Source organism: Schistocerca cancellata, chromosome 1, assembly GCF_023864275.1.
Source record: "Schistocerca cancellata isolate TAMUIC-IGC-003103 chromosome 1, iqSchCanc2.1, whole genome shotgun sequence".
NCBI lineage: Eukaryota > Metazoa > Arthropoda > Insecta > Orthoptera > Acrididae > Schistocerca > Schistocerca cancellata.
In genome coordinates, this window is record NC_064626.1 from 278,929,194 (window position 1) to 279,073,372 (window position 144,179).

Here is a 144,179-nt window from a genome sequence, read left to right on the forward strand (position 1 = left end):
CCTCTTGACGAGTAGTAACAGCGAACCATTAGTTGCAACTAACAGTGCAGCGGTTGGGGGAGTGGCCGGCAAATTTGGGTTTGCATTTTCCTACAGACAAATGTGTGAGTGTGTGTTCATTTTAATCGTTTTTGTAATTTACTTGACTTGCCTATGAGGACATCATTCTTCATATAAAAGACTCAGTGAGATTCCTGGGCCTCATTTTTTACTCCAAATCGTCGTGGTGGCCGCACCTGAGCTATTTGAAATCTAGAACCCAGCAGGCAATAAATTATCAAGTGCCTTAGCCACAGCACTAGGGGAGCAGACAGGGCACATCTACTCCAGTTTAATAGGGCCTTTGTACGTCAGCGAGCCTATATTACCTGAAGATAAATGGCGCTGTCCACCATGAATTACGTTAGTCACAGGTGCTTACAGGACCAGCCCAATATCCAGCCTCTGTGCTGAGACGGGGGAACCAAGGCTCAACATCCGGTGACAGCTCCTCATGCTGCATCAGGCATGTAAGTTCCTCGCGGCTCTAAATTACCCTGTATACCATACTGTTTCTTGTCCGCATCTGGAACGCCTTTCCTCCAATCGTCCATAGCAACACTTCCGTTTGGATCCATGTGTAGCGTGTGCTGGATCATTTGGTGTGGACCACGAATAGCGAAAAGTCCAGGCTGTAATCGCCTGGCACCATGTTTACTGCAGAGACGCAGTGTGATTTCAGATTTAGTGCAGTACAGGAGAGATTGCCCCTCATGCATATGGTTTTAATACTTGTTGCCTGTATAACACAGCACTACGTTTCTACAGCTGTCTCTGCGGATGGTTCGAAAGAGGGGTACTCTGTTGCGGGCACTGGAGCAGATGAGACGTACCCAGCATATTAATTAGTCCACAATCAGACCGTCCTCCTCAAACTACAACGATTAGGAAAAAATATGCGCTTCTGCTTAATACCAGGGCACGTGGGTATTGTTGGGAACGAAATAGCGGATGTAGCAGCGATGGAGGCGTGTACCGGTTACCAGTTGTCGCAGTTAGCTATCCCCCTGCATGCTATCACCTCACTGTTGAGGTATGGAGTCACGCGTCGATGGGAAGACGAGTGGCTGGATATGACTGATAATGAGCTGCGGCTAGTGAAGCCCACTACACGGCCGTGGCGTACTTGTATTCAGTCACGAAGAGTTCCTGCTTACTCGTATACACATAGGCCACAGCCCTATAACGCATGGCTTCTTGCTCCAGCGAGAGGACCCTTCAGTGCTTCCGATGTACAGATCGCAGTGCACCACATTTAATTAGAATGTTCAAAAATGTTCAAATGTGTATGAAATCTTATGGGACTTAACTGCTAAGGTCATTAGTCCCTAAGCTTACACACTACTTAACCTAAATTATCCTAAGGACAAACACACACACCCATGTTCGAGGGAGGACTCGAACCTCCGCCGGGACCAGCCACACTTTCCATGACTGCAGCGGCTTAGACCGCTCGGCTAATCCCGAGTGGCTTAATGGGAATGTATTTCATTTTCGGATGAGAGGGCAGTGGCAGATATACCAGATCAGCCCTGCATTTTAAGAGATGTTCAAAAGAGCGTGGTTAGGTTTTTAAGGTTTTCGGATTTGTCCAACTTGTATCTGAAAATTTTAGGGAGATGTTCTTTATGTGTTAACAGTGTGCTAGTTCATCCAATTTTTTCTTTTATAAGTGGTATGTCTTTGTTTTAGGTTTTCTATGGTTGTAGATCTGTTTTAATCTCAGGTGTAGCACTTTCGCCCTGTTTTAGCTGTCCGTAGGCGTGTGAGACAGAGTGATTTTTATAGCTCAGCGCGAGTGAGGTGGAAGCGAGTGAATGAGTGGTATTTAATAGGTCTCCTCCTCAATGTGTACATGAATTTTAGGTAATTTTACCGACATTCGTTTGTTTCATGAGTGTAAGGGAGCTGATCGCATTGCCGTTGAGCACCCGAAAGCTCCAAACACACACACACACACACACACACACACACACACACACACACATACACACACACACACACACACACATTAACAGACTAAGCTCTGATTAAATTGGAATGTTATGGTGATTATTGCAGGGTTCTGGTGCGAGTCGTTTACGAGATATGATATTTTGAAAAGTTCCCATAACGACACTTGTACAATTCCTATGATAGCACACACTAAGGAACAGCACAAGCGCACACACTAGTTATGCGGATTCTGACCAGTAACGAGACAACTGACCATCACAGGTTGTGTTCGAAATGACCGCCGGGAGCAGCAATACAAGCATCCAGTCTGATATGGAACGACTGCTGCACACGTGCTACCATTTCAGCGATTACCGAGCCCGCTGCAGTAATACGTCGTTGCATGTCATCGGGTGTAGTTGATATCCTTGTAGACGCCGTCTTTCAGCTTACCCGACAGAAAAAAGACTACAGGCGCCCCATTCGTGGAAGGGGCCGACCATGGCACAGGTCCTCTGCGTGCAATCCAGCGATTTGGAAACAATTGTTGTAGTACTTCGTGCACTATGGGCTCGAGTGCTATCATGTTGTGGCCATAGATTTCTCCTAGTCTCTAGCATACGTGGAAAGTACTCTATTAGGAGACTGAGATACCACTTTTGCGAGTTCAATATTCCGTCTACGAAAAACGGGCAAGTGAGCTGATAGTTCGCTACCCCAGACCACACGTTTACACTCCATGGACGCCGATGTCCCACCTTACGAAGGCAACGGGGATTGTCAACAGACCAACAGTGCATGTTTCGGTGGTTCATGTGGCCATAATTGGTAAATGTTGCTTTATCAACAAGCAAGACACATGCCACATCTGGAGTATCCTGTCTTAACACTCATATACAGAAGTTAACACGATTCTCATTAATGTTTCCATACAGCTCTTGATGGAGAGAGATGTGATAGAAATGGAAAGTACGTCGATGGAGAAAGTATATGAGGTGTGCCTGACTTATTCCACTTTCACTTGCTATTGCACAGGTGCTAACTTGCGGATTAACTGCAACTGTCGGAACCTATTTTCTTCTGTTGCCTTGTCTAGGTGTCACACTACCACTTTCACGTAACTCGTTGAAGAGTACGGTTAATAACTGCAGTGATGGTTAACGTATATTGGGCTAGCTTGTCGCACACGCCTTACAAGAAGAACTGCATTCTTTGTAAACTCTATACACCAAGAGCGTGTTGGCTTTTTCTGCATTGATATATGTAATTGTCCACTCACGACCTACTGCTTGGTGTTCCCCACACTGACTGACTAGCAGTTTGCAATGCACTCAAGGAGTACACAAGCACACTGTAAGCAACTACAAAGCAACTACGCAGATCGAATAGCAGGAAAAAGTGTTGGTGTGGAAACCTTTCAAAATATGATATCTCGTAAACGACTCTCACTGGAATCCTATAACAAATACAACTGATATTCGAATTTACCATACTTTTAGTTCGTTAATGTCAGTAGTTGCTGCTCAGTTTAAAAAAAACGTACTTTTACAACAACAAAAAAATCCCGTTGTAAGTAGTATTAGAATCCGTTTATTGGCAGACAATATGGACTCCTGACTACCAATCTATTTTGTGTAAATTGCATAGCAGTAGTACTTTCCATTTCCGAATTACAGGTGTTTCACCCTGTATACTCCCAGATATTAATTCCCCAGATTAATGCGAAGGTTTGATACTTGTACGCTTCTTTTGGCCTGGAATGCACATATTTTCCTGTGTGAGTCCCAAATTTCATCTGTATAATATTCCATTCCATATCATAGGGTATTGTTGCTTGTAAACAAAGCTTATTACAGTTACAGACAAGCTAAGGTTGACTGTCGGCTCTATGAAATCCTAGAGATTTATATATGATGTACAATCTTCGCACGTGGTTAAATAAACGGTCCCCATTAAATAAAATCATATTTACGAATTCTTCATTAGTTACTGTGTCTTCTAGTTCGGAAATGTAACAAACTGAAGGAAAAGTGATATACCTATCATAAGATAGGTAAAAATGAGTCTTTCCATTAAAGAACGAATCTGATTCCATTTTTACCAATGCCAGCTTCATCAATGTTGAAGTGATATTGTTATGATGTGATCCACTTTGTCCACGAAATGAGTTATTTGACCACTTTCGTTTTATGGAGTATATTGATTGAGACATAGTTTTCAAAACTATTCGACAATTACAAGGTGTTTGACAATGTTTTGCCGATTTCAGATTTAAATGACGCGCTTTAATACAAGATACAGCGATGGTGGCGTCGTCTATTAGCTGTGCGTAGTGTCAAGTTTCATCTCACGTACGGGTCAGTAATCATGACGTACTGGTAGAAATTACGTAGTGTGGCCGGCCGGAGTGGCCGTACAGTTCTATGCGCTACAGTCTGGAACCGCGTGACCGCTACGGTCGCAGGTTCGAATTCTGCCTCGGGCATGGATGTGTGTGTTGTCCTTAGGTTAGTTAGGTTTAAGTAGTTCTAAGTTCTAGGGGACTTATGACCTCAACAGTTGAGTCCCATAGTGCTCAGAGCCATTTGAAGCCAATTACGTAGTGCGTTCGCGGTGGAGTAGTATCATCGCTACGGCGATTATGTCATGCGTGTGCAGCGAGTCTTTCGTTAGCGTTCCGGTATTCAGGCTCGATATCCAATTCATGCTTATGATATAATACTGATCTGAAGACGAAACGTACGTAGAACTGGCAGTGCATCGAATCGGAAGTCAACCGGCCCTCGGAAAACCGGCCAATCTCCGAAGAACATCGATCGTGTGCGTTGCAGTTTGCAGGCAAGCCCTCGTCGTTCGTTACGAAATCTTGATCCCAACGAGACGGCGCGACATGCTACACATCTAATAACATCTTGCAACATCCCCGGGACGTGCTTGGTAACAGCATAATTTCCAAACGCTCTTGAGTCGAATGAGGATCTCCCTTGCTTAATTTGGCCGTGCCAGACTTTTACCTGCGGAGTTATTTGAAGGGGAGAGTGTACTCCGATTGAACGAGAAGCTTGAAAGAATAAAAAGATCGGGTTCACGATCAAATTTGCATAATTTCTCCAGGAGTTATGAAAGATGTGTCAAAAAACTGGGAAAAATACCTCGAGTATTGCATAGCCGTGAGTAGTCATCTTTTGCCCGATGTACTACTTCAGAAGTAAACTTGAATCGAAACTTCCTGGCAGATTAAAACTGTGTGCCCGACCGAGACTCGAACTCGGAACCTTTGCCTTTCGCGGACAAGTGCTCTACCATCTGAGCTACCGAAGCACGAGTCACGGCAGGTACTCACAACTTTACTTCTGCCAGTATCTCGTCTCCTACCTTCCAAACTTTACAGAAGCTCTTCTGCGAACCTTGCAGAACTAGCACTCCTGAAAGAAAGGATACTGCGGAGACATGGCTTAGCCACAGCCTGAGGGATGTTTCCAGAATGAGATTCTCACTCTGCAGCGGAGTGTGCGCTGATATGTACCGGGCGTGAGTCGTGCTTCGATAGCTCAGATGGTAGAGCACTTGTCCGCGAAAGGCAAAGGTCCCGAGTTCGAGTCTCGGTCGGGCACACAGTTTTATTCTGCCAGGAAGTTTCATATCAGCGCACACTCCGCTGCAGAGTGGGAATCTCATTCTGTAAACTTGAATTAATGTTGTATCTTGTATAAAATGTTCTACTTACTTTTGGGATTAATTTGCGTGTTATTTAAATTTGAAATCATCAAAACATTGTGAAACACACTGTAGCGAGGTGTATAATACCACTATAAACGAGAGACGTGGATGCACGTTCCTTATTACCGGCTGAATACGTGGTATAGACTCGAGCTGGCGCAGACATGTGTCAGAGCTACGCGAGGAACGCAAACGCGCGAGAGGTGTGTGGCTGGTGCTTGAGGTGCAGTGTTGGTTTCTGGCTAATGAGGTGGCTGTGTCGGTGCCAGCGCCGCACTCCACCTGCCCCTCTCCCCCTACGTGACCCCAGGCGTGTCACGGGCTCCTCGCTAGCACACTCGCCAAGTGCTCCTGAGACTAGCAGGCACTGCACCTGGAGTCGTGACACACATGCAGTTCTCTTAGCTGTGGCGGAGAGTCGCGGCACTCGCTGCGACACTACTGCATTTTCTTTGGAATGCTTTGCCTTTGTCTGACTAGAAAATGTCTCTGTGGCATCTCAGAAAGAGGGACTGTACCTCGAAAATGAAAAATGAGTACCGAAAAGCAATACTGCAACATGAAGTAACCTAAATAAACATATACTACTTGCCATTAATATTACTGCACCACGAAGATGACGTGCTACAGACGTGAAATTTAACCGACAGGAAAAAGATGCTGTGATATACAAATGATTAGCTTTTCAGAGCATTCACACCGGTGGTGATACCTACAACGTGCTGACATGAGGAAATTTTCCAACCGATTTCTCATACACAAACAGCAGTTGACCGACGTTGCCTGGTGAAACGTTGTTGTGATGCCTCGTGTAAGGAGGAGGAATGCGTACCATCATGTTTCCGACTTTGATAAAGGTCGGATTGTAGCCTATCACGATTGCGGTTTATCGTATCGCGATATTGCTGCTCGCGTTGCTCGAGATCCAATGACTGTTAGCAGAATGTGCAATCGGTGGGTTCAGGAGGGTAACACGGAACGCCGTGCTGGATCCCAACGGCCTCGTATCACTAGCAGTCGAGATGACAAGCATCTTATCCGCATGGCTCTAACGGATCGTGCAGCCACGTCTCTAACCCTGAGTCAACAGAGGGGCACGTTTGCAAGGCAAGAACCATCTGCACGAACAGTTCGACAATTGAAGCAGCATGGACTATCAGCTCGGAGACCATGGCTGCGGTTATCCTTGACGCTACATCACAGACAGGAGCGCCTGCGATGGTGTACTCAACGACGAACCTGGGTGCACGAACGGCAAAACGTCATTTTTTCGGATGAATCCAGGTTCTGTTTACAGCATCATGATGGTCGCATCCGTGTTTGGCGACATCGCGGTGAACGCATATTGGAAGCATGTATTCGTCATCACCATACTGGCGTATCACCCGGCGTGATGGTATGGGATGCCATTGGTTACACGTCTCGGTCACCTCTTGTTCGCACTGACGGCACTTTGAACAGTGGACGTTACATTTCAGATGTGTTACGACCCGTGGCTCTACCCTTCATTCGATTCCTGCGCAACCCTACATTTCAGCAGGATAATGCACGACCACATTTTGCAGGTCCTGTACGGGCCTTTCTGGATACAGAAAATGTTCGACTGCTGCCCTGCCCAGCACATTCTCCAGATCTCTCACCAATTGAAAACGACTGGTCAATGGTGGCCAAACAACTGGTTCGTCACAATACGCCAGTCACTACTCTTGCTGAACTGTGGTATCGTGTTGAAGCTGCATGGGCAGCTGTACCTGTACACGCCATCCAAGCTCTGTTTGGCTCAATGCCCAGGGGTATCAAGGCCGTTATTACGGCCACAGGTGGTTGTTCTGGGTACTGATTTCTCAGGATCTATGCACCCAAATTGCGTGAAAATGTAATCACATGTCAGTTCTCGTATAATATATCTGTCCAATGAATACCCGTTTATCATCTGCATTTCTTCTAGGTGTAGGAATTTTAATGGCCAGTAGTGTACTACACTATGAGCCATTACAATTTCTACACTAGGAAGGATACAAGTAACGGATTTTTCTTATTGTACGAGCGACATTCAATAAGTAATGTAACTCGTTTCTTTGGCTCGGCCAGTTTCGGCTGAAAACATGCGGAATTTGTTTGGGGACTTAATGGAATGTTTCTGCTTGCGACGGGTGTTTTTTTTTTTTTTTTTTTTTTTTTTTTTTTTTTTTTTTTTTTTTGAGCACTATGGGACTCAACATCTTAGGTCATAAGTCCCCTAGAACTTAGAACTATTTAAACCTAACTAACCTAAGGACATCACACACACCCATGCCCGAGGCAGGATTCGAACCTGCGACCGTAGCAGTCCCGCGGTTCCAGACTGCAGTGCCAGAACCGCTAGACCACCGCGGCCGGCACATCCGACGGGTGGTGGCACTATACGTACCCTTCATAATGGTGCCTGCAACGAAGGTCCGTTCGAAGCAGAAAGCTGTCACTAAGCTTCTTTTGGCGGGAAACTGGAACATCTCAGAGATTCATAGGTGCTTGTGGAATGTATGCGGAGACCTGGCAGTGAACAAAAGCTCGGTGAGTCGTGTGGCGAGGTGTCTGTCATCATCGCAACAATGTCGCGCTAACCTCTCCACCGTCCGCGTACCGGCCGGCCGCACACACCTGACACTCCTGCAATGTTGGAAGATTCGGACACTCTCATTCGAGATGATACAATCGAAACTCTCCTTCTCCATGTCAACGCAAGGCGTCACCCAATGCCCGAGAGGATCTCAGAAACTTAGTTGGACTGTTCTTCCTCATCCACCCCAAAGCTGGAGCTCGCACCTTCAAAATTCCATCTGTTTGTCCCAATAAAGAATGCAATCATCCAGAAACAGTACGTGAATGATGAGGAGGTTATAGATGCAGCAAAAATGTTGGCTCCGACGTCAACCAGTTGTGTGGTACCATGCATATAAGCAATAAGGTGGCGCCAGGCTGTGTCATTAAAATGAGATTATGTTGAAGTGTAGGGATTTTGTTGCCCAAGAGGTGATTGCAGTCCTGAGTTATACCAAGCTAACTTAAAAAAAAAAAAAAAAAGAAGTGTTGCATTACATACTGAACCCTCCTTCCTCTTTGTATATGCGTAATCTAATAGTAAGGCTACATGATTAAATGTATAGGTGGTGAGCCGTGGCGGCTTCCATAAGGGCGTACGCTCGATCCGATTGGCGCCACTTGTACGCATGATCCAACGACTGTAGCTCTTGTCGTATCATCTTTGCTGGATTCTGGGTTCCCTCTGGGGCTGTCTGGTGGTAACTGGACACGGAAATGGACGGGTGTGTTTGAGTATTCGGCGTCCTGGCGATTGCAATGAGTTAACGCCGTTGACCACTGGCTATGGGGCCCCACGTTTTCCTGCAGCGTTGGTCGTTGCTACCGGCGACTTTAGTGGGCAAGGTGCTGCTCTCGCCACGTGCAACCTGGATACGACACTCCTCACTCAGTTTTAGTGTAATAAATAAGCCGAGACGTATTGATCAGTTTGTTAGCAGCCAAGAGCATCAGGGCAGTAATATCTGGTGCCTACGTGGAATCTTGGAGCTTATGACCTTCTTTCTTTGAAATTGGTACGTACTGTACTTTAAAGACTGTTAATGTTGTCCTGTGTGAGCTGGCCAGGAACCCAATCTTAATGCCTTTTGGTGACCTCTTGGGGACTGTTTGTCTCAATTCGGAGATTTCTGTATGCGTCAGGCTACTAGTTGGAATATATTCAGTTTATGATACTACTGATAGTAATTTCTGTTTGTTGTAGACCCCATGGCCCTTTCTGGGACAGGTTAATAGAGTTGAACCGTAACTAAAATTGTGTGCTCTCAGCCTAAAAGTACGAACGTGTGTGTCATGTGCGTATGCATGCTTGTATTTGCACACTCGCTTATTCCGTGTTGAGGAGCCCTTCGCGTTGTAGGTGTACAGTTTAACCAGGCCTCCGCCATTACATTGTCTATTAGCTTCGAAAGTAAAGGCACATCTGGATTTTTTAAAATCTAGTTTTAATTATTATGTAATTATTCTTTTTAAACGACCTTCTACATTGCTTCTTATTATTTCTGGGAAGATTGACTTGGAAAGTTATGAACGGGCCACTCCCATACTGGAGTAGTCATAGTGAATTTTCAGTCGCCCTTTAAGCATTACCGTGTATCTTAATTTTAATCAAATCTGTTTCGCTGTTTGTTGTTTCGGAATATGGTGACAGCCTTGTATCGGCAGCGGTTGACGTGCTGCTATTCTGCTGATCCGGGGCAGGAACACCTTTTCCTGCTGCTTCGGCGATTGCCCCGTCATCGTACAGGTCTGTGTGTTGGCAGAGCACACATGAGTCTGTGAACCTCCCATTCCAGCCCCTAATTAAGTAGTTTGTTGTTATTATTTTGGTATCGTGTCACGGAGTGTGTGTCGCCGGATTGGGAAGTTATTGACTCAGTAAGTCTTTTGTTGCAAGACTCTTAGGAGCATGTGATGAAAGTATCTGGGCACACGGAACATTGAGTTTCTTCATTTCTTTAAAAAATTAATGTTGTAATTGTCATTATCATTTCAATTGTGTTTTAGGGGCCCAGTAGTTTATTTAAGTCGTATTTAACTTGATTTATTTGGAACAGTGTTGTAGCCGGTCTGTTGCTTCAGTGTCACATGTGGGTAGCCTTTGGGCACCTTGGCCGTATATTGTCTATATGAGAACAGAATAACCAGCGGAGATGTATGCATTTTAATGTTTTTTAATTTAATGTTTGCTGAACTTATACGCAGGACATGTTGTGGGTAGTCGGGCGACCTTTGCGTTCCACAGTTGACATTTCTTAGTACGTCCTTACATATTGTGAATTTAATTTAAAAATCTTAACTATCTGAATTGTATTTCGTAAGAATCTTGGTAACTGTCAGTTGACTCATGAAAATTGCGCTATTAAAGTTTCTTTTTTAAATAATAAATGACGCATCAAGATCGGCCACACCCCCACTTCTTTTCCTTAAATGAGTCTCTATCCTTGTTATTGGTGTCAGGCGGTCTTGGAGTATGCAAAGTTTAGTACCCAGAGCTGCTGCCTCTGGCACTGGCCTTTGAGTACTTCATACCATGCTGCTTCAGCTCACAACGTATATGTACCAGGAAGTGATGTTCTAATAAAATGTTTGCTATGCTGGTCAGGGCAACAGTTAAGCACCTTTTGTATCGAGGTAGGTGAGGTCATCAAGGACGACATTCATTCTCGCGCTATCTAGATGAAACATAATATTTCGGAGACGTCGAAGATAGGGCACAGCCACCGGCACGTGGCAAAAGTGAAACTTGCATCTACTCGTACGTCTACACCTACTCCAATATCCACACTTTGCAACCCACGTTACGGTGTGAGGCGCATGGTACTTTGTTTTGGCCTACCAATATCACTTATCAATTTTCCTTTTATAGTTGCATGTGGTTCGTAGGAAGAACGACTCCTGATTAGCCTCCGTGTGGCCACAAATATCTCTAAACTTATCTTCATAGACTTTTCGCAAGATATACGTAAGAGGAAACAATGTATTAGCTGAATGTACTAGGAATGTACGCCCTCGGAAATTTAAGAGTAGACCATAACGTGATGCGGAATGCCTCTCCCAGCGTCTGCCACCGGAGCTGGCTGAGCGTCCCGTGGCGTTCGCACGCTTGCTAAATGAACGTGTAACTAACGGTGTTGCTCTTCCATGGATCTTCTCCATTTTCTCTATCAGCCATGTCTCGTACGGATTCCATACTGTCGAACGATATTCAAGTACTGGTTGAACAACCGTTTTGTAAGCAAAATCCTTTGTTGATGGACTAAATTTCCTGAGGATTCTTCCAGCGAATCTCAATCCGGCATCTGCCTTACTCGCAGTTAATGTTATGTGGTCGTTCCACTTCAGATCTTTCGGTAGGCATAATACTAGATATTTTGTGTAAGTAACTGCTTCCAGTGGCTGTTCTGCTATTTTTGTATACATTCGATAAAGAATCTTTCTGCCTAAGTGTTCTTAATACGTTACGTTTGTTTATGTTGAGTATGAATTCCCACTTCCTGCCCCAAGTGTCGATAGTCTACAGGTTTTCCTGCATTTCGCTACAGTTCTGTAGTGTCGCGACTTCTCCGCATACAATACCACCACCCGCGAATAAGGCTCTTGGAAGTGCTGAACTCATCGACTAGGTTATTTATATACACTGCGAAAAGTAATGGTTCTATAACCCTCCCATGGAATCGGCCCAAGTTACTTTTGCTCCTGGACATTCCTCTCCGTTCAGAATGATGGGCTGTTTTGCGAGAAACTCTTTGGTCACTAAATTGCTACGATATTTCATGTTCTCGTATTTCCTTCATTAGTAACAAAGCGGAACTACATCGAATGCCTTCCGGAAGTTAAGGAACACGGCATCTATTTCGGCTCCTGCATGTACTGCTTTCTGCGTCTCGTGAACCAACAGAGATAGATGCGTTTCATACTGTTGTTTTCGGACCTCATGATGGTACCTACAGAAGGGATTTCCGGTCTCCATAAATGTCATAATGCGTGAGCCAGAAACATGCCTCTATCGAAATCACCGACTACGAGAACCGGAGATGATAGTGTCGTGTGCGGAATGGCACCACATACCGTCCCTCTAAGCCACTGGCAACGTTCGTTTCCTTCAAAGGCTCCGCCGATACGTCCATCATGAGGCTGGAGAATTAACCGGGAGATATCTGAAAAGACGACAGGATACCACTACTGTTTCCACTGTTGTTGGTTTGATCATTGTTGGCATGCGTCTCTCTGCTGGGCTTCAAGGTAATATTGTAGACTCCTCATACTAAAGAAAAAGTAATAGACATCACATAATAAATATTCGTATGCTTTCATACGTACGTTTCTATACGATAAAACAATGAGAGGTCTTTCTTTATTAATAACTATTCACTGAATTTATTAATTAGACTAAAGCAGCTAAGCAGTCACCAAAGACTGCTCACAGGTACTCTCCTTTCATCACAAATTAACAATCTGCTGTTAGACGTGCAAATTGATAATGAGTTCACCGAACCAAATACTAGGCATCCCAATGCGTACACACAGAAGAATAGTTAAGCTTTTACACATGACTCAGCAAGTGCTCAATCGCGCGCACACTGCCTCTAGGAGAACATGAGGCAGCAGCGATCAGTGAGTCATTTATATTTCGAGCGAACATTGTACGTTAACATGGGTAAACGTAATGGCGTGAGCGAGTGGCAAAACGGGGCAATCGTGTTTGGCCGTGACCATGGCCATGAGGTGTGTCTAGTTTCTGCATTTATTAGTGTTTCCGGGCGGACAGTCTACAAAGAGTGGTGTAACACACTTGACCACAAAACAAGGCGTCAGAATTGTGGTCGGAACAAGATCCTGACTGTCGGGCACCGGAGACGCGTTTCACGGCTTCTGTCTCAAACTCCTTTTCAAATTCAACAAGAAGTGTCGCAGTCAGTGAACGAAGATCAATCCCCACTTATTAGCGAGACAATATTGCGGCGGGAACTGCATGCAATGAGTATCTGGAAATGTTAAGCCATTGCTTACACGGACACATAAAGACAATAATAGCGAAGTTCATTGGGATGAAAGAATATGTGACCGTATCGGTCGCGCGGTTCCAGACTGTAGCGCCTAGAACCGCTCGGCCACCCCTGCCGGCAATATGGGTAGAACACCGACATCAGCATCGCAGCAAATGGGTGAAGTTTTGCGGTCAAGTCCTGTGAGTGGCTTAATCTGGATGCAACATACCTGGACAGCTTTGTGGACTGACCTCCTAACAGAATCCAGGCGGTTATTTAGTCCAGGAGCGGAATTGCGCGGTATTGAATGTTGCTTGTAATGATTTCTCTAGAGGCTGCCCTACACCCCCCCCCCCCCAACCCCCGGGATATACGGGGACACCCACAAAATATATAACATAATTTCCTAAACAGATAAAAAGCAAATACGAAATAATGAGTACATTATTATGGTGGTTGATTGACAACTCGTTCCTTACGTTTCTCTTTGATCTTTTCATAATTGCATTCATCAAAATGAATGTACATCAGTGCCTGTGCACCAAGCCTACCAATATAACATTTAAAATCAGTTGAATTCTCCGTCTAGCATTGACGTAGAGTAATGACAGATTCTGTCCTGTTCGCTCAAGTACCAACGTGAGGAGAACTGCGCACTGAATGAAGTTTTAAATAATTAGTAGTTTGACGCTACAAAGTGAAACTATGGTGGCCATGCTGACAGCCCGTTGTGCTCCAGACGGCGTCCCACTGTCTGCATGGACTGTATGGACATCTATCTTTCTGCAAACAAGGTCATTTCCTGATTGCAGTTATGTGACATGGCTGTCGGGACCCGTCTGGCGAAGAGAATGATATGTCTATCCTCTCGGGTGCTAGTCGATTGAAGCCATAGAGGCTTGGAGTCGGCTACGGGCTCCTGAAGCCACCTGTTCCACATTCACATGACATAACTGGCACGGTGACCAACACAAATAGCAACATCGAGGAACGATAAATCACTGTCTGTATAGACGCTGTCGAACTCTGAATCAGGGTAGAACAAAACTTTCTCACAACCAACAAATAAACGTTTTATCTCACGGAGAAACCTGCTTCGCAATTTCTACATATGTAAATAAATGCATCAGCTTCACTTACTTTCGGAGTAGCCGCGTTGTTTTGGGCGCCTTGTCACGGTTCGCGCGGCTCTACCCGTCGGAGGTTTGAGTCTTTCCTCGGGCATGAATGTGTGTGTTGTCCTTAGAGTAAATTAGTTTAAGTTAGATTAAGGAGTGTGTATGCCTAGAGACCGATGACCTCAGCGGTTTGGTCCCATGGGACCTTACGATAAATTTCTATTTCACTTACTTTCTACAGCTCCAGTGAAATACGTATCCAAGCAAGTAGCTTATTAGACGTTTGTTACACCCTGTCTTTATGTTATTGCAAATTATAATGTCCATTATTGTATACAGCTAGCAGTATATCGATAAAAATTATAGAAGTGGATTTACGTACTTACACCTTCAGTCCGATTTCTACCAAACTTGGTACTCATATTACTTACTACCTTAAAATAATCACTGTGGGGTAAGAACCACTTGCCTGTCAAAGGACTGGATGTACAGCCCACGACGCGCGACTACCCATGCTTTAGTTGTATAATATCTGAGAATGAGAGCACTTAGAGACATGCTACAAGCTTTACACATAATTTCAAACATTTTTGAAACCTTTTTTTGCTAACGACCTCCACAAAATGATGAAAGGAAGTAAGTTTATTGCTTACTACATTTTCACAGTTCATGGTGTAAAACTGTCACTTGAAGGATGACATTTCAATTTATTAATTCTTTACTACTAACTCTAGTCACAACACGTTTCGCACACAGTAGCCAGATATACTGGATGTACCTGAAAACTATATCATTGAACGACACATAGTTCAGGGCATACAACGTAACATAAATTGAACTCGTGAAAATGAAACTGCAGGTCGAAATTCGCTGGAGGTACAAATGAAATAGATGTACAAATACGTGAGAAACATGTTAAATGCATGTAACAAATATTTTACACGTGTGGACGCTGAAAAACTCACGAGTAAAAGTCTGTTCCTAAACCCATAGAATGATTTCAATCGAATTTAGTATACATATTAGTTACAATCCGGAAAGATATACTGTGGGTGTGAGAACCACCAGCCTTCTATCAGGGTGAGAATGATTATGTGGAGAAAGAAGGCGGAGGAGGAGATGGACAGACAGCGAAGGGTGAGGGGAGGAAGAGATGAACAGACAACCATGGGGGAAGGAGGAGATAGGGGCAGGAGGAGAAGGGCAGAGATGCAATAGGAGGAAGCAGACAGAGAGAGCTGAGAGGAAGAGACGGACAGAGAAAAGAGAGGGTGAGATGGATGGGGACAGGAGAAAGAAGAGAAAGACAAATAGAGGGGGAGGAGGAGGTGAACAGACAGAGGGTCAAGACGATAGGTAAAAGGAGCAGGTGGATGGAGAGAACAGAGGCAGGCACATGGACAAAGAAATTGGTGTTGAATAGCAGGGAGAGTTGGGAGGAGGGGATGGACAGATTGAGGTGAAGGACGAAACAGAGAGAGGCAGGGAGGAGTAAATGAACAAAGAGAGGGGGAAAAGAAGATGGAATTATAGAGGAGGAGGTGACGGACAGAGGAGGGAGGAGCAGATGGACTGAGTGCAAAGAAGCAGGTGTATGGAGTGTGCAGGAGGAGATGGACAGACAGAGGGGCAGATGGACAGAGAGTGCAGGTGAAGGAGCATATGGACAGAGAGAGGCATTGGGGTGGGGGCGGATAGAGATGGACTAATAGAAAATTAGAATAAATACGTACCCATGCAATGCCAGGTATCTATTTACTATATTATATAAGAGACGGTAATTGTGTACTAGAGAGATTTATGTGTGTATTGGAAGTTTGCTGTTGTTTCGTATAGGTCATCATAAGAATGATATAAGATACTAACGTCTTTCGAATTACTGCTGACGAAATGCGTATCTGCATCTGTTCCTTTCTAACTCTAACTCTTTCTTGCTCTGTTAGAGTTGCTTTGGAAAAGTAACGATCCCTTTTGCAAGTGAAGGATTTTGTTTTTCGATAGTTAGTTGATTTTACATCACGCGTACTGTAGGGACATAGTTTCTTTCCCTTTGGCAGAAAACGCTCTGGAGTGGGCGATTAAACAAGGAGAATGCAACTGACTTGGATTAGGGTCAGCAGCATGTGGGTGGAGCTTTGTTATACTGTTTCCGCCAGTTGTCAGGTACGTAATCCGCGAAATTGTTCGGAGTACAACAGTAGAGTGCTGTGTGCTAACATTTCCGCTGTTAAATGCGTTGGTGTAAGCTTTACAAACTGTAGAATGACTAGAAAATGCACTCGGTGGTAAGAGCAAAACGATCCTGAGTAAAAGTTTAGGTCATGCTCTTAGTGTGTTTCCTGGTAAAATGTCTAGCGCAACATTTATAACTAATTTTCTCTGTCTCGTCCGATTGCGGATTACATATCTGAGAGAATTTATCTCTAGCTTTTACACACGAGGTGGTCGCTTGGTAATTACATCTTGAGCCCTCAGCAATTGACCATTGACATTATCCGCTCGGCTATTATATATTTTCTTTGTGAACTGTGCAGGCCCTTGATAGTGAATATTAAATGCATGTGTTGAAGAAAGGTAAGGACTTAAATTTCGATGAAAATCGCTCTCTCTCTCCTCTTTGCCAATTCCCGTGGATCATCGTTCTTTTATTATAAACCATTTCTATTTGTTTATGACTTCTCAACGTGTGTTTCAGCTTTTAAGGCAGTTAATCCACGTATTGATGAAGTCGCAAATCAAGGATAACAATGGCAGTCAGCTCATAATCATATTTACATTACTGATTTTTAGTGTACCCGCTACATATCTATCATTACAAGGACTTAAGAATACAAGTGTCACTGAAGGGCAGTAGAGAAAGAAACTGCATTTGACCCAAATCTGGGGAAGAATTTGCAATGTAGTTATGAAACTAATGGTACGTGTCTTAGTGATGGCTATTATATTCAAGTAATAACAAAGAATTTGATACATCATTATAGTTAACAAGTTGTTATACGTAATAGCTGTAGTATATGTTATTTCTTCATACCTTTCATGTACTTAACGCACAGCACCCTGAGTACTGGGCTAGCCACGGGAGGCGAATATCTTAGGGAAATAAATGAACAGTACCGCTAAGTACGTTTAGTGCCGCTCTTATGAGGGTAAAGCATAGCTCCAGGAAGTGATGACAATACTAACACAAAGAACGGACCGTCTCTAATGACCTATACGGCGATAGGACGTTTCATTAACACGCAGCAGAAGTGCATGGATATTTATAGTATGGTTTCAAGAGCTCTGCATTTATATCGCAGAATCCAAGATGGTATAATTCAAGATGACGGTTGCGGAATACTATAAACTGCAAGAAGGCGGAATCAACCCAGTTGTTTCAGTGGAAAATTATAGAAAAGCGAAGATGGTGGAACTAGACCAGTTATGCTTCGTAACCCCTCTGAGATCAAAATCCAAGTTGGTACCATGTTCAGTAATTTCCGAACGACGTGATTTGCTTAAATGGGCGCCATTTTCAAATGTAACCGAGCGACCTTAATTATTTATCAAAAATACCTAAGGATAATTATGATACTGATGTAACTTACTCGTATATTATTTTCACATCTGAAATATCTGTATTATTAACGAAAAATACGTAAACATCACAAGCAACTTACACAAACAATGTTTATAATAAGTGCCCCAATGTTATTTCCACATTTAAGATCTCCAACATAATTCACTCCCATTCTGCAAAAGGTCATGTCAAAGAGAGCGGAGGAGCGTACAGAGGTTCAGGGCACTTTTTTATCGGTGGCGTGGGAAACTGCTCCTGAAACGTGGAGAAATCAGGAATGATCATCGGTGTGGGGACGTAGAAGGCAATAAAAACCACAGTATTAAACATAACTTGTATCTACAGAACATGTGGCCTGTAACTGGAAAAGCGTCATGATAAGCTCTCCATTCGCAAAAGATGGGGAACTAGACCCCCACTCAGATCTCTAGGAGCTGTCTTCCAAGGGGGAAAGGGGGTGGGGTGCAAGTGATTATGAAAAAAAGATTGAATAACCAACGAAACGACAAAGTTCTTCGAGTCGTACAGTAGAATGTTAGAAGTTTAAATTTAGAAGCAAAGCTAGAAAATCCAAAAAGGGACATTTTAAAGCTAATTCTAGATATAGTGGACGTTAGTAAATGGAAGTGGAATGATAACAAGGATTTCTAGTTAGACGAGTAAAGGATAATATCAACAGCAGTAAAAAATGGAATAATGGGAGTAGGATTCCTTATGAATAGGAAGTTTAGGTAGGTAGGTCAGAGACCGCGTCACTGTGATCAGTTCAGTAATAGGGTTGTTCTCCTCCTAATCGACAGCAAACCAAAACCGACATCAATAGTTGAGGTATACATGCCGACGTCACAAGCAGAGGATGACTAAACAGAGAAAGTATATGAGAATACTGATCGGGTAATTTAGTACATAAAGGGAAATGAAGATCTAATAGTCAAGAGGGAAACTGTAGTAGAAAGTATATGAGAATACTGATCGGGTAATTTAGTTCATAAAGGGAATGAAGATCTAATAGTCAAGAGGGAAACTGTAGTAGAAAGTATATGAGAATACTGATCGTGTAATTTAGTACATAAAGGGAAATGAAGATCTAATAGTCAAGAGGAAAACTGTAGTAGAAAGTATATGAGAATACTGATCGGTTAATATAGTACATAAAGGGAAATGAAGATCTAATAGTCCAGACGGAAACTGTAGTGTGGTCGTAGGGGAAGGGATAGAATAAAGATTTACTGGAAAATATGGGCTTGACTGTTATAATGACGGACGAGAAAGACTGATGGAGTTCTACAATAAATTTCAGGTGGAACGAGAGAATAGTATGTTCAAGAATCACAGGAGGAGGAGGCATACTTGGGAAAGACCGGGAGATACAGGATTTTAGTTAGATTTCATCATGGTCAGGCAGAGATTCCGAAATCATATATTGGATTATACGTTCTACCCAGGGGCAGAGATAGACTCACATCACAATTTGGTAATGATGAAGAGTAGGTTGAAGTTTAAGAGACTTATTAGAAAAAAATTGTGTAGAAAGAAGAGGGATACGGAAGTACTAAGGACTGAAGAGACACGCTTGAAGTTCTTTAAGGCTATAGATATGCAATAAGGAATATCTCAGTACATCAGTTGAGGAAATATGGACATGTCTAAAAGGGCACTCACAGAAATTGGAAAGGAGAACATAGGTACAAGGAAGGTAAGTGCGAAGGAACCATGGGTAGTAGAAGAAATATTTTAGTTGTTCGACGAAAGAAGGAAGTGCAGGGAATTAAAAAATAGAGAAATATTTTAGTTGTTCGACGAAAGAAGGAAGTGCAGGGAATTAAAAAATAGAGAAATACAAGTCACATAAGAATGAAATCAATAGAAAGTGAAGCTAAGCAAATAGCTACGTGAGAAATGTGAAGAAATCGAAAAAGGAATGATTATGGGAAGGACTGACTCAGCATGTAGAGAAGTCAAAACAACCTTCGGCGAAATTAAAAGCGAAGACGGTACCATCAAGAGCACAGAGAAGATTCCACTATTAAATACAGAGGAGGTAGCGGACAGATGGAAAGAGTACACTGAGGGCATCTATAAGGGAGACCTATGTGGTGTCATGGTTGAAGAAGAAAAAAAGAGTCAATTGGAAAGAGATAGTGGATCCAGTATTAAAATTTAGAAGAGCTTTCAAAGAGTTGAAAACAAATAAGACGATAGGGATAGATAACATTCCATCAGAACTACTACACTCATTAGTGTAAGTGGCAAAAAACCGCTACTCAAGCAGGTGTGTATAATGGAAGGTAGTGTCGTGATCAGATTTTCGGAAGAACATCATCTACACAATTCCCAAGACTGCGAGAGACGACTAGTTCGAGAATTATCGCAGCAGCAGTTAGCAGTTCATGTATCCACGTTGCTGGCAAGAACAGTATGAAGAAGACTGGAAAAGCAAATTGTGGATCTGTTAGATGACGATCAGTTCGGCTTTAGGGAAGGTTAAGGCATCTGTGAGGCAGTTCTGATGTTGCAGTTGATAATGGAAGTAAGACGAAAGAATAACCCAGACACCTTGATAGGATTTGTCGACCTGGAAAAAGCGTTCAACAATGTTAAATGGTGGAAGGTGTTTGAAATCGTGTGGCAAATAGGGGTAAGTTATAGATAAAGATGAGTGATACACAATATGTACAAGAAACAAGAGGGAGCAATAACAGTGGAAGACTCGGAATGAAATGCACGGATTAAAAAGAGGTATGTAGATTTTTCACCCCTGCTGTTCAATCTGTAAGCCGAAGAAGGTATGACGAAACAAAAGAAAGGTGAAGAGTGGGATTAAAATTCGAGTTGAAAGTATATCGATGTTAAAATTTGATGATAAAATTTCTATCCTCAGTGAAATTGAAGAGGAATTACAAGATCTGTTGAATTCAATAAATAGTCTGTTGAGTGCAGAATCTGGATTGAAAATAAACCGAAGAAATACGGAAATAATGAGACCTAGCAGAAATAATAACAGCGAGATATTTTACATCATAACTGGTGATTACGAAGTAGATGAAGTTAAGGAATGCTACCTAGGAGGGAAAGTAACACATGACGGTCGGAGCAACGAACACATGAAAAGGTAATACTGGCAAACAGGGGGTTCCTGGCCAAGAAGAATCTAATAGTATCAAATGTGTGGCTTAATTTTAGGAAGAAATTTCTGAGAATATACGCTTGGAGCATTGCATTGTGTGGCAGTGAGACATAGACTGCAGCAAACCCTAACATGCCCGCATCTCGTGGTCGTGCGGTAGCGTTCTCGCTTCCCACGCCCGGGTTCCCGGGTTCGATTCCAGGCGGGGTCAGGGATTTTCTCTGCCTCGTGATGGCTGGGTGTTGTGTGCTGTCCTTAGGTTAGTTAGGTTTAAGTAGTCCTAAGTTCTAGGGGACTGATGACCATAGCTGTTAAGTCCCATAGTGCTCAGAGCCATTTTTTTTTGAAACCCTAACAAAAGAGAACCGACGCACCTGTGAAGTGGTGCTATAGAAGAATTTTGAAAACTGGGAAGTCTGATGTGGTAAGGAAATAGAATTGGGACACACTTGCAGATAGACGACGCACTAAATTCCGAAATCCGATCTTCACCGCGGATGCATTATTACCACCAACTTTCAAATTGCGCAATGATCACTATTCAAATATAAGGGAAAGAAGAGCTCGTTCTGAGGCGTTCAGACAGTCGTTTTTCTCCCTCGCGCGATCCGCGAGTGGAACAGAAGGAGGGAAATATGACTTTGGCGCGAATTGTGCCCTCCGCCACACACCGCTTGGTGACTAGCGGAGTATACATGTAGATGTAGATGTAGATTCTCTGCAGGATCGGCGAGGAAAGGACTATATAGAGAACATTAATGAGAATAAGGGACGGGATGATAGGACATCTGTTAAGACATCAGGAAACAAATACCGTGGTTCTAGACGGAGCTGTAGAGTGCAAAAACGATAAAGGAAGACAGAGATGGGGATACATCTAGCAAATAATTAAGGACGTAGGTAAGAAATGCTACTCTGACACGAAAAAGTTGACACACAAGCGAAATCCAAGGTGCACCGCGTCAAAACCAGTGAGAAGACCAGGAAAAAAAACCTGTGAATAATGCGTAACGGTACCGGCAGTTAATAGGCTGTAATGCGATTTTTTATTTAATGATGCGATTAGCCGATTTCGACGAAGTGTCATTCTCAGACACATCTGTAAAACCAACATGGAAAAGCACTACATTGTCTGCGTACATCGCTATGTATAAATAACACTTTACACACATCATAACATTACTGCAGAAATTTCTTACAACCACATTGTTCTAGATGGACTACTCGTAGCACTATGGGATTTTTTACGAGCAGCGTCCACAATGCTCGACGGTTCCTGTCCGATAGTATAAGATGCCATCAAAAAGATCTCTTTCAGCACGACTCAGATAAGCGTATATAATCATCAACGTGTTAGCGAGGCAATGGCGTGACATTCGTGACTTTTCGAAGTGCGTGCGGTAAATGCGGAAACGTGAACTATGCGACGTTATTACCAAGCGCGTCCAAACAGGACCGACGTGCCGTTATTCTTTTCTCGGTTGCCTAAGAACGAACACGGTAGACATCCATTGGAGAATGAAAAATGTGTATGGAATAGCGTGTCTATCGTAAACCATTGTTGTATGATGAAGCGCGAAGTTGCTGGCTGGTCGCGACAAGGGGTACTCCTGCCAGGTTAAAGCACGTTCCCATATCGCAAATGCTGTAATGCAGAATTTCCGCGACGCAAGTGGGAGGAACTCGAGTACACACCGTACAGTCCCGATCTCCCCCCAAGCGAATACCACACCTTTTTTATTGCTTTTCTACTCACAATACTACCGACAGACTTCCAGAAATGTATCATTGTTCCTATACCAAAGAAGGTAGTAGCTACCAAATGCGAACAGTACCGAACTCTAAGCTAATAAAAAGGTTCAAGTGGCTCCGAGCACTATGGGACTTAACTTCTGAGGTCATCAGTCCTCTAGAACTTAGAACTATTTAAACCTAACTAACCTAAGGACATCACACACATCCATGCCCGAGGCAGGATTCGAACCTGCGACCGTAACGGAAATATCATATGCATCAAAAATTCTCATAAAAATAGTTCTGAAGAGAATTGAAGAGAAGGTGGAGGATATGCTGAGTGAAGATCAGTTTGGCTTCAGAAGGGGATTGGGAACAAGATAGGCGATTCTGGCACTGAAACTCTTTATCGAAAAGGAATTACAGAAAAATAAACCAACTTACGTTGCCTTTGTGGACATGGGAAAGGTATTTGATAACGTTATCTGGCAAGAGATGTTCAGAGTGCTGAGGAAAAGTGGAATAAAGTACAAAGACATCCGTGTTATACTCAGCCTCTATGAGAATGAGGTGGCAGTGATTAGGAACTGTCATCACGAAAAAGAAGCAAATATTAGAAAAAGGGTAAGGCAAGGATGTACTCTCTCTCCTCTTATATTCAATGTTTACATCCAGGAAGCTGTAGACCAAGTTCGACAAACAACTGAGGTTGGAATCAAAATTAATGGGCAGAGGGTAGACATGCTACGTTATGCAGATGATATTGCTATAGTCACGGAGACAAAAGAAGATCTAGTGGAAGTCCTCAAACAATGGAACAAATTTCCATGGAATGGGAATAAACAAGAAAAAGACTAAAGTGATGGTATGCAGTACAGGAGCAGAATATGAACCTTTGAGAATGAGAAGAGAGGAGCTGGAAGTGATAGAGGAATTTACTTACCTGGGAAGCAAAATCACAAGAGATGGTAGAAGCCGGAAAGAAATTGCGAACAGAATACAAAAGGCCAAAATTACATTTAATCGGAGAAGGAACTTACTTACCAGCAACATCAGTCTGAAAATAAGTAAACGTATCAGGAAGTTGGGCACGCGCTATAAGGTTAAGCGGCAGTGCCCGGGCAGTAAGTTTGGCGTGACAGTCGACTGTGACACAGTGTAGAGGTAAGACGTGTTCTGTGCGTTCTTGCTTTCTGAGTTTGATTTAGTGGAATATTGTGTTGCAAGGAGGAGTATCATACAAGATCAGGTAAGCACTGTCACGCCTTCTTACAGACTGCCTCTCCCATATATATTAATGAAGTTAGAGCACGTTACTTGAGTAGATATGGTGGTCAAGGCACATTAGATGTGCAGCCTATCCGTAATGAACGTGCATGGCTTCATTACATTACAAAGGAGGATGGCTATGCATTGACTAATGTTAATCATAGTCGTTTGAGTTTTTTCTATCAATTGCACCGGTACACAGAAAAAACATCTGTGATTGATTACTGTCATCCTTTTATTTGCCAGAACTATCATCGTGTTAATTACATTGAGAAGTTCCTATCGCACTTTAAGGCTCGCACTAAGGTGCGTAAGGAGTTTACTAAATTTGATTTGGAGTGTGACCCCATACGGATGTGGAACAAAGACGATTGGAAGAGAAGAGAGAAGACGGCTAGAGGCCCTAGCGATGTGGTGCTATAGAAGGATGACGAAGATCAGCTGGAAAGACGTGCTTAAAAGAGTACAGGAAACCAGATATCTGTGGAGGCACATCCAAACAAGAAGAGACAAACCTGTGGGGCACATCCTATGAAGTAACAGCATCATTGGATCACTAGCAGAAGGGGCTATTGAGGGATGGAATTGGCGGGGGCGACCAAGGATATCACGCACGCAACAGATCATGAATGACGTTGGATGTAAGACATGTGGAAATGAACCTCGGGGTTGAACACTAAAAGAAAGAGACTCACAATATTCGCCACCTGCTTTCACACTGAAAGTTCCGCCTTTCGCGACGTCGAATGGTCAGTTTCGCCAGTATATAACAGTCTCGGGCCAGACGTTTACCTGCGAGCTGAAATGTAGCCCCGCCAGCAAGCGTGTGGCAGGCGGGGCTGCGGGTCGCTCAGTAAGGACGTCGCGTAATGGCGTCGTGGCCTTCCGTAACCTGGTCTGACGGCTGCCCCGGCCACTACCGCTGGGACACCGGGCCTGCACGTCGGCTCGGCTAAACACCTAAGTGGATTACGTCTCATTATGCCAAGCAGGCGCGGGCGGAAGGATCCACCTTGGCTGCGGACTCCGGCTACCCGGCCCTTCCGTCGCAGTGCATCCAAGTGGCGGGCTGCGAGCCTACCGCGGCCCGTAATGAACGGGCCGGACCACAGCACCGCCGCGGCCTACAAGCCGGCTCATTCTGCGAGTTACCACTGGCCGCGTGCGGATTACGTCCGCTTCGCCACACTGCGCTGTGTAGGCCGGAAACTAACCTTGCCTCCCCCTCCCCCCGGTCGGTGACAAATGCCTCCGAAACGTACGACACTGATGGTCATTAAAATCGCAATGCAAGGAAACATAAAAACATAGCGAAGTATTACTTGTTGTGCATATACGGTATAGAATTAAGGATACAATGAGACGGCAACAATCATTGGACAGCGAGAGGCATGCATGAGTATAAAGATGGCGCTAGTGCCTCGTGCACAAGGTATCAAAGGACAGTGCATTGATGAAGCGGTCATTTGCACTTACATGATTCATGTGAAAAGGTTTTCTACGTGATTATGACCACACGATGGGAATTGGTAGACCTTGAAAGCTGAAGGGAGCTAGACGCAAGAGGCATTCTATTTCGGAAAACGATAGGAAATTCAATATTCCAAGAGCCACACTGTCAAGAATGTGCCGAGAGTGGCAAATATCGGGTATTACCTCTGACCACGGACAACGCAGCGACCGACGGGCTCCACTTACCGACAGATGACAGCGGCGTTTGCGTAGAGTTGTCAGTGCTAGAAGACAATAACACTGCGTCAAATAATCGCAGAAATGAATGTGGAACGTACGACGAACATAACCGTTAGGACAGTGTGGCGAAATTTGGCGTTTATGGGCTATGGCAACAAAGCACCGACGCGAGTGCCTTACCAAGCAGCGCCTCTCCTGGGGTCGTGACCATATCAATTGGACCCTAGACAACTGGAAAAACGTGACCCGTCTAGATGATTCCTGATGGCAGCTGGTAAGAGCTGAAGCTAGGGTTCCAGTGTAGCACAGACCACACGAAGGCATGAATACAAGTTCTCATCAAGAGACTGTACAAGATGGTAGTGGCTCCATAATCTTGTGGGCTTTGTTTGCATGGAATGGATTGGGCCCTTCGGTCCAACTGAACTGATCACTGATTGGAAATAGTTACGTCCAACTACTTGAAGACCATTCGCAACCATTCATGGTTCAAAATGGCTCTAAGCACCATGGGACTTAACATCTGAGGTCATCAGTCCCCTAGACGTAGAACTACTTAAACCTAACTAACCTAAGGACATAACACACATCCATGCCCGAGGCAGGATTCGAACCTGCAACCGCAGCAGCCGCTTGGTTCCAGACTGAAGCGCCTAGAACAGCTCGGCCACCGTGGCCGGCCAACCATTCATGGATTACATCTTATGGATGACAATGTTGCATCTCGCCGAGCTACAATATTTTTCGCGATCGGTGTGAAGAACATTCTGGACAGTTCTAGCGAATGATCTGGCCGCCCAGAACGCCCGACGTGAATCTCCTCGTACACTTATAGAACATAAACTAGAGGTCAATTAGTGCACAACATCCTGCACTGACAATACTTTCGCAACTGTGGACGGCTATTGATGCAGCACGTCTCAGTATCACTGTAAGGGACTTGCAGAGACATTTGTGGCCTGTTACGTCGGGTTGCTGCACTACGTCGGACAAATGGTGGTCTGACCCAATATTTTCAGGTATCCCGTGACTACTGTCACCTCAGTGTGCAAATTTACATTTACGCTTGATTTGGGGTTACACAGGGAGAAACGTGTAGAATTACAGTCGGAGGACACTTGTGGATAAGTCATTACATACTGCTACGGCTTTGTGCTAGAGTTTATCAACTGTAGTGGCTGTGGTTGGTGGGGTGGTCAGTTCATAACACGATGTTTCTTGTAGGTGAGAGATATGTAGCACATTCTGGTCTGCACCATCTTTATCAAGATATGTCTGGACATTCGGTCTTCCTTTTTCCTGTTGGAAGATAACGTCGAACATACTGTAGGTCACAGCAACCATCTGTAACATGTCATACATGCAGCTGGCTATGCAAACCAGAAGAGATCATGTGGTTCCAACAGCACTTCATGCTATTACCTTTCATTCTCCTCGTAGCTTCCTTACATGGAAACGTCATCGTGAAGCTGTCAACACATCTGAACGGAAATCTCGGTGCAATTCACAGTTCTAGTTTCGTCGCTTGGAGCATCACTATCGGTGGACCTCTCTCTGCTGCTGTATCAATCGAAGTCGAAACCACTCATAGTCTGCGGTGCTCCCTACAATGAAGAAAAAATTAATTAATGTACCCTGTTGTCTTTTCCTTTCTTACGCTGACACTGCTTGAAAGACTTCTAAACTTGGTACTTTTACTCATTCAGTACGTTATTTTTGTTATTTAAGATTCCCGGATATTGTTTCTTTCTGGATTTTCCCTCATTTCTGTAATCCATACTAAAACTGATTTCTTTTTCCACAAATACAGGAATGTTTATTGTTATGATGTTCTTACTCATTAAATAGAGGTGTACAAAGAAAAATTAAACTTCACGTTGCCATTTCGTCTGACTTTTTGGTTGATCTTCTCATTACTTCCCATTTTCGTAACATTTACTGTTTAAAATGTGTCCACTATTTTTCCATTGTCTTCCTTCAGGTATGTTTTTTCTACGCTGTTAACATTTCATTGTTAGAGATTCATATGATTATAAAGATTGGAGTCTTAGCACAGTGTTAGCGGTTTAGCTCTGTACGAGGACGTAGTGAAAAGCAACGCCTACGCATTGTTTATATGACAATTCTTAAGGCTTTTAAATAAAACACATGTTATTAACTTCCTACGCAATTATTCTTCTCGTCTACGTTCCTGCAGTCGTCTGCTGCTAGAGGTCCAAATTGTAGCGTGTAACTTGGCGGTGCGTAACGCAACTATGACGGAGCGTTAGGGACAGCGTGCTGTTATCGAGTTTCGAATTAGAGGAGTTCGTCCACACATCGATCATACCGCACACGAACGATGCGACAGCAGCAACAATCTGACGCCTTTATACAGCCGCGACTTGGTCTCATCCGTTTGTCATCTGTTTCCTAAACTGAAAGAGCACCAGCGGGATCTTCACTTTGATAGTGACGAAGTCGAACATGAAGCAACTACACACAGTTACACAGTGCATACAAACGACATACGGATATCACTTGTAGGACATGGAAACAGACTGAAAGTGGGTTTAAAACAAGAACCTACGGTGAAGCATTTGCAGATGGTTAAAGAGATCTAAGAAGGGGGAAAAGGTTGTTGGATTTTGTTTATGATGACAATGTACAGGAGGTCGAGTGGGCATCTGGGCTGTCGTTAAATGACAGACAGAAAAATAGGTAAAATAAATTGAATATATTTCGGATTACCGAATACAAAGGGCGTCCCTAGGCAGGAAGTTCCCAGGTGTATGCCAGTCTAGGAGGTTGAACAGCTAACTGAAGTGGGCAACGGAATGGGAGGTTCATGCTAATTAACGTCGGCGGCCGGTCGTGAAATACAGAGCCGCCTCCCACCAAAGAAGTCGGTTTTGCTCGATGTCTGGATCACAACAGAGCGAGGCAGCTGTGTTCTGCACTACAGAATCCCCCAGTGATCACACACGTGACCTGTGTCCAACGCACACTATTGGCTAAAACCGATGGCGCGAATTTGCTATCAGTTTCAGCAGAGAGCTTAGGGTGTCTCTGGACAGAACTGCCTCTGGTCTGACAGGCAGGCAACTTGGGTTACGTAGGCACAGCGGAAGTTGGTCTGGTAGAAAATTGACTGGAGCCTTTGAAATAAAATTTTGTCAATGAGTTCCCTAAAATATTCCTTAACTGGCTGCCACCTTGTAAGTATTTGTCGCCGTAACTAGCAAAACTCTGATGATTTTCAGTGCTTGTCTGGGCCTTAGCGTATCACTCGCGCTGCAGTAACAACAGAAATACGTAATAAATGACCACAAACTACTCCCAGTATACAACGCCAAATAAATATCTATTCCAGTCGACAACCAGTCGCTGAGCGCCCGTTTGTTAGCACCATTCTCGAACTTAAGGTGAACAAGGCCATTTACGGATTGTAGCAACCAGCGATAGGGAATACCCAATATTTATCAGCGGTTCACTGAACAATAACGGATGACTTCAGATTATAAACCTTTCCGTTCTATCGTTGTTGTTACAATGTGATGGACGTGTGCTTTTGCAGCTGTCACCCTGATCACATTCAACACCTCAGAGGTCATCCCCATGGCGAAAGTGAAGACTGCATTGAAGCTAGGCGAGCCTGTACTAGACACTTAAACGATTGTTCAACATGTGTTAATTACACGCATGTCACCTTAACATTATTTATTTATTACGAGATCCACGCCGTATCTTACACCAAACCTGTGTTTCACACATGAGAATCGTATCACTCTTTCACTGATTCCTGATGTTAGCCGTAATATCATAAATAAGAATTACCACGCTAATGACAGAAGTGGGAGGACTATTCGCATATAACCCCAATTATCTACAATAATAGTACTAACTAGGAAATAATAGTAATAATAACAATACGACTACAACTAATACCGATAGATAATCACAATAATTATAATACAGTAATATATAGGGGTCCAAAACAATGCATCCACTGTTTGAAAGTCCATAACTTGCAAACTAATTGTCGGAGTTGTCTCATCTTTGGTAGGGTAGTAGTTTGTAGTTCCGGCAATCGCCACACAAGCGTTGTATTTCGCTGGTGTCTTTTTTTTTTGTCAGATCTGGACGACCTGTAACAGTAACATGTCCAGCTAACTCCCGTCGTGTGTTACAGCAATTAACTCGCTCATGCGATAGCGTTCTCGCTTCCCGCGCCCGGGTTCCCGGGTTCGATTCCCGGCGGGGTCAGGGATTTTCTCTGCCTCGTCATGACTGGGTGTTGTGTGATGTCCTTGGGTTAGTTAGGTTTAAGTAGTTCTAGGAGACTGATGACCGTAGATGTTAAGTCCCATAGTGCTCAGAGCCATTTGAACCATTTCTTTTGCGAGTGGTTTACTAACATGGTGCGCAACGATGAAGAGTTTGCAGAGATGATTGTGTGGTCTGATGAGGCACAGTTCAAACTCAATGGTTCAGTAAATCGCTACAATTGCATCCACTGGGTAGCCGAAAATCCTAACGTCCATGTACAGGGTTATTACAAATGACTGAAGCGATTTCACAGCTCTACAATAACTTTATTATTTGAGATATTTTCACAATGCTTTGCACACACATACAAAAACTCAAAAAGTTTTTTTAGGCATTCACAAATGTTCGATATGTGCCCCTTTAGTGATTCGGCAGACATCAAGCCGACAATCAAGTTCCTCTCACACTCGGCGCAGCATGTCCCCATCACGAGTTCGAAAGCATCGTTGATGCGAGCTCGCAGTTCTGGCACGTTTCTTGGTTGAGGAGGTTTGAACACTGAATCTTTCACATAACCCCACAGAAAGAAATCGTATGGGGTTAAGTCGGGAGAGCGTGGAGGCCATGACATGAATTGCTGGTCATGATCTCCACCACGACCGATACATCGGTTTTCCAATCTCCTGTTTAAGAAATGCCGAACATCATGATGGAAGTGCGGTGGAGCACCATCCTGTTGAAAGATGAAGTCGGCGCTGTCGGTCTCCAGTTGTGGCATGAGCCAATTTTCCATCATGTCCAGATACACCTGTCCTGTAACGTTTTTTTCGCAGAAGAAAAAGGGGCCGTAAACTTTAAACCGTGAGACTGCACAAAACACGTTAACTTTTGGTGAATTGCGAATTTGCTGCTCGAATGCGTGAGGATTCTCTACCGCCCATATTCGCTCATTGTGTCTGTTCACTTCACCATTAAGAAAAAATGTTGCTTCGTCACTGAAAACAAGTTTCGCACTGAACGCATCCTCTTCCATGAACTGTTGCAACCGCGCCGAAAATTCAAAGCGTTTGACTTTGTCATCGGGTGTCAGGGCCTATAGCAATTGTAAACGGTAAGGCTTCTGCTTTAGCCTTTTCCGTAAGATTTTCCAAACCGTCGGCTGTGGTACATTTAGCTCCCTGCTTGCTTTATTCGTCGACTTCTGCGGGCTACGCGTGAAACTTGCCCGCACGCGTTCAACCGTTTCTTCGCTCACTGCAGGCCGACCCGTTGATTTCCCCTTACAGAGGCATGCAGAAGCTTTAAACTGCGCATACCATCGCCGAATGGAGTTAGAAGTTGGTTGATCTTTGTTGAACTTCGTCCTGAAGTGTCGTTGCACTGTTATGACTGACTGATGTGAGTGCATTTCAAGCACGACATACGCTTTCTCGGCTCCTGTCGCCATTTTGTCTCACTGCGCTCTCAAGCGCTCTGGCGGCAGAAACCTGAAGTGCGGCTTCAGCCGAACAAAACTTTATGAGTTTTTCTACGTATCTGTAGTATGTCAATGAATGCAGCTACACTGAATTTATGAAATCGCTTCAATCATTTGTAATAGCCCTGTAGACAAAGCCGTGAATTTTCCAGAAGTAAATGTGTGGTGTGGGTTGTCTTGCCGGTGCTTCATTGGGCCATTCTTCTTTTACGGCACAGTTATTGGTGAGGTGTACCTTGAGAAGCTTCAGACATCCATTTTACCTGCCACCTGAGACTTGTATGGAGACGGAAGACTTTACTTTCAACAAGATGGTGCCCCAGACCTCTACCAAAATCGTGTTAGGGCGTATCTCGACGAAAATCTACCAGGAAGATGGATAGGCCGTAGAGATGCTGTTGAGTATCCACCACGTTCTCCAGACCTAACTCCTCTGGACTTTCACCTGTGGGGAACACTAGACGTCGTTTATCGACAAAAGCCACGCAGATTGGATGAACTTCGAGAATCCATCGTACATTCATGTGTAAATATCCAACTGAACACGTTGCAGTCAGTAGTTTGTGCTGCAGTTCATCGGCATCGTTTGTGTGTGGATGTTAATGGTGACCATTTCGAACACCTACAGTGATATCTTTAATGGACTTTAAGCTACACTTTCACCAAAATGGTGATGGATGATGAAGACGACACAACAGTACCCACTCATCTCGAGGCAAGCGAAAATCCCTGACCCGCCGTGAATCCGTGCTCGGGAAGCTAGAACGCTACCGCGAGATCACGAGCTGTGGACTTCTGCAGCGACGTCACCTCCTTATCTGAAAGAGAAGCATTCATACTGCACCCAGGAAGAATGCACAGGGTCAATAACTTACCGCTATATAAACCTGTAGTATGTATTCCTTTAGGTATGTCTGTAAGAGCAGACATCATTTTTGATCTAGCGGTCGTATACATGGTGAATCACCTAAAAGAAGCACCACAAATATTGCGGAAGCGAAAAGTGCCATTGACCTACGGTTTTCACAGAATGGAGTGGTAGTCAGAGGCTCGTCTTGAGCCAGTGAACAGATTGGAATAATGCTTGGAAAGTGTACTTGTTGTTCAGGCATACCCTTTTTTTGATAGAAACAATGCCTGTTGATGTTAACAGTCTAAAAGTAGGATAAATGAGACTGTCAGTGGTGTTTGTTGCTGGATACTAGTGTGAGTCATTTACGAGATAACGTATTTTGGAAAGTTCTCACACCGACACTTGTAGACACATTTGAGAACAACACCTGAAGTTTACCATATGTCTCAATTATAATCTCACCGAAACGTTTTAAATCAGTTGCAAAGTTTCACACATACAAGACTGTAAATCAGAAAATAACTATTTTAAAAGAGAAGCTTTTTAATATAAAACTGTTTTAAAACGGACTAATAAATGTCATAATCTGTCATAGCCCTATACAGATTTCCTAAAGTAATACAGATAGTCCTGAAAATCTGTGCTTTCGAATTTTCAATAGGTGAGAAACTATCTGTAAATCTTAAAACGTCGGGGGCACATAAGTAGCTGGTGACGAAATTTTCTGTAGAAAATATTTACTTTCCACACAAATAAGTGGCTGAATATTCAAATGATTTTGCATTTATGGACATCATCACACATTGTCTATAAAACAGAATGCGGACGGTCGCTAAAACGAGGCAGGAGTCCATTCTTCTTCATATATCCTTAAGAGAACCATTACGCTGATTTTTGCATGCCCAGTCGCTACTCCCATACGTCCGGATTCCTCCGGATTGGTCCTAGTTTTGAGGGCGTCGAGAGGCGTGCTGGAGTGATTTTTATAAAACCGTCCGATGTGATAGTTCGATTGATAGGAAATAGTCTGTAATAAGCCTTAGTTAAAATTCATTAAAGATGGACCGAATCATAGATACTTTCTTGGGTTTAGTCTTAAAAATGCAGTGGCAAGCAAGCTTGGACGCTTTCCTACGCCCATACAATACGTTCCAAAATTATGTTTGAAACTTTCGTCTAGCATATTTTTCTAATGGGAGCAGGTGTAAAGGTGTGGTTTACGGCATAATGCTCACACACATACCTAAAGCTGATTTTCGTTCTTATCTTCCCATGTTAGCTATTAAATGTTCACCCTCCAACAGTTGGGACAATGTGTGGAATGCTTGCTATACACCAAATCCAACACCCAGGCCCTGCGGAACCCCATTACATTTTTTTTCTTCGGCCGGAACTTGCACGATCTGTGAAGTCGTATCACAGCAGCAATAGCACGCTTTAAAGAGGGTATCCTAGTCCGTATATGGAACTGGAAAATCCCTTAGATAACCTGTGTACTACAGACGGCGCACTTATTTGATGTGACCATCCTTCACTCCGTCCCCCTTTTTCTCGTGATAGTCACGATTTTTCTAGCTGTGTCCCGAATGTTTTCGTAAGTAAATTTGGACACCTGTTTTTTATGAAACGATTTATCCAGAATGAGATGTCCTTTTCACCTGTATCAGTATGCTGTTACTGAAAGAGTATTTTCCCAAATGAATAATGTATGGAGTAGTGACCAAACACAGTTCGTTGTAGAAACTATGAAAGCAGTTTGAGTGGCTAGAGTGAATTGTGATGAAACTGCTGTTGAAGAATACAGACATGCTGAAAAAATTACAGCACTGATGAATATTATATGTCTCCTAGCACTCCATCTTAAAAACTACTAATAAAACATAAATAAAGTGTTTTTTGTAACAAAGTGATGGTTTGCATTTATTATATTCAATTACGACTTTTTTGCATTATGACAGTTTTTTAATGTGTCTAGCATTTGTATCAAGTAAATCTATTCTCCTTAATAAACTGAACTCTTTTAGGGACTACTAGAACCTTTATGAACATTATGCCGGAAACCGAGGTTTTCTACCTATCCCCATTTCTGAACTATATGTGATCAAAGTTGTAAATACAATTTTGGAACAGCCTGTATTTTCCACATCTCTTCATTGAGATAATGCGAAGCCGCGACAACGAGAAGCCGTCCCTCCCAACAGACAACTGAATATCTTAAATGTAATTTGCCTTCTACTGATTGATCTATGTAACACTGATTTCATTTACGATCGTATTCCTAACTGCAAACCAGTACTACGCCTGAACATCAACGTCTCTATTATGCGCTTTCACGAATCCTAGTCACTCTCATCTGCAATTTATATCTGCTGGTCGGATGGAGGCGTGCGCTCTCTGGCGTTGTCAGCATTGAAACGCAAGCGAGAAAACATTCCCACTCTCATGTCCCAGCTCCCGGCGCAATCCCGTGGCCATCGACCTCTTATGATCTACATACTGTCTGTGTCCGGGGAAAATAATCCGATTTGACCCAAATGTCCAGGGTTTCCGAAGTTTAATGTGGTGTCGGCAATATAAGTGATGGCAGGCACCCCAGTGATACACCAGGTTAATTAGCTACGTTGTAATGACACCTGGAACAATTCAGTCCACAACAGTATATGAATCACTTTTAAATGATGAAAAGAAAAATAGTTAATTCAGTTCATAATTAAATGAACATGTGTCCTGCTTATTTTAACTTTGGCGTACCCCTGAGATACGTCACTTAGGACCACCGCATGTCAATAAAATGTAGCACTGCTTTAGTTCAACTACTTAAATTATTGCAGGCTGGTTTCACTCAGAAGAATGAATGGACAGCTCGGTCATATAAAACGCTACAGAGTGGTTTCATTTAAAAGAATTGAACACATAGTTCAACTGACAGAAAAGCCACTGATTGTTTTCACTTGAAAAGAAAGAATAATAATTCAGTCGATATGTAAAGCTACAACGGTGTCGAGTCTTTTCATTCGAATGATACTAGTGACTGCTGTCCGCCGCAAGTAGCTGCGTGGTCAGCGTGACAGAATGTCAATCTTAAAGGCCTGGGCTCGATTCCCATCTGGGACGGAGATTTTCTCCACTCAGGGACTGGGTGTTGTGTTGTTCTAATCATCATCATTTCGTCCCCATCGACGCGCAAGTCGTCGAAGTGGCGTCAAATCGAAAGACTTGTACTAGGCGAACGGTCTACCCGAAGAAATGCCCTAGTCACACGACATTTACTTTTTACTGACTGCTTTTACTCAAACAAACAAAATGAATGATAATCCAACCGAAAATACTAAGACTACAGCCGACTGACATCATTGCTTTCATTCGGTTGCTCCAACATACTGGTCTCATTCAAAGGAATGAATGAGTAGTTCAGCGAACTGAACGACTGTTTTCATTCTATTGATCCCATTGACTGGTTTCTCTCAAAAGAATAAATGTGCAATCCAACCGACTGAATCGATTGTTTTCATGGGGTTTGCTACCACAGACTAGTTTTACTCAAAATAATGAATGAATAATTCAGTCCATAAATGTAACTAAAACTGAATGAGTCGATTGATTTCCAGCAACTGAATGAATGGATTGTTCTAATTCGGTTGTTCCCATCACTGCTGGACAGCCTTCGTGTTGCTACCACAAGGTTCCTTCTAGTCTACGGAGGAATGTTCAAATGGCTCTGAGCACTATGGGACTTAACTTCTGAGGTCATCAGTCCCCTAGAACTAAAACTACTTAAACCTAACTAACCTAAGGACATCACACACATCCATGCCCGAGGCAGGAGTCGAACCTGCGACTGTAGCGGTCGCGCGATTCCAGACTGTAGCGCCTAGAACCGCTCAGCCACCCCAGCCGGCGGAGGAATGTCTCCTAGTACCCGTGGAAGACGATCTGCTAGGAGCCTGCGATACTTGTGCATTTTAAGTGTTCTGTCTATGAAAAAGAGGCCTCTGAGCAAATGGTTTATTATCTCATACCACACGTTTGCACTCCACGGACGCTTACATTCCACCTACGAAGCCAATGGGGATGTTTCGGTGGTTTACCTAGCCATGAATGGTTAATGTGGCTTCATCACTATATAAGTTATGTGATACATATGGAGTATCCTGTCTTAATGCCAATGTACAGAAGTTAATACGAGCATCATAGTCGTTCGCATGCTCTCTTTGTGAGAGAAATGTGATAGGGGTAGAACCTATGTCAATGGAGAACCCGTAGGACATTTTCCTGGCTTATGCCACTTCCTTGCGTGGGAGCTTACGTGAACATCAACTGCAACAGTAGCAAGAACATTATTCTCCTCTCTTCTGTCGTCGGTTTTTTCCTTGTGTTGCGTTGTCTAGCTGTTTACCACTTTCATGTAAGTGGCTTAAGAGGCTGATTAATTATTGATGAGATGTTTAACGTCTATTGGGATATCTTGCCGCACACACTGTGCAAGAATGAACTGCATTCATCCTACACTCTCTGTACACCATGAGCATGTCGGCTTCTTATACTGTCATAAATCCCATTATCCACACACAACCTACGGCTTAATCTGTCACAAACTGACTAGCAAGTCGCAGTGCACTCAATGAACAACCAAGCACGTTGTCAGCAAATGTAATAACATCGTACCTAGCAACAACGCAGGCTGAAGGGCACAAACTTGTGTCGGTGTGGAAACTTTTAAAAATATGGTACCTCGTAAACGACTGTCATGCAACAAACGCTACTGGTATTCTAATTTACCCGACTTTTAGTTTCTTAATGTCAATAGGCGTTGTTCCATTTAAAAAGTGTATGCTTGCAACAAATATATTTGCGATTCAAAAAATGGTTCAAATGGCTTTGAGCACTATGGGACTTAACTTCTGAGGTCATCAGTCCCCTAGAACTTAGAACTACTTAAACCTAACTAACCTAAGGACATCACACACACCGATGCCCGAGGCAGGATTCGAACCTGCGACCGTAGCGGTCTCGCGGTTCCAGACTGTAGCGCCTAGAACCGCTCAGCCGCCCCGGCCGGCATTTGCGATTCAATTTGTGGGTGACTCACCCTGTATATACATCACTTAGAAGAAACTCAGACCTCAGTCGCAAAAGGCCATTGGAATAAATCCAGTTGTGACAAGCGAAAATTTGCGCTGTAAGGGGAGTTAAATCTAGATTTCCCACTTTATGCAAGCGGTGGTCTTAACTGTTTGGGCAGTCCACCAAGCACCCTTTCTGTCCAACAGAAATTCTCATCTTGTCGTACTCAATACATATAGCTGTCAATTGTCCTCATTGCTCGCAGCTTCACCTGGTTCCCGCAAGAATTTGGGCGCAGCGGGAATACATACTTAAGGTATCAGTATTCGCCGTTGGAGCCTAAAGAGCAGGCTCATCCAAGTATTGCTCCCGGCGGGCGCTGCCGCGCCGCATGGGTGCAAAGCAGTGTAGTTCAGCACCGCGTCCGCGACCGTGCGTCGGTAGTGTCGGCATAGGAGCGAGAGAGAGAGCTGCGGAGCGGGTGAGCCCGCACACCACTGCTCTGAGCTGCACTGTCCCGCGGTCAGGTCCAACTAAACAAAATAACAGAGGAAGCGCAGCTCTGTAAAAGTGGTCGATGTGTTGTTAAACAAGCAAACCATCAACTGTTTAGGTAACAATTAGCTTTCGTGTGGCAGAATTACTACGCAAAGCTTTAGAAGACAATATCCAAACCAATAATCGCAGCACAACTTAGTAGTTTTCTGTCCCACAGGTTGATTCTATTAGTACTGCACATGCACACTCGTCATAGGTACAGTAGGCGTCTTCTGTAAGATGTATCAGTTTCTTAAATGAACTAGTGTCATAAATATTCTGTTTTAGAAATAATAGGGATACAGAGTCTCATTCTTACTGTTCGTAGTTACAAGTAAATGTTTTTTGTTGTACTTCGTGCTACAGCTTTATGTATCCCTTTTCATAGTATAGACAACGAATCCGTAGTTTGCAGTTTAGTAAGCAGTAATTTTATTTGACCAAGTTTGAAAATTACGTAGAAAAATATAACTAAGTTTATCAATACCTTTAATCTTACACTAAACATTGTAAAAGAAAACAATTAACATTTTACACGTTTTTCTTTTTCGAGGAAATGATTTTGTCAAGGTTTGGAATAATATTTGGAGTTTCTCCTCCACCACAAGGCAGTGGTTCCCACATTGGAGTATAACAAAAGGGTGATAATGGTTTTTATAGACATAGAAAAGGCATATGACTCAGTTGACAGGGAAAGACTCTGGGAAGAACTGAAGAAGATAGATATAGAAGATGGATACATTAATGTTATAAAGACAATGTACAGAGGCCACAATTGTAGAATTAGAACACCATTGGGGAACTCTGAATACTTCGAAATAAGACAAGGAGTTAAGCAAGGAAGTATTCTATCTCCTGCGCTTTTTAATGTTGTGATGGAGGGAATGAATAGGGCAGTTAAAGATATAGTAAAAGAAAAAGACAAAAAAATGTTTTTGCAGATGATATGGTACTATGGGGTGATAAAGAGGTAGATGTACAGTTACAGCTTGATGCGTGGAAGGAAATAATGAAAGGTATGGATTAAGAATAAATAAAGATAAGAGTGAAGTAATGGTATTTGGAAGAGAGAAAGGAATCAATGGAAATATTACCTTGAATGGAGAACCCCTCAAAGTGGTAGAAAGTTTCACTTATTTAGGGAGTGAAATATCTAGGGATGGAAGAATAACTAACGAAATTAATAGGAGGTTACAGAAGGGAGGCAATTTCTACCAAACAATAAAACATCTGATTTGGAATAATGAAGTTTCAGAAAGAGCAAAACTCCTGATGTATAAGAATTATTACTTCCCTATTGTCACCTATGGTGGAGAAACATGGACAATGAAAGAAAGGGACTGGAGCAGACTGCAAGCAGGGGAAATGAAATTTCTCAGAGCAGTAAAGGGAAAAACGAGAATGGACAGAGTAAGGAATGTAGAGATTAGAAAGGACCTCAAACAAGAAAGTATGATAGAAGAAATTGAAAGAAAGAGATTAAGATGGTATGGGCATGTTAAGAGGATGCGTGGGCAGAGACTCCCCAAAATTATGGAAGAACTAAAGATGGATGGGAAACGACCTAGAGGGCGCCCAAGAACACGGTGGAAAATGGGAGTGAGAATATCTGTTGAAAGGAGAGGTGTGACCTGGCAGCAAGTGGAGGAAGAAAAGTGGTGGGAGACCGAGCGAAATGGAGAGGACTCGTCAGCACCCAGACCCGGCAGTAGCTGGAGCGGGATTCGGATATAGATAGATAGATTGGAATAATATTCCGGGAGACGGCTAATCTCAAAGATTCAGTCAAATTTTTATCGCTAAGTAGTGAACGGTTCTTAGTTTTAGCAAGCTGCAAAAGGGATAAAAAGCGCTCACAAATACCAAACATTGAGAGAACTTTGGCCGCCTGTTTGTGCAGAAGAGGATACTTCTCTCGTGGAAAACAGCTGCAAAAGTCCTCCAAAATTTTACACATAAGAAAGAGGTCCTTCAGGTGGATATCGCACTCCAAGTCAATCAGCACTACTTGAAACACTTGTAAGATGTCCTCTGCCCGTTTGAAGCTCGCTTATCTTCCAAAATCTGTTTTCAAACTCTTCTTATAATTCGCAAATAATTTGAACATAATCTGAAACGTTCACATCTCCTTTAAGGCTGTCTAATGAGGGTAAGCATCTACATTTCTTCTCGCGCAAGTGTTTTTCCCACAAAACAAGTTTTTTTTTAATGCTTGAATCGTCTGTACTAAATCAACAGAAGAGTGATTTTCGCCTTGGAGTGAAATGTTCAAAGTATTTAAATAACCAGTTAGGTCACCCAAAAAAGCCAAATTAACCACCCACTTAAAATCACGAAGTAATTCTTCTGGACGTCCTTGCATTTCCAAAAAGGCAGTGATTTCGTCCCTCAAGGACAAAAACCGATGAAGCACCTTCCCTCTGCTCAGCCATCTTACTTCGCCGTAGTAGGGTATGTTCGGGTATTCCGCTTCGATATTAGCCAGAAATTCTTCAAACTGGCGATGGGTGAGTGTATGCGAGCGAAGATAATTAACCATTCGAACAACTGTGTCCATAACATTTTTTTAGGTTGACAATCTGCGTACAGAGTGCCTCTTTGTGTATCAGACAATGGACTGCCGCGAATACGGAACAGCCGACTTCAGCCAATTTTGACCTGGCCCAACCCAGGAACTCAGTGCTTATCCCTCGTAGCGCGGGTGCTCCATCCGTTGTTAGACTGGTCAGGCATTCCTATTTTAAGCCCATTGACTCTAACGCATTTTCCACTGCTAGAAAAATATCCAAACCCATGGTTGTGTCTTTTAATGGTATGAGGGGAACGCAGATTGTCGTCGACATCCCGAATAAATATGACGAGCTGAGATATGTGCGCAACGTCCGTGGACTCATCAAGAGCGATAGAAAATGATACGAAGTTTGCTGCTCTCTCCATTAATTATTGCTACATAGCAGAGGCCGTATCTTCGACTGGGAGAGCAAAAGTTTGAGGCGAAAGAGCTATTTTTTGAAATTTTTCCATTAGGATCCGGCCGCTGTGACCGAGTGGTTCTGGGCGCTTCAGTATGGAACCGCGCTGCTGCTACCGTCGCAGGTTCGAATCCTGCCTCCGGCATGGATGTGTGTGATGTCCTTAGTTAGGTTTAAGTAGTTCTAAGTGTAGGGGCTGATGACCTCAGATGTTAAGTCCCATAGTACTTAGAGCCATTTGTCTCCTGGACAAATACAACCCACCGTGTCGACCAGGCAATCCTTGATGAGATTCCCAGCCGCAAAGGGTTTGCCTGCTTTCGCAATTCTCAGCTAGTGTTTGTAACCTGCACGAAAACTTTGTCCACCTGTTTCCTGCTCCTATCACAAAAAAAACTTACACTTAATTTTGTAGAATCATGTTTTTAAAAAAATTGTGTCATTCATTGAAAACCAAATAAAAACTAGCAAAAAGAATTGGTTTAAAGCGGTCATAGATGCTAGCAAGGACAGCGAAATGTAGTCGCAAAATAAATTTTTATCTGTTTGAATATTTATGTTTTAATTAATTGAAAACATAGATAAAACTACAACATATGTTTTCCCATACATCAAAACACAAATACACAAAGCAAATCATGACTCTTAATGACACTTCGCTGTCCGGAAAAGCTTCGTTGCCACGGTAGATGGCGCTGACGAATGAAAAGTTCCTCTGACCACGTACCGTGTATTCCTCGGGTGTCGCAGGCTGTGTGATTAACGCAGCGTACTGTGGGTGGCAGAATGGTCCCGTATTCATGTTGGGAACTAGCCGAGATGGTGTCTGTATACGGCCAACAGGTGGAAACCCTCGAGAGGCAGCTCGTCTATAGCAAACCAAGTACACTCGCAGACACCAACAATTTCACACATTTCAAGCCGATTTTTGGGCGTTTGTGTGAACATGAGTGCTTTCAAACGGACGAATGTGCAGGGAGTTTCGGGCAGTCCGTACACCAGATTTTGAGGACTATGTTCTACAGGATATGGAGATGAACCCTTGTACAATCTCCAGGCAAGTGGCCCGCCAACATGTTGTAAGCCAAAGTACGATTATGCGTATCCTGTGTGACAACCACTACTATCTCCATCACGTGCAAGGAGTGCAAGGATCATCAGCAGTGGATTTCCCTCTATGGGAAGGATTTTGTCGATGTTTTATTGCACCAGACCATCACAATTATGGGATTTATGTCATATCTCCTCTTTAGCAACGAAGCAACCTTTACCAGCAGTGGTATCATGAATTTGCATAATCGTCATTTGTGGGCTACAGACAATCGTCGGGGAATTGTTGAGGCGTCTCATTAGCATCGATTCAACATTAGTGTGTGGGTAGTGATTCTTGGCGACTACATACTTGGACTGGTTATTATTCCACAACTCAAGGGAGAAACGTACCTGGGTTGCTTGGGAATGTGCCTTTGGCAATATGGCAGGTTATATGGATTCTGCAAGACAGAGCACCAGCCCACTTCCGCGTTACCGTCTGTCGACACCTCAACATCTTCTCCTGACACCGGAGAGGATGAACTTGGGTATGTGCCTTTGGCAATATGGCAGGTTATATGGATTCTGCATGATAGAGCACCAGCCCACTTCCGCGTTACTGTCTGTCGACACCTCAACATTTTCCCCTGACACCGGAGAGGATGCGGAAAACCCTGTTGGATGGTCTGCTAGATCACTGGATAGAACCCAAGGATTTTTACCTCAGGAGGGATCTAAAAATCATCGTGTTTGCTGAACCACTTCCTGACGTGCAGACACTTCAACAGCGTGTTCATGACGCCTGTGATGCTATTCAGAGAGAGGCCAGAACGTGCGGAAAAGTGCAGCTATCCATGATATGACGTGTAAACACGTGAATTGCATCCCATGGAGACCACTTTGAAGGTCTCTTATAAAATGGATACGATGCAGCTCTGTACTGTGTTCCAGGATGATTTGTTGTCGTTGCATGCACACCGTGCATTTCTCTGCACATGCTCATTGTCCCTTTTTTCCTCCACTCGCAATCACGAATCCGTCCCTGCAGTTTTTCATTTTGATAATGTTCGCTCTATACAGGGTGCAACGGGTATGAGTGCTGATACGCGAGTTGCATTGTGTATAACCCGTTGCCAGCGATGTAGAAGTCGTAGGACAATCTTAGCAGTACCAGTTGTGTTGACAGTTCGAGCGGCGCGGTCTGTTTCCCGACGAATTTACAGCAGTTCTGAAGCGAATGCCATGAAGTGTTTCCTTCAGTTTAGAAATCGATTTGAGTCAGGGGCATTCAGTAGGTGGTATAGCACTTAGCAGCCCCATCAGTCACACAAATCAGTAACAACTTGCACTGTGCGTGCTTGAGCATTGTCCTGCAAAATGATGGTCAGGTCTTGCAGAAAGTGTCATTTCTTCTGTCTCTGTCTGTTCATTTTTGGAACACAATCTACGACCAGCTTAGAGACAGAAGTGATGACTCTTTCTGCAGGACCTCACCATCATTTGGCAGGACAATACTCGAGCACGTACAGTGCAAGTTGTTACTTGCTTCTCGCATATCTGCACCGGTGACTAACCCTGGGGGAAAAGGATATATGCATAGTTGCTGCCGCAATCAAACACAGAATAACACTCTACGTGTTCGCAGAGAAGCAGTATGAAGAAAGCTGCAAGGATTGTGGTGTCTAACCTCGATATTTAAATTCTCTTCTCCGTTCTCGAAAATTAGGCTGGAGGCCGTCTCGAACAGCACGTAATAATTTGTTACCAGATCCTATGCTCGTGGTGCGATCAGCATCATCTGGGCTACGTGTAGGCTCTCTTTCTCCAGGTCCGCACACGAGAGTGTCCCAGTTCACGAAGCATTTTCCTGGCAAACGTTCATTAGAAGCGGACGTCGCCTTCCTGTCCATCTGAAAAACATGTGGTCAAAAGCCGAGGACTTTTTTTCCTTCAGGTGCGTAAAAGCACATCTCTGTGAATTTGCGTGTATTATTTGTTCAAACAGAAATTGTAGCAATAAACGTATGTGCCGGCAGTGGTGGCCGAGCGGTTCTAGGCGCTTCAGTCTGGAACCGCGCGACCGCTACGGTCGCTGGTTCGAATCCTGCCTCGGGCATGGATGTGTGTGATGTCCTTAGGTTAGGTAGGTTTAAGTAGTTTTAAGTTCTAGGGGACTGATGACCTCAGATGTTAAGTCCCATAGTGCTCAGAGTTATTTGAACCATTTGAGCCAATAAACGTATGTAAATTTCATTGTTCAGTGATGAAAGTACGTTTTTGTATGTGCAGATGCCCATCACTACCAGAGAAAAAGTTATGTGGACCACCATAGGTAGGGACTTCGGGAAATGGAAAAGAGTTTGGGGGAAAAAGAAGCTCATTAGTTTCAATGCAGTAAACGGTGCGCAAAAAATTAAGTGCGTTTCTCTAATATTATGAGGGAGATTATTCCAAATTTGATTTTCTTCTACAGCAACGTACTTAGAAAAGGTTTATATGTAACTGCGTGGGACCGAACAGGTTTTCCTGTAGCGGGAACGAGTATTTGTACTACGCTGTTCTGACAGTTGAGCCACGCAGAGTGGCAGCGTGGTTTCAGATGTCATGTCACGGACTGCGCGTCCCCTACCGCCGGAGGTTCTAGACCTCTCTCGGGCATGGGTGTGTGTGTTTTTCTTAGCATAAGTTAGTTTAAGATAGTTTTAGTAGTGTGTAAGTCTAGGGACCGATGACCTTAGCAGTTTGGTTCCTTTAAGAATTCATACACAGATAAGGTCGAGGAGGGTGATATCAGGCACTGTTCACCTTGATCAGACGACGTATGAAATATTTCTAGGACATCAGCGTGTAAAATGACTAAATATATTTAAAACGATGAATATCACATTGTATGGTACTCAGACTTCCAACAGCAGCTCCAACAGCTGCGAGATTTCCTTAGGAAAATCTTGCAGGATATTTTATCACTGAAGTTAACAATCAAAAATACACGTTGTTTTCAGGTCCAAACGGGGGATTTTTTATATTTGTATCGTGAGGGGATAGATTATTACGGCTTCTCGCAAGGCGTATCTATGATTTTAGGCCAGGGCCGGCTAAACGCTGCACAGTGTGCAGACGTGCGGAAGTGCTGCACATGTGCGCACGTGTGTGACAGCGACATCTGTTTTTAGACACGTGTCCCAAATGAACGGCGGCGGCTCCACTTCCCTGTGGTACAACTAAGAGCGCAACATATCCAGTCTCGTTTACCCCTGGTGACCATAACCTTAACAGAGAAGTACTGAGAAATGGCAAGTACTGGGAAAAAGCAAAGGACGGGAGATCTAAGTTCTCAGTCGTTTAAAAATGACTGGGAACTGCAATTCTTTTTTGTAGCCGTTGGTGAAAACTCACAGTGTTTCCTGTGCCGCTGAATAATCGGCGGCCAGCGTAAATGGCTTCAAATGGCTCTGAGCACTATGCGACTTAACTTATGAGGTCATCAGTCGCCTAGAAGTTAGAACTAATTAAACCTAACTAACCTAAGGACATCACACACATCCATGCCCGAGGCACGATTCGAACCTGCGACCGCAGCGGTCGTTCGGTTCCAGACTCTAGCGCCTAGAACCACACGGCCACTCCGGCCGGCGCGGCCAGCGTAAGTTTTCAATTGAAAGACACTACAATACATATCACAAAGACGAGTGTAGTGTACTCAACAGTGAAGAACAGCAAGCAAAATTTAATTTCCTTAAGAAAATGGATGAGACACATCAACTCGATTTTACTTTACGTCAAAGTAACTGATACTTCTTCAACTCTTAGTTTCTTGTGTTACATTTATGTTTGTTTTATTATACGCTGTACAATGTACGGTTTTCAATTTTCCAGAATGACAACCAAACTAAATCTTCACTGCGAGCAAGTTTTAAAATCGCATTAAGAATTACGCAATCCGGGAAACCCTTTTCCGAAGGGGAGTTTGTGAAAGGGTGTGTGATTGATGTTGCAGAACTTGTGTGTCCCACGAACGTTAGCAGGTTTCAAGAAATCAGTCTATCCAAACAAACAGTGACAAGACGTATCAGTGCTGTGGCCGGCGATCTGCACAGGCAGCTAATAAATAAGGCTAAATACTTTGTTGCTTTCTCTGTTGCGCTCGATGAAGCAACAGATATTACAGATACAGCCCAGGTTGTGATATACATACGAGGTGTCGATAACGCACTTTGTGTAACAGAGGAGCGACGTCTGTGCGTAGAAACATGCACTACATGAACGCTGACGGCTGCGGCGTGCACGCTGTGACCCGGAAGTTGCACATGTGCAAGAGCACCGCACGCGTGCAGAATTTCTGGCCGGCCCTGTTTTAGGCCAATTTAGGTTTTCATCCAATGTTATGCTCTTTTTACGGTTTAAAATGTAAGTGTAACGTCGTTCTTATAATATGACTGTGCCAGATGTTCCATTTTCGTCTTCCACTGTTGTATTTCTTCTTCAGTGGTAACGACTTCGGCCTTGTAAAATAAGCAGTAATGTAGTAATGGTTAAACTATGTTTATCACTTTGTATGTTTATGTGTTGCGTCATTATGTGGTACGGAGAGCTGAGCAGGCAGTCCCAGGAGGAACGGAGGCCGAGTGAACGCTATTTGTTCTCATTTTACCGGCAATTTCTCACAAGTACTGGATTACTGTGGCTCGTGTACGGAGAATGCTCTTGCGGAAGAGCACTTGGGCGTTAGTTATTAGGTCGGAAACGGATTAGGCCCGGGGATTAGCTGCCATTAACGAGCCAAGTGCTCAGCTAATGGCTGACAGAAAGCGCTCATTTCCAGGTGCAGATCTGAAATCAGTGAATTATGACTGCTGCCCGCTTTCCGCCGGAGTAATCTGCAACAAGCCGCGGCCTGCTGCGGCCCATTAAACAGACTGCAGCGGCTTAAATGTGCCCTTCAGCCTGCACTCGAAACAGCGTCGGTTCAAGTTCTACGCGAGTTGCCACACTACAAGCGGTTCTGGTAGTTGCGACGTGAAAGTTTAAAGAAGCATGGGCAGGCAGTACCCATTAACGTGAAGAAAAATAAAGAACGAAATGTGTGATGTCTCCCGGTAGACGTGTTACGCACGGGTCGCCACTAGGTGACCTCGTATGCTCAAGCCGCGGCGAAGCTACTCGAACAGTGTGTTAGCCAGCTGATCCCACAACATCGTTTGGTTATAACATTTCACAATCTCCGGCTCTCGTCTTGGATGTTATTCATCTAAGGAGTTATTATGGTGCAACGCAATTAGGAGGCTTACACACTCGTTTATCTTTGGCAAAAATACTGAACACTGCAATGCAGACTTGAATATACTTGTCTACTAAAACTTGGCTTCATCTCTTTCGTTATTTCTCTTTCATTTGGCCTTATTCTTCGCAAAACAGTTAGGTTTTTATTCAGAGACTCTTCTGCCAGCGAAATACTTTTGAAATAGGCCTTGCCGCAGTGGTAACACCGGTTCTTCGAAGATCACCAGAGTTAAGCGCTGTTGGGCTGGGTTATCACTTGAATGGGTGACCATCCTGTCTGCCGAGCGCTGTTGGCAAGCTAGGTGCACTCAGCCCTTGTGAGGCAAACTGAGGAGCCACTTCGTATCCGCATCCAGTAACGCCTACGATCTGACAAGGGAACCTCCCCATCGCACCCCCTCAGATTTAGTTATGAGTTGGCACTGTGGATAGGCGTTGAAAAACTGAACACAGATCAATCGAGAAAACAGGAAGAAGTTGTGTGGAAATAAGCAAAATATACAAACTGAGTAGTCCATGGGCAACATAGGCCACATCAAGGATGATGTGACCTCAAGAGCGCCGTGGTCCCGTGGTTAGCGTAAGCAGCTGTGGAACGAGAGGGCCTTGGTTCAAGTCTTCCCTCGAGTGAAAAGTTTAAATTTTTATTTTCAGACAATTATCAGAGTTCAGGCACTCACACATAATCAACTTCGCTCTCCAAAATTCCAGAACACGTTCAGATTTGCTTGGACATATGCAGGATTTGACGGTCTACACACGGAAAAATTTGAAAACGTTAAAAACATTTGTTTTGACAGAGAACAGAGAAAACTGTGCGACTGTGAAACAGTTGCATTCATTTGTTGCAGTTTATGTGACTCACTCTTATGTTTTCATCACTTTTTTGGGAGTGATTATCACATCCACAAGAAAACCTAAATCGGGCAAGGTAGAAGAATCTTTTTACCCATTCACCAAGTGTGCAAGTTAGGTGGGTCGACAACATATTCCTGTCATGTGACGCACATGCCGTCACCAGTATCGTATAGAATATATCAGACGTGTTTTCCTGGATCAAATGTTTTCGGTTCCCATTCGAGAGGCACGTCCTTTCGTCTAATAATAGCACGGTTTTGCGGTGCGGTCGCAAAACACAGACACTAAACTTATTAAAGTGAACAGAGATGCCAATGAACGAACGGACAGATCATAACTTTGCAAAAATAAATTAAGTAAACTTCTCGCTCGAGGGAAGACTTGAACCAAGGACCTCTCGCTCCGCAGCTGCTTACGCTAACCACGGAACCACGGCCTCCCTGTCCTCACTTCATCCTTGATGTTGCCTATGTTGCCCATGAACTAATCAGTATATTTTGCTTATTTTTTCATAGTTCCACAAAACGTCTTCCTGTTTTCTCGATTGATCTGTGTTTAGTTTTTCAAGGCCTATCCACTGTGCCAAATTATAACTAAATCTGAGGGGGATGCGATGGGGAGGTTCCCTTGTGAGGATGACACGGCGGCCGGTCAGTACCGTTGGGCCTTCAAGGCATTTTCGGGAGGAGTTTTTAGATTTTTAATATTTTTATAGTAACATTTCTGGCTGTACCAGTAATATCGTCTGCAAGGGTCTTCAAAGTGGTAAGGCACAAACTTTTCTGGGGTGGCTGATTGGCTCGTTCTGTGTATACACTCTCATCAGTGGCATAACCAGTTTCAGCTTTGCGCTTCCAGAACATTTTCATCCATGCTTTCCAGGTTTATTTGGCACGTATAGCACAACTCCACCACAGTAGATATTATTACTCTCCTGTACTGTCCTATAACATAAATATTTTTCATGCGTAGCATATAGCAGCAAGCTTATCAGACTGTAAGGTTGCCTCTCTTGACTCTTCGTCATCAAATGTAGTGAACCTTCTTATTGCATCAAATTTGTAACTTTCTTTATAAAAATGAGAAATAATGAACTTTGCGATTATGTTGAATGAAGTCTGAATTGTGGAAGGGGCACTGAACTCCAACTGTCGTGTGGAGTGTTGTAATTGCAAATGGTGTGCTTACTCTGTGTTACTGTTAGCAAAAATTTTCACGAATTGATTGGGCATTGGAACTTTAATGAAAATAAAGAAATACAGTCACTGCAAAATACATTCAGCCCCTTAAGGGGGGTAGGACGTCAAACGGGCCGAGTTCGAGCAGGAGAGGCACCTCAGGACATTTTAATTTACAGTTTCTATACTCTTACAAAGAAATTCATAAAACTTTGTCAGCATCACCAGGAAGGATTCAGTATACACACCCATTGCAGTGTAAGTTCCGAAACATAACAAAACAAATTTTTTTACGTGCGAAATTTCATCATTTTTCACTTACTAATGGCTGCATTTGTTGCTGTAGGTACACTTTTCTTCATAAGTTAGAGAGATTCTTCGATGAATTTTGCACAGCATACAAACCATACTTACAGGTGTATGAAACTTCAGAATTTATTTAATTTATGAAAACACAAATGAGCTGTTACATTTTAAACTTCATGTTTAGAAACAACACAAATTTTCTAGTTAATTACCTCAATTTTTACCACAGTTTATAATAGATTTGTAAAATTCTAGAGTTTCATACACATTTGAGTATGGTTTGTATGCTGTGCAAAATTCATCGAAGAATCTCTCTTACTTACGAAGAAAAGTGTACCTATAGCAACAAATGCTGACATTACTAAGCGAAAAAAATGATGAAATTTCACATCTAAAAAAATTTATTTTGTTATGTTTTCGAACTTCCACTGATGTGAGTGTAAATTCTGAATCCTTACTGATCATGCTGACAAAGTTTTATTAATTTATTTGTAAAAGTATAGACAGTGGAAATTAAAATGTCCTGTGATGCCTCTCCTGCTCCAAATCGGCCCGTTTGACGTCCTACCCCCCCCCCCCCCCCCCAAGCACTGAATCATTAGGCCTTGTTCACATATGAACTACATTAAATTGTCTTACCTCTAAAGCAGCAACGGTGGAAGGCGCTATATTCAGGTCTGTCATAAAAAAATATGAATATACTAATAACAGGCTCAGCAGTGTGCAATGCTGGCCATAATACTTCAAATGCACATGAAATTCATTTGGCTGATAAACGAGAACATTTAAGAAAATTCAACTGCTTTAAAAATTATATGACCTGGACTGGGAGGGGGTACTGATTATGGTGAATTACTGACAACAATTTTTTTTAGCAAAATTATATTGTAAGTTAAGTTTGGCCTTTGAAAAACATCTGACAATTGAAGTTACATTACTCACAATTGATTCACAAACAAAGAGATTAAAACAACAATTATTATCTAACTTAATTAATCCAACATAAATATAAATCATCATATTACATAAAGTTCAGTTAACAAATCTTAAAGGCAATACAAAAATAATAATCCTAATTAGTCGTTATCTCAAAAAAGTTTATATACATTCTGTGGTTATTCAACAATTACAAATTGTCAATCAACTCATCTATACTAACGCTCTGTCAAAAACAAAAACCATAATTATTTAAATCATTACCTTATTTGCCTGAAGACTTCTGCTTCCATGTTCAACAATATTGAAGTACCTACATTAATCTAACACTTGGTGGCATCGCACAGCACACCACAGAAACTGCCTACTCCATCGTCTTTCCCTCACAGACAGCTAGCTACAACTGTGCGCCCGGCGCTCTCTTGCTCCAACAAAGCAGTACAGCATCTTCGGCTTTGTTGTGACTCACAGTCAGCGATCCACATTATCGAGCCTATCAGAGACATTCATTGTTTATAGTACAGTAGTTTCATTTTAATTTATTGATATTTTTATATTATTCTGATTCCATATAAAACTGTGCCCCAGTGTGCTTTCAAACTGACTCACATGCGTTGTAGCATTCTATGTCGAATTGGAGAACTTTCCCCAAAAATAGTCCCCGGATTGTAACATCCCAGCTTTTATCTGCTCTAATATAAAGCAATATTCCGCAGAAGGCGAAATTTTATCTCTAGTTACAGGCGAAATTTTATCTCTAGTTACATCACACCAGTGTATTTTTCTTGGTATACAGCCTTCTCTTGCCTCTAGGTTTGCACATCTCAAATTTCATGCACAATGGCTAGAGGAACAAATAAATTCTAAACATTTTTTGTGACGAAGTGATTGCTTCTCTTGCTGGCCCTACGACAAATTTCATCAAACTGTGTGCAGGGGTTTTGTTTTGCACTAAGGGGTGGGGTGTCGGTGCGCCTTCCACACTATAACATACCATTCGGAGCAATAAATACGTTATTAGTTCCACTCCTTATTGTCCAAAGACTATATTACGTACTTCATCGTCTTCATTATCATCACAACCACTACTTTACTCTTTATCCAAATAGTTGCCTGTCCCTGTCTGAGGAACAACTTCATGGCTATCATGTACTTGTATCTGAAAGGAAATGGCCATGTTCAGCTATCCATTGAGTAACAACTGACACAAAATTTTCGCTTGAAAAACGGATTCTATTTTATTTCCTGCATTCTAGCAGGAAAAGAATACGAAGAAATAACCTCAATATTCGCACCTTCTACGGAGTGTACGAATATCAGTGCAGTTCTTTTTATTCTTTGGGATTACAATGACCATTAACTTGCTTCCGAACGAATATCAAATGTCAAACACAAAATTGCTGTATAACAACCTCTGTCAGCTCTATAGCGTATACCGCTTCACACATATGCAACTATCTACTGCAATATTTCACGCTATTAAACAACACTGGGGTATAGTACCTGAAAGTGGAATAGAGTTGCATATTGTAACAACGTATTTTCTGCAATCACAACAATGCCTGTTTGTGGCCATATTGTATTCTCTAAATTTAATCCGAAGGTTATTGATATGACAGAATCTGTTTTAATGAAACTACTATACAAACCGCAGTGTCCATGGACGAATGTTCTACTAATGTGTGGCGTAAAGAAGAAAATATGTATGACACATTAAATATTTCTAATAGTACCTTAACATGCTACTTAATACTACAAGAAAGCCTACATGATGAGTGGAGTTTCAAGTTTGAGTCTGCCGTACGGTCATTAACCGTTGAAAATATTTTCGTGTCCGTTAAAATCAGGGAAAGCTTAGTAGGCTTAATGAGTAACAAGACCTGTATCACTCATTCAACAACTTGGGAGTCTAAAGCCTCAAATACACAAGTTTGTATTTGTCTCTGGGGCATAGCCATGTGCAGGCGCAGAGCGAGCCTTGTCCGAAAGGTCAAAGTTTTTGGTATCTTTTAGTGGTCGATAAATTATAAGACTTTTGTGAACAAAAAGAAAGTTTATTCTTTGCACGTAGTACATTTGGGCACTTCCAGTCTGGTTAGCAAGACGCTGGACAGTCATGGCGGAACAAAAAGATGATGCTTCATAAATGTAAAAACTAAAGTCCACTAAGGAGTTTGGAAAGAAACAACTCCTAGTTGTCTGGAACCCGGTTACAGGGAGAGCTCCTTGGCGAAGAGAAGCAGCGGATATTGTCTCTCGATCACAATTGCCTACACATATGCACAGAGAGCTGATTGACAGCAATTCACGTTCCAGAGAACGAAAAATCTGCCGTGAAGTGAGGGTCTTACTTGGCACGTGAGCCACAATGAATTTTACTTGAACATTACAAGAATGTGTCGAAATAGAAAAATCGAAATAAATATCGGAGAGGTTGGACGACCTGTACAACAGAAACCAAGTGAGAGCTCTTAATCCGGTATTTCTTCTTTTTTATTTACAGTGTGCTTTAATTTTTTTCTGAGTACTTCCCATTATTTCCTTAAACTAGGCGAGATTACAACACATTTTATGAGGACACGGTGAAAGCCATATTTTAGAAACGTCTTTCGTATTGTGTATCGACAGATGAGTTGCGAACCATTCAAATCCCTAGTCTCTATGGAAGTAACATCTTTGGTTGGATTGTAAAACACTGTATCATCTCATTGTCGTCGTCTGCTGCTTTTGACATGTCACTACTTGTTACGAATTTTCGTTTGGAATAGCGAACAAAGCCATCAACGTAAATCGTTTTGCACAATCATATCGATTCTTGGACCAAATTTTCTAATTTTTTAAGAAATTCAGTCATCATTAAGCTCCCCAACCGAGGAGTGAATGTTGCTCTGTTTAAAATGAGATACCTCCATGACGGAAGTTCTGTATTCTGCAAAACCTATATGAAATACGCTGTATCTCAAGCTGACGGAATGGATAGCGGAAACACTAATGAAGGTAACATTCTGAAATTTGGTGATTACTCCTCTGGCATGTATTCAGGGGGCAATGATTAAATTTTTATTTTAATTCATTAGCTGCTGCTAAAAATGTGACGAAAGACACAAGACAATGCTACGGATTTGTTTCAAACGTCAGTCATTGTATTATTTTTTCAATTTCTTTTTAAAATTTGTGCTACTACTTCGTGCGCAATATGCTCTAGATTAATAAAATTGCTTGTTTTCTGATTTCGGATAACATTCGTAGACTACCGAATCTCCGTAATGGACTCAACTCATTTTGGATAGAGCAACTTTAACTCCACAGAACAACTTTAACTCATCGGATGGGGAGCTAAATGTTGACTGAATTTCTTTAGAAAAATGAGAAAATATTGTCCAAGAACCGGCCGGGGTGGCCGAGCGGTTCTAGGCAATACAGTCTGGAACCACGCGACCGCTACGGTCGCAGGTTTGAATCCGGCCTCGGGCATGGATGTGTTTGATGTCCTTAGGTTAGTTAGGTTTAAGTAGTTCTAAGTTCTAGGGGACTGGTGACCTCAAAAGTTGCGTCCCGAAGTGCTCAGAGCCATTTCAACCATTGTCCAAGAGTCCATAAATAATGCGCAAAAATATTCACGTTGGTTACTTCATTAGCTTTTCTAAAAACAATCGAGAAAATCGCTTGTTTTATAGGCTGACTGAAGAGAATTGGACCCTTAAGTCCAGACTTTTTTGTCTTGTGCGTTGCTGAGACGGGCATTTAGAGTCTGCAGTATTCTGTGAGCGTTGCTTGCTACCGTTGCATTGGAGTAATTCTACATTGCGTTGTATTTCTATGTTTTGTTTTCAAATATGCAGATACGTTTTCATTATAAGTAATGTAAGGCATTGGCCTGAACGCGTCTTTTTCTTATAGAGTGAGGATTAGTATCTACTTTTGTTCCAGCCATGTGCAGGTATTAGTCGTTTTCCTTTTCATTTTCTCACTTACAAAATAGTATTACGGTGACTCGAACAGAATGAAAATTTTCTCTCATTGAGAATACGTGGTATTGTATCTCCATGAGGCCCCTCCGGCATGTATATCTGCTGCTCAAGATCCTTCGTGCTTTTTCGTTGAATAACAATTGGATTTAAACTCAGGTTTCCCTGAAATCATTTTTCAGTTCTACTACTTTTCCTTTTAATCTACATGTGTTCGTTTACTTTTTAATCGTGTCAGTAGATGATACGAGCAATAGAAACAGTAGAAACAAGTCGACTTCAGCACAATTATCGGCATTATGAACCACTTTCAGCAGACAAAATATTTTCTTCTTTACAAGCAATTTTCAGCCAATTTAAGATAGGTGTGGACAGTAGAGAACTTCGAGACACGTATTGCAGTCCTGAAAGCTGGCACTTTCGTTTTGTATTATAGGTGCGTCGTAATTTGGTATTTCTTTAAAACATGTTAAAGACACCTTCATACATTCCTCACCTCTATGAAAGTGTGTCTGTTAATTAGCATTGCGTTAACATTAGTGAGATAGCGTTGTTGCTCATTCAAGGGTTAAACCTTTGCACAAGAAGGAGAATATTTCCAGGTAGGAATGGTGAATATCGCTGTTAGAAGTGGTTTTCCGTTGTATGAATATTTTTTCTACCAACTTAGCATGACTTAAAAAACCGCTCAAAATTACCTGCTTCTGAGATAACCGATTTCTGTTTTCTTTATCCCTATTATTTCCTGAAGTAAACTCAGAAAACAAATGAAGACCGAAAAAAATTAGCTGTATCATTTTTAAGACAAACAGAATCAAAATATTAAATTACTTGGCAATTAGAAGAAAACTTCAACCGTCCGCTAGTTGCTGTTTTTCTCGAAAAGTGATAAGTGGTGAGTACTACAAAAAGTAACACAGTAGTCTCCTGTTAATTCTAATGCCTCGAAAGTCGACTCAAAAATCATGTTGTAATCGAGGATCACACCAGTGTTGGGCAGTACGAATAGTCGGTACTTGAGGGTGAGAACTGAGATTGAATAACTCTGTTTTTCGTGTTCATTTGTCCACGTTCGAGGCCTACAAGCAGATGTAATGTAGACACAGGCAGCAGATCAGCTACATTCTATTTTATCATAAACTATGAGTGATTTGTTAAGTTTTCTCCTCATATGATGTTGCAAATCTCTTGTGGATCCTCCCATTTTTAACCTTTTAAAGCAAATGGAGCATTGTACTTCATTGATACACGACTTCACAAAATACTTCTAAACTAACTGTAAGTATGGCGTAATTCTGTAATACAACTGATATCCGACACTACAGTGAAAAGCATTCCGTCTTCAGGCCACAATTGGCCCATCGGGACCATCCGACCGCTGTGTCATCCTCAGTTGAGGATGCGGATAGGAGGGGCGTGTGGTCAGCACACCGCTCTCCTGGTCGTTATGACGGCTTTCTTTGACCGGAGCCGCTACTAGTCGGTCGAGTAGCTCCTCAATAGGCATCAAGAGGCTGAGTGCACCACGAAAAAACAACAGTGCCTTGGCGGCTGGATGGTCACCCATCCAAGTGCCGGCCACGCCCGACAGTGCTTAACTTCGGTGATCTCACGGGAACCTGTGTATCCACTGCGGTAAGGCCGTTGCCGAGACGACAGTGAGATAGTAACATATAGATCAGATGAGGCAATTCTTGTACACTACATGTGATGGTAGATACACTATTATCTCAACAACGCTGTACCACTTCTTAGGCCATATGTCTGTTGTTCGTTTCTGTTGACAATGTTATTAAAATAGCACTGATTACTTTTCCCATCTTATGTTATAACGTAATATTTCGAAACAATGGAAATGTTACGAATAAAAATTATTCGTTTCTCGTTTTCTTAAAAGTTGTAGTTAAAATAAAAAGTTTTAGCTCTTCTGCTATGGCTAATTGGTATTTTGATTTTTTTTCACCTGGTAAAACGTAAATAACATAACTTATAACCGAGGCACGATAAATACTGCAAAATACCGGTTATTCAAATTAATTTAACCGACTGGTTTTCCGCATCCCTGTTTCCAGGGCATTGGTACCAGAGCCGTAAGAGCAATGGACTCAGGTTTAAGTCTAACAGGCAGCAGCTAGATTTCAACAAGTTCAGCATCTTAAAAAATGGGCGGAATATGTGGTTAAATAACGTTTAAATGTCTTACCTTCACATTCTTTAAACATCTATCATTCACACACTATTTCGCTTAGTAAGAGTATATGGCGTCCTCTGTCATCAAATGTCAGACGTAAGTTAAGTAAACTGTCTTTTTTCGGAGCTAATGTAGGTACCGAGGCACAGAAGCATCGATCACCACTTCACAATATGATAGTTCATCAGTTAAAAAAATCTACCTTTAGTTGTAAATACCATATTGATATTCAAACTGAGAAATATTTAGAGACACTAGCATGGAATAACTCCCATCTAGGCAGATGACAGGGTACAGTTATAACACAATCCTTTAAGAAGAACAATATTATGCATTTTCTTTTATTAACAGACTATTTATAATTTGAAAAAGAAATTTTTGCTCACATATAAAATTCATATGTCGATAGGGGAATTCGTCTCACAGTAGAATATAATTTACAGTCAATACACGAAAACGGGATTCAAATGAAACAAATACTTAACTTAGTAATAAATGAAAGAAAGATGTTTAACATTGATTCGTTTGGTATTTTTCATTGGTTGTACCTTGATTCTGTGTGATGCTGGACGTTTAGTCAAGAAATCTTTTGAAATGGTGTTACAAACCAGTAATGACGAGCCAAAAGGTAATGAACACTGCTCGACGTGAGATTTAATGCCACTGATGGCGTTACGGTCACGTTACGTGAAAGTAAAGTATATAAACGGAGCAAGAGCCCAAGCGACGATAGGGGACGCAAATGGGTAAAACCCACTGACAAGCGAGAAACGGAGGAGTGTTATCGCTCAGCACGAACGAGCAGCACAGAAATCCCAAAGCTGGTGGCTGCTCGGGTGTCGTGAGAGTCTACAGAAAGTTTTTGAACAACAGTGAAACTGCGGGTAGATGACAAAGCGTTGGACGTCCATGCCTCGTCACAGATCTTGGACGTCAGAGGCTGGCCCGCTCTTCAAAGCAGAATTGGCAGCAATCTGAATCATACCTGATATCTGATGACAAAGTAAAATACTGACGTCGACACAAGGATTTCGGAGCTCACCACTGCTGAACATTTTCCCATATTGCAACAACCACATCGTCGATTATAATGCTAATTACCATTGCAGTGTACACGGTATCATCTAGATTGGATCGAGGCTCAGTGGTAACGTGTAGCATGGTCGGAGTTTGTTGTTATTGTTAGACTTAATTGATGGTCGCGATCGATACGCCGCCATCCAAGCGGGAAACTGCTCGAAACATGCACCACGTCACGGACGCAAGCTGATGGGGCACTATTAGCCTTCCGGGGACTTTCACGTCCTCCATGGGACCTCTGGTTATATTGGAAGGCACAAGTGTACATTAACGCAGAGCTCATCCATCCTTTCATACTTGATGCTTTCCATAACAGCCAACAGTGGCATTTTCCAGCAGGATAACTGTCCATGTCACAGGGACAGACTCGTGCTGTAGTGGTTTAACGAACATGGTAATGAGCTTAAGTTCATATCTTGTCCAACGAATTCGGCTGATCTGAACCCGAAGGAACACTTCTGGGATGCTGTTGGACGTCCACAAACCACTGGCTCCTAATTCACAGGAATAACATGACCTGTGCATACTCGTCTACTGCCACAAACCTCCAGAACGCTATCAAGCCCTTATCTAATCTATGCCACACAGAACTGCTACTGTACTGCGCTCCAAAGTGTAAGTAGGCTGTTTAGATTTTTACATTGGTAATGCCACGTAGCGCTCTGTATGAAAATCACTGGCTGTGCTGTGTGCAGTCTGTGACTAGTTTGCATTGTTGTCTGCCATTGTAGAGGGGCAGCTGGATGTTAACAGCGCGTAGCGTTGCGCAGTTGGAGGTGAGCCGCCAGCAGTGGTGGATGTGGGGAGAGAGATGGCGGAGTTTTGATAATTTGTAATACTGGATATTATGAACTACTATATATATTATGACTGTTAAGGTAAATACATTGTTTGTTCTCTATTATCATCTTTCAATTGCTAACTATTCCTATCAGTAGTTAGTGCCTTCTGTAGTTTGAATCTTTTATTTAGCTGGTAATAGTGGCACTCGCTGTATTGCAGTAGTTCGAGTAACGAAGATTTTTGTGAGGTAAGTGATTTGTGAAAGGTATAGTTTAATGTTTGTCTGGGCCATTCTTTTGTAGGGATTTTTGAAAGTCAGATTGCGTTGCGCTAAAAATATTGTGTGTCAGGTTAAGCACAGTCATGTATAAATTTTTCTAAGGGGACGTTTCATATGTCGACCCTTAGCCGAGGATACCTTACTGGAATCTTCTGATTTTTTCCTTGTAGTTTGTGTAATTAGTGTAGCTTTTGTTTATTGCTAGCGCGTAATTGTAGAGAGAATTTCCTTTGTAGTTGCAGTCTTTCATTGTTGTACAGTAAAACAGTTGTGGCATGCATGTAGATTTGCACCAAGTATTTAGCAGCTGCAATTAACTAGATATTATTTTCAGTACTATGTTAATGTGTTCTCTAATTTTTGCTCTTCAAATCGTGTTTTTTTGTGTTGTTGTGTGAAATATTGTGACAATAATGGCGTGTGGAAAACGTAATACTAGGCTCCAAAGTAAACTGAGAAATGACAGTGAAGACGAAAGCAGTGTGTTAGCGCCACCGAGTAATGAATTAACTAATGTTCAAAGTAGTAATTTGGTAATTGTACATAGGGAAGTGGAGCGGGCTGCAAACAATGGTGTAGACAGTGAAACAATTAGTGTACAGGGAAGCATTTTCGATCGATCGGTCGGCAACAGCTTGCCTCAGGAATTCGAAATGACAGGACACAATCTTGCAAATACTGTAGATTCAGGTTTTGCGTCCTCACCCTTTTCTCAAATAAGTCAAGACACATTTTCTGCTATTCAAACTGCGAATATTGCCGGTTCAAATGCGTTGCCGAATAGCACTGAGGAACATGTTTGAGACACCAGTGCACTGTTATTACAGTTAATGCAACAAATGGGACAAAGGCTACAAAAGTTAGACACAACGCTTGAACAAAATCAGAAACAAATGGGACAAAATCTTCAAAAGTTAGACACAATGGAACAAAATCAGAGACAAACACAGCAAAAGCTTCAAAAGTTAGACACAATGGAACAAAATCAGAGACAAACACAGCAAAAGCTTCAAAAGTTAGACACAATGGAACAAAATCAGAGACAAACACAGCAAAAGCTTCAAAAGTTAGACACAATGGAACAAAATTTTCGGAAGTTAGACACCACACTTGAACAAACACTTGAAGATTTAACTACTGAGTTACATAACATTGAATCGAAATGTCAAAAAGTCTGTAATGACGTAGAAACACAAATTTGTGAGCATTTTCAACCTATTTTTTCGCGGCATGAAAATGCATTACAGAATCACGAAGCAGCCATAAAAGAACTGCAAACCATTCTTCATGAAAATCATGAGACCTTGTGGGCTAAATTTGACTCAGTTGCATCTACCGATTCGGTTACGCAACTTGCAAAAACTCAGGAAAACTTAAAGGACACAGTAGATTCGATTTCAACAGAAATGGACACTCTGAAGCTTGGTTCAGAAAAACACACTGAAGAAATGTGTTCACTATCGGAGAAAGTAGCCGAACTTTCGGATCAGGTCACTAACTTACCTACGAAGGTAGATGATAATCTGAATGACACAAAACCGGTAGTCTTTAATGACACAGAAGAGTACGAACAAATTAGGAAACTGAAACAAAATCTGAATCAAATTAATACGCAACACCAAAGAGAAATCTGTGAAGTACAAGATCAGGTGACACAGGTAATACAAGAATTACGTATTTCAGAGGACACTCGCGCTCTAATATGGGAAGAGGGACATAGAAATACGGAACAGCCACAAAATAATAACACAGGGCACTTCAGAAATTATGAAAGAAATTGGCAAGGTACACCGAATTTTGAGATGGAACCGCAGAAACGACGTAACAATGACTGACATGCGACTCGCCGACATGATGATTTTGATTATAAGCTGTTCATTACTACACGTAAATTCAAAACGTTTAAGAATTCTGCCAACGACATTCATCCACAAGCGTGGCTCCATCAATTCTCTCATTGTTTTCCTCCCAACTGGTCATTAGAACACAGATTAGAATTTATGTGTGGCTACTTGGAGATTGAACCAGCTGTAAGAATGCGATCGGTCATTCACGATTGTCACAGTGAAGGAGAATTTTATCATGCCTTCCTCTCAGCGTATTGGTCTCAAGCTACACAAGACCGACTAAAACATAGCATCATAATGATGAAACGTTTCGAACAATCTGAATTTTCCAGTCTTATGAAATATTTTGAAGACATGTTGCATAAGAATCAGTATCTTTCAAACCCATACAGCCCCTCAGAACTCATCCGCATTTGCTTAATCAAACTGCCTGAACATTTACGACATATTATTTTGGCAGGACGTTGCAAAGACGACATTGAAGCTTTTCAGGGACTGTTACAAGAACTGGAAATTGACACTGACAATCGCGGAACACGAAAACAGGAGAACAACAATTACAGATCACATAGGTCACAATTCCGCGATGACAGAAATAATACACGACAAGGCTATTCTTATAACGTAAATCGTGACCAAAACAGACACCACCCGTATGACAACCATTGGCAGAGTAGTAATAATTACAGGGAAAGATCACCTCTCCGCGGTAATGACTATCACAGAGACAATCAGAGAAACAGACAATATGGGAACCAAAAATAATTATTATCAAGGGAGACAGAATAACTTTAGACGCAACGGTCCAGCACGCAGTTACGACTCAGGGAGAAATTCTCCACCACGTGACCGACAAGAAAGAAACTATGGAATCTACTGACATGACGACAGACGATATGATCGTAACGACAGACCTGAACTGCATCAGAACTGGAGGGATTTAAACAGAGCAGGGCCCTCTCGTCACGGTGAATTTGTAGAAGTTAGGTCTCCAAATCCCAATAACGACGCGCGCCAACAAAGAGACAATAGGCAATGACTCACACCGCTGGCAGCCACAAAACGTACTTATGAAACTGACGACGCAGCTGCTGTAGCTAGTAATTACGTAAAAATGGAAGACATTAGGGACATCTTACTCCAGGAACACGACGTAAAACATAACAACATTGCATATCCTGTGATTCACATTACTGTAAATGACGTAAAATTTACGGCAGTACTTGACTCTGGCAGTCCCATTTCAGTAATTAGTGAAACAGCTTTAAGCAAATGCAACAAATCGAACGATTGCCCCACACTTCCGTTACGTAAGATTAAATTACAAGGTGCAATCATTGGAAAAAGTGTAGATGTACGCCAACAAACCAACTTAGAATTCTTTTGTCAAAGCCACTGCTTCTCTATGAACTTTCTTATTGTTCCATTATTGTCGACTGAAATTATATTGGGAGTAGACTTTTTGAATGAATACAAAGCAGTCTTAAACTTTCACGATGCTGAAATAAGTTTAGAGAAAAAAGGTAAGTCAATAGCTTTGAAATTTGAAGATTGGCTCTCAAACCATGACGAGGAAATTAATCGGCTTTACCTTCTGTTAGACAACAGTTCGGAATTTTCTACGGAACTAGACACTAACAATCACTCTGCAAGTAATGACAGGGATGACATCGACGGCATATTTGAAATTAATGAGTTAATTCAGAATAAAATTCAAACAATTGAGAATTGTAATGACACTGATAGGCAGGACCTTTTTGAGATTTTACAAGCACATTCCACAGTTTTTACTCACAAAACAGGAACAATCAAGGTATTTCAATACCAATTTCGTGTTCGTGAGCATACTAAATTTTGTGTTAGACCATACGTAATTCCAGAACATTATAGGGACCGTGTTAGAACAGAAATACAATCTATGCTTGATGAGGGCATTATTGAGCCTGCAGTAAGCTCATACAACAATCCGTTACATGTTGTTGAGAAGAAAAATGGATCGATCAGGTTTGTCTTAGATTCGAGACAAATCAATACTATCATTATTCCTGAAGCAGACAGGCCGCAGACGATGGAAGAACTTCTTCAAAATTTTAATGGTGTGAATGTGTTGTCTTCCATTGATCTCAGATCCAGCTTTTATCAGATCGAACTTCATCCAGAATGTAGAAAATACACAGCTTTCCTTTGTTTCGGCAATTGTTATCAGTTTCGGAAACTTCCTTTTGGTTTGAACATTTCTTCGGCAGCATTCATTCGCGGGTTAAATTCCATATTACCTGAGTTCTTAAAACGTCACATCACCTTATATGTGGACGATATTCTAATAGCAGAAGCTTCATGGAAACAACATAACCGCATCCTCAACAGTTTGTTACGTATTTTTGCAGAATCTGGAATTACAGTTAACTTGGAAAAGTCTGAATTCGGTAGGTCAAAGGTGAGGTTTTTGGGACATATCATTTCTTCTGAAGGCATTCAGCCGGATCCTGAAATGTTAGAAGGAATCAGAGCCATTCCAGTTCCATCCACCAAAAAACAAGTCCGCAGTTTTCTAGGTCTCGTAAATTTTTACCGTCGTTTTCTGAATATGCAAATTCTTGTTACACCAAAACTTTGTTCTCTCACTGGAAAAAATACTATTTGGAACTGGGACGAACAAGCACAGTTGGAATTCAATTCTTAGAAAGAAGCGTTACTTCACGCGCCAATACTAGCTCATCCAGATCTGTCACAAGATTTCTGCCTTAGCACGGATTCTTCTAAAGTCGGTCTTGGTGCCCATTTATTTCAAGAAGCTATAGAAAATGACACTACTGTTCAGAAAACCATTGCTTTTGCTAGCCGAGTGCTAACAAGATAAAGATCCGATTTGGAAAGACATCAAAAGTAAATGGCATGAAAATGCCGCACACTCAGATTCAGCATTATTATCTGGTTAGAAACAACATACTGTTCAAACGCTGCACTGTTGATGACAAGCTATGGGTACTTTGTATTCCTGACGATTTTGTTAATAAGCTCATTTGGTACATTCATTTCAGCTACGCACATTTTGGCCCACGAAAATGTTATCATATTCTTCGAACGACTTGTTATTTTAACAATATGGAAAAGCGAATTCGAAGAGTCTTGTCTATTTGTAAACTTTGTCAAAAGGCGAAACCATCTACTATCTCCCATCGTGTTCCGCTGTTTCCTGTCATTCCTTCATAAGTATAATAATTGGCTGCTGTTGATCTCTTGGGACCGCTTGTCAGAACATCTAATTGATTTTCGTACGTTCTAGTCGCTGTTGAACTTACTTCAAAAATTTGTTTCTTTCACTCCGTTACGTAAAGCCACTGGACGGTCTGTATCCAACGCCTTTGTTAAAAATTTCTTACGTGAAGTTGGCCACGTTGCTAAAGTCATTTCAGATAACGGACCGCAATTCAGATCTGCTGTTTGGTCACGCATGCTTCGGAATCGTAAAATCAAACCTGTTTTTGTTTCATTGTACTCACCACATTGTAACCCGTCTGAACGGATTATGAAAGAAATCAATAAGCTTTGCAGACTTTATTGTCACAGAAAGCATCAGCATTGGGACAGATATTTACACTTATTTCAAAACGTGCTGAATGAAATGCCTCATGACTCCACTGCTTTACCACCTACTCTTGTACTGAAGAATGAAGAACCACCGAACAGAATCAGAGAGCTTGTACCTTTCCCGAATACACGTAAACTTCGACACGAAGACATAATTGATTTGGCTCTTAAAAATATAAAATCTGGAGCAGACGAAAGGAGAAAACTACACGGTAAAGCAAATGCAAAGAAATTATGTATTAGTCAGAAAGTTCTCATTAAAGCTCATTCATTGTCACATAAGAAGACACACTTGAGTCACAAATTCTTTCTAGTTTACATTGGACCTTACAGAATCCGACGTATACCACATGATAATTGCGTTGAAGTTGAAACTCTGCGTACTAGGAAGAGTAAAGGTTTACACCACATTTCACATGTAAAACCGTTTATTGAAAGATAATCTGCCTTTTAACTTTGTCTTTGCCATATAACTTTTCACTTTACATTACTAGTATGCTTTGTCAGATTTAGAATCTGTTTACGGTGTTTCTGTTTCATATCTGCACAGTTTTTCAGAATTCTTCTGGAAAGTAAAACATGTTTAATAGTAACTTTTGTGGTATAGCTACAAGGAGACAGCCTTTTCCGTAGCACAACAATACGTTACAGCGCAGTACTTTCATCATCACAACAATAAGCGTAATAACTAAGATATCTATACGCACAGCATTTCACTTTTGTTTATCATGAGGTAAGTACATTGGCTTCTGCAGAACTTAGCTTTCGGAGGAAAATAACTACGACACTTCCACAGAGATTATCTTACAACAAGATACACATTTAGCGCTACAGGACACGCATTTCAGTGATTAATTTTGTACTTAAACCATTTATTTTTCAAGATTTTTGAAATACAAAGAAAGTTTTCTGTGATACATGTCATTCCATTGCTGTAATCTGTAACGCCTGAGGGTATAATTACATTAATCCTCAGGGGGGTACACGCATACTTTGTGTACCATGTGTTTGGCAAGCACAAGGAGCCCTAGCTAATATGGTATTTGCTTATACAACTTTACACATCGGTACCATATTTCTCTAACACATAATTACACAGCAATCTGATCATTTAACTGAGAGAGACAAACTTTTTTATTACGTCAGTGACACGTTTACGCAATTACAGAGTTGGATTTCTTCACACTTACGAAATTGTATTTTGTCTGTACTTTGTGAACTGTTCATATTTTTTCGGACCCATTGTGATATTATGAGAGCTTTGAATGATATATTTGGTATGGGATCACGATTTTTAAAGTACGTTTGAGGCAGATGACACTTTTGAAATGAGTAGAGAATTTTTTTAGGTTCTGAAATTATTGGAGGAAGCTACGACGATTTTGAGAGTTGACTGAGGTGTTATGATGTTATTATTACGATGACTATGTGTATTATGCTGTTGAGGTATGTTTATGATTCATAGGCTGATGCTATATGAGTTATTGGGTTATGCTACGTATCTGTTATGATGAAATATTGAAGAAGTGTCGACGAATAAATTAAGGAATAATGAGTAGTATTTAGGGACTCTGGTTTGTGAAAATGGTTGTTGGAAACCAAGAATCGTACTTTAAGAGTACTGAAATGTGTGTAAATGCGTGAATGTATCACAATGCCGGCGAAAATTTTTTGGACACTGTTATACACTCCTGGAAATTGAAATAAGAACACCGTGAATTCATTGTCCCAGGAAGGGGAAACTTTATTGACACATTCCTGGGGTCAGATACATCACATGATCACACTGACAGAACCACAGGCACATAGACACAGGCAACAGAGCATGCACAATGTCGGCACTAGTACAGTGTATATCCACCTTTCGCAGCAATGCAGGCTGCTATTCTCCCATGGAGACGATCGTAGAGATGCTGGATGTAGTCCTGTGGAACGGCTTGCCATGCCATTTCCACCTGGCGCCTCAGTTGGACCAGCGTTCGTGCTGGACGTGCAGACCGCGTGAGACGACGCTTCATCCAGTCCCAAACATGCTCAATGGGGGACAGATCTGGAGATCTTGCTGGCCAGGGTAGTTGACTTACACCTTCTAGAGCACGTTGGGTTGCACGGGATACATGCGGACATGCATTGTCCTGTTGGAACAGCAAGTTCCCTTGTCTGTCTAGGAATGGTAGAACGATGGGTTCGATGACGGTTTGGATGTACCGTGCACTATTCAGTGTCCCCTCGACGATCACCAGTGGTGTACGGCCAGTGTAGGAGATTGCTCCCACACACCATGATGCCGGGTGTTGGCCCTGTGTGCCTCGCTCGTATGCAGTCCTGATTGTGGCGCTCACCTGCACGGCGCCAACATGCATACGACCATCATTGGCACCAAGGCAGAAGCGACTCTCATCGCTGAAGACGACACGTCTCCATTCGTCCCTCCATTCATGCCTGTCGCGACACCACTGGAGGCGGGCTGCACGATGTTGGGGCGTGAGCGGAAGATGGCCTAACGGTGTGCGGGACCGTAGCCCAGCTTCATGGAGACGGTTGCGAATGGTCCTCGCCGATACCCCAGGAGCAACAGTGTCAGTAATTTGCTGGGAAGTGGCGGTGCGGTCCCCTACGGCACTGCGTAGGATCCTACGGTCTTGGCGTGCATCCGTGCGTCGCTGCGGTCCTGTCCCAGGTCGACGGGCACGTGCACCTTCCGCCGACCACTGGCGACAACATCGAAGTACTGTGGAGACCTCACGCCCCACGTGTTGAGCAATTCGGCGGTACGTCCACCCGGCCTCCCGCATGCCCACTATATGCCCTCGCTCAAAGTCCGTCAACTGTCGCAGCATGCTACCAGTGTTAAAGACTGCGATGGAGCTCCGTATGCCACGGCAAACTGGCTGACACTGACGGCGGCAGTGCACAAATGCTGCGCAGCTAGCGCCATTCGACGTCCAACACCGCGGTTCCTGGTGTGTCCGCTGTGCCGTGCGTGTGATCATTGCTTGTACAGCCCTCTCGCAGTGTCCGGAGCAAGTATGGTGGGTCTGACACACCGGTGTCAATGTGTTCTTTTTTCCATTTCCAGGAGTGTATTTATATGATTTTGTTTCTACAGATTTGTAACGCAAATTCTTGACCTGTGAAATATTTTTATATGAGACTGTCACTGTAGCAGAAACTGCTGTCGTAAATATTTTCGTAAGAAAGTTAAGTGACCACCTGCACGTAATGCATCGTGGGCACCCAGCTGCGCGATAGACGCCTGGAAAAAAAGCCGTTAGTGCCTTCCAGAGGCACAGGTAGAAAAAAAAGGGAGGCCATTATCCTCGCTATTTGTAGAAAGCATCGCAAATACGACACGCTCATTACTTGGAAACATATCGTACTTTGTGCTACTTATTGAAATGCTTATGAATTGATGGGAAATATTGTTACATCTGCACACCTGATTACGACAAATGTCTTTCTACGGGAGTTGAGAGAATTTCTAGTAACTTATGAAATGCCACATGACTATTGAATGATATTTTATGCTTTGCTATTCGTAGTTGCTTATTTCATTTGATATCTAGTTTACAGCTGTGTTGCAGCATTGGATTTATAAAATAAAATAAATGCATTTGCTAATGTGAACACTTTCTGTCAACAGAGCTATTAAATAGTAATTTTGTGATCCACATTCTTCAAAAAAGGAGGACTTGGATAAGAAAGAACAATAAGAAGGGACTAATAACAGTAACTGCATACTTAATATTCTTTTCAAGTACATGGTAATATTTTTTTACAATATGTTGTTGTGGTGCACCACTTTAATTACATAGACATTAAGATGTGAATATACATTTCCCTTATCTGCATTGTTGTTTTTACTGTAATATTTTTTCTGCTTGAGCTATGTCATGTTTAGGTATAAGTTACTGCTGTTTGCCAGGCATAGTGTTACTGAATTTGACTTTGTGTTACTCTTCTAAGCTAGTTTTACTACTGATTTATTTTTCTTGTTTGCTGCACAGTGCCTTATATTAGTTGTAGTACTGCAATTGCTGTGCCTATTTAAAATTTTTGTCCTTGATGTTTGTGTTAATTGTTTTATGCTGCTGCATTGCCTCGTCCCTTAGTTTAGCATCTGAGCTCAGTAGATTTAAGTTAGCTTAAGAGGGGGTAGCCTATAAGAGAATGAGTTGCGATGAATTTGAAGAAATGCACTGAGAGGTTATACGAGAAAAATACAGAAAGCATGCTTGGATAGGGTTATTTTTGCTGGAGCAAATATCGAAATAAGACGAAAGATCTATGAAATGAAGTTTTGGGTTGGACTGTGGTACCAAATGTTACACTGAAAACAAACCCTCGCCTTTCCTTTTTTGTTATCCCACTATGTGTTTGTGTACCCTTGTGTATTTGTTTTCTTCCTGTCACTGTGTAGTTTCATAGAATTTTTTCTTCTCCTAATACTAAGCTACATTCACTACGGTGAGGAATACTGTTATCCTCAAATATAATTGGCATTAATAATATGTTATTTACTTTGTAAATATGCTTAGCCATTATTTATTCTGTTTTGTTTTAATGCTCATGTGTGAAGTTTTTGTTTCAAAAGTTATTCTGATCATTTATGTATGTACTCATGTCATAATTCCTGTAACACTGATGTATACGTTATTTCGATTCTTTTGTAAAGCTTGTACTACAAATGTTATCTGTATTGTCATGTTCTTTAATTATGTATTTTGTACCTTTGTAATTGTATTCTATTGTTATAAAATTGTAATTGACACCAGTTCATCATATTAAGTAACTTGTATGTTACATTTCACTGCACACGTTTCTGTTGGTCATAGTATATGGACAATATGTGAGAAGTAGGGACTGTTAGTGTTTGCACGTGTGTTAATAATTCAGCAAGGGACTGGATAACAGCATTGCTGGTTCTAAGGACAATTCCAAAATTTTTGTGAGTGCACAAGTGGTGGTTTATGGACTTGCTATATTCTCCGCAAGACTCTTCGATATTGATTGTGCACCTGCACAGTCGCAACAGATGGCTGCTGGCCATCTGTGCAAGGACTACAGTGGGTCTGCATCTTTGATGACCCACCAGTACCATTATTTCTACAAGGACTGCAGTGAGTCTGCACCTCTGGTGGCCCACCAATACCACAATCTCTACCAGGACTACATTGGGTCTGCTCTGTGATGACTTACCTACCAATATTCTTCAAAACTTCGACTGACTCTGCGGTGGGTTTGCTCTGTTGTGGCCCATTACCTGTCTGCATGTCAAGAGTCAGCACTGTCTTTCTGTTGGAAGGACAACACTACTTGTTCAAGACTGCATGGAAATCCACTACTTCTGTGTGCAATTTCTTTTACTAATGAGTCTTTGTGAAAAAACAACTGTAATTACTATTATGATGAATGATCAGGACTATCTTTATAGACTGTGAGAAAATTTTAGCTTTTGACCAACATTGTATCAATAAGTGTGTGCATTTGATTTCTTTGTTATAGTAATTATGAAAAATTTTTTCAAATCATTATTGGCCACTGCCCAAAACAATTTGTAAAATTTTTTTGTGGGGAGCATGGGGCTATGTAAGTAGGCTGTTTAGATTTTTCTATTGGTAATGCCACATAGCGCTCTGTATGAAAATCACTGGCTGTGCTGTGTGCAGTCTGTGGCTAGTTTGCATTGTTGTCTGCCATTGTAGAGGGGCAGCTGGATGTTAACAGCGCGTAGCGTTGCGCAGTTGGAGGTGAGCCGCCAGCAGTGGTGGATGTGGGGAGAGAGATGGCGGAGTTTTGATAATTTGTAATACTGGATATTATGAACTACTATATATATTATGACTGTTAAGGTAAATACATTGTTTGTTCTCTATTATCATCTTTCAATTGCTACCTATGCCTATCAGTAGTTAGTGCCTTCTGTAGTTTGAATCTTTTATTTAGCTGGCAATAGTGGCGCTCGCTGTATTGCAGTAGTTCGAGTAACGAAGATTTTTGTGAGGTAAGTGATTTGTGAAAGGTATAGTTTAATGTTTGTCTGGGCCATTCTTTTGTAGGGATTTTTGAAAGTCAGATTGCGTTGCGCTAAAAATATTGTGTGTCAGGTTAAGCACAGTCCTGTATAGTTTTTTCTAAGGGGACGTTTCAAAAGTTATACCAACACGCTATTACTCGACAAATGGTATCACATGCCTGGGTATGTAGGGAACTGTGTTGGTCACACGATTAGATACAGCCTCTTTTTCGACACTCGCGCGCACACACACACACACACACACACACACACACAAACACACACACATACACATACTTCAGAGTACGAAACTGTAGTGTCTGTGTTGTGAAGAAGTACGATGCATGCACGCCTGAATTAATATTCCATCATACTTCTTCACTACCCCAGCACTGCAATTACCTATTTATCGGCCGTACCAGGCCAGCCACTTACTCTAATAAAGTGTCTACCCGGTTCGAGAATAACATTAATGGGATGTACAGGTACAACACGTGGGCGTCCACATATGGAAATTTGAGTGTGCCCTGAGTCGCGCTCGTATAGCCGAATCGGTTAAGGCGATCACTCGCTTAAAGCGGGATATCCAGGCTCTAGTCCAGGCCTGGCACAAATTTTCATTGTCGTTGTGCAGCTCTAAAGTATCGACTGCACCGTAGCGCCGCGAAACGCCATGAAGATGGCGCTGACCCACGCGCTAATGGAAAGAGCAGGCAGCGCCACACCTCCGGTGAGAGTTCAGCGCCCTTTGTCAATGCAGATTTAACCAGCCGCCTATTGCTGGTCTGCCTTGCTCGGTCGCATACTTCCAGAGCAGAGAAGCCTAGTGTACGTCGACATGTATTTTTTCCTGTGTATACTGAATAAAGTCAGTGACCTTCCCGACGTGTAAAATATACCTGACGTGACACAACACGACTGCCCATTATCACATTCTACGCCATCACTTTCTCTGTTTGGAGAGAGAGTTAACATCACGTATTACTATAATTTTCCTCATGTAGCGTACGACATCCGTGAATTTGTTAAAGGACAGTGTCACAGTGCCACCTCCACTGTTGCTTAATTAAGAAGCATTCATTTTATTATATATCTCACGGTTAGCGAATTCCACTCTTACAGCCCACACTCGTGTGCTACGGAAACCGATAACATGTAGTATACCTGACTGTGGTAGTTCCGAAAGCGACACCAAACTTGTGCAAACATCAAGTTTGAAATGCAGTAATTGCTGAATACAGTAATGGTCATCGTATCTAGAAAGGAGAGACCACGACGTTGGGATCACAGATCTACTTCAAACTTTGTACACCTTTAGTAGGCCATTAAAACAACATAATCTGCAAGTAGGAAGGTATAATACTCTGGCAATTCCGAGAAAATCGCAAAAGAAATTTTACTCATCTATTCTGTGGCTTATGTATTTTAGCAAATAAAAAAAATTAAAATAATAATAATGTTAATAATAATAATAATAATAATAATTTGTAATAATAATAGTAATAATTTGTAATAATAATAATAATAATAATAATAATTGTTGTTTGTTTGTTTGGTTGAGTCAGTAATTGAGAGATTAAAATTTACGCCGTGAATTTATCGAACTTCGCACGTCCGAAGATGTACGGAACGTAGCCAGGGCTCATTATATATTTTTTGTAGACAAAGTCTGATATCTGACCTGAGCTTCAATCATGAAAATGGAGTGACTAAAATTACTAAAACAAAGAAAAGCATATGATTAAATAAAACATATATTCATTTTAACATATACATTACGATATAAATTACACTTACATAAAATTATAGGGAAATAATTGCCGATCATTTACAAATGAGAGCGACTTATTAATTCTGCGCCTCTTTTCTGCAAATAAGTATGAAATGGCTAACTGTGGAACCACACAAAATATTACGTCCTTCTAGGACAATGAATGACATAAGAGAGTGCTGATGCCTGCTGGCTGTGACAAGAGAGCGGTGTTAATTGCTTTATTTTGCATTCTCTTGTCTTAAAAAATCGATACATATAATCTAAGTTAACTAAATTAAATATTGTCTGTGCTCGAGTGCAAATGGTTCCTTAAACTGCCCCCCAAATTGCGAAGGCAAAGGTGTACCACCTGCAGCTGAGCAATTTGTTGACGTATTTTCTTTATTTATCATGTTATGAATCATAAGTTGTTACGAATCATGTTTCACAGATTCAACATACATATAATATCATAAATGTCATACATCTATACAAATACATAATAATATTTACATACAAGATAAATGAAAGTGACAAGAAAAAATAAAAATATTTGATTCCGAGCGGTATTGAACCTGGCAACTCCAGTACCAGAGTGCAGTGCACTGGCTCAGAGCTACCACTACTCGCGTTATTATATTACAGTTTTACATAGACTGTAACAAGTTTCACAGTTCGTATTCACTTGTGCTGTTACCTTGTAATAAACTGTTGGGCATATAGTCCGTTGTTCTCTTTCACTTCAAAATGTTATTACACATGTTCATTCAATAAATAGAATTAATTAATGGTTTTGTGCATTTTCAGAGATATGTGAACATATTCTCTTTAGAATGTCACTTGTTAGTAAAGGTTTATACTGTGCTAAAGTCTTTGCACTTTAAAATAAATATCACGTGTAACACGTTTTGTTTACATTGAGACGAAAGTTCTTGAAGAAACAAGTTGGAGATGAAGAATCTCGCAATGAAGCGTGCTTTGGAAGACGTAGTTAAAATGTGGTTTCGTCTTGGTAGGAATACATGGTGTCAGTGGTTCCGTACTGACCAGTCCGTGTTACGTCTACTCAATAACCTCAAATTTCGTCTTCCAAAAGGCGTATGTCGTCTCCTGGATATTGTGTCGTCGTTTCGTCGAAAAGTGTGCCGTGGTTTTGCGACTCACGTCACCTATAGTGTCCCATCATGAGCGCAGTGAACCTTTTTTTTTAAATCTTTGCACACAACTGGTTCATACATTGTTCGTTGCAAAACAAAATGTTCGTTCACAACAGAGAGCACAAAACATAACAAATATCACTTCACTTTGAGTACAGTTTTCTGTTACATGTTTACATAGATATAAAAAAATTTTCTGTGAAACGTGTACGCATACATTTACATTACATTGTTTGGTAATACATATACATATTTTACATTTTTCAGTTGCATTAAACTAGATATTTACAAGTACATATGGGTCAGACATAGAAAAAATTATCGTATAGGTTCAGTGTATTGTGATACATTCAGAAAATCCATTTTCTTTTATAGGTCTCTTCCCCTTTGTAATAAAGTTTTCCTTTTAAGTATATTTTCCTTTACATCAGTACTACACAATAAGTGTTCTTCTTCATTAAATGTTTCCTGCAACATAAACTTTCATAGTAGGTTAGAAAACATCGTGGAGATGATCTGTCCTGAAAAGTCATGATTACAATAAGACACGACACGTCACATACACAATCAATTCCAAATTAGCACATGCACAAAGTATCATTTACAAATAAAATATATATATACAGCCTTGCTCAATTAATCTCACATGTCATTTCCTGTAGAGTGTTTTTTGTGCATGTTGTGTTCATGTGGATTGTGGTGTGAGTGTGAATAGCAAATCAAGTGTCTATCACGCCAATTAATATATCAGGTGCAGGGCAGGAATTGTCTCCGGTCATTTAGTCTGTCAGCTTGTCTGGAGGGTCTTAATAAATATAATCTGTAACTGTGCTTTGCATGAAAATTGTTAGTTCTTCTTGTGTCTTATCTTCTTGCTGCTGCTGTTATTGCTGGTGCTGTAAAATGTAGATACTTAAGATTATAGCTTATATCTTCTTCTTCTTCCAGCTTGAAGTACCAGATGTGACTTACCTTGTGGTTGTATCAGTATACTCTGCTAATGGCTAAAAGTTTTCAAATCTTTGTGAGGGTACAAACCTAAAATTCTCTTATTCTTGGGGTTTTGTAGCAGATATGCTCCAGGGTGTGGTATATCAATGATTGTGTAAGGACCTTCATATAATGGACGCCACTTAACATTACGTTTTAGAGGTGATGACGATTTGTAGTGGGTCTTAAGTAAAACTTGCATGCCTATTGTAAAGTTTTGCCTTCTTTTCAGATTAGCACCATAGTTCTTATTTCTAATGTAAGCTTGTTCAGTAATTGCAATGAGTACTTCCCTTACCTTTTCCTCGTGAGAAGGTTTGGTGTCAGAAAATTTTGGTAGCGGGTTGCTCCATTCATTAGTTTCCTTTGTGTCAAACATGATTTCTCTGGGAGTATAGGGTGTGTTGTATATATTTAAATTGTTGTGTATTTCCTCAAAAAGTGCTAGGTAATGTATCCAGTTTGTGTGCTGTGTTGAGGTATAAGTTCTCATGAATCTATTTAATTCTCTAAAAATTCTCTCACAAGGGTTGGCTGATGCATGAAACTTTGAAATAAAGATACTCTTAATGTTATTGTCCTTTAGAAATTTTCTCCAGATGAATCCTGCATAATACGTGGCATTATCTGATAGAATGGCTTTAGGTTTTCCACAGTATGGCATGTAATCATTTGTGAATCTTCTGATGATGGTGTTTGCTGTGGGTGACTTAATGGCAAAAAGTTTGATGTGCTTAGAAAATATGTCATAAAATGCTAGAATGTATTTACAACCACCAATGCTAGTTGGATGAGGTCCGCTAACATCTGTACAAAGTATCTCTCTAGGTCCAGTGGGTAATATAGAGTGCAAATCTGTTTTGGTGGATTGATTTTGTGGCTTGGATTTTTGACATATGAGACATTTGCTGATAACATCATGTATTTTTCTTCTCATGTTTGGAAAACAGCAATACATTTGTAACTTGTTTAGACATTTCTTTGTTCCGTAGTGTCCCCAAACTGTGTGAGTGTGTGCAATGAGTTTGTGCACAGAATCTTGTGGTATGCAAACGCACCAGTTAGTAGCATTTGTGTGTCTTTTGTAGAAAAGTATGCTGTTGTGTAACATGTATCTGTCTTGTAAAGTGTCATTGTATTGTTGTACTATGATTTGTTTTATTTTGTACCAGTTTGGATCTGAATCTTGTAGTGTTGCCATGTTCTTGCATAGGTCTATGTAGTATTGTGTAAACTGTTTGTCTTGCATTAGTAGTATTCTGTAATCGTGTGTGTTCTCAAAGTCTGTATTGTTATGGTGTAATCCTTGCGGTAGTCTTGAAAGTGTGTCAGCTATTATGTTGTCTTTTCCCCTGATGTGCTTGATTTCAAAAGAGTAATTCTGTAATGCAAGTGCCCATCGTGTAAGTCTAGGATGAATGAGTTTACATGACAAAAGGAAGGTAAGTGCTTGATGGTCAGTGTATATAATGGTGTGTCTTCCATACAGATAATAATTAAACTTTTTAAATGCCCATATAATAGATAATGTTTCCAATTCTGTGGTGGAGTAAGATCTTTCACATTCCGTTAAAGTCCGACTGGCAAAACCAATGATCTTAATATGTTCTGAAGTTTCTGTTTTAACAAGTTGGAATAAACAACATCCCAAGCCAATGTTTGATGCATCACAAGCAATACAAAAGTTCAAATTGAAGTCTGGATGTTCCAGCATGTTAGAATTTACTAACGCTTCTTTGATTTTAGTAAAGTCATTTTCACAGTCTTGGTTCCAAATCCATACCTGGTTCTTCTTTAATAAGTTTAGTATGTATCTGCTATTGAGTAACTGTTTAGGTATGAATCGTCTGAAAAATGAGCATAGACTGAGAAATGATTTTAACTGTTTCTTATTAGTGGGACTGGGGAAATGTCTGATAGCATCTGATTTTGAAGGGTCAGGTTTAATGCCTTGTGTGTTGATGACGTGTCCTAGGTATTTGATCTCAGAACAAGCAAATCTAGATTTACAAATATTGGCAGTGATACCAGCTTGTGTGAATCTGCATAGTAACGTGTTCAGGGTATCAGTATGTTCCTTCCAGGTTTCTGAGGCAATCAGTATGTCATCTACATAGTGTGTAACAGTTTCTAGTAAATCATCACTGAGTACAGAGTTTAGTGCATTAATGAATACTCCTGAGCTTACATTTAGGCCAAATGGTAATACACAAAATGGATAAGTTCTGCCACCAAACATAAAGGCTGTATATTTTCTGGATTCTTTGCTTATTGGCACCTGCCAAAACGAATTTTTAAGGTCTATTGTAGAGAAATATTTTGCATCCAAGAATTTCTGAAGTTGTTCGTCAAGATTTTCTGGTTGTGTCCTCACAGGTAAGATAATTTGGTTGATAGCTCTTGCATCTAATACTAACCTGACACTTCCATTGTGTCTTTTCACTACATGCAAAGGGCTACAATATGGAGATGTTGATGGTTCTATAATATTCCATGTAATCATTTTCTTTAGTTCTTCCCAAACTGCAGGTCGCAGAGCTAGAGGTACATTGTATGACTTGTGGTAATAGATTTGGTGAGGCTTGACTTCAATCGTATACATATATGTGTTGATCCTACCTGGCTTACTAGTGAAAACATCCTTATTCTTAAGTAAAATATGTTTAAGCTGGGATCTCTCCTCTTCATTAATAGCATCACATTCTGATAACTTAGAATTAATTTGTGTAAGTACATCATTCACTATCTCACTGTGTGATACAGGTTGTTGTGTGGAATCTGTGTCAGTCTCACGTATAATCTGTATCTTGTAGCCAGAACAGTGCTTGTTATGGTCTACTAGTCGAGTGTCCAAGTTCAAAACTATGTCTCTGCCTTCATACTTAAAACAACAAATGCCTTTGGAGAAGTCTATAGTACAGTCCTTCTCGCAAAGAAAATCAATACCCAATATACAATTGGCAGCAAGGTTTTGGACAACTAGGAAAGGCCATTGTACGATTCCATTTCCCATATTAACAGTCACAAATACCTGCTTATTAACTCTACTTGACTTATTACCTAATGCAGTTAATATTAAACAGTTTTGAACTGGGAACTCTGGTATCTTAGAAGTTTTCTTCATCATAGTATAAAAATTGTGGGAAATCACACTGACAGCAGCTCCTGTATCAATAATTATGTTATTAGGTATACCTCCTACAATACCTGAGGTGGAAGACAGTACAAATCTTTTCTTTACGTTGTGACATTGTGTGTTGTCATTTATCAGATCATCAGCTAAGTTTCCACTTTCATTATATCTTAAGAATAGTGTAGGCAACTCTTGTTGTGTAAATGTTAATTTTTCTGGTTTCACAGTTTCACTAGCAAGTGTGTATTCAAACATAGTTTCTAAATTGAAGTTGCCCCCCAAATGTTCCTCAGTCACGACCTGGGGCTCAGTAATGACTGGTTCTAGTTTACCTGGTTTGTCTGGTCATTGGTAAGTGTAGTTGTAGTTTCATTAGCTACCTCAATAATATTTACATTAGGATATTGTCTTTGCCAATCGCCTGTCTGTTTTCGGCTGGCTGAAGTCACTTGTTGGTTTGTGTTGCTTGTTTGCGCAAAATTCTCTTGTGGCATCTGAATATGATTTTGTGGTGGCAGTTGCTGTGTTTGCCACTGTCTCACATAATACTGGTTGTCGTTCTGGTTAAAGTGCTGTGTAGGTGTTCTATTTCTTGTGTAATCTGTGTTGTTGTTTCTTTGCCAGTGTTTCTGTTTGGCTTTGTGTCCGTTGTTGTTTCCATTATTCCTTCTTGAATTAAAATTGTCGTTTCTTCGTTTTTTTTACGGGTTATCTCCTTGTGTATAGTTACAGTTGTTGTTTGTATGCAGCTCTGAATTTTGGTGATTGTTTTGCATGTTTACTGTGTGTTGTGAATTTTGCTGCGTGTTTGGTAATGTAGCAATGTAGACATGTTGATTCCTACTGCGTGAGTTGTGTGTTGGTTCTTGTTCTTCATATAGTAAATCAACAGCATCTAACATTTCCAAAAAATATTCAGGATCGTCGTCTGGTAAGTACAGTAATTTCTCTTTAATATTAAAAGGAAGTCTTGCTTTCAGTGATAGGATCACATCTTTTGGTTTGACTGGTTCATTAAGGAAGTGTGTCATGTTCAGGTACTTCTCGAAATATCTGCGCAGGTTGCCGTTTTTAGGATTGAAGTGTTCGGATTCAGTGACTTGTTTGCGGATGCGTTCCTGCACAGTGGGTGACCAAAACTTATTCAAGAAGGCGCGTTCAAACTGCTCGTATGTTACACATCTGTCGCTTTCATGGTAAGCCCAGACAGCAGCGTCTCCTTGAATGTAATCCACAACGTACGCAATGCGTTTGTGGTCGCTCCACGAACGTGGGAATGCGTTCCTAAAAGCTTTTAAGAAGATGACAGGGTGTACAGTGTTTTTGCCTGGTATAAAAGGTTGGAATTTACGGTGCTTGAATAGACTTTCTTCTTCTTTGTTACGTGTTCGTCTGTTTCTTTCCGTGTAATCATTGAATTCTTCCCTGTGTGTACATGGTTCTTCATCAGAATAATTGTATTGTATTTCAGGTGATGGGTATCTGTTGCTATGCGTGTCAGTGTATTGTGTATTTGAGTGTTGAAATTTGTGTGTGTACATGTGTTCATTTACGAATCGAGATTTTCTTTTGTGTGTGTAAAAATGTGTAGTGGGTGTACTATTCTGTTGTGCTTGGCATTGAGTTGTCTTTGTTTGCATATCGTCATCGATTACTTGTCTATTGTTGTTCATGTATTCCACTACAGAATCGTGCACAATATGTGGCAATTTGTTTTGTATACATTCTTCAAAAATTTCGTCTTTGTGTGCCGTCCATTCTTTAAATTGTGAATTAATTCGAGACAAATGGGGTTCAGCCTCTATCTGTATTGTTGTGTGAATCTGTTTGTGAATGTCAGCTACGTTTGTTTCTATTGTATTCACCTTTAAATTAATTTCGTCACATGCGTGCGTGTTTGATTCTAATTTGCAATTAATAATTTCACAGGTTTTTGTCAAGTCATGGATGTGATTGGCATTTTCGCTTTGTCGTAACTCTAAATTTTCGAATTTTTCCGTAAGATCGTCGACCTGTTTGGAAAGACATGTATTAATTTCATCTACCTTTTGAGTCAGTGTGGCGAAGTCTGATTTTATGTCATTTCTGAAGGCTGCATTGTCTGTCATTAATTGTGAGAATTTTTCGTCATTATCTTGCTTAACATTGGATATGCCTTCCAAAATTGAATTCAATATAGCGGCAAAATTTTGATTGCAAAATGAACTTGCCCCCGCCGCGTCATTAGACGTGACGTGGTCTCTCATGTTTGGTTCTGAATTGCTCCTTTCGGCGTTTATGTGTATGTGTAGCGGATTATTTTGCTGTGTTTGCGTGTCTGTATTATTTTCTGTGTCTGAATGTGTCTGTGTATCCATGTTTGCATTACTTGATTGTTGTTCCATTGTGTACTGGTGTTGTCGAGTTTTTACCATATCGTGAATAAATTGTGTGCAAGAAAAAAATTGTTTAAACGCGTAGTGTGAAAATGTACTGCCTATGTGTGTGTTTAAATGACTGAGAATGATTAAGAGATGACTTTAAAGATCGAAAGTAGCATACGTATTAATGGTGACTAGCCATGTTGCTTGAATCTTGTACAATATCGGCCATATTGTGCAATGTAACTTGCGTATTGTTGGATCGGAATGTAATCGTCTGAATAATGAGATTTCGCGGAATTTGGAAAAAGTTACCGAATGGAAACTGAATATTGAATTTAATGCTGAGAAAAAGAATGAAAAAATTTTTTTTGAATGAAAAATGTGCTTGGAATCAATTGTGGATGCGCGAGTGCTGCGTCTTACCGTACATGTCGTCCTGATGCGAAGATTGCATTTCCAGTCCAAATTGTCTCCAGATTCACTTTCTTCCATATTCTCGTCACATGGGTTGTTGCCGGTCAGGATGTACATGAAAAAGAACAATTAGTTGTAGTACAGATACAATAATGAGTCCTGGCACATAGTCGCCAGTTTAGCAAAATAAAAAAAAATATTAAAATAATAATAATAATAGTAATAATTTGTAATAATAATAATAATGCTTGTTTGTTTGGTTGAGTCAGTAATTGAGAGATTAAAATTTACGCCGTGAATTTATCGAACTTCGCACGTCCGAAGATGTACGGAACGTAGCCAGGGCTCATTATATATTTTTTGTAGACAAAGTCTGATATCTGACCTGAGCTTCAATCATGAAAATGGAGTGACTAAAATTACTAAAACAAAGAAAAGCATATGATTAAATAAAACATATATTCATTTTAACATATACATTACGATATAAATTACACTTACGTAAAATTATAGGGAAATAATTGCCGATCATTTACAAATGAGAGCGACTTATTAATTCTGCGCCTCTTTTCTGCAAATAAGTATGAAATGGCTAACTGTGGAACCACACAAAATATTACGTCCTTCTAGGACAATGAATGACATAAGAGAGTGCTGATGCCTGCTGGCTGTGACAAGAGAGCGGTGTTAATTGCTTTATTTTGCATTCTCTTGTCTTAAAAAATCGATACATATAATCTAAGTTAACTAAATTAAATATTGTCTGTGCTCGAGTGCAAATGGTTCCTTAAAGTATCTGTGTGTGGGTGCTAGAAGCTACTATTATAGGTAAAGTGATTAGCGTTCAAGTTTCCTAAAACGAGTGTATATGAGGAGACGGTTCGACATCCTTTCAGAAATAATTTTCAATCCATATTTTTTTTTTTTCATTACCGGTCATATTATTTCATGCGTATGGCGTTTGAAAGGTAATATAATTTAAAAAACACGTGTATTCGCATGAAATTTTAGTGAATTTCATGTTATTTGACTACTTACTATTTTTGTTACGTTTAATTATTAGGACAGACATATTTGTAACTGAGTAAACGAAGAAACGCATAGAATTTTCCTGAAAACGCATGTTTGTCATGATTTGAGAAATCCCTTATACATGCAGTCTGGTAACGTACCGGGAATTACTTTGCATCTCGGCATTTCGAGCTGTAGATAAAGAAGTAGGCCCCAGTTGGCAGTTAACCTCCGTAGCGGTGAGACATTGCTGATGTGGAAAGTCTAGTTGCAAATTTTTTGAATAGCACACAATTTATATTTGTACAACAAAAATAAAGGTGACTTCATGTTCTTAGAGTACTGTAGATAATGAACCTCACGACGATTCGAACCATCGTCTTGTTCACGACCCTCTTGCAAAACTCGAACACTGATCACTTGACCACCCTGACTCCTTACGGCCGGCACCTTCGCACACATACATCAGTTGCAGAATAGTAGCGTAAAACTTCGGTTTCGTTTTTCACGGAATTGCAAGAGGACTGTATCTTACTACTTGCACATTATGTTGTTTTCAAGATCTATTAAAGGTGTACGAAGTTTGAAATCAATCCATGATTCCAACATCGTATCCTCCACTTATGGGTAATAGGAAGACGTTACTTAGCCTGCGTTCTGCGTGTGGTAATAAAGAGTAAAGTAGTTGTATGTAGGAGGCGCAGGAAGCAAGTCAACTGATTTTTGTTTTATTTTTAGAGATAAAATGTTGAATTCATCTTCAAGTTAAATATATAGATGATTTTGGATTCCCGCCATTGATACGCCCCACGATCCTATCGTTAAACACAAGAAACAACATATACTTTTGACAGTATCATATAACAATATAAAATACATGAAAACATTTGTTTCTTACTAATGTTATGCTACTTACAACTACTTGCTGCCCATGTACCGTGTGTCGGAGTAAGATCGATCGTACGGTCTCTAAACCACTGTATCATCACATCCTACTTACACAGTCGCAAGAAACTACTTTTAGTTAATCGATAAAATTCCCATGGAAATAAATTTAAATAGTTGCGATACGCCAGTCCGATGAGGTCAAAGTCGTTGCTAGAAAGGATACCACACTATATTCAGTAAATATTACATTTCAAACTTCACGCTTGCACAAGGATGAACTCCCTTTCGGAACTACCTTGTCTGCTGCTCATAGTCGGATATATTAGTCGGATATATTACACTACTGGCCATTAAAATTGCTACACCAAGAAGAAATGCAGATGATAAACGGGTATTCCTTGGACAAATGAAGTATACTAGAACCGACATGTGATTACATTTTCATGCGATTTGGGTGCATAGATCCTGAGAAATCAGTACCCAAAACAACCACCTCTGGCCGTAATAACGGCCTTGATACCCCTGGGCATTGAGCCAAACAGAGCTTGGATGGCGTGTACAGGTACAGCTGCCCATGCAGCTTCAACACGAAACGATAGTTCACCAAGAGTAGTTACTGGCGTATTGTGACGTGCTACCATTGACCAGACGTTTTCAATTGGTGAGAGATCTGGAGAATGTGCTGGCCAGGGTAGCAGTCGAACATTTTCTGTATCCAGAAAGGCCTGTACAGGACCTGCAACATGCGGTCGTGTATTATCCTGCGGAAATGTTTCGCAGGGATCGAATGAAGGGTAGAGCCACAGATCGTAACACATTTGAAATGTAACGTCCACTGTTCAAAGTGCCGTCAATGCGAACAAGAGGTGACCGAGACGAGTAACCAATGGCACCCCATACCATCACGCCGGGTGATACGCCAGTATGGCTATAACGAATCCTTGCTTCCAATGTGCGTTTACCGCGATGTCGCCGAACACGGATGCGACCATCACGATGCTGTAAACAGAACCTGGATTCATCCGAAAAAATGACGTTTTGCCATTCGTGCACCCAGGTTCGTTGTTGAGTACACCATCGCAGGCGCTCCTGTCTGTGATGTAGCGTCAAGGGTATCCGGAGCCATGGTCTCCTAGCTGATAGTCCATGCAGCTACAAACGTCGTCGAACTGTTCGTGCAGATGGTTGTTGTCTTGCAAACGACCCCATCTGTTGACTCCGGGATCGAGACGTGACTGCACGATCCGTTAACAGCCATGCGGATAAGATGCCTGTCATCTCGACTGCTAGTGATACGAGGCCGTTTGGATCCGGCACGGCGTTCCGTATTACCGTCGTGAACCCACCGATTCCATATTCTGCTAACAGTCATTGGATGTCGACTAACGCGAGCAGCAATGTCGCCATACGATAAACCTCAATCGCGATAGGCTACTATCCGACCTTACACGAGGCATCACAACACCGTTTCACCAGGCAACGCCGGTCAATTGCTGTTTGTGTATGCGAAATCAGTTGGAAACTTTCCTCCTGTCAGCACGTTGTAGGTGTCGCCACCGGCGCCAGCCCTTTGTGAATGCTCTGAAAAGCTAATCATTTGCATATCACAGCATCTTCTTCCTGTCGGTTAAACTTTTGTCCTTAGCACGTCATCTTCGTGGTGTGGCAATTTTAATGGCCAATAGTGTACATGTTATGGGTACCAACAGAATTTGAGTGTGGCTAACCGTGAGGAACGTAATAAAGTAAGTACTTCTTAATCAAGCAACAGCCCTGGTGGGACCATGACACTGTCCTTTAACAAATTCACGGTTTTCATACGCTACATGAGGAACACGACTGTAAATCATCATGATTACTCAAACTCCAAACACGAAAAGCAATAGCGTAAAACGTGAAAAAGAGCAATCCTGTTGTGCCACCTCAGTTACGTTTTACATGTCGACAAAGTCATCGACATTATTCTGTACAAACAGGAGAAAATACACGATCAGGTATACTAGGCTTCATATTTTTCGTATGGGATATATCGTCTCCGAATTAAATTAAAAGCTGTCCGTATACTCCAATTCTGATCAAAGTCTTCGGGAGGTTTGCCTTAGTGGTAAGGCAAATGCCTGAAGTGAAAATCCCAATTGGCTTTCCCTCTGCGCTACTACCAGGTCGTACGGTATGTGGTTAGAAAGTGACTTTTCACTGGTTTATTACCTGAAAAATCCACCGTCCATTTTCGTGTAGAGAATGGAAGATAATAAAAAATGTCACGATGCACTAAAATATTGAAATTACTCCAAAAATTATCACATAAACTCGTATGTCGAGTGAGTTGAGGTTTCACTTGGCTGCAGGACAAATGCTGGAACTGGTAATGCCGTCCCAAATACTCCCAATTAAGGGTCCCTTTGCTTCACTATTGCGGCGCGGGATTAGCCGACTGGTCAGGGGCCCTGTAGTCATGTACTGTGCGGCTGATCCCGGCGGAGATTCGAGTCCTCCCTCGGGCATGGGTGTGTGTGTTTGTCGTTAGAATAATTTAGGTTACGTATTGTGTAAGCTTAGGGACTGATGACCTTAGCAGTGGAGTCCCATACAATTTCACACACATCTTTTGCTTCACTATTAGTTCCTAACTCCTCAACGAGTCATTATTCGAAGGGTGCACTGTACCTTTTGATATAAGAAGTGAAAAGTATTTAATAATAGTTTTGATGCCTTGCTGTTAACGTTATTATAATTATTAACGGTAGAAGGATAAAAGAATGACATTACTGATTAAGACGGGTGAACGAACGTTCAAGCAAAATGTTATATTTATATGTTAGATGGTATGAAAAATAATGCCCCTAACCACAAGTGGAAGAAGAAATAGAAGAAGCAAATCACACACGATAAATAAGCAACTGACGATATAATAAAGTACCTCAACGATTTCTGTGATGTGAAAGCTACTGGGAAACACCAAACTTACGAAAAGTACACAGTTCCTATCGCAGCGGGAAATCAGCGCTAACAAGTAAACTATCAAACAAATTTGTTGTGCCTGTGGTATTTAGTTTTAAATGAAATGAGAATGAGTCATTGGGTGCATACGAGAAGACATTGCTGCAAAAGAGACACTCTGCACTAGGTTCAGGGAGAGGTGGATGATCAAAGATTAAATTTCCATCGGTAAGAATGTAATTTGGAGTGAGACAATAACCTAGCTGCGGAGAGTTGAAGATGGGAGTCGGTCGTAAAGCGGTAAAAGGAAATATTCTAGAGATGGTCTTGAGCGATTAAGTGGAAATGAAAATCCACGATCAGAGATTAATGTTCATCGAGGATAAGAATAAAGGACAAGCTCATTTATGTTGGAGGGAGAAGGGATGAAATAGGCCGTGCCTTCTCAAAGGAGTTATCCATTGATATGCTTTAAACGCTTTGCGGAAGTCACGGTAAACGTAAATCTGAACAGATGGACGAAGATCTGAACCGCAGTTCTTCTGAATACTGGTCCAGTGTTTCACCAATGTGTCAGTTTCGCTTGGTTGCGTAGCGGTCTTACAGAGAACATTTCTCTCGGCTATCGGACGTAAACTTTTGACCACGTTCCACATCAAAATGTGAATCTGGGGCGTTAATCAATGTTGCATCTCACTGGGTGAAATGTTCATATGGTGGACATATAACGGTTGTTACATCCTTCACCGTTGGAACACAGTGAGTATGTAGGAGAATCAGTTTCTTAGTGAGAATCTGACGAAGGTTCGAATACATATCCTACAGATAGTAAATTCCGTCATTAGGAATAATGTCTCACATGATGACATTCTATAAAAACCCCAACCTTATGCTGAAATTTCACACATAGATTTTATTGTTATCGTTCACTAGCATTTTCTTATCACACTGCACTCAAAGCACACACTGGTATCTGTAAAGAATGTCCAGTTAGTAAACTCTTGCGGAAGCATAGTGCAACGTGCTGTATTTAACGAATAGTTCATAAAGCCGTATGTCAGTCTTGCTGTGGTTCAAGCAACGAATCTGACAAAGGTTTCAGTGGTTTCCTTGAAGCATAACTGAGTGCACAGCAAATACATTCACATTAACTGCAGAGAAGGAAACACTACGTTAATAAACTTCCTGACTTTATTTACAGTATTAATGTCTTTCATCACCAGCTGGTAAAATAGCGTATGAACAACACATCATATATTTTTCATAGCTTCTAAACATAAACTGCGATCCGGATATGAGTCGTAGCCCTATATTTAATATCCATGTCAGGTAAAAGTATCAAACATAAATCATCATTATTTAATCACTGTATTTTGTGGAAAAGGTGTAAGCATTTATCGGTACCTGTGGAAGCAATAGCTGGGACTCAGTTAGTTTTAATTAACACAACGGAACTTCCTTTTTAATTGAGACATGAATAATTATGAATAGATGAATTGTATTAGGATAGAGGTATTGTCGCTATAAGATTTAATTATCGAATTCTGAAGCTTATATTTTGTTTATTCGGTTTCGAAATCCTGTTTTACTATGTATTATGTAGCTTTTCGTCTTACTGTTACGAAGTCCGCCATGGGAGGTTTCTCGATCATAAACAGCAACCATTCATAAAGTATCTTTTATGTATTTTCTCACCTACGTTATCTATTAAGGATTCGTCTGCCAGCTATAAATACTATACAGATCCCAAGTATTGCATTACTAACAAAATGCTACTTCGGTGAAAATATTATTGTAATCATATAGATGATTAATAGGAAATAACTGGTGGCAATTTCATATTTCGCTCTTATCCGTTACTGTTTATTGGGTGACTGACAGAAATATTTTGTATGGCCCTACGCCTTCGTAACGAATAGTCACAGTGTAATACAGACGTACATATGGACGAAAGAGGCTGTAAAATTTCTAGTACTGTAATCATTGCTACCCCATGTAAGTGCAAGGGTGTCGAATGAAAATAATAGAGACACCCAGGACATTCCGGAAATTGCGCATCGCAAGTCTTGACGTCAAAACAGTGTTCTTCTAAATAAGGAAATTGCGTCACTCTTTACAAAGCGAGTAGGCGAGTGAGACGAAATGGAAAGCATTTTCATTTCCTAAACAAGAACTATGGTGCTGGTATAGTCATCTTAGCTACTATCGTTGTACTTTATATATGTTTATTACTTTCCATGTTTATTAGTTTTCTTTTAATACAAAACAGTTATTTCACTTTCCGTGTAGATGTATATATTTTAAACCAAAATAACAAAAAACACAATTTATTCTTGTAATTGCGAAAAGCAATAGCTGGCCAGCGTACTGTAGTAAAGGGGTTTGCAGCTGTCTAGCTCTACCATATAACCGGGAACTAACAAGGAAATGGCATGCAGCTCTTTGATTTCGGTTGAAGTATATATAAATGTTTATGGCCTGCAGTTAAATCACTTCAAGATTAAAATATAGCTACATCGAATTGCGTGAATTTTCCATTTTAGCAAAAAAGGTACGTTTTAGATTATCATTCTGTCACGTGAAATTAGTGCTTGAGGAAATAGGAAGGACTACATTTTGTTAAGTTAAATTTGCAAACAGCAGTATGTAATTCTTACAATAAAACAACTTCAGCAACTTATTGAATAGTCCAAGTAAGATAAAAAGTAACATTTTTAACTCTTTTCTTTCATAAAGCTGCTATTGCTCCTCATTAGTCCATCTTTAGAAGTCATTAATACTCGTATGTTGTGAGGTGAAATGATCAAATTGTGCTGGTTTCTATTAACAGTAATCATGTACTGTTTTATACCCTGTGACATTTTAATCAGGATAAGTTGCAATAAATGAGGCATACAGGTTAGAGAGTTATAGATATTAAATCAACGTTGGAAACGTCTGTTCTTAGGTAAGAAATTATTTAAGTACTGTGAAAATGGATAAGATTACACAATGATTACACAATGATAAGATGGATGCAATGTATAACACTATAAACACTATGATACAAATAAGTTGGTAAGGTTGGTAAGGTTTTTCTATTTGCTTTTCGCTTTTACCTAACAGACTCAAGTACATTTTTATTCGTTTTTATTACCTGTTAAATTAATTGACTTAGATGGTTGCTTTAACTATAAACTGCAAATAAAATTGATTTATCGGATTCCACATTTGCTGATTCTGCAAATGTATGTTCAATTAATGAGACTCAGCTCCAGAGGCTGCTGAAAACGTTGTTGAGTGCATTAAAAGTTTTGGTATTTATATCAGACCATTTTCAAATGATCCTGAAAATTGCCATTAATATAATAGACATATGGACAGATTGTATAACATAAAATGAGAAAGTAAAATATGTGTAATATAAGGACACATCGAGTATAAAACTTATATAATGCAATAAATTTCATAGTCATTAGAAGCTTGACACTAGTTTGTACATTTTCTTTGCAGCATATTTAAACTTTAAACTTTATCTGTACTTTTGTACATGTAATTATTGTTTTCTGATCAACATTTTTTCGTCTTCTATTGCCTATAATGTTCCTATATCTGTCATACACATGAAAGCTTTCAGAACCACTAATAATAGCTTTACTGAAACCTCAGGAAAGTTCCATGCAGCACCTGGACAGATTTTTCATCAATCGATAAAAGTAATTGTTTTAAATCTGATATTATATATTTATGGGACCGTTGTGGACACTCTCATACTCCCATATTTGAAATAGGTCACTGATAAAAGAACGTAAACTGAAAACTATAAAATACCCAGTGAATTATAAATGTTTTTCACAAAAATTTTAACTAATTCATGCAGTCAACTGAAAATATAAAATGATAAGCATAACTGCTCTACCTACACTTCTGTCTACATAACATTGCAGTCAACTAACAGAGTTGTCGCAGCTTTCTATAAAAAATACTGTTTTGAAGGAATGTAGTAATGAATCTCACGAAAACCTTTATGCAGAAAACTAATGACACGTTTAGAAGAATGGTCAGGCACGTGTAGAACTAGTCCTCTGTGTCTTCTGTACTGACTTAATTACGTATATAGACAGTTCATCCATACCGGAAATAGAGAATCTCAGCAATTTTTGCCTGTTATGGAGACTGTTTTCAAAATCGGTATTTGTTAATTTCTGCTTGTTGAAAGTTGCAAACTGCGTGAGTTCCTCTCTATTTTTATTTACTGTGACATACTCGAAAGTTCACACAACATATAAGTAGGTATTGTGCCTATTCAACCATTTAAATTTCCGCTGACAATCAGTTGGTCACATTTGATAAATTTATCTACTAGTACGTGAAGTATTTTATAAAATTGTTCTGTTTCACCTTTTTTCCCCTCTTCAGGAGCTTACACAGCTGTAACTTACGTATGCCTTCTTCCTATTTTACATTGTGCTGTCACTATTTTTCTATTCATGTATAAGTAACTTTCTAATTACTTGTTCCTCTTTTGATCTAATAATATAGATATTCCACAACGAGCACTTTCTTATTGCACTACATCATTATGTATTTTAGTATACTGGTTTAGATCTCTGGTTCCTTTCAAATTAATTTTTATCCGGTTATAGTAGCAATATTTATTTATTTCCTCTATAATTCTTCTTCTTACTTTTTCTCTTTTCGCTCGAATGTTCCTCACATGCCATATAACTCGTTTTCAAATAACTTTTAATCCAGATTCAGAGCTAGTCCTTTTAATGCATCCAGGCCATTTTCCACTACATCCGTCAGGCTGTACACTGTCAAGCGACTGATGAAATTTTTTGTACGTTAGAGAGACACCAACACTCCGAACATCACCTTCAAGAAAACATTAGTGCCGGCCGCTGTGGACGAGCGGTTCTAGGAGCCTCAGTCCGGAACTGCGGTGCTGCTACGGTGCGAGGTTGAAATTCTACCTCGAGCATGGATGTGTGTTACGTCCTTAGGTTAGTTAGGTTTAAGTAGTTCTAAGTCTAGGGGACTGATGACCTCAGATGTTAAGTTCCATAGTTCTAAGAGCCATTTTTAAAAGGTAAGTTGTGTTTTCTGTGGTCAAGATCCAGAGATGGTTCTTTTGAAGTTGAGGCCGGTTTCAATTACATTCGTCCGGCTGTATACCATAAAGTGACTGATGAGACTTGTACGTTCTAGAGATACCAGCGGTCCCAACAAACCCTACGCCGGTCAGGGTGGCCGAGCGGTTATAGGTGCTTCAGCTTGGAACAGCGTGACCGCTACGGGCGCAGGTTCGAATCCTGCCTCGGCATGAATGTGTGTGATGTCCTTAGGTTAGTTAAGTTTGAGTAGTTCTAAGTTCTAGGGGACTGATGACCTCAGCAGTTAAGTCCCATAGTGCTCAGAGCCATTTGAACCATCTGAAACCCCTACTGGAAAGATAAGGTTTTGCTTCGGAGCTCCTTCTCTTAGAACACGTAGTTTCACCACAGCTGACGACTGTGTACCCGGGTTTCTCTGTTAATAAACCCCAGCAGAGAGGGTCGTTTCTTCTGCTCGTCAAGTCTACACGTTGCTTCTCGATCGTTGCTGTCTTCACCGTAGGCTTGGCAAGGGAGCATCCGAAAATACTACTATCTATGCTAGGTGAACAAAGGCTTTTAAGGACATATTGCTACTACCACTCTTCCTTCCGCAACAGGGCTTAGCTACAGCTATGTGGGAGTGATATCACCACGATTTAGAATTACGACGGTTACGCCTCGTGCTGTGTGCCATTTCAACTAAGCTGCGCCTTCCAACACGCCGACCACAGCGTCACCGACTGTCTCGGCAGTCAACACCACAGAGCAGTGTTTCAAAACTTTTCCTCTGTTGGAAATCTGATAATCCTGGTACTTTGATGGAACACCTTATAAAATCTTAAAAACGAGATGAAAACTTGTTTTATTGTGTGAGTACTTCAGTTTTAAATCATAACTAATGACACAGATAACATAACAAAGTTTTTAAAAAGTTAGAACCGTCAAAATGTCGAATAGTAGTATTTTACGAAGCACTTATTCAATTCCCGCAGAACACCGGCTTGGGAAGTCCTGGGGATAGAGGCAAGGTTTTAAAAGCCAGTAGCGACATGCAGAGCCTCAGCATTAAATCTGATCACCTGTGTTGTCAGCTACTCACCATACTCGAGTGTATCAGTGAATTCCTTCTCCAGTTGTGACGAAATGGGTTTCTAAATAAAGAAATTTCTGGCCGAAAACGGCTGTGAATTATTAAAATATTTTTGAAATGATATTTCAGATAAGGCAACATCTAGATCTACATCTACATCTACATGGATACACCGCAAATCACATTTAAGTGCGTGGCAGAGGGTTCATCGAATTACCTTCACAACTCTGTTATTCCAATCTCGTATAGCGCGCGGAAAGAATGAACACCTGTATATTTCCGTACGAGCTCTAATTTCCCTTATATTATCTTGGTGATCGTTCCTCCCTATGTAGGTCGGTGTCAACAAAGTATTTTCGCATTCGGAGGAGAAAGATGGTGATTGGAATTTCGTGAGAGGATTCCGTCGCAACAAAAAACGCCTTTCCTTTAATGATGTCCAGCCCAAATCCTGTGTCATTTCTGTGAAACTCTCTTCCATATTTCACGATAATACAAAACGTGCTGCATTTCTTTGAACTTTTTCGAAGAACTCCGTCAGTCCTATCTGGTAAGGATCCTACACGGCGCAGCGGTATTCTAAAAGAGGACGGACAAGCGTAGTGTAGGCAGTCTCCTTAGTAGGTCTGTTACATTTTCTAAGAGTCCTGCCAATAAAACGCCATCGGACAACATGACACAGAAAACTGTTGTAGTCACGAATGAATCTGATTAAGGGGTACTGGAATAAATATAGCAGCCTCCTCATTGGCTGTAATTAACGCATTGAACGTCAGATGCAAGAATCAGCAATTTTTCTATTAATACTTCGCGCAAATACCACGGACACTTGACATGCTTCAACATACTCACAGACAGAACAGTAATGCTTTTAAGCGCTGGAAAATATTCGCTTAAATACGAAAAATGACGAAGACAGCAAGAAGCTGAACGCTATACGAATAGCACCAGAAACTTTCAGAAAGCAAATTACATAATAAATAAAGTACGTCAATAAATATAATCACTTTTCGCATTTGGCCATTATTACAAAAAAGAATTAAACTACAGAATTAGTTTAGAAGGCTAAAAAATTGTCTGAAATTGTTGAAACTTTTTGAAAGTGTTGAATCCTGCCTTTGCCGTCAAAGTTGTGGGGTCTGGGAAGAATTCAGCATTGGCAACGTACATTAAGAAGAACACAAAGCCTAGCTTCCAGAAATTTTCTTTTGTTTTGTTGGTGCCTTGATTCTCCTATGTCTTTTTCATTGCAGGGGTGTTTTTACTTGCTTTAACAATGTCTCTTACAGTGTGTTTGCTGATCATTGTTTTCAGGTGGGCGTTGAGAAAATTTATTTGCTTTTGCTCTTATTTTTATTGCTTTCCTTGTCTGGTTCTTGCATTTGTCTCTTCCGATATGAGCAACCCAACTCCTGCTCAGATAATGATGATGACGATGATGATGATGATGTTTGGCTTGTGGGACGCTCAACTGCCCGGTCATCAGCGCCCATACAAATTCCCAACCTTTGCTCAGTCCGAACTCGCCAGTTTCATCAATGGTGATGAAATGATGAGGACAACACAAACACCCAGTCATCTCGAGGCAGGTGAAAATCCGTTACCCCGCGGGGAATCCAACCCGGGACCCCGTGCTCGCCCACTGCTCAGGCGTCTCAGCTTCAAGCGATAGACGCAACGCAGCCAACACAGATGTGTCAGTTTCAGACCAAGAATATCGCATCTCTACTCAATGCATTACAGCAGTTACTGGCGAACGCTTCGTGTCCGTTAGAACAAGCAGCACTTACGATAGCCCCCAGTGCTAGGCCACCTTGTCGACAGTTTCCTGAGGAAGACAAGGAATGGCTCGAAAGGTTGCAACAGTTGAAGCCTACGTAATTGTTCACAACGTATCAGGTATTGTGACACTAATTACTTTTTGTTCACAGTAGGAAGTGCAGTGTTTCGACTCACTAAAAAATTGTTTCCTAACGCCACTCCAAGTGAACTTTGCTATGAACAGGTTGTAGATTCTCTAACAATTGTGACCAAAAAGTGAATGTGTGGCAGCTAGGTACTACTTCTTTTGTTGTAACAAATGGTCAGAATAAACTTAGCACGAGCAGGTAGCAGATTTGCATGGTATGACGAAAAATGCAAATTCAAAAGCGTTTGTGGTGTTCCGCTATCTTGCAATTCTTTAAGTTCAGCCGAGACTTTGTCCAATAATGCAATGGGAACAGATCTGGCTCGGAAAAATTTTATGTGAGCATTGTCTTTCATAGTAATATGTGAAAAAAATTGTTAGCCTTGCCTAAACCGTCAGAAAAGAGTTCAGAGAATTCTTTCAGCAAGATAGCCACACTGTCTTTGGCACTGAATCCAGACAATGACAAAACAGTTCCTGAATTTTAAAATCAAGGAAATCAAACGAATCAGGGCCAAACGTGTTTTTCACAATCGCATGATTGTAGCACAGTGAAAGTTTCAGTTCTTGCATGCTAACGATACATGGGAGGCAAAGTACATTTTCTGAGAGCGGGAATGTCTTGTCCATTATAAGTCGTCAGGTGCGTGCTACTTTTAGACAGGCGTTGGGAACCTACCGGTTCATTTATGTTACGACTCATCAGTGTAATAGAGGCACTCATGTCCAACTGAAATTTCACATGTTTTCCACTAATATGCAATTGAACAAAAAGAGTTTTTGGACTGAAGAAACTACTTGCTTGCTGGGTGTGCTAATGCCTGCAGCAGGCTTTGAATACACTGCATTAATTACTTTGGCTTTGTGACTACATTTCGGTGACTGGGCAGAATTCGTACGTTTGTTCCAGTGAAAACATGTGGATTGTGCGTGTCGTTTCTTGACACACGTGCAACACTGTGTTAGTTGGGACTGGCAGTCTTGACGTTTGTGCCACGAATAGCACCGAGGGCATGACTTAATTCTGTTCGCCTGTTTAGAGAGTTGTTTACAATGCGCGGCGCACACGCGCTGTCGCTGCCTAATGAGCCGGTCGCATGCAAGAGATGACCAGGCCCGACAAATTAGTGGCTGCTCAAATTTATCAGCCAACACGGCACCTGAATTGTACTGATCTAGTATTTACTCTACATGCTGAAATGACGCGTTAACATGGGGCAAGAGAGGGTGATGATAGCAGAGGGCATGGGTCACATTTCAGTGGTGCCAGTTGGGTCTATCAGTAGATCGGGTTGCACTAGGCGTGGCCTGCACATCAATAGGTATGGGAAATGGAGGCTGGCAAAGCTCATAGGTGGCAGTGTAGTGGGTGGCAGTGGGATCACTCATGGAAAATTCCTGTGTTAGTTGGTGTTAGAGGTTCACCTCTCTTAGACTGAAGTCAGCTGATAGGTATACCTGCTTAAAGGAAGTCCCTCTAACTGAGGGCTCACTTTCAGAACATGTCATGTTTCCAAGTGGAGAAGGAATTAGCATATTTCGTCACAATATAAGAGGTAACAGAAATAAACTTAGGGTACTGCTCTGAGATGTTGACTCTGAAATTATTGGTAAGTCGGAGCACCACTTAAATAATTTGACAATTCAGAGGCTTCCTTTACCATGATACAGATTAGCTGGCTGTTTTTCAAGCAGTTCCTTACGGAGTGGGGGAGTGGCTATGTACTTAGAAAACAGTATTCCATTTGATTCCATAGACGCATCACGGCGCTGCACTGAACAGATATTTGAATGTTGTGCAGGGGCAGTTGAATTTAGTGAAACGAAATATCTGATTGTTGTTTATAGATCCCCTAACTCTGACTTCAGAGTATTTCTGCTCAAGCTAGAGAGGGTTCTTGATTGACTTTGTAGGAAGTACCATAAATTAATTACATGTGGTGACATCAATACAAATTTTATGTATGATGGTGCAAGAAAAAGGATTTTGGTAGCTCTCCTAAATTCATATGATCTGATGCAGACTGTGTTTCATCCAACTAGGGTGCAGGGGAACGGTATCACAGCCATAAATAATGTTTTTGTTCATTCTTCATTACGAGATGGGCATTGTGTTAGTAAATGCGTGAATGGCCATTCAGATCAAGATGCATAAAGTTTAACACTAAAACGCTTTTCTACTCAAACAAATGTCACATGTAATCACAAACTAAGTAAGAAAGTTAATTCAACGGCAGTAGAGGGTTTGTTAAACCTTATCAAGGAACTAGAGTAGCAGCATGTTTATAGTGCCGATAACATAGATGATAAATATGATGCTTTCCTAAATACATATCTCATGCTCTTTGAGAGTTCCTTTCCATTAGAACGTTCTGAACAGGGTACTAGCAATAATAGGCGGCCTGGGTGGCTGACTAGTGGAATAAGGATACCATGTAGAAGAAAGCGGGAATTACATCAAAACGTTAGAAGTAGTCACAGTCAAGCTGCAGTAGCCCATTACAGTCTGTATTGTAAGGTGCTTAAAATGTTATTAGGAAGGCAAAGCATATGCTGTATGCAAGGAAGATAGCTAATTCACAGGATAAAATTAAAAGGATATGGTCAGTTGTGAAGGAGGTGTCTGGTCAGCAGCTCAAGGTCGACCATATAAACTAGGTTCAAATGGTTCAAATGGCCCTGAACACTATGGGACTCAACTTCTGAGGCCATCAGTCCCCTAGAATGTAGAACTACTTAAACCTAACTAACCTAAGGACATCACACACATCCATGCCCCAGGCAGGATTCGAACCTGCGACCGTAGCGGTCTCGCGGTTCCAGAATGTAGCGCCTAGAACCGCACGGCCACTCCGACCGGCAAACTCAGTTCGTAGTAAAAATATTTCTCTTACTGATAAATCAGATATACACTACCGGCCATTAAAATTGCTACACCAAGAAGAAATGCAGATGATAAACGGGTATTTATTGGACAAATATATTATACTAGAACAGACATGTGATTACATTTTCACCCAATTTTGGTACATAGATCCTGAGAAATCAGTACCCAGAACAACCACCTCTGGCAGTAATAACGGTCTTGGTACTCCTGGGCATTGAGTCAAACAGAGCTTGGATGGCGTGTACAGGTACAGCTGCCCTTCAAGCTTCAAAACGATATCACAGTTCATCAAGAGTAGTGACTGGCGTATTGTGAGGAGACAGTTGCTCAGTCACCATTGACCAGACGTTTTCAATTGGTGAGAGATCTGGAGAATGTGCTGTCCAGGGCAGCAGTCGAACATTTTCTGTATCCATAAAGACCCGTACAGGACCTGCAACATGCGGTCGTGCATTTTCCTGCTGAAATGCAGGGTTTCGCAGGGATCGAATGAAGGGTAGAGCCACGGGCCGTAAAACATCTGAAATGTAACGTTCACTGTTCAGAGTGCCGTCAATGTGAACAAGAGGTGACCGAGACGTGTAACCAATGGCACCCCATACCATCACGCCGGGTGATACGCCAGTATGGCGATGACGAATAGACGCTTCCAATGTGCGTTCAACGCGATGCCGCCAAACACGGAGGAGACCATGATGATGCTGTCAACAGAACCTAGATTCATCGGAAAAAATGACGTTTTGGCATTCGTACACCCTGATTCGTCGTTGAGTACACCATCGCAGGTCCTCCTGTCTGTGACGCAGCGTCAAGGATAACCGCAGCCATGGTCTCCGAGCTGATAGTCCGTCCTGCTACAAACGTCATCGAACTGTTCGTGCAGACGGTTGTTGTCTTGCAAACGTCCCCATCTGCTGACTCAGGGATCGAGACATGGCTGCACGATCCGTTACAGCCATACGGATAAGATGCCTGTCATCTCGACTGCTAGTGATAAGAGGCCGTTGGGATCCAGCACGGCGTTCCGTATTACCCTCCTGAACCCACCGATTCCATATTCTGCTAACAGTCATTGGATCTCGACCAACCCGAGCAGCAATGTCGCGATAGGGTAAACCGCAATCGCGATAGGCTACAATCCGACCTTTATCAAAGTCGGAAACGTGATGGTACGCTTTTCTCCTCCTTACACGAGGTATCACAACAACGTTTCATCAGGCAACGCCGGTCAACTGCTGTTTGTGTATGAGAAATTGGTTGGAAACTTTCCTCATGTCAGCACGTTGTAGGACCTTGTGTGAATGCTCTGAAATGCTAATCATTTGCATATCACAGCATCTTCTTCCTGTCGGTTAAATTTTGCGTCTGTAGTACGTCACCTTCGTGGTGTAGCAATTTTAATGGCCAGTAGTGTGTGTACTTTGCTGGTGAATTAAATAAAAATTTAGGTTTTACAGAGAATCATATAACGATCTTGGCAAAGGCCTTTCCGAGATTGATGTCTGAAATACTCCTCTGTGATACAGACAACACTGAAGAACTCTCGTGGACATGATGGAGTGCCTAGCAGAATATCAAAGTACTGTGCTGCACATGTTAGCCACATATTATCCTTTAGCAATGGTCAGTTTCCTGAACGATTAAAGTACTCAGAAGTGATGCCGCTTTATAGAAAGGGAGAAAGGGATAATGTTGACGATTTTAGACCTATTTCTATGCCATCAGTGTTTTCTAAAGTTATTGAAAAGGTTGTGTATGTAAGGATAATTGATCAGTTTATATGACACGATTTGCTATCAAATGTACAGTCCGGCTTTAGAAGTCGCTTAACAACTGAATGCTATATTCTTTTTTCTATGTGAGGTACTGGTTGGGTTAAGCAAAAGGTTTCGAACGCTATGCGTATTTTTTTATTTAACTAAGGCGTTTGATTGTGTTGATTACAAAATATTGCTCCAGAACTTGGACCATTACGGAATACGGGGAGTAGCACACAACTGGTTCACCTCTTTAGCAACAGACAGCAAAAGGTCATTAACCACAATGTTGAGAACGGCTGTGATGTGGGGTCTGAGTGGGATGTGGTCAAGTAGGAGGTGCCCGAGGGATCAGTGTTGGGGTCACTCCTGTTCCTCATTTATGACCTAAGTTCATCGCTTGTGGAAAATAAACTAACGCTAAATCCTAGTAAGACTAAGTTTTACGGTTTCTAATACAAAATCCAACAAAACCTGATCTTTCAATTTAACAGAGTGGGCATTGATTAGTGAAACTGAACAGTTCAAATTTCTAGGTGAGCAGATAGATAGCAAACTGTCGTGGAAAGCCCACGTTCAGGATGTTGTTCAAACACTTAACGCTGCCATTTTTACTATTCTAACGGTATCTGAAGTGAGTGATCGTTCGACACAAAAATTAGACTACTTTGCTTTTTTCATTCGCTTATGCCGTATGGTATTATATTATATATATTCCTTGCAGTCATTTCTTGTTAACAATGTTAGCTTATTCCCAACAATAAGCGGCTTTCACTCAGTTAATACTCGGCAGAAATAAAACCTGAATTTGGATCGGACTTCCTTAACACTTCTGCAGAAAGGTGTGCAGTATAACGCTGCATCCATTTTCAATAAGCTACCACTCGAATTCAAAAATCTTAGCAGTCATCCATGCTCTTACAAATCGAAACTGAAGAGTTTCCTCACGGGTCACTCCTTCTATTCTGTCGAGGAGTTACTTGAAAAAGTAAGCTGATTCTTGCTGTATTGTTGATTGCTTCTACTTAAACTTAGGAATGGACTTTTTTCGGGTTCATAAACATTTTATTTTTATCTGTTATTACTTTTATGTTGTAATTTCATGTACTGACACGTTCCATGACATTGGAGATCTGCTCCTCAACTTGGTGCTATGGACCTTGAAGTGTAAATAAAAGAAAATAAATAAATAAATGGATGGAACTGTTTCAAAATCTGTTCTTGAAATCTAACATCAGTTACATTATACAAGATCGAGTTATTCCGCTCATACAAGCTATTCAATGGGCAAGTCAACTGGTTTTTCTCCCCAACTTTTCAGATAGTATTCGCCTTTGTGTTGAGTTTAAGTCTACAGCCAACTCACAAACTGTGATTGATACTTATTCATTACCTCGACCAGAGGACCTCATGGACAAATTAGGCGCTGGTCTTTTTTTTTCAAAAATTGATTTGTGCGATGCATATATTCAACTCCTACTAGATGAAGAATTTCAAAAAGTGTGTGTTGTGAACACTCAATTGCGCTTGTTTAAATATTTTCGTTTCCTTTTTGGTAGTGCATCCACACCTGGCATTTTCAAATGTTATTTAGAACAGCTTACTGCTCAAGTACCAACTTCTCGAACTATTTGGAAAACGTTCTCATAGTAGGCCATACAGCTCGGAACACATTGAAAATTCGTCTGCTTTGTTTTGTGTGTTATGTGATGCAGGACTAAAGTGTATCGGACAACTGTGATTTTCTTAAGACTGAGTTGCAGTGTCTTGGTCACCTCAAAAATAGTGAAGGTGTACATCCACGTCAGTCACATTTGTTAGTTATATAGGCCCCACCAGTTCCTCGCAATGTCACAGAATTGCAGCCAGTCTTAGAGAAACTGAACTATTATATTCGTTTCCTACGGAATGCTACACAAATGGCAGCCCCACTGCATTGCTCAGTGATCGATGTCTGGTTCAATTTGATCCTGAGAAGCCAGTTGTGTTGCAAGTTGACGCTTCCGCTCATAGAATCGGTGCTGTGCTTTCACACAGAATTGATAATAAAGACAAGCCCATTGCTTTCGCATCAAAAGTGTTGTCCAAAGCTCAGTGTAACTATTTACAAACAGAGAAAGAGGCACTCGCTATTGTATATGGTGTCATCAAATTCCACCACAATTTGTATGGCAGAAAATTCTTCTTAGTAAAGGGTTACAATCCACTGCAGTCCTTTTTTCATCCGACGAAGCCGGTTCTTGTACGAACTGCCCAAAATTACAAAAATGGGCTATGTTTTTATGTCAACACGAGATTGTGTACCGTCCGACATTTCAACATGTTCATTCGGACGCCCTTTAACGTCTTCTGATTGGCCCTGATACAAACTTTGACGCTTCTGCTGCATCTTGTTGCCACATAGATGCTCCGGTTTCTGAATTGCTTCAATCCTTTCCACTGAATTAGCAAATTCCACAGGCCACGGGAGCTGATTCAGATTTGACTATTTTGCTGAAATACATTCGCACATCTTGGCCTCACTCATTGCATAGCATAAAGAAATCTGTAGTGTGCCGATACTTTGCACGCCAGCATAGCCTTATTGTACAGCAAGGTGCGATTCTTGTTCAAAATCACAGTGGCCAGTCACTTGTGTTCCCAAAGATACGCAGAAAGAAGTGTTGTAGTTAGTTCGCCAAATGATGGTGCTTCGAATTTTAATGGGAAAGTTTGACGCTCATTTCTCCGTGAACATAAGATCAAGCAGAATTTAATTTTCGTTTCCGTCAGGAAAGATATTGTACGGGAAGAATTTCCAAGGAATTCAACGATTTTATTCGCATTCATACTCCGCATAAAAGAAGTGAGTTGACTTTGTCAGACTCTTTGAGAAAATGCTGGATGTTCTCCCACATCTTTCCACTGGGCACACACAAAACGAGATTAAAACAACATAGAGACAAATGATTGCGTGGCTGCAATGCCAGTCGCTCCGAGACGTGACATGTCGTGGGAATAAATAACACGCCAAGTGTTTGCTTCTTTTAATGCCAGCGCCGCGACTCAAAAGAGAGCGTGTAATAAAATGCTAAGCGAAACGCAATCATTTGACCTGGGCAAGACGGTGCCACTTACGCCACATACTAGGCCATCTCTTCTCAAGAAGCGGAACAAGAAGTGATAGGTATTGTACACTGGACAGTACCGTATTGTGAAAATTCCCGACGATGGACGTTTTCTCTTGGGGTACCCGAATTCGTGTAAATACAGAGGGCTTTATCACCACGAAATTAGTTTTTTTTTATTGCACGTAGTTATGTCTTTACTTGTCTTGTTTGCGATGTATATGTGCATGTTAATCTTAATGCGTATGAGCACTTGACATCTTGTCAAATAATGCTTGACGGAGAGAATACTTTACTCAAATTTACCGAATGTAAATGAGGCGTGTGCAAATCTGTGAATTATTCAATTAAATGGTGCCAGACTTTATGATAATTTTTGGTGTTCTATAATTCAGATTTATATTTTGAGGATTTTGTTCACTACACACTAGTTAGTGCCTCTGAATTTTAGTAATTTAAGCGAGTGTAATCTAATACTTAGTATTTTATCTTGTACTCTGTCTAGTATATTCTTTCATGTAAGTAGTAATATGAAATTTAGTGACTGACGATGTGAACCCTCTCTTAAATGCGTAGTCTGTGAAATTGCAGTATAATTACCTGTACATGGATGATATTGGTGATTGAACCACATCCCATGAGGACATTCATGACCAGTCATTACATAGAGTACTCACTGCAACACGCATGGACGTACTGTTAATCACTATTCTACAATTTTCAATGAGATATGGTTCTCCATGATCAGGCTGTATGTAGTAACTTTAAGATTGGTGAACTAAACACTTGGGCGAAGTAATATTTAGTGTCTAATTAGTAAATCAAATTTAAATTCAGTGAATTTTTGGTGTGGCTTACATGCATTTTAGGACATCTTTTTTCAGGTGCATTTATATTAATGCTTTGTATGTATGTATAGTTTGTCTATGTCCTGAACATGATGAGGAAAGTGAGTTGTTGGGCATATTTTTAAAGTATGCCATGTGACATTACCTTCTGTCGTGTTGCCGTGGTGGCATTCGTGTTCGCGAGGCTTATTGTTTACCTCGATATGGTCGTTTTGTAGTGTTTCTACATTGTACAGGATTAGGAAATTGGTATCCTGACCTTTTATTCACATTATAATGCCGGCCGCTGTGGTCTAGCGGTTCTAGGCGCTCAGTCCGGAGCCGCGCGACTGCTACGGTTGCAGGTTCGAATCCTGCCTCGGGCATGGACGTGTGTGATGTCCTTAGGTTAGTTAGGTTTAAGTATTTCTAAGTTCTAGGGTACTGATGACCATAGATGTTAAGTCCCATAGTGCTCAGAGCCATTTGAACCACATTCTATTATTTGGTACACCATGGGCTCTTTGCTTGTGTCTAGCTAGCATATTTCAAACTTGGAAAATATAGCCGACTTTTACACATAGCCGGCCGCGGTGGTCTAGGGGTTCTAGGCGCGCAGTCCGGAACCGCGCGGCTGCTACGGTCGCAGGTTCGAATCCTGTCTCGGGCATGGATGTGTGTGATGTCCTTAGGTTAGTTAAGTTTAAGTAGTTCTAAGTTCTAGGGGACTGATGACCACAGATGTTAAGTCCCATAGTGCTCAGAGCCATTTGAACCATTTTTTACACATAGTTTGTTAATGAGGATCGTTAGTTACTTGTCTGATGACTAATTGTAATTGACTCAAGTATGATCTTACGTATGAGAATCTTGGAAAGACTATTGTCATGATCCTGGGTCTAGAATCCAATCATTATGCAAAGTTCTAGTGCACACATTATTTATAGACTTTGTGTGCCTAGCAATGAGGTATGAAAATATTCTAAAGCGAACAAACAACAACACTTTCTCACCTCCGTGTGAGATCAATAAACATTAAACAGAATAATGTGTACAGTATTGGTGTTAACTCATCCCTGCCCGGTGAATCCTCGGAAATTATAATCCAGTATCCCTGCAGGTAGTGCACTTTTCAAAAACACTACCTCAAATGAAATACGTGTGTGACGAGCTTAGAAGCTTTGAGAATTTAAGAATTACCTGCCCGTGTGTGGTAACCAATGATCTCAGACTCAGCTATGAACCCGATTGTAGACACGGCATGTACTTTCTGCGAGGGCAGATAAAATATACGTGCATACCATACATGGATACTCGAGGAGTCCGTGTGGTATCACTTTGATATGAATGTGAGTTTCAGAGACCTTTCTGCTCTGTGAAGCAGTGTTAAGTGGTTTGAACCCTAATAATTGTCGAGCCAGCAGACAGACTGTTTAGTACCGACTTACAGACAGTGTGTATGAAAAACGAAGTCCCCAGCGTAGCTTATTGGGACCGACGTTTTGTGCAGACCAGGAATGTGTTTACTGTGAGAGGCTTCAGTCCAGAACATAGCGTTGTCAGCATTGCGTGAATGAGCCTTCATTTGACTTTGTTTCTTGAATCCAGTGAAGTACTGAGCAAACACCTGGCGACATTTAAAGTGTCTTCTGACGCGCGACTGCGCACTTGGAGTACGTTGCCTCGGCATACCGCCGCTAACATGGTGGGGTGCGATGGGGCTGGGGCTTCCTGCAGTAGTCTACCAGAGGAGGTGGCCACCAACTCTCTCTCTCTCATGTCTCTCCTCTATACCCCTACCACTCGAAACGTTTTCCCGCAGCTGTGTAGAGCATATAACCAACGAGTCTTCATTGAGTATATATCGCCTAAATATATTTTCATAAGCTAATGTGCTAGACGACTAACAGTCTTTAATATAGTTTAGATTCATTTTCTAAAACGATTTCAAAACTGCTCAACATGAGATGACCCTGAGTCTGCTGTAGCTTTGTACAAATTCACCACAATTTGATTTTGAATGTCACGACGATTCGAACCATCGTCTTGTTCACGACCCTCTTGCAAAACTCGAACGCTGATCACTTGACCACCCTGACTCCTTACGGCCGGCACCTTCGCACAGATACATCAGTTGCAGAATAGTAGCGCAAAACTTCGGTTTCGTTTTTCACGGAATTGCAAGAAGACTGTATCTTACTACTTGCACATTATGTTGTTTTCGTGATCTATTAAAGGTGTACGAAGTTTGAAATCAATCCATGATTCCATCATCGTAGCCTCCAGTTGTGGGTAATAGGAAGACGTTACTTAGCCTGCGTTCTGCGTGTGGTAATAAAGAGTAAAGTAGTTGTATGTAGGAGGCGCAGGAAGCAAGTCAACTGATTTTTGTTTTCTTTTTAGAGATAAAATGTTGAATTCATCTTCAAGTTAAATGTATAGATGATTTTGGATTCCCGCCATTGCCACGCCCCACGATCCTATCGTTAAACACACGAAAGAACATATATTTTTGACAGGATCACATAACAATATAAAATATATGAAATCTTTTGTTTTCAACTAATGTTATGCGACTTACAACTACTTGCTGTCCACGTACCGTGTGTCGGAAAAAGACCGATAGTACGGTCTCTAAACCACTGTACCATCACATCCTACTTACACAGTCACAAGATACTACTTTTAGTGTAATCGATAAAATTTCCATAGAAATAAATTTAAATAGTTGCGATACGCCAGTCCGACAAAGTTCGAAGTCGTTGCTAGAAAGGATACCACTACTGTATTCAGTAAATATTACATTTCAAACTTCACGCTTGCACAAGTATGAACTCCCTTTCGGAACTACCTTGTCTGCTGCTCATAGTCGGATATACACTCCTGGAAATTGAAATAAGAACACCGTGAATTCATTGTCCCAGGAAGGGGAAACTTTATTGACACATTCCTGGGGTCAGATACATCACATGATCACACTGACAGAACCACAGGCACATAGACACAGGCAACAGAGCATGTACAATGTCGGCACTAGTACAGTGTATATCCACCTTTCGCAGCAATGCAGGCTGCTATTCTCCCATGGAGACGATCGTAGAGATGCTGGATGTAGTCCTGTGGAACGGCTTGCCATGCCATTTCCACCTGGCGCCTCAGTTGGACCAGCGTTCGTGCTGGACGTGCAGACCGCGTGAGACGACGCTTCATCCAGTCCCAAACATGCTCAATGGGGGGCAGATTCGGAGATCTTGCTGGCCAGGGTAGTTGACTTACATCTTCTAGAGCACGTTGGGTGGCACGGGATACATGCGGACGTGCATTGTCCTGTTGGAACAGCAAGTCCCCTTGCCGGTCTAGGAATGGTAGAACGATGGGTTCGATGACAGTTTGGATGTACCGTGCACTATTCAGTGTCCCCTCGACGATCACCAGTGGTGTACGGCCAGTGTAGGAGATCGCTCCCCACACCACGATGCCGGGTGTTGGCCCTGTGTGCCTCGGTCGTGTGCAGTCCTGATTGTGGCGCTCACCTGCACGGCGCCAAACACGCATACGACCATCATTGGCACCAAGGCAGAAGCGACTCTCATCGCTGAAGACGACACATCTCCATTCGTCCCTCCATTCACGCCTGTCGCGACACTACTGGAGGCGGGCTGCACGATGTTGGGGCGTGAGCGGAAGACGGCCTAACGGTGTGCGGGACCGTAGCCCAGCTTCATGGAGACGGTTGCGAATGGTCCTCGCCGATACCCCAGGAGCAACAGTGTCCCTAATTTGCTGGGAAGTGGCGGTGCGGTCCCCTACGGCACTGCGTAGGATACTACGGTCTTGGCGTGCATCCGTGCGTCGCTGCGGTCCGGTCCCAGGTCGACGGGCACGTGCACCTTCCGCCGACCACTGGCGACAACATCGATGTACTGTGGAGACCTCACGCCCCACGTGTTGAGCAATTCGGCGGTACGTCCACCTGGCCTCCCGCATGCCCACTATACGCCCTCGCTCAAAGTCCGTCAACTGCACATACGGTTCACGTCCACGCTGTCGCGGCATGCTACCAGTGTTAAAGACTGCGATGGAACTCCGTATGCCACGGCAAACTGGCTGACACTGACGGCGGCGGTGCACAAATGCTGCGCAGCTAGCGCCATTCGACGGCCAACACCGCGGTTCCTGGTGTGTCCGCTGTGCCGTGCGTGTGATCATTGCTTGTACAGCCCTCTCGCAGTGTCCGGAGCAAGTATGGTGGGTCTGACACACCGGGGTCAATGTGTTCTTTTTTCCATTTCCAGGAGTGTATTAGTCGGATATATTACACTACTGGCCATTAAAATTGCTACACCAAGCAGAAATGCAGATGATAAACGGGTATTCATTGGACAAATGTATAATACTAGAACCGACATGTGATCACATTTTCACGCAATTAGGGTGCGTAGATCCTGAGAAATCAGTACCCAGAACAACCACTTCTGGCCGTAATAACGGCTTTGATACGCATGGACATTGAGTCAAACAGAGCGTGGATGGCGTGTACGGCTACAGCTGCCCATGCAGCTTCATCACGATACCACAGTTCATCAAGAGTAGTTACTGGCGTATAGTGACGAGCTACCACTGACCAGACATTTTCAGTTGGTGAGAGATCTGAAGAATGTGCTGGCCAGAGCAGCGGTAGAACATTTTCTGTATCCATAAAGGCCTGTACAAGACCTGCAACATGCGGTCGTGAATTATGCTGCTGAAATGTAGGGTATCGCAGGGATCGAATAAAGGGTAGAGCCACGGGTCGTAACACATCTGAAATGTAACGTCCATTGCTTAAAGTGCCGTCAATGCGAACAAGAGGTGACCGAGACGTGTAACCAATAGCACCCCATACCATCACGCCGGGTGATGCGCCAGTATGGCGATGACGAATACACGCTTCGAATGTGCATTCACCGCGATGTCGCCAAACACGGATGCGACCATCATGATGCTGTAAGCAGAACCTGGGTCCATCCGAAAACATGATGTTTTACCATTCGTGCACCCAGGGCGTCGTTGAGCACACCATCGCAAGCGCTCCTGTCTGTGATGCAGCATCGAGATTAACCGCAGCCATGGTCTCCGAGCTGATAGTCCACGCTGCTGAAAACGTCGTCGAATAGTTTGTGCAGATGGTTGTTGTCCTGCAAATGTCCCCATCTGTTGACTTAGGGATCGAGACGTGGCTGCAGTATCCGAACAGCCATGCGAATAAGATGGCTGTCGTCTTGACTGCTAGTGATACAAGGCTGTTGGGATCCAGCACGGCGTTCCGTATTACCCTCCTGAACCCGCCAATTCCATATTCTGCTAACAGTCATTGGATCTCGACCAACGCGAGCAGCAATGTCGCGATACTATAAACCGCAATCGCGATAGGCTGCAATCCGACGTTTATAAAAGTCGGAAACGTGATGGTACTCATTTCTCCTCCTCAACACGTGGCATCAAAACAACGTTTCACCAGGCAACGCCGGTCAACTGCTGTTTGTGTATGAGAAATCGGTTGGAAACTTTCCTCATGTCAGCACGTTGTAGGTGTCGCCACCGGCGCCAACCTTGTGTGAATGATCTGAAAAGCTAATCATTTGCATATCACAGCATCTTCATCCTGTCTGTCAAATTTCGTCATCTTCGTGGTGTAGCAATTTTAATGGCCAGTACTGTATCTGTGTCATTCGCAATATTTGTAAAGTAACTGATGAGCTTTGTATGTGATTCTACTACCTGTTATACTTTCTGAGTTTCTTACTGTTCGTGTATATTTAACCATTACCGATTGCTGTTTCATACTAAAGTACGCTGTAAGATGAAAACGATGCAATTAATGGTACCGTGGCTTTTATGCTAACGTTGGTCGAAGATTTGTAAGTATTCTGTGTTTCATATACTATCAAGCCTTCGAGTGGGCCATTATATGTTGTTTACCAGAAGTTGCACATATGAATTGTCCGTACAATAACTAACTAAACTGAGTCCGCATCTCGTGGTCGTGCGGTAGCTTCCCACGCCCGGGTTCCCGGGTTCGATTCCCGGCGGGGTTAGGGATTTTCTCTGCCTCGTGATGACTGGGTGTTGTGTGATGTCCTTAGGTTAGTCAGGTTTAAGTACTTCTAAGTTCTAGGGGACTGATGACCATAGATGTTAAGTCCCATAGTGCTCAGAGCCATTTGAACCATTTTGAACTAAGTAAACTATGCACCTGAGCAATTACTCCGAATTTACTACATCGATCTTTAACACCACATGTCTGCAAGACAAAAGGTACAGGCTGGACGAATTTCGTTCGTCCGCTATATTTGTTCTTCTGGTGCTCCGAATTTTCTTGTTAGAGTCGCCTTTCATGTGTTATCTTGGTAAGATACCAGCCATTCTACGGCGCTCTAGTATATATTCATCTGAAAATCTTATATAAGATTTTTTAATATACTGCAATGTCAAAATTGTTCTGTCTTTCAATTATGTTTTAAACTTCTTCATTCCTCATGCTTTTTAATTCATATGACCGAACATCCATCGTGTTTCATCATTGCTTTTCACTGCGTATTACGCAGTACGTCCCTGATACATCTGTATCACTCATATCTTCTATCTTGTGGAATTATTCTTGCAAGCCATACATTGGATGACTCGGTAATTCGTCCTCTGCTAATGATGTTGTCTTATTGTCTACACCAGTCGGACACAAGCCTCCATGATTAACTGAATTTGATGGTGGCTTTATTGGCTTCTGAATTCCGTTTCCCACTGAACTCGGCACGAAGAGTTGACTGATACGTTTTTCAGGTGCTTGCTCCACCTGTGCCGCGTAACGTATCACAGACCACACGAGCGCTGCGACATCTCCAACAATGCGATCCCTTGTGTTCCCCATCGCCAATCATTGTCGATAGAATCCCGATTTGGTCTCATCCGAAGTTTATATGTTTCCAAAACTTAAGTAACATCTACACTACTGGCCATTAAAATTGCTATACCAAGAAGAAATGCAGAGAGAAACGGGTATTCATTAGACAAATATATTATACTAGAACTGACATGTGATTACATTTTCACGCAATTTGGGTGCATAGATCCTGAGAAATCAGTACCCAGAACAACCAACTCAGGCCGTAATAACGACCTTGATACGCCTGGGCATTGAGTCGAACAGACCTTGAATGACGTGTACAGGTACAACTTCCCATGCAGCTTCAATACGATACCACAGTTCATCAAGAAAAGTGACTGGCGTATTGTGACGAGCCAGTTGCTCGGGAACCATAGACCAGACGTTTTCATTTGGTGAGAGATCTGGAGAATGTGCTTCCCAGGGCAGTAGTCGAACATTTTCTGTATCCAGCAAGGCCCGTACAGGACTTGCAACATGCGGTCGTGCATTATCCTGCTGAAATGTAGGGTTTCGCAGGGATCGAATGAAGGGTAAAGCCACGGGTCGTAACACATCAGAAATGTAACGTACCCGGTTCAAAGTGCTGTCAGTGCGAAAAAGAGGTGACCGACGCGTGTAACCAACGGCACCCCATACCATCACGCCGGGTGATACGCCAGTATGGCGATGATGAATACACGCTTCCAATGTGCGTTTACCGCGATGTTGCCAAATACGGATGCGACCATCATGATGCTGTAAACTGAACCTGGATTCATCCGAAAAAATGACGTTTTGCCATTCGTGCCCCCAGGTTCGTTGTTGAGTAGACCATCGCAGGCGCCCCTGTCTGCGATGCAGCGGCATGGGTAGCGCCAGCCATGGTCTCCGAGCTGATAGTCCATGCTGCTGCAAACGTCGTCGAACTGTTCGTGCTGATGGTTGTTGTCTTGCAAATGTCCCCATCTGTTGCCTCAGGGTTCGAGACGTGGCTGCACGATCCGTTACAGCCATGCGGACAAGATGGCTGTCATCTCGACTGCTAGTGATACGAGGCCGTTTAGATCCAGCACGGCGTTCCGTATTACCCTCCTGAAACCACCGATTCCATATTCTGCTATCAGTCATTGGATCTCGACCAACGCGAGCAGCAGTGTCGCCATACGATAAACCTCAATAGCGATAGGCTACAATCCGACCTTTATCATAGGCGGAAACGTTATGGTACGCATTTATCCTCCTTACACAAGGCATCACAACAACGTTTCACCAGGAAACGCTGCTCAACAGCTGTTTGTGCATGAGCAATCGGTTGGAAAGTTTTCTCATGTCAGCACGTTGTAGGTGTCGCCACCGGCGCCAACCTTGTGTGAATGCTCTGAAAAGCTAATCATTTGCATATTACAGCATCTTCTTCCTGTCGGTTAAATTTCGCGTCGGTATCACATCATCTTCGTGGTGTAGCAATTTTAATGGTCAGTAGTGTACGAGGCCTTCACTTTTAAAGTGATGAAGCTGTGAAAGCAGAAGGAAGATTTTGGTTCCGTAACGGCGTTAGACATCCTCCAGCAACGATGTCGACAGACTGGTCTCTCATTGGATGAGATGTGTTCGTCGCCAGAGTGGCTGAGTCGAGAAATAAACATGTTGCTATGAAGGGTAAATACATACATAACTAACAAAGTTGCTGTCATTTAAAAACCGGAAGGTTATTGACAAGAAATTCGGAGCATTACTTTTCAGCAAGTTGACTTCGCGCCAGACGTCTTCGTCCAAAATCACTACATGCTCTGATTTCAGCGCTTGAGGAAGAAAGCGCTGCCATTCCTCTACAAGAGTACAAACACTTCATTCCAAGTGTGCAAGTTGCCGGTGTGAGCCATGACGTGGCTTTTCGAATGAATGCCCGATGCCAGCTGGTCTTTCCGGCTGACACCCCGCTCCATATATCAGTCAATAAATAGGTGCTAAATCACTATGTCACATGTGCAGATGGTATCTACCTATGGAATTGATAAAAAAGAGAGTCCAGTAATACCCTTTATTTATTAATACTAACATACACAAGCCTAGGAAGTTTACATGAAGTAAAAGTACATCCAAAATCTATCAGTATACATGGAGACGTTATGTTACACCCATTCTACATTAGTCACAAAGACGAGGGCCGCATTTGAAACTACAAAAGACCTGTACTGTGAACTATCTGATAACTTACACCACATAGAAATGAAGGGCACAGAGTACAGAAGAGCACATGATAAATGCTGTTAGTTTGCGTATAATAGTCGTACACTTTGACGAGCCTTCCACAGAGTCAAACATAGCAACCATTCTCTAGTCAAGGATTCTACTCGTACATTTCTGTACTGTAATACCACGATCTTTGACCAAGAAAGATGTAGTAGTTTCTCATAAACGTACATAAGGGCACCCACATAAAACGGATAAGATGTTTATCGATACCGTTGTTCCAGATTGGGCTTGTGATTTGACATATAGCTTTGTTATACATAACTATTCGACTGGAGCACATCCTAACTAAACTACCTATTGGGGCTGTGTTATGATTGTTCCCAATCACGTTGTTGTTTCCTTGGTTTTCTTGCACAAAGTAATCTAAACCCTCGTTTTGTAAAAATCCAAGCAAACTCATGCGTTATATCCATTCTGTAACGTAACTGTCATACATGTGGAGTTAATGCCTTATCCTAGTCAGCTAGTTAGTTAGCTGTCTATTCCATACAGCACTGGACTGATTCTTTTACTGAAATATTGTGGAATGAGGTAGTTTACAGGATATGTATATGTGATTACAGTTAACGTCATTAATTAAAATTATTAGACTTATAACTTTTTAGTCATAATGGTGCAATTCCACATGAAAATAAATTTCCTTTACTTTACGTCTACGGGCACAAACGTTTCGTCAACAGATTAGCGGTTTCGGTCTATAATGAACATCTTCAGATCTTCAGCAAAATATGGGAAAACATAAATACACTAGCAGATCGTTTACTGCTTAAAACTATAAAATAGACTATAATGAAAAGTACTACTGACATAGATATACATTTGTGCGCTTTAAGTATGAAGAGGCATACCTGCTGTATAAAAACATTGTCCTAATGTACTGCAGCCGTACTGGCATCGTCAAATGTTAAATGCAAAATCAGCACCAGCATCGTCAAATGTATATAAATAACAGCTTATACACGAGTCATGTTGTCAGCAACATTACTACTCAAAACAAACTGCCGTACAGTAGCCACAAGAAGTTTGTGTTTAAGTTCACCAGATGTCGCTATTGTAGGCATACATAAGTCTTCAATGATTAACTGAACAGCGTAAAATAAAGGGGGGATACAATCGGTTAAGTCTGTATGGGCTTATAAAGTGTAAGAGGCATTATAGTAATAAAATCAATGAAATAGAACACGACAAATGTTACATTCTTAAAAAAAGGAAGAGTTAAGAGAACAGTAACTAACACTTGCTCAAGTGCCAATATTCTACAAAATGGCATAAGAAATCAACAGCTTTCATAGTGTACGGAATAATGTAAAAACTATAAAGCAAATCGGTAAAGAAGCCACAATTTCCCTTTCAGTTTGTGTTTTATTCGCAGTTTTATGGTGTTGTTGTCCTGGAAGCCACATCTGCCATCAGAATTTTTAAAACATTTATCTATTTGTAGGGACAGTTTGCCGTTAAATTTCATGGAAATGGATTTAGTTCTGTCTTTACTGGTTCTACTTTGTGTGTGAGTGTGTGTGTGCCTGCTGTTTGTTATACGTTTCTTACTGTAGGGGCGCGTGGTGCAATTTATAGAAAAGCTGTTAGCTACCGCAATCTGCTTTAAAATGCTGAGTTCTGTACGTATTTCGCTTTCGTCCAAAGGTAGACGAAGGAGCCGGTAAACCATGGAGGTGAAAAATGGTTCAAATGGCTTTGAGCACTATGGGACTTAACTTCTGAGGTCATCAGTCCCCTAGAACTTAGAACTACTTAAACCTAACTAACCTAAGGGCATGACACACACCCATGCCCGAGGGAGGATTCGAACCTACGACCGTAGCGGTCGCGCGTTCCAGACTGAAGCGCCTAGAACCGCTCGGCCACTCCAGCCGGCCATGGAGGTGAAGAAAGCCTTTTTGTATCGGGGAGGATGGCATGAACTGGCATTGATGACACTACGTGAACAAGTAGGTTTTCAAAAAATCAAGAACTTAACTTCGTTGTTCACTTTCCTAATAGTAGGGTCAAGGTAGTTAATGGAACCTTCTTCTTCAAGTTCAGTGGTAAAAGTTATTTATGGGTGCATGATAATTATTGCTGGGGGAAATGTGTTGACCTCACTGGTGTCACCATCTATCATCAATAAAATGTCATCAACATATCCATTATAATAAATCGTTTTATCTTTTAACTGCGGAAACTAGGCAAAAAATTTACATTCTAAATCACTGACAAAAATATCTGCTAAAGTACCAGCTAGAATATTACCCATCACCAGCCCGTCTTTTTGATAATATATTTTGTCACTGAAGGCAAAAAAATTGTAAGCTAAAACAAATTCTAGAAATTCATTTAGTTCTGTACACTCCGCAGTACTAATCTTGTTGTGGGATAGGAGACTACGTTTAATAACATCTAGAGTCTCTTTTACTGGGACATTACTGTAGAGGTTTTTCACATGCAAGGAAGCTAAGGTCGCATTATTTGGTATATGTACATCCTTGATTGTATTTTCTAGCTCAGAACTGTTTTTGATCCAGAAATAATTATAGAACGTATAAAGAGATTTAAGTTTATTGTTAAGAAACTTATTTAATTTATAGGATGGTGATAACGTATTGTTCACAATCGGAACAACCGGATTTCCATCTTTGTGAATATTAACTTGAGATATAAGCTGGGGAAGTTTGACATTCATCATTTTAAGCGATTTCTTTTCATATTCGTTAAGAAGAAACTGGGAGCTGTCAGTCTTTCTCCGAAAACTAGTCTGAAACTTCTCAGTTGGGTCTTTGTGAATTTCTGTAATATCGTTTTCTGCAAAAAACTCTTCCGTTTTCCTAATATAGTCATCTTCATACATGAGAACTGCCATGTTCCCCTTGTCAGAACGAATGACCATTGCTTTCTCTTTCTGTAACTTAGTATTGAGACCCTTTAAAATATATGAAAACTAATATTCTTCTTTTTTGCCCATTATCATTGTTAACCAAATACTCTTCGTTTCTTAGAAATTTATAATTATTTTAATTTAATGAAGCATGTTGATGTGCCTTCTAGCTGCTTAAAGTTTTGTGCGATGATTTTTTAGTTGATTCTTCAGCAGAAGCATTGTATTATATTTTTGCTGCTACATTGATAAAGTAGTTGATGAAAATACTTGCAGCTTGTGAACTGTCAGTCACAACGTTGCCATTTAGAAAAATAATTGTAGTTGTAAATTGTACACTGACTCTTTATCCTGTGTGCTTCTACACTGTAGCCCACATAGTGTTAATCTTATTATCCTGTATTACTAATTTCTGTCAGGACATGCTTATTTCTGGACAATAGTACAGCAAATTTCACTTTATATGGTATAGTGACTCGTACTTTATATTTCCTCAAAATGGTATCCAGTACTTCCTTGGTGATTTATTCCACTAAACCTCAAATTGTTGTTTCAATTGGGAGAGATGTTAGTTTCACCTTGACTTCACGTGATGCACAGGTGAATTTACGAAGTAGATAAATGTTAGTGAAATGGACCACACATTTATTTTGTTTCCATGACACACTATGTCTTTTATAATTGTCATTGGAAGTCAACAAGTACAAAGCTGTCCCCTTCTGGCAGTAACATGATATATTTGCAGCCCACATTTCTGTATTAGATGAAGAAGACAGATGCAGATTTGAACACATCAACAGGTCTCGATTTGTCTGAGACCAAGCTGACTGAAGATATGTGTGTGTGGTTTGGGACCTTACGGGCGCCCAACGGTGAGGTCGGAAGATATATACACGGCTTAGAATAGCCATCCTGACATAACGGACATGCTGTGAGCAGGGTGAGAGAAGGTGTAGGTGGAGAGGCCACGTGTATATAATGACGATTTCTGTGTTGTTTTTTTGTTCTGCAATTTGTCTACTGGGGCGCTAAGAACACACGAAAATTGACTGTGCAAAGCAAACCTTCCAAACAATAAAAAGTGAGAAAAGATTGTAAACTATGTGAAAACTGTTACTAGGGATTCCTTCAAGGAAAACATAGGTATTGGATGAACGCTTATGAAAGATATTTTTATCAGTCCGAGACATTGTTCTACTCAGTATCATCAAATTTAGGTTTTGTCAAATTAGGATTGTTTCCCACTAATATTGTTGTTTCTCAGGTGCCCAAAAAACGAATATATGTACTGAACAGACTGAAACCTAAAATTACTCATTTATGTGCAGTTAAAACGTTACGCATATGCAAAGGAAAATCTGGAAATGGAAGAGGTCGAATTCCAAAACACCCATACTGAAGTATTTGGCGGAAACAGTTCCCATGAAGTAGAAAATAAGCCGCTAGTGAAGAAATAACAAGCAACTGCAGATCCGAAAACAATGTTTACGAATTACACTAAACACTGCATAATGAAGAATCTGGATACAACTGGTATATACAATAGATCAGCGTTTATCAGAAATACCAAATGGCCACCACAGGTCGGAATACCAGCAGAAAAAAAACCAGTGACGTTCACCTCATTAGGGGTTACAAGAAACACTGTTTATAAACCTCAAACTCCATAGCGATCATCGGAAAAACGTGGTTTCATTGCATTTAAGTGTGGTGGTCTTGACACTGAGTATCTTGCTCTAGAAATGTCTTTTGTAGTGTTTCAAAGGCATAACCATGACCATGTACTTGCTAATGTGGCAAACTGCATTTTGTACATGCAAATTTTGTACTATTGCAGAAAAAACATTCACGTATTTTGATGAATAGTACAGAAAATTTTAGGTGTCTCCAAAGTGCCATTTTAGTTCTGATGCATTGACCAAACCAACGATAACGTTTCAGTGTTGTACTTAAACGTTCAAGTTACACTAGCGATGACATTAAATCAGTGATGTGGAGTTTGTATTTTTATAGAACAAATGTATACGTATTTTTGATAAATAATACGGACAATTTTTATTTTGACGTTAAGCTGTGGCACTCGTTTGTGGAAAACAGCGAGAACTGGGTACCGTTAGTTTTGTGTTCTCCATTTCCTATCTACAGGAAAAGTACTCAAAATAGGGTTTGTTGAAGGCAGTGCAAGCCATGTTGCTTACCAATATGAGACGTGGAAATAACATTGTCGCTTTTAATATGATGATGCATTGGGCGTTGCACTATAAAATTGTGTTTACGATTTGGGTCGAATAAGATTAAGTTGGAACAAGGGGAGAACACATAAATGAGTCCATTACTGCTTATGATTAGTGTGGGCGAACTGAAATTAGCTTTTCAGTGTGAGATACATACAATTTCAAATGTTGGTTTTAAAATAATTAGATGATGAGGAAGAGAAATATACTACCTACGGAAAGAACTCTGTTACTTCACATTGACTACGGTTATTTAATGCTTCTCATGGGAATACAAATGAATCAAACAATTTATGCAGGCTTCACATGTGAATAAAACAAACGATCAATCACATTATGGAATAACTAAGACAATATATTTTACTCTCAGATGTGTCGCCACAGGAAAACTAAATTAGGCAAAAGAAACTGAGTTGCATCATTTGTAATAAATGAGGCGAAAGGCCTTGTATATTGCGATAAAACCAAAACCAGTTACATGTATCGTTATATTACGTCTAAATTTAGGTTAGTCAAACGTGCGAAGGGAACCAAACCAACCATTAAACTTTAGCTTGAGCAGTTCTCTGAAAACAAGATTTGGACTTAAGTAACTAATCTGTAGTCGATTCGTGAACTAAAGTTAAGGAATTCAGTGAAAAAATGGGAACTGATCTGAATAAAATTTGCCTATCGAGATTTTTGTCTCGCGGAATGAACAATGAATAACCGAATCTGCGTAAGAAATATACGTAAGTTTCTTTTTGGCTAGTCATGTACTACCAGCAATTGAACTACCAATTGGACAAAAGAGACTCTACCACTCATATCCCGTGCTTGTATATTCTGGAGACTGGCCAATGTGGCAGAGGGCGGTTGACTTCGTGTCATCCCCCGCTACCAAAATCTAAAAATATTCGAGTGTGATTTTACTCGTAAGAAGACAGAGAGAGAGAGAGAGGAAGTGAGAGAGCGACAGAGATAACCTGTGTGTTCAACAAACTGTTTCGAAGCGAGTCCATCTGTTACGTCGCTGCCATTTGTTACGTTATATATAAAAAATTATATATGTATTTTATATATTTATTTATTTTTAATTTATCAGCATGAATTTTTCTTTTGTTAGAGAGTTATTCTTTCTCTCAGGGATATTATCTTTTCTTATCACTTTTACTTACGTGCATAAGTAAATATGAAACGGGTTCTTGAAGGGCCGCTGTTATTAATGTACCAACTTTAGATTTTGAACGTGATGACTAAAATATAGTTGCCATTAACTGAACTGAATGTAATTTTGTTGATTTCTATTTATTCGTTGCAAAGCAAGGCTCGAGGGAATTTCGATTGTTGCCGTGGAGCGGCCAAGATAAATCGTACTGAACTCATGGAATCTGTATAAATTAAAAAATGAACAATAACTTAAATTTACTATCTGTTGCAATTTAAAAAGGGTCCTTCAACGAAATCTCTCGCATTTACAGTTACTGTTAACACTGAAAAATAAATTAATACTTCGGCGCGTAATGGCCGACCAGAGGCTGCATCGGAAGATGAGCTTCCCGCAGATCAAATTACTGAAAAAATGCTTATTAAAAATAATTAGCCAGTGCGACCATTTGAGGTGATAACTATTACAAGGAAATTTATTTTGTGATAACAATAATTAGTTTATTTTAGCAGAATACAGAATAACTTACATAAAATATGTGTAGCCGCTCAATGGCTGCTTTCCGTATCGCGAAACAAAACAGTGTGTGCGCCATAAAGTACGTCCTTCCTCCTCGGCCGTACAATCGCGACTCTTTCGATCCTTTTTTATTTTCATAGACATTAAATAAAGATGCTGCTCTTAGATTGTCGCTGCATATCAGTTGTTTCAAGAACATTAACAGTATCTTTTGTACTAATTATGTTCATAAAATGTCAACATTTATGTGACGTACCGTCACACATCCAAGAATACGGCCCCTCTAAAAATTTATTAATGTGAAAATTGCGTCGGTACTACAAAGAGTTGCTCCTGCTCCACGGCCTGATTCATGACGGCACTCAGTCATCTACCGAGGAGAGATACGCGCTAAGCCCCATCTCTTCTGGTACCACTTCATCACGAATCTCCGAGAAAGATGTACTATTAGACAAGAGAGGGAGCATGCCTGATGTCTGCATCGCGACTTCATGTGGCCGCTAAGCCAGGCATCTGAAAACTCTTATATTTTCCAAGTTACTTCACATCGTTGACGCGAAGTCTAACAAACAGCCACTGTAGAAGTGGTGGTGGTGGTGGTTAGTGTTGAACGTCCCGTCGACAACGAGGTCATTAGAGACGGAGCGCAAGCTCGGGTTAGGGAAGGATTGGGAAGGAAATTGGCCGTGCCCTTTCAAAGGAACCATCCCGGCATTTGCCTGAAACGATTTAGGGAAATCACGGAAAACCTAAATCAGGACGGCCGGAGACGGGATTGAACCGTCGTCCTCCCGAATGCGAGTCCAGTGTGCTAACCACTGCGCCACCTCGCTCGGTGTGTAGAAGAAAAGTCCCCATAACGTAGCCGAGCGGTGGATGTCTTGGACGCTCATAAGCCGCCTCATAAGCCCAGGATTAGCATGAAGTCAAAAGCGAGAATTAAAATACTATATACAATATTATTCTCTTATAGTGAATAGTAATATCTTCCCATACTTTGTCTAGACTAGGAGATATATGTAAATTATAGCAAATTGTAGTCGGAAGATGGGATGGAGGAGGTCTCAGGAAGAGGTTGATCTCAATGGCATCTCCCTGCCGGCAATACTGGCGAGACAATTTCAACACGAATTTGGTATAAAGATCGATCCACAGTCGAGTTTTGGGGTACACGAAAGGAGCCTCCCCGAAGATCATGACAACGATAGGGCGTACCCTGGGCAACGTCAGGCCTGTGCCTAATGGCCAATCCTTTCAACACCAAGACACCACAAAAAGGCTTTTATCAAAGCCAGCGCTAAATATAATGTCCATAAACATTGAAGGGCTCTCTCATGAGAAAGAAGTGCTACTTGCTGTAGCATGTAAAACTCACAACTGTGATCTCTCACTAATCCAAGAGACCCACACTGGCCCCACAAATAGAAGGCCAAAGATCCACGGAATGAAATTAGTAATTGAAAGACCACACGAGCAATATGGCAGCGCAATCTTCACCAAAATGGGCTTAGGTATTATATCTGCAGAACTGACATCTCAAGAAGACATCGAAATCTTGACTGTAGAGCTACAGTCCTGCACTGTGACGTCTATATATAAGCCACCGAGCAGGGAGTTCAGATTCAGTGAGCCAACCAACTTCAACTCACAACCAACGAAAATAGTGATGGGCGACTTCAACTGTCATGGATCAGCCTGGGGGTACAGGCACACAGACAAAAGTGGGGACGACCCAGAAACCTGGGCAGACTCAACTGGCCTTAAATTAATACACGACCCCAAACTTCCATATTCTTTCAACAGCAGCAGGTGGAACCGTGGATACAATCCAGATAACATCTTTGTTAGCGAAAACGTAGCACATCAAACCAGGAAGGATGTGGGAGAACCCCTCCCACATATACAGCACAGAGCTATATTATGTCTAGTCGAAGCAGTTGTTAAACCAGCAACCACCCATTTCCAAAGACGTTTTAATTTTAAATGTGCCCTATGGGACAAATTCTCTGAAGAACTTGACAAAGAGGTGCAGAACCTTGATGCTAGCCCGGAAAAATATGAGAGTTTCATTGAATTAGTTAAAACTGTCTCCCGAAGAAATATCCCCCGAGGCTGCAGAACTAGTTATATCCCTGGACTTGACGGAAACTCAAAGGTTCTTCTGGAACATTACCAACAACTCTTCGAGGAAAACCGTTTTTCAGAGGAAACAATTATGGCGGGAGAAGAACTCCTCCAGGCCATATCAGCCTCAAGAACAATGAAATGGTGTAATCTAATCACAAACTTAGACATGAAACAGAATAGCCGAAAGGCCTGGCAACTCCTTAAAAACATCAATAATGACCCCTCATCTAAAACACAAAATTTGTATAAGGTCACATCAAATTAAATAGCAAATCAACTTCTACTTAATGGTAAAACCAACAGGAAGCACCCAAGAAAGAAACTACAGAGAGGCATTCAAGAAAAAGACCACCTAGGCACCCTCTTTACTCTGAAAGAATTAGAAGATTCCATCTCCATAATGAAAATTAATAAAGCCGCTGGCATAGATGATCTATGCCCGGAACAAATAAAAATGTTCGGACCTGTTACCAGACGGTGGTTACTAGATATGATGAACAAATGTGTTCTTGAAATGAAAATCCCCAAGACTTGGCGGAAGGCAAATATAGTAGCTATACCAAAACCTGGAAAAAACCCCACAGACCCTAAAAATTTTCGGCCTATGTCCCTGCTCTGTCAGCTCTATAAAGTCTTAGAAAGAATGATCCTTAACCGCATCTCAGAACATGTAGACAAGAATATAATTAAAGAGCAAGCAGGATTCCGCCCAGGAAGGTCATGCTGTGGACAAATCCTCAACCTTACACAGTACATAGAAGATGGATACGAGCGGAAACAAATTACAGGTGCAGCCTTTATCGACATTACAGCAGCTTACGACACCATAAACCACAGTAAGTTAATATCAAAAATATATAACACCACAAAAGACTACCGACTGGCGCAATTCATCCAGTGCCAGTTGCAGAATAGACGGTATTAAGTCACGCTACGGTCGAAGAAGAGCCGATGGCGGACCCAGAAAAACGGCCTACCTCAAGGTAGCGTCCTCGGCCCATTGCTGTCTAAAATTTATACCAATGACCAACCGATCAGCATGGACGCTCGCTCCTTCATCTATGCAGACGATACAGTCGTTGCCACCCAGGGAAAAACCTTTGAAGAGGTTAACTTCAGCGATTGAAAAGCTGGGTGATTATTATGATAATAACCACCTCAAACCAAACCCAGCGAAAACCCAGGTCTGTGCTTTTCACCTACATAATAAGGAAGCAAGGAGGAAACTCAACATCAGCTGGAAGGGACAACATCTATCTCACTGCGACACACCAAAATATCTTGGGATTAAACTTGACCGTGCTCTCACCTACAAGGAACACTGTTTGGCCACAAAGATGAAAGTGAGTGCCAGGAACAACATCATCCGCAAGCTAACAAATAGCAGATGGGGAGCGCAACCTACAGTTCTCCGCACGTCAGCTTTAGCTTTATGTTTCTCCACTGCGGTGTACTCGACACCCGTTTGGCAGAATTCCACCCACGCTGAACAAGTAAATATAGCATCGAATGAGACTGGACGCATCGTGACAGGATGCCTCCGCCCAACTCCCACAAAGCAGCTGTACCACCTCGTGGGCATAGCCCCGCCAGACATCAGAAGAAGGACTGCCGCAGAAATCGAGAAACATAAACAGGAGACAGATCCCAGGCATCCAATGTTCGGATACAGTCTTCAACCTCGCCGACATAAATCAAGGAAAAGTTTCCTACGAACAACTGAAGCAACTCTTTTATCGCCTAGAGCACGACGAGAAGAGCTGTGGTACAATGTGGATCCAGGAAGACCAGGGAATAGCCCCAGGGAAGAACCCACAGCTGGCTCTGAACTCCCATATACGACCTGGAAAGCCCTGAATAGACTACGAACAGGCGTATCAAGATGCAGAGCAAACTTGGAAAAATGGGGCTACATCAGTGCAGACGAGCCCTGCGAGTGTGGAGAACAGTAAGACCCACAACACCTACTGGTCTGCAGGAAACTAAACAACCCGTGTTCGACTCAAGCCCTATTTGAAGCAAATGACAAGGCTATTCAAGCTGCAGTGTATTGGGCTTCACGTGGGATATGAAAATCGCTCTGTTTCACATCCTTAGCGCTTATCATTATATGTTACATACTTTCCTATATTATTGTAGTTAATTTACCTTATAACCATGTATTATTGTATTATAACTGCTTCTCTTGCATTGTAATAAATAAATAAATAAATAAATATATATATATATATATATATATATATATATATATATATATTTTTGTAAAATGGTGATGTCTTGGATACGATAAATAAATAAAATAAGTCGAGTTTTGACCTAGAGTAAACCATTGCGTATTTTTATAAATAATACAACAGTTTGAACGTGGAACTAACATTGGAGCATTTAAGTAGAGGAGGGACATGTGTATTTTGCACTGACATAGAACGAATCAGCATGTAGTACAAAAAATTCTTTTTTTAAAAGTGACACTTTACTTTCGGTACAAAGATGGTGCTTAGACAGTCGTGCATGGGGGCCAAGTGTGGTACATAGAATAAATTATGAGAACAAGATAGGGTTAAATACTAATTGGCTCTTTTTTTACGATATTCGTGACTGGGAGTTATAAATATGAGTGTGTCGGTATAGACGCTCTTTGACTGGTCTGGCTTAGAAGAGGAATAGGATGGATGAAGGACGGGGAACATTATGTTGTCAATCATTGACCCCTTCCCCTCTATGTAAGCAAACCGAAATGTCGATGACGGGTTTGTATATGAAGAACAGGATTTTGCTTCCCTACGATCACCAAACGTAATTTGCACTGTTAAAAATTTTGTTTCATTACACACTTAGTTAACAATCTTTTTATCATATCGAAAAGGAAAATAGTTTAAATAACAATTTGTTGACTTCGCTGTCTGTATGTGGTATACTACAAACCAATGTTACTCCGAGTGGCGAATAGTAAACAGCAATAGACAGCTAATAGTGTGATGCATAGTTCGTTACTACGAAAAATAGTTCCTTTGAGACCACAAACACACAAAAGTCGCGTAAGCGTTCGATTCACAGCTCACTGCAACGTACGACACAACTGATTTTGGAAAGCAAAGTTTTAATTCACAATAAAAGAAATGTGGCATTCTTCATGTTAATTCAACTGCGCGCAATAATAACAAACATTGTCCTAAATACATGTGAACGCCTATCATAAATCACGGTTCACACCACTGTAGATAACAATTTATTTGAATCGTCTTTTACACTCTGCGAGGAACTCCGAAAACCATTCAGTACAAATCACGTGCAAACGTTCAAATCGCAATATGTGCTCCGCAGAATACCGTCCACTTAGAAAATGTGCTTTGATCTCACAGAAAGATCGTAATATTTTACATTAATTCCAGGAAGCCTACGAGTCATACGCCGTGCCTCGCTCAATCCCGACAACAAGTCTGTACCACTTTACACAGACTGCTTTGTTACCGCTTCACACATAGAGGGAAACACAGAAAATTTGTAGTACCGCAGTTCCATCTTGATTGAGAAGGGGAAAGAAAGAAGAACAAGGTTTCTGTATCTGATTATGGTACTATCTTTACGGGGAACTGATTAGGTGAGTAACGTGAGACAAATCAGTGCAGCCGGAACCGCCACTCCTTAATTTCTTTGCTGTTTTTATTTAAATATGTACAGCACATAAGAAATTGCGTTTGTACGACAGTTGTAATCATGATTGTAAATTTTAATTCTTGCTGTGTTCCAGCTGTCTAATAGATGCAAATTCAACACTGTTCCTTTGTTAATTCAGAAGATTCAGATGAAGTGGCTGGTAACGTGGGGCACTCACCAGTTGGTGCGAGGTGCACTGGAGTAACTGCGAATCAGTATTCACGTCAAGAGCGATTCACATGGGCAGCAAGAATTAGGGCTGACACTTTTTTTTGAGAGAATAAAATATGTTGGTTCTTAAAGGCAGGAAAATGTATTTTATCAAAATAAAGTATTGTTTCTTTTATCTCACCAATTAATATTAATCAGAAAAACTTTCTCTTTTTGAATACTGAAAGGGGGCAATAGACGGTAGAAATAAAATTAACTTATTCAAATTATGGGATCAGCTTTCGTCTTATTAAATATTTGTTGCCATATCTGTGAAGTGGACAATACAGCAAAATCATCACAAGTATATATTTGATCTAATAATTTGTTTAATAATATAATTTCCACATAAAAACCATTTTTTCACACTGAGTTTTTGGATCTTTTAATTTTCAGCTGAGTAAACAAATTCTCAAATTCAACATTGCTTGTTAATTTATTACAAGCAAATCACTGAAGGGTATCTGAGACTTTCACTAGTCACTCCAGGTGAAGACAGCTTCATATCCATGGAAGATATTTTGTTTCTTTTTTGGTAGTTGATTTTAAGACTATCCATGATACGATACATATTCAAAATTATTATTCAGTTGCCTACCAGTCAAATTTAAATTATGCACGTATATATCAGTCAAGCCATTGCCAGAGCTAAGCATCAATAGGTATTGCAAAATGACTGTAAAGTTTTCTTCTGAGATTGCGAAACAACTTCGTCTGGATTTCCAGTTTTATAATAATGTCTCCATACAGGGTAAAAGTGAGAACAATCATGTTCCCACATTTCATTTCTCTTCATGAAAGTGTCCATCAACTGATTGTGTAATTTTTCAGTTATTTTCATTTTGAAGCATAGTGTCAAAAATATGCACATATTTTCAAAAGTAAAGTCTTAGTGTCATATGATAAAAAGCTAATGGCATGTTTCGTGTAGCTAGGCACTACATGTGCATGACAATTTCTCTGAATCTAAACTGGCACCAAATCGCTCATATTTGTAAACAGGGAATTATTAACTCTAAAATCAATATCTGTTTTGTCATCAACTAGCTCACATACTTAAAAGCGAATAATCGAACTTTATTGTACTCGATCCGCCTGAAAACAACACTAAATGAAACACAGCGCAAGGCTTTGCCATGCAACACATTGCCACACTGAGGTTGACAGCAATGATCCCAAAAGACCACGAAGTGTAGAGACTAGTGCCGGTATGTAACCTTGGAGACCGTCGGCTGGCTAATTGAAGAGTAAATAATCAGCAGCGAGATGTTTACTAACTCCACACATTATTGCAGATACATATGCCGAATTTATTACACACAAAGAATACGATATTAACGGGTTCTCAGTCTTTCCCAGTTGCGACATTGACATTGACAGTACTGATATTCGAGGTTAGGTTTCGTTCAAAACCGACTACTACATTTATGGTTCAGTTTATCAGGTGATCTGTTATTCACGAAATTTCTTTTGTGTCCCTTAATGATTTACGCTAAATGAACTCTAGAGAAAATCACAGTTTGTGAAATTAATTATTTTCGAGTACTTTATATTCTCGTATGTTATTGAGGACAACTGCCTGAAATAACGTACAATTCATTATTATGAAGCACAAATGGCTGGCAAAAATTTCAGCCAGAATCACCGTACGCCATACGCACAGAGACACAGAGTTGTATCCAGGAATTCGGTGGAGAGTCGAGGACGATCATCGTGTAGTGCCACTAATTTGACGGTTGGGAACGCTTAGCACGTAAAAGACAATCAATGTGCATCGGTTGGCTAGGATATAATACTCCAAATGAGTTATTTTAAGTCTAGAAATGTACTTAGATTAAGTGATTAACCTCATGTCATTATTGTCTAGGATAAGATACTTTACGTACTCGCAAGTGCAACCGGATGTGATAGGGGAAATAATCTGGATAACTATAGGCACACAAAGCCACCAAAAATATTTGTAATATTAAGGAATTTAGATTAAACAAAAAACAAAATAATAAAAATGAAAATATATTTAATTCTTCTTTATTATAATGGCTGAGCGATTAATACTTTGCATATTAAAACTGGAAAGTAATCAGTGCCATTAAAGAAATGAGAAGTCATCTTTCTCGAATAATTGTTGGGTGGCAAATTATTCACTTACGTAACGGCTTTTTTGTCAGATTCTTAGTAAATGGAAGTAGTTGAGAGTTTCTATGCAGTATTTCGGCCTTGGATCATCATTATTGAGTGTAATAACATTTCATATTATATCCAGAAAAGTTAGTTTAATAATTTTGTTCAGATTAAACAGAGGAAGCGTGAATATGTAGCCTCTGTTGTGTCGTGACGCATTTACATTGTCGCGTACGTGTTGTTTGGTTCACAATAATTACAGTTCATATTATAGCAATAGCATTTTCTCAAAAATTTGACCATATACTTCTTTCTTCAGATTAAAATACCTTGTTGTCCCGTCGGTACACCTGACACAGTTAATTCCCACAAAGAGCACAAATATTGAAAAATTACGAGAATAACTTCTAGGACAAGAAATTAATTATGTAATGGTACTGTCCGTAGTAACTTGGAAACTGTATTGACAAGTAATAACTACACTTGATATATCAGTTTATTATGTGAAATTTAAAGTACCACTACCTTATCTGTCTGTTAGGGATTCATACTTCATCATGATTAGCACGTATTATTTTGACTGAGTTTGAAACGGAAAGGAGATTGTCATTTTTGGCAATAGATCCCCATTTTCACAGCTCGTTGGAGCTGTGTATTCGAACCGATAGACTTATCCCCGAAATGTCACGATGACTACCACACAGTTGTATTGTAAATTGAACAAAAATCTTGTGAGGGCGTTAGAGGCAGTCTGAACCACGCCGAACTCTCGACCAGTTTCTATGTGTAATTTAATGGAAACCATCTACTCCGTGTCATTATACACTATTGGCGATTAAAATTGCTACACCAAGAAGAAATGCAGATGATAAACGGGTATTCATTGGACAAATATATTATACTAGAACTGACATGTGATTACATTTTCACGCAATGTGGGTGGATAGGTCCTGAGAAATCAGTACCCAGAACAACCACCTCTGGCCGTAATAACGGCCTTGACACGCTTGGGCTTTGAGTCAGGCAGAGCTTGTATAGCGTGTACAGATACAGCTGCCCATGCAGCTTCAAAACGATACCACAGTTCATCAAGAGCAGTGACTGGCGTATTGTGACAAGCCAGTTGCTCGGCCACCATTGTCCAGACGTTTTCAATCGGTGAGAGATCTAGAGAATGTGCTGGCCAGGGCAACAGTTGAACATTTTCTGTATTCAAAAAGGTCCGTACAGGACTTGCAACATGTGGTCGTGCATTATCCTGCTGACATGTGGGGTTTCGCAGGGATCGAAAGAAGGGTAGAGCCACGGGTCGTAACACATCTGAAATGTAACGTCCACTGTTCAAAGTGCCGCCAATGCGAACAAGAGGTGACCGAAACGTGTAACCAATAGCACCCCATACCATCACGCCGGGCGATACGCCAGTATGGCGATGATGAATACACGCTTCCAATGTGCGTTTACCGCGATGTCGCTAAACACGGATGCGAACATCATGATGCTGTAAACAGAACCTGGATTCATCCGATAAAAATGACGTTTTGCCATTCGTGCACCCAGGTTCGTCGTTGAGTACACCATCGCAGGCGCTCCTGTCTGTGATGCAACGTCAAGAGTAACCGCAGCTATGGTCTCCGAGCTGATAGTCCATGCTGCAAACGTCGTCGAACTGTTCGTGCAGATGGTTGTTGTCTTGCAAACGTCCCCATCTGTTGACTAAGGGATCGAGACGTGGCTGCCCGATCCGTTACAGCCATGCGGATAAGATGACTGTCATCTCGACTGCTAGTGATACGAGGCCGTTTGGATCCAGCACGGCATTCCGTATTACCCTCCTGAACCCGCCAATTCCATATTCTGATAACAGTCACTGGATCTCGACGAACACGAGCAGCAATGTCGCAATAAGATAAACCAAATCGCGCTAGGCTACAATCCGACCTTTATCAAAGTCGGAAACTTGATGGTACGCGTTTCTCCTCCTTACACGAAACATCACAACAACGTTTCACCAGGCAATGCCAGTCAACTGCAGTTTGTGTATGAGAAATCGATTGGAAACTTTCCTCATGTCAGCACGTTGTAGGTGTCGCCACCGGCGCTGACCTTGTCTGAATGGTGTGAAAAGGTAATCATTTTCATATCACAACATGTTTTCGCGTCTGTAGCACGTCATCTTCGAGGTGTAGCAATTTTAAAGGCCAGTAGTGTAGTTCCTTCCACTTCTCAAGTGATTTCAAGTGCTCTCTTATTGTTTAAATAAATCTGTATTATAAGAACACGCTCATAACCGCCAAAGTTTTACCTAGGATCTGTATGTACCACGAGTTTTGTGTTTGGCTCCTATAAGGCGACAGCGGTAGTCTCGGATTAGGTGACACTGGCCCGAACTTCGCAGACGAACATTGAAATGCAGATTAGATTCTAGAGCAGAAGGTGAAGTTGGTCCCGCAGGTACAGGCAGCCCTGAGGGCGGGACGGAGGAGGAGTTGCGTAAAAGCGGAAGTGGCGGTCTCGTGTGTAGCTAGCAGTGTGCGCAGGCCGCTCCGCCAGCCTCCCGCATATCTGAATAAATATGCCCCGAATTTAGGTCCCTTCTCTTCTTGCTCAGCTCCGTCGCGAAATGACTTCACGTGTGCTTGGGAAATATTCAGAGTTTGGCCGTACAGCGTATGCGAAACACAGATCTCGCTGTCGGATCTCCAATTCAGATAATAGTTACATCATGTGATTTGAATTTTATGTCCTTCGGAGGATCTATCGCTTCTGCGTCTACATAAAGTATCTACACTGGCGGCAGAGGATTTAGTACACCCTTTTAGAGGCTCCTAATTCACTTAAGATTTATTGTTGCAACAGAGCCTGTGAAATATTTGTAAATATTACATTTAAAGATCAGCAGCACAAGAGGTTCTGAGGCACGGGGTATAGACCCATGCTGAAACAGCTCTCAGACACCATACGTCGCGCCGGCCGTTGTGGCCGAGCGGCTCTAGGCGCTTCAGTCAGGATCACGCTGCTGCTACGGTCGCAGATTCGAATCCTGCCTCAGGCTTTGATGTGTGTCGTGTCCGTAGGTTAGTTAGGTTTAAGTAGTTCTAAGTCTAGGGGACTGATGACCTCAGATGTTAAGTCCCATAGTGCTTAGAGCCTTTTGAAGCATTTATGAACCGTACGTGGCGTAGCCCTCATGAGTGACGATGCAGGCACTGAACCTGGGATCCAGTCGATTCTACGGATGGCGGAAACTGTCCTGGGATACGTTATGCCACACCTGTTCGACCTGCTCACATAACTGCAGTTGTTTGAGGAGTTGCACGAGTCACATCTCGTACCCACACGTGATTGAAGACAAGGCCGAGGGAGGTTGCTCCGCGTCTTGCAGAACACATTGAGCTTCACGGGCAATGTGTGGGTGAGCACTATCCTATTGATATAACACGTCACCTTCCTCTCGCAAGAACGGCAGAAGAAAGGGTCTAAAAACAGGCTACGTGCAACGAGCGCTGGTAAGCGTCCTGTGCAAACACACTAAAGGTGAGTGACAATTGTAGCTTATCGCGCTCAAGACCGTGAGGTCTCGGATAGAGCCATTGCGTCTCAGATGTACGCACTCTGCGAGACAACACTTACCAGGTCTACCTCGTGTGTGTCCATCACTTGCGTGCAAACAGAATCAGCTTTTATCGTTGAAGAGAATGGTGTGCCATTCCACCTTCAAAGTGATCATCTGACGGCGCCAGTCGAGCCGGGCACGTCGATGCTGTGACGTCACTGGAAGACAGACTAGAGGTGTGCGTGTACACAGCTCCACTGCTGCTGGTAGCCGGTTCGTTGAAGTTCGTGCTGACACGTGTGAGCTCACAAAGGCTCTTATCTGTGCTGTTGTAGCTGTACAGCACGGCGCAGCATCTAGGTCCTTGCCTGTACTATAGGCTGTGCTTGTGCCAAATGAACTGAAAATGGTTTCAGTGAGCTCTGTATGTTCCAGAAAGTGCGTTTAAGCGTTCTGTGTGCCGACTAAACTTGTTTGCTGCTTGACACTGGCGCATTTCTGCCAGTTATTAGGAATTACACTACTAGCCATTAAAATTGCTATACCAAGAAGAAATGCAGATGATAAACGGGTATTCATTGGACAAATATGTCATACTAGAACTGACATGTGATTGCATTTTCACACAATTTGGGTGCCTAGATCCTGAGAAATCAGTACCCAGAACAACAACCTCTGACCGTAATAACGGCCTTGATACGCCTGGGCATTGAGTCAAACAGACCCTGGATGGCGTGTACAGGTACAGCTGCCCATGCAGCTTCAACACGATACCACAGTTCATCAAGAGTAGTGACTGGCGTATTGTGACAAGAGAGTTGCTCGGCCACCATTGTCCAGACGTTTTCAGTCGGTGAGAGATCTACAGAATGTGCTGGCCAGGGCAGCAGTCGAACATTTTCTGTATCCAGAAAGGCCCGTACAGGACCTGCAACATGCGGTCGTGCATTATCCTGCTGAAATGTAGGGTTTCGCAGGGATCGAATGAAGGGTAGAGCCACGGATCGAAACACATCTGAAATGTAACGTCCACTGTTCAAAGTGCCGTCAATGCGAACAAGAGGTGACCGAGACGTGCAACCAATGTCACCCCATACCATAACGCCGGGTGATACGCCAGTATGGCGATGACGAATACACGCTTCCAATGTGCGTTCACCGCGATGTCGCCAAACACGGATGCGACCATCATGATGCTCTAAAGAGAACCTGGATTCATCCGAAAAAATGATGTGCACCCAGGTTCGTCGCTGAACACAATCCATCGCACTCGTTCCTCTCTGTGATGCAGCGTCAAGGGTAACCGCAGCCATGGTCTCCGAGCTGATAGTCCATGATGCTGCAAACGTCGTCGAACTGTTGGTGCAGATGGTTGTTGTCTTGCAAACGTCCCTATCTGTTGAGTCAGGGTTCGAGACGTGGCTGCACGATCCGTTACAGCCATGCGGATAAGATGCTTGTCATCTCGTGTGCTAGTGATACGAGGCCGTTGGGATCCAGCACGGCGTTCCGTATTACCCTCCTGAACCCACCGATTCCAATAACCTGCTAACAGTCATTGAATCTTGACCATCGCGAGCAACAATATCACGATACGGTAAACCGCAACCGCGATAGGCTACAATCCGACCTTTATCAAAGTCGGAAACTTGATGGTACGCGTACATCCTCCTTACACGAGGCTTCACAACAACGTTTCACCAGGCAACGCCGGTCAACTGCTGTTTGTGTATGAGAAATCGGTTGGAAACTTTCCTCAAGTCAGCCCGTTGTAGGTGTTACCACCGGCGCCAACCTTGTGTGAATGCTCTGAAAAGCTAATCATTTGCATATCACAGCATATTCTTCCTGTCGGTTACATTTCGCGTCTGCAGCACGCCATATTCGTAGTGTAGCATATTTAATGGCCAGTAGTGTAGTTACGAACATTGTTGGTGTAATTTCGGTCTTACTTGAAGATGTTCGTTTAAGACGAAACCGTTTGAGGCGTTATATCTTTAATCGAAATGTATCTGTCGTGGGTTTTGTTATCGTTTACGTAATTGAGCTGTGGAGGCTCAGAATGATCAAGGTCAGTATCACGTCTGGTCGACGATGAGTGGATTAGGGGTGACGTATGTCTTCAGTTGAACAAGGAGGGGACTAGGGTATGGTGTTGCTGAAAGATATTCAAGGTAGATGACACATGGAAAACTCTTCAAAATCTAAATCTTGGTAGCTAAACGAAAATTTGAATCCAGGAGATCTGATTTCGAAGACATCACCGATACCACTCCGCAACCTCTTGAAGAAATGGCAAATATTTATTTTATATGGAATTATCACAGAGAAATATGTTCAAAGAATGTTACCTCTCAGTGGCTAAGTGTCAGATTACTGACTGAAGCACTTGGCTTTACACCTTCAGTAGGTGTTACGAGTATTCCTGTAACTTATCGACTTCTTCACCATTGGTAATAATTTGCCAAGTTGTACCCTGGTACAGATTCTCCTACAGCTGACTGAATATATCGGTTTAATAGCTGTGTTTCCGTCTCCAATGGGTTCATATAACTGACAATTTTACTTTATTGGTTATACTAGTGTACAATTTCACCCTAAGTCCGTATCCAGATAAAAAGATCCAGTAGGAAATCAGATAATCAAAAATCAGTTACAAATGAAACGCGGTGGTGAACCATATCTTGAAACAGCGCAAGATTAATAACGAATTACTGGCGATGTCAGGATAATGCATGTGTCAAGAAACAGTTTGCACATTACTCCGGTCTAGTCTCTTCAACAAGGTGCAATTTCAGAGTGCTCCAGCCAGTACACATGAGAGCGCAAATGTCATACTTGTAGGCTGTACCACTATGACACAAATTTAAAATTACTTGTAATACCAGACAGCACCAAACTCGACTTATACGTTGTGATATGACAATTGGTTAATGTGAGTATGGAATTGCTAAACATACTGTTGCAAAGAGGTCATGCTAAAGTTACAAACTGTGGCTACACAGCAGACTTACAGAAATCATGTAAATAACATACAGATGTCTCGTACACTGGTCTAATGTGTAATGTGCGTCTATCAAGTTCTCTCATATAGGGTTAGAAGGAATTGAATACGTTTAATAAAACGGCCATGGTGTATAACAGTCAAAATAAGAAAATAGTAGGTGCATATCTTATTTCTACGGAATGATGGTGAATAAAATATATCACACTGGCTCTTAAAAAACTTTTCAAAAAATTCACTACCGATTTCGCATCAACAGGGATGGATGTTCAGCTGATAGTTTCTTTCAAACAGTCGTGATGAGATAAAATGATTTCTTAGAGCCAAGTCCCATCGCTCGTCGTCAGATAGCGTGCCATCTGTTTCTGTCACATGAGGATGAGTCTCTAATAGTATGGAACTGGTAGCTAATTTTTAATAAAAATATTTTAACAGACAGTGTGGAAGATTTTATTCGCCATGTGGAATTCTGAGCTGCGGTCGATTGATCTCTAAGGTACTATGCTCTACACAAGAAAGCCAATACAAATAACAATACATGACTATACTTCCCTCTTACTGTGTCTGCGTATGTGGCGTGTCATTGTCTTGACGTTTAACTGATTTATGGAGCACTGAATCCGTACTGGTTATTTTTCTGACACCTGAAAGTGGTTTGAAGCTAATACAGTGTAATGTTACAAAAAAAAAAAAAAAAAAAAAAAGGAGCAAGATAGACAGCTGGAGGAGGGATGTAATCATTTCAACAATATTTCTTTCTGTGTAGAAGCTGCTTTGACAGCTGCGCTATGCCGGAATGAACGTCTGCGTGGAAACAAAAATTTATGTTTTTTGTGCTGAATATTGATGAGAGCTTGAAATACAAAAATAAATATTGTGATTCCTCTAAGCAACTATTTTCCGCTTAATTAACAATTGGAACTTTTTCCAACAGTGTAACATGGAATTTAGTGGTTAACGCAATGTTTGCGCTTTGAAATTTCACTGGTAACCCTCAACAAGAAGTTTTGGCATATCCACTAAGCAAGAAAAACCAGATAATGGAGGAACGAAATTGTTTTACGTGACATAAAATGTAAAAGCCAAAATAACTGTACAGTTAATTCCTGAAGAGCGTCTGTGAAGTAAGCCTTACATACAAACTGTCAATCTGTAGATCCAGCTCATGAGTGCTGCAAAGTCTGAACAGTGTAATCAACTATACCAACTACAAACGAGTGACTAAATCATAAGTAAACATAGAGGAAAAGACGCACAATAATGTTCCACCTCTGGAAGGTGGGGATGTATAAGACGATCACATATCTTAATACATTTTTATATATCAGTTTCACCAAGAAACATAATTTCTCGCTTATTCTCTGGTGAAATGATGTACGCACTGGTATTTGAACTCGGTATTATACATAAGGGAGAATTTAATCGCTGTGATGACGATTATATAGTGTTCTAAAATAACGCTCTGATTTTCCACCGAGACACTAGAAAGTTCTCTGTCAAGAAAGTTATTAAATGGATCTTCCGTATGTTATGGTAGTATATATCGTATGCATTTGGAATTGACTTCTTCCATTCATGACTTCTATGAAAATTATTGTACATATATGTCGTTTTATACCAACAACTGTGTATTAAAAATATTGCGGCTGTTCATCTTGGAATATTAATGGAATATACAGAATCTTCTTCTCTACTGCATATCCAAATTGTGTACTATGATGGCGTTCTCGTTTGAGGAATCAATCTTGACGTAAAGGTGATAAAACGAAATGCTTCTCTCATGGTAACAGATAACTGTATCATTCTGATACTACTTTGTTGCGACCGGAATTATAAATCAAATATGAATTGTTTTTAGCGGAGTACAGGATCAACGAGTAAGAATAACATGCTACCTTACTTTTGCGTATGATGTCCAGCTTACTATGTCGGAGAGAAATACTCGTATACCACGAGAACGGAAGCAGTGTTCCCACTTGTTTGTCGTACCTCCAGAGGGCCAATACTAGAAGATACATCTTGTTGCCACTACGCTGTCTTCAAGAAATAAGCGATCGCCCGAAGTGTCGTGTGGGGGAAATTATTTTCCGGTTTACTGCCGGTGAGGGTCGTCGGGCTTCCTCTTGCTATTCGAGAGTCATAACTCAGAATATCAGCAACACAAGTCAGCAGGCGGCGCCATAAAGCGAGGCCCCTAACTGCCAAAGTTTTCGGCCTGGACGGAACTTTTCCTCGTCAAGGAAGAACTTGAGTGTACTTAGGGGCCAAAGCCAACGTAAAGGAAGACGACGGTCCTCTCTCGAGAGGAAACCACAAGAAATTTTTCTGCAACCTGCATCTCTTGGCTACACTAAAAGTGCATTGTTTACAAGCAGTCAAATGTCCAATACTTCGCGTGTTTCCAATTAGAAATATTTCAGGATGACGCGAATGAAATTTGCTACCAGCATCTGAGTTTTCAGTAACAGAAATACTCACAAATTCTTGAAAGAAAAATGATCTGCAATTAAACTCTTAAGAATGTAACTTAAGCAAATGTAGGAATTCGATGTGCGGTTACTACAAACAGTCTATTCACAGAAATAAAAGCCTAATTTATGTTTCGTATTCGGTTTAAAACTGTTACTCCTAATTAACCCCTCCTCTGCTGTATGTACATTCTACGACAGAAACGAGTAGTCAACTACAGATTCTCAGTGGCTCTAGCCATGTTGCCAACATACAGTTCCTTAATGTAAGTCTACGATTTTGGTCCAGCTGAAATTTCCAACATCATCTAACTTACTGTGGTCTTGTGATTGCTGCACTAACTATATCGGAGATGTAACTGCATGATACATAAAGCGTATCTTGTGGTGTCACCACAGCTCGTGGGAGATGGGCATCTCCGTAATGCACTCACTTGTCAAACAGATTCTTGACGAAATAGGTTTATTTCGCTGAGTCATGAGTTTTCAAGTAGCTAATTGGAAAAACACTGGTCTCTTATTCTGGGCTAGAACTCTTCAAACCTTTGTCCAATCATCCAAATATATAAAAAAGGAAACGAACAACCAAAGCCATATCGTCAAAGAAATTTATTTCAAAAGACTAATTTGGGTCCAACGCTTAAGCCATCTTCAGGTTTTGTTTACCGAAGAACAATTTATGCAGCTACAATCATAAATTGAAAAACAAAAATTACATTTTGAGAGTGTATGCCAAATACAAGTTTTAAAAATGTAACCTAAACTAGAATCACAAAATGGGTGAAGGTATATGAACGTAAAAGCATACAATATAAACTATATCATAGTCACCGTACATGTAGCTATTGCCACATGTGATAGAAACCTCAGATTGTACCAGCACAATACAACAAAGTCTAAAGCAAAGTTAGATTTAACGAAGGGGCAAAATATCAGATAGGATCCAACTGGAAAAATGGGCTTTAATGTACAGAAAACTTATGAAGAAGGAAATAAAAGTCATGTAAGGAATAAAATGTATCAGTAAGGAACCGAAATGGTAAAGGCTAATAGCAAAATAAGTATAAATGCACAATAGCATACCTGAATAGGATTTTTGGAGCAGACGACCTCAAACGAAAAAAAACTCATAGATAATTATGAATTCTGGAATCACGAATGTCATATGTACTGTTTTGTCACTAAGTAATAAACACAAGCTCATAATGGTAAGGAAATTAACAATAAATTTGCAAAGACCAGCTTCGTGTACATCATCCACATATAACACCATACCTTAGGCAAAATTAATTAAAACAGGCAACACATTTGCAACAGCACGTAGACAGTGTGGTACCAATATAGGTAGCTGTCCGTGACTACATTGTACCAGTGTTGTTAGACCAGAGCACAGAGCACTCACTATCCGATGCCCCTTCAGCTCTTAAAATGCACGGCATATATAAATGATCGGTCATATGTACAACAACACGCCCTCAAAAATGGTGCAGATAACATTAAAATGTAAAACAATTTGCGAAGTTCCAGTCAAAATCACACATTACGTACAATTGTGAAGACGGTACAACGAGAATACAACTCTAAAATACGCCACTTACATCATATGTGATGGCATAAAGAATAGGCAACCGGAACGAAAAAGAGACGCAATTTGGACCTGGAATTCTGATATCAATATGAAAAGTATCATGGCGTAAGAAAAAAGTGTCCGAAGAGAAAAAGAATGTGTAACGAAAGAGTGGTCAGAAGTAAATAGATGAGAATTCCTGTCTCTCATTCTAGGTAATGGACAAACCTGTCCCGAAAGGACTCACACATACCATAGAATATAGAGTGTGGTAAAAATCTTTGATAAAGATTATATATGTTTGACATTTACACTCACAGCGTAATTGTCGTTATTCCATTTATAGTTTTAGTCCATTTTCGATGCTTTTTTTGTATTTATTCAGCTATCACACTTAGTCGCTGTAGCTACGCCAATAGTTCTTTGGTAAATGAGACCTTAAGGACAGCTTTAGTGTCGCAACGAAAGTAGCCTTCTGAAATAAATTTGTTTGCCAATATGGTTGTGATGATTCGATTATTTATTTATCTGTGTATCGTAAGCCGCTCCCTTACGTCCGCGAGAGCGATGGACTTCTGCAACTACCCAAACTTCTATTTTCAGTGATTATCCTTTATCGCTTAACGGCAATTACGAAATCGTTCCTTTGAAAGAGCGACCTTGTGCTCCGTCTTTAGCACCACTGTCGTCGACGGAACGATAAACTCAAATCTTCCTTAGTTCTTTGAATCTCCTCCAGGTTCTCTATAAATACACCTGATATTGGTCTACGAATGAGGAACGATACTCAAGAATCTGTTGAACGTCAATGAGTTACATAGTCTTAGTATTCTTTCAAGAATCACTTTTAGAGCATCTGTTTTTCTGCAGCTATATTTATATGATCATTCTACTCTATGCTGTACATAACGCTAGAAATTTTCAGGTGAGACTACAGCGACAGTCTGCCAGTAACGCAGTCGAACAGCAATTGATCTTCCTGCCAATTTGTGCGCAATACGTTAAATTTATTTATGTTGACGGTTAACTGACATTTCTTGCACTTAGCGTCGATTCTCTGCAGATCTTGCAGCATTTAACTACAATTTTCTATTCTTGCGACATCTTTATGTATAGAAACATCCCCTGGAAACAGACTTGTTTCAAGGTTTCAAATTTTCAGTGTGATAAAACTAAAACAAAAGTAATCGGTTTCCAAAGAATATGTCTAGTGAGTTCCAAAATAGCACATATGTGCTCGGTCGAGAATCAGACAGCAAATAAAAGAACAGCAGTTTGATACTTTCAGTCAAAAAGACGGATGAATATAAAATTTTCCGAATTCTAAGAAAACAAAGGCTAAATTACTACAAAATGAAATCAATCACGTTTATGTCACTTTGAAGCCGAAAGCGCCACATTTACGAAAAAATCAACATAAAGTTTAGTGCCCTGAAATAAGATCTTACGAGATGTTTAGGAACATTTCACAAAATAAAAGATAATGAATGTAAATGTACAGAAAGAATTAAAAATGTGTAGGGCAGTCGATATTATTTAGAGTACAGAAAGCGTTGGAGTGTTAACACATTTGGCGCTAAGCCGGGAGGTATCAACCACCCTGGACGAAAGATCCAGAGAAAAAATTACAATAATGTGATCAGGATATTCGACTTACTGTAGTGACGGAAACCATAATCATGATCGTGTCTTATATTCCCAGTACCGTGAGTCATAAATAAACGTCGTAGAAAGAGAATCTGCAATTGAGTACAGGACATTATCTTTTGTATATCATTGTAGGCCGTAGCACTCACCGTAGGCATAAGTGGACAACTGGGGGTGGAACAATTGGGCCGGCCGATGTAACCGAGCGATTCTAGGCGCTTCATTCCGGAACCGCGCGACTGCTACGGTCGCAGGTTCGAATCCTGCCTCGGGAATGGATGTGTGTGATATCTTTAGTTTAGTTAGGTTTAAGTAGTTCTAAGTTCTAGGAGACTGATGACCCATAGTGCTCCCATAGTGCTCAGAGCCATTTGAATCATTTTTTAACAATTGAATTTTGTTAGTTTATGTCCTAGTAAAACTGGTAAAGTTCTCCGTTTACAGTTTGACATTTTACACTGTGGGAGTTTTTAGGTCAGTGGTACTACTTCACAGTTCCACATAACGAAAAATACCTGTGACGATAATCGAACTGGCATTCCGTGGATGAGATGAGTTGTAGTTCTACTGTAAACTAATGTATCAGTGTTGCAGTGAATTAAAGATTCAAAATAATAACACACTTTACTAATACCTCTTCAGCCATGCCCCCTAGTGCTCGATAAAGCCAGTTCTTCTAATGCAGCTGCTGTAGTCGAGACGGCGTAAGCACATCCTAGGCAGATCACAGCGCTGTGGGAAGCTTTCAATAATCGCGAAGCGCTAACGGATGCAAGCGGAAACAGAAGCCGTGTACAGAGCTGTGACAACACTGAGGCATTATCATGCACACGTTTACAAAATCGCGTAACGTTGTTGGTTGAGGTACGTCCGTGCAGCTGCCACGCCAAGGCCACTGCAACTATCAGGGATCAACTGACGCCGATTCAACTATAGAGGGCGACATATGAATCATGTTGTTGTTGTGGTAAGTTCCTATGGAACCAAACGGCGATGATCATCGGTTCCTAGGCTTACACACTTCTTAATCTAACTTGAACTTACTTACTATAAGGACAACATACACACCCATGCCTGAGGGAGGACTCGAACCTCTGACCAGGGGCAGCCGCGCGAACAATGGAATGGTGCTTGAGACCACGTGGCTACCCCGCGCGGCTGTAAATCATGTGATTTGAGTTACTATATGCTGCTCCAGTTGGTTTATAGAAATAAAGTGAACTTCAAAATAAAGAAGCTGGGCTGTAGAGTCTCTTAAATATTTAGGGCATTTGGCGACTACATTCTTCTTATTTACTTTGTATTGAATGTTACATTGTTTTTATTTATTTCATTTCAAATGACGTCAAGCAGTGGCCTATACAACCAGCCGTAACATTCAGAAAGGCGATGAAAACTAAACCGGCAGCTACTTCATACATATATTAATACAGCAAAATTATTAATTTATTTACATTTTTTTAAATTTATAATACATATCTTTTGGTTCTGTGAATATAAAGAGACTGCACATTATGACATGAATAATAAAGATTTGTGAACGTGATTCCATGACCCCTCTGCCAAGCACTTAAATGTGATTTGCGGAGTATTCATGTAGATGTAGATCTAGATGTAGAAAAGCGGTGTTATTCATGAACTAAGAAATTAAGGAATCAGTGACGTGGTAAGTGCAAACTTAAATATCATAAGATTTTCGTTGTACTGTGTGTAACGAATTTATAAACACGTTTCCTAGTTTTCAAGTTCAAAGCACTTAGAGCTAATTTTTGTGAGAAATGATAAGAAATTTTGAGTTTTTTTTATAAGTGTACTCTCTTTTGGTGTATATACATTATGCGCTCCAGCCAATAATTCAGTGTATCATATTTACGGTATTTTATTGGACATATCATATTTATGATATTTTATTGGACGTTATTGTCAAATACAATGCACAAACCTATTTTCATAATATTGTTTTCGATGCAAATGGGGAGGTGAGGCCTCGTGAAGGTAAGTAGTCCATCAAATGGCGTGATCATATGTGAAACTCAGTCGCCAGTTTTGCCTTTCAAGCATTTGCTTCACAGCAGCAGATATGTTTCTAACTACCTCTAAATTCGAATAAAACTGAATGGTAACAAATCTAGAGAGCAACCAATACATTTTTCGAGAGGTCTATAGTACCAAGCTTGTCAATGTGAAAATTTTGTAACATGAAATGATGAAAAACCAGAAAATCCTATGCGTCACCATCTGTTATAATTAACCAAGTGTTGTTTACAAGACTTTTGTGAGTAGCAGAAGTGAGAGCTTTCTCTCTTTTAATCCCTGAAAAGAAGGATAATGTCTGTACGATGCCAAATTCCCCTAAATATTCTCAAATTACCATCCTAATTTAAATTAGCAGAGACTTCAAACGCTGGAGGCAGTGCAGCGTGAGCAACACGCGTTGCTATTCGACGCTATCCACAGTTAGGGATATCGGCAATTATAAATGAATACCTAAGCATGGTGTACATAAATCATTCGTTGTATTACATCTTTAGTGGAAAGAAAATTTTTGGAGTGAAAAGAAATTTATTATTTCTGTTAAACGAGACTAACGCTTTATAACCACCCTACAGATTACTTAAAGAAGACAATAGAAACAGTAGATGTCCAGTGAAGGCACCAGGCAGAGTACGTGACTGGTTGTAGGTAACATCTCTGATTGTTTATGACCAATAACAAAGAAGATTCAATGTGGAGATAACTACGGATTAACTGCTGAGTCTTTCACTGAAAAAATTTCCGGGAAACTGTCAGCATGCAAAACGAAAAATGAGCAGATGTACCACTTGTATAATGTGCAACAGTAAACTCTGCTCACAGAGGTGTAAGGGTACATACTCTCAAAATCATACATTAGAAAATAACGACATTGCAGATCCTGAGCTTCTTTTTTATTCTCTCGAAGCTTGGCTGCATTTATCTGGTATACGAACTCCCAGAAAAACTGTCGCTGGATTTCAGCGAAGTCTCATAAGTTACGAAAAGAGCTGTTGTGTGATCTGAAAACAGTATCATGATGTGCAATTAAAGCAACACGAGTAACAGACACCTCTCTTTCACGAAAGCATAACTTTTGATACGAGTGTGAACCATGTGCTGCTACCGACTAACGGAAAGCCCTACGGGTACTTCATGTAGTACAGCAAAACGTTACACTTCACCGATGCACCAAATGCATAATTTTGTGGTGATTCTGGTGGTAGGATGTTCCACTTGCAGTAGTTTATTAGAGCAAGTGTAGCCGGCCGGAGTGGCCGTGCGGTTCTAGGCGCTTCAGTCCGGAACCTCGCGAGCGTTACGGCTGCAGGTTCGAATCCTGCCTCGGGCATGAATGTGTGTGGTGTCCATAGGTTAGTTAAGTTTAAGTAGTTCTACGTTCTAGGGGACTGATGACCTGAGAAGTTAAGTCTCATAGTGCTCTGAGCCATTTGAACCATTTTCAAATGGTTCGGAGCACTATGGGACTTAACAGCCGAGGTCATCAGTCTCCTAGAACTTAGAACTACTTTTATCTAACTAAACTAAGGACATCACACACATCCATACCCGAGGCAGGATTCGAACCTGCTACGGTAGCGGTCGCGCGGTTCCGGACAGAAGCGCCTAGAACCGCTCGGCCACCGTGGCCGGCTTTGAGACATTTCGAGAAACTGTATGTTCATTGCTTAGTCGATGCCTTACGGAGTTTGGTTTGTGTCTACGCACAACTCTTTCGGCAGATGCTACGGACGCATCAATCTGAAGCGAGGAACTCTACAAATGTTTTGTCGGACTTCTATCGAGAACGGTTCCGAACTCATCGAGTTTATTTCCACCCGATACCGATACGTGATTTACCACACCGTCCGAGCAACGAGCCATAGTGCCATGAAGTGATAGAGACATGCCTGTAACCATAAAAGTTTACCGAGCAAGGTGGCGCAGTGGTTAGACACTGGACTCGCATTCGGGAGGACGACGGTTCAATCCCGCGTCCGGCTATCCTGATTGAGGTTTTCAAAAAAATGGCTCTGAGCACTATGGGACTCAACTTCTGAGGTCATTAGTCCCCTAGAACTTAGAACTAGTTAAACCTAACTAACCTAAGGACATCACAAACATCCATGCCCGAGGCAGGATTCGAACCTGCGACCGTAGCGGTCTTGCGGTTCCAGACTGCAGCGCCTTTAACCGCACGGCCACTTCGGCCGGCATTTAGGTTTTCCATGATTTCCCTAAATCGCTCCAGGCAAATGCCGGGATGGTTCCTTTGAAACAACACGGCCGACATCCTTCCCTATTCCGATGAGACCGACGACCTCACAGTTTGGTCTCTTCCCCCGAACGACCCAGCCCAACCAGATAAAGGTTCCTGCAGCGATAGTGCTTTCTTCATGCGCTGAATAGACAGTACGTGGCTGAAGTACAAGGTAATCATGTGTAACACGTGACATTGTTGAAGTAAATCTGAATAAGAAGAACGAAAGTACCTATTATAAACTCATAGGTCAGTTTTTTCCGAGTAAATAAATTGTAAAAATTGAGGTTCCGTTTGTGCCAAAGTATATTAACAAGCAATCGACTGGTATGCTGAATAGTGTCTATATGCAACGCATTGCTTAACAAACGTTTATGAGGTGTAAAGTCCATATGTATTTTCAGATTGAGGGCATTTCTAACAGCTAGCAGTCTAAGATTCATTTTATTTGTTCTATGTGGAGTTGATTCGAGCATGAGCTGCTTTAAATATGGAATGGGTTGTATTTTTAAATAAATGTCACATCTTCCATAATTACGTCACAATAACGCAAGTCTGGTGCATAGGAACGATTAGTTTAGAGCGTAACCTGATCAGATCGGGATAGGCACCTAAGGATTGTGAATCCGGTATCGAGTTTCACCACATGTCGCTTTCTTAAAAAAGTGTAATACAGGTCATATGATACAAGATGTGTGATCGACATAAGGTTGTAAAGCAGTCTGACAGTATGAGGAAGCTGACTTCTTAGGAACCTATTTCTAGAGCTTTCTTTTCTTCTTGTGTCGGTGTTCACACGTTACTGTTGTTTTTGCAGCTACAGGTAGTGTGTACCGTTTTTTATAGAAGAAAGGAGGAAAATCATTCATGGGTCATTTTTCAGTAACTTACACAACACTATCAACGTGACGAAAGGGTTCCTTGATGTCCACACCCATTAAAAAGGCCCGCAAAGGCGAGGCAACAACTGAAATACGACAGCCGCGTCAGGCAAACGCAGACTTTGCCTCTTAAATGTATACGGACGAGTGCTACATTGTACATTCACATTAATGTGACGATTTGTCAAAAGGCTGAGTGACCACGTTTTGCACTGTGCACCGCTGAGAGATGTACAGGAAGAGAGTCAGCGACGTCCTTTAAGGTACCGACCCGGATGTGGAGCCTCGCCGACACCAGTGGCGTGGCCAGCTTCGCCAGTCATCTCGGGTGAGATTCCGCGACGCGAACAGCCCGACCTACAGATTCTCGACTGTGTTTTAATACGGGGACTGTGTTCGCTAGCGGAATACGCCAAACTCATCCCAGTGTTCTTCTAACCACGCACCTACACTGAGATCTGTGTGACACGTTGCATTGTCGTGCTGGCAGACGCCATCTTGCCAAGGGAAGACAAACTGTATGCAGGGGTAGATATGATTCCTAAGGATATACGCATAATTGTGTTGATCCACTATGCCTTTCAGAGTGACAAGATCATCCAGAGATTGCGCTCCGACCTGTTGCAGATGTTTGCTTTCAGGTGTATCACGTCATACGCGCTTATCCGATGGATCATATAACGTGATTCATCTGAAAAAGCCTTCTTCGCTACACAGTGGACGTCCAGTTACCGTATTGGCATGAAAACTGCAGCCTTCATCGCCCATGACTAGCAGTCATCATGGGTGCATGAACCGGACGCCTGCTGCGGAGATAAATAAGCAGCAACGGCCGTTGGGAAGACAATTTTCGTCGTTCCTAGGTTCATCTTGGCGGTCAATTGCTTAACAGTTGCTTGTCTATTGGTCTGCACACGTCTCCGCAGCCGTTCTCTCCTGTCATCTATGATCACTTTGCCACCACACTTGTTCGGCGTCGACTTTGGATAGCACCATTTTGCCATGTACGGCATACTTTAACCAAGGCGGCAAGTGAACAGTTTACAAACGTAGTCTTTTGGGAAAAGTGCCCACCTTTGTCCCGAAAGCCAATGTTGATGCCCTTTTGGACGTCAGATATTTCGCTCCGTTTCCGCATTACGAAGACGACTGCACTGTTTTTGGCATTGGA